The sequence below is a fragment of the Pristiophorus japonicus genome, chromosome 20, assembly GCF_044704955.1.
Source record: "Pristiophorus japonicus isolate sPriJap1 chromosome 20, sPriJap1.hap1, whole genome shotgun sequence".
NCBI lineage: Eukaryota > Metazoa > Chordata > Chondrichthyes > Pristiophoridae > Pristiophorus > Pristiophorus japonicus.
In genome coordinates this window covers 66,482,304-66,626,482 of record NC_091996.1, presented here as the reverse complement: position 1 = coordinate 66,626,482, position 144,179 = coordinate 66,482,304, and the positions used below count along the sequence as shown (strand labels likewise).

Genomic DNA, 144,179 nt, shown 5'->3' with positions numbered 1-144,179 from the left:
ATATGGAAAGATGTACGATACAAGAGGGAAGAGTTCCAGTGAGTGCGTTAAGAGTACCAGAGGGATCGGTTATAATGGGAGAGTTAGGGTATAAGTGAGGTGGGTTGTGATGGGAGAGTTAGGGTACCAGAGAGATGGGTTGGGATGGGAGAGTTAGGGTACCAGAGGGATAGGTTGGGATGAGAGAGTTAGGGTACCAGGGGGATGGGTTATAATGGGAGAGTTAGGGTATCAGTGAGGTGGGTTGTGATGGGAGAGTTAGGGTACCAGAGGGATGGATTGTGATGGGAGAGTTAGGGTACCAGAGGGATGGGTTATAATGGGAGAGGTAGGGTAGCAGAAGGATGCCGAAATGGCCTTTTCTTGGTCTTGACTTTCCTTGTGTTTGTGTCTGTGTTCCTGTAGATCAGTAAGTCTGGATGAGGAGGTCTGCACTGCATCAGCAGCACTAAGTTATACCCTGATAATATGGCTCAGATTTCAGATGTTTCAAAAGATTGCAGTAAAACGTTATGTGTTATGATTTGCTTAAAGCAGTGTTTAATATAGGGTGGTTATTCCAATCAGAGCCCCATTGGGCGCAAGTTCAAGAAGTGAACTGCGCATCGCAACTAATCACAGAAACAGCTGGATTTGCTCCGCTGATCAGTCAAAATCTGAATGGTCCGAGCGTAATCTTATCCAGCCGTTTCTCCCTCAGCTGCTGGCCGGATTGCTTGGGTATTTCCAGCATTTCCTATTTTTATTTCAGATTTCACAGTATTTGTTTTATCGGAGTTCATCAGTCAGTAAATGACATCGTTTTGACTACACAGAGAAGGTGTAGCAATAACCATTAAAGGATTTAACCCTTGCTGGTAATAAAGGACCAGACAACACATCCTGCAGCTGCACGTATGTGTGCACATTCACTATTGTATCTGTGTCTATGTACACGTGTTGGTGCATAAGAATGCATGTACATGTGTCAGTGCTTGTAGAGGGTAGCAAATAATTATATTCAGTCTGTGTGTGTGTGTGTGTGTGTGTGTGTGTAATATGTGATAATATATAATTGGATCAGGCTCATCAGTGTGTCAGACTCCGGAAGGGTATTTACTCAATGAATATTCCCTAGAACATGAGCAGATCTGAGTGTCTGTGGGAAAATCCGGAAATAACATCACATGTAAATACGCAATGGAACTGAGCTAGGCAGGTCTGCTATAAGCTGCGAAGCAGGGGCGTCAGATACAGACCAAGCTGGAAGGGACTGCTGTAAAACGTGGGACATGGGGGTTAATAGAGGATCACTCTGCAGTGTTTCCGGCGCAGTCCCGGCCTGCAGGACCGTCAGCAGGCCAAGGCCAATAGAGGGAGCAGCATGCGGCAGCATGCCACTGCAGGGAGCAGCGCGTGCTGCTGCAGGAGGGCGATGGCTGATTGCAGTGTGGGCAGGTACAGCAGGAGCGGCGAGGTCGGAGCGAAGGAGCGGCAAGTGTTCGTAGAGGGATGAGATCGGGGCCTAGGAGAGGCATGAGTTCGGGGCCCAGAAGAGGCGAGGGCCCAGGGGCAGCACGGGCCAGCCCACACTGCGATATGTGTGCGCACTATGTCTGCGCAGCAGAACTGGTCTCCAGTCGTCTTGGTTAACCCTTGCCACTGGACCAAGAACTAGCTCTGTCAAGCCCGTGTGGTGGCTGGTGTGCAACGGCCACCTCACATTAAAAAAAATCCACACACAGGTATCTTCCACCCTTCAGGATGTAGCTCAGGATCCAGAATATTAAGTCCTGCATTGAAACACCTGTGAACTCATCCCCTTTCGGCGTGGAAGCAAGTCATCCTCGTTTCGAGGGACTGCCTATGATGATGACTCTGCAGTGTTAATTCAATACGCGCTCAGATTAATGACAGCTTGTGTCCCTGTGTCCAATTGGAAGCATAGTTTGTCTCCAGGAAGGGCACACACTGCCCTTGGCCATCTATGTGAAGCAGGTGTAGAAGCTGTCCTGACATACTGAGACTAACTGCCTCCTGCCATCTCTCAGAGTGATATTGCAGCACCACGGTTATTTATAGCCAGGCCTGACCATGTCCCGGAGGTAAACAAGACTCCTTTCCCCTCTCTGCTGCCACAGAACGCAGTACCACAAGCACAAATTAAACTACATGTATTAACAAAGAAACCAAGTAAACACCTTGCATTTATAAATGCGCCTAAAAATGTTTCAAAGGTGAAACGCAGTGACTGTTATGTAGGCAAACGCACCAGAAACATTCAACAAGCAGCAGTGAGATTATTCAATGTTTCTAACATTACGACAGTGACTGCACTTCAAAAGTACTTCATTGGCTGTAAAGTGTTTAGGACATTCTGAGGTTATCAACGGCGCTATAGAAATGTAATTTATCTCTCTCTCTCTCTCTCTGTTACCCGTGACAGTATTGGGTAGCACCCTAACCTCTGAGTCAGAGAATTCCAGAGATCGAGCACAAAATCTAGGCTGACATTCCAATGCAGTGTCAGAGGTGCCGTTTTTTGGATGAGACGATAAACTGAGGCCCCATCTGCTTTCTCAGGTGGATGTAAACGATCCCATGGCACTATTTTTAAAGAAGAGCAAGGGAATTCTCCCCAGTGTCCTGGCCAATATTTATCCCTCAAACACCATCACTAAAACAGATTAACTGGTCATTATCTCATTGCAGTTTGTGGGATCTTGCTGTGTGCAAATTGGCCGCCATGTTTCCTACATTACAACAATGACTACATTTCAATCATCATCATCACCCATCATCATAGGCAGTCCCTCGGAATCGAGGAAAACTTGCTTCCACTCTAAAAATGAGTCCTTAGGTGGCTGAACAGTCCAATACGAGAACCACAGTCCCTGTCACAGGTGAGACAGATAGTCATTGAGGGAAAGGGTGGGTGGGACTGATTTGCCGCATGCTCTCTCCGCTGCCTGCACTTGATTTCTGCATGCTCTCGGCGATGAGACTCGAGGTGCTCAGTGCCCTCCCGGATGCACTTTTTCCACTTGGGGCGGTCTTTGGCCAGGGACTCCCAGGTGTCAGTGGGGATGTTGCACTTTATCAGAGAGGCTTTGAGGGTGTCCTTGGAACATTTCCTCTGCCCACCTTTGCTCCTTTGTCTTGAAGGAATTCTGAGTAGAGCGCTTGCTTTGGGAGTCTGGCATGTGAACAATGTGGCATGTCCAGCAGAGCTGATTAAGTGTGGTCACTGTTTCAATGCTGGGGTTGTTGGCCTGGTCGAGGACGCTAACGTTGGAACAAGTGTCCTTCCAGGGGATTTGCATGATCTTGCGGAGACATCGTTGGTGTTATTTCTCCAGCGACTTGATGTGTTTACTGTACATGGACCATGTCTCTGAGCCATACAGGAGGACGGGTATTACTACAGCCCTGTAGACCTTGAGTTTGGTGGCAGATTTGAGGGCCTGGTCTTCAAACACTCTTTTCCTCAGGCGGCTGAAGGCTGCACTGGCACACTGGAGGCACTGTTGAATCTCGTCGTCAATGTCTGCTCTTGTTGATAAGAGGCTCCCGAGGTATGGGAAATGGTCCACGTTGTCCAAGGTCGCACCATGGATCTTGATGACTGGGGGGCAGTGCTGTGCGGCCGGGACAGGATGGTGGAGGACCTTTGTCTTACGGATGTTTAGCGTAAGGCCCATGCTTTCGTACACCTCAGGGAATACATTGACTATGACTTGGAGTTCGGCCTCTGTAAGTGCACAGACGCAGGCGTCAGCCACGTACTGTAGCTCGACGACAGAAGTTGGGGTGGTCTTGGACCTGGCCTGGAGACGACGAAGGTTGAACAGGTTCTGTAGTTTAGTTCTACTCCAGCGGGGAGCTTGTTGACTGTGAGGTGGAGCATGGCAGCGAGGAAGATTGAGAAGAGAGTTGGGGCGATGACGCAGCATGTTAATATTACTTCATTGGCTGTCAAGCGCTTTAGGATGTCCTGAGATGGTGAAAAGTGCTATATAAATGCAGGCCCTCTCTCTCTTATGGTGGTGTTGTTTGTGGGAGGAATGTTGGCTGAGACACCGGGAGAACTTCCCTATCCTCCTTTGTGCCACAAATTCTTTGACATCCAACAGCACAGAGGGCTGGGGTTTGGTGGTTAGAGAGGGACTTGGCAATGAGTGTCTGACTGCATTCAGTACCAGTGCTCCGTGCAACAGAATGTGGGTGGACCCAGGGCTGCATCTGATTCGCTCAGTACCTGATCTAAGCCGCACTGAGCAGCGAGGTGCCGGCCTGTAGCTGCTGAGTCACCCAGCATGGGAAAGGAAAGTCAGAGGGGAGAGTCCTGCCACGCTGCTCCATAACACCCTTGCAAGGGATACAATTACAAAAAATGCACAACACATCCCCTAAATATCCACGTAACAGAAGTGGGAAAGAAAGAATGACTTCATTTAGCACCCTTCACAACCACCAGGCGCCTCAAAGCAAGTTACAGCCAATAAAATACATTTTGAAGTGTAGTCACTGCTGTAGTGTAGGAAATGAGGCAACCAAATTGCACACAACAAGCTCCCACAAACAGCAGTGTGATAATGACCAGATAATCTGTTTTTGTGATGTTGATTGAGGACACCAGGGATAACTCCCCTGCTCTTGTTTGAAATAGTGCCATGCTATCTTTTACATCCACAGAGAGAGCAGATGGGGCCTCGGTTTAACGTCTCATCTGAAAATGGCATCTTTGACAGTGCAGCACTCCCTCAGTACTGCACTGGAGTGTCAGCTTAAGAACATAAGAACATAAGAATTAGGAACAGGAGTAGGCCATCTAGCCCCTCGAGCCTGCTCCGCCATTCAATAAGATCATGGCTGATCTGGCCGTGGACTCAGCTCCACTTACCCGCCCTCTTCCCGTAACCCTTAATTCCCTTATTGGTTAAAAATCTATCTATCTGTGACTTGAATATATTCAATGAGCTAGCCTCAACTGCTTCCTTGGGCAGAGAATTCCACAGATTCACAACCCTCTGGGAGAAGAAATTTCTTCTCAACTCGGTTTTAAATTGGCTCCCGCGTACTTTGAGGCTGCGCCCCCTAGTTCTAGTCTCCCTGACCAGTGGAAACAACCTCTCTGCCTCTATCTTATCGATCCCTTTCATGATTTTAAATGTTTCTATAAGATCACCCCTCATCCTTCTGAACTCCAACGAGTAAAGACCCAGTCTACTCAATCTGTCATCATAAGGTAACCCCCTCATCTCCAGAATCAGCCTAGTGAATTGTCTCTGTACCCCCTCCAAGGCCAGTATATCCTTCCTTAAGTAAGGTGACCAAAACTGCACACAGTACTCCAGGTGCAGCCTTACCAATACCCTATACAGTTGCAGCAGGACCTCCCTGCTTTTTTACTCCATCCGTCAAGTTGTGCTCAAGTCTCTAGAGTGGGACTTGAACCCACACCGCCTAACTTAGAGGTGAGGGTGCTACCCACTGAGCCACAGCTGACAGCCACAAGGAAGAGAAATAAAACATTATAGGCCTGGAATTTGCGGTCAGCGGCAAAGCCACGGTTTTTGCCGTTGGCCCCGAATAAAACTGGCCACAGAAATCTCTTTTTCGGCGTGAAAGAGATTGCAGCGCTCTGTAGTGGGGAATCCCTACTGCAATCTGCTGTAATGGCAACAAGCTGTCTAAGCAGCCAATCGCAATGCAGAATTCTCACAGACAGGGAAGCAGGAAATGAGAAGCTGTTTTTAGCTGGACTACTTAAAAACGTTAGCGAACAAAACATAGATTGGGATTCTCACGCGGGAATAAGGTAAAACCTAAAATAATCCTGAACAAACTTTTAAAATATAATTGTTTTTAAGTTTCTTAAAAATTGTAATTTTTATCATAATGGAAAAATTTGATACTCCACAAAATTAAAGTGAGTTTTTCAGGGACATAATGTTTGTTTAGCGGTCAGCATGCTGTTAAAACCCAAATTACATCTAATCTAACAAGACCTAACTTTTAATGGGGTATTTAACAGCGATATTACCGCAGAAAAGACCCAGCTATGTGAGAGGAGGGGTCACAGCACAGACAGTGTCGGAGCAGTGAATGACTGACCCCAACTTCAGGATTTCCGCTTTTAGATGCGTGTGCGCTGCATCCTGAAGCTGCGGTCAGTTTCAAATAGGGTAATAAGGTGAACGCTGTTATACCCACTGTAAATTCTGGCCCATAATTTTTAGACATATGCAGATTCCTGGTCCTCTGGCTGAGTGCCTCCTGTAGGTTTACGGTATAAACCCTGAGAAGGTATTATACTCTGTGCATTGCGAATTAGACATGTGGTTTAATGACCCCTGCACTGTGCTGACTGACTGGTGATTCTATTGTATGGTGTTTTACCCAAACAATGTCCTACCAGGGTCTAGCCGCATCACACTCTCACCACTCTGCAACCCTCTAATCTGAACACTGACTTCAGTAATGCCACATATCAGCTGTAACCTCATTTTCAAGCCACCGCGCCCATCACTGACCTATATTGGCTTCCAGTCCAGCAACACCTCGATTTTAAAATTCTTATCCTTATGTTCAAATCCCTCCATGGCCTCGCCTGTCTCTGAACCTCCTCCAGCCCTACCACCCTGCAGGATCTCTGCACTCCTCCAATTCTGGCCTCTAGGATAAGGGTGTCAGTGGTGGAGTAGCTGAGGTAGGGATGGAATTGGGCAATGTTGTGAAAGTGGAAATAAATGTATCCCCACTCCCTTCGCCCACCACTGTGCCTTAAGCTGTCTAAGCCCCAAGCTCTGGAATTCCCTCCCTCGACATCTCCGCTCTCTACCTCTCGCTCCTCCTTTAAGATGCTCCTTAAAGCCTGCGTCTTTGATCAAGCATCTGCCTTAATGTCTCCTTATGTGGCTCGGCGTCAAATGTTGTTCCATTATACTCCTGTGAAGCACCGTAGGAGGCTTTACTACATTACAGGCGCTATATAAATGCAAGTTGTTGTTGTTAGTAGTCAATATTAGCAAATGCCGCTGGTTAACGATCAGTACTAGTTAATGGTACTGGTTCGTGCTCAGTGCCAGTAGTTAACAGCATGACAGAACAGGTTTACCTGGCTGCTGATGAGGTCCTCGCACACTGCCAGGGCCATCTGGATGGCGTTGGGTTTGTGGGTGACGGCTGTGGCATTGAGTTGGATTTTGAAGGTGCCGTGTTTACGGTTAGCCTGGGCCACCGCCTCCCTGAAGATATTCTCCGTCTTCTTGGTGCTCAGCACCGCGCCGATGTTCACCACCTTGGGCGCGGTGTTGGATTGCACCGGGAGGAGGGCGATGGTCAGGAGAAGCGAGAGGAAGCGCTCCATCCTGGGGCAGTGCGGGCTCCCGGGTCCGCTGCTGAGCTCAGCTCGCTGCCCTGGGGCCGTCTCTGTCTCCGCTCCGTGCCCGCGCCGAGCCTCGGCTGCTCCGCCCCGGTCTGTCAGCGATGCTCCGTCTCGCCCTCTCCCCCTGGCTCGGACCCCGAGGGCAGCGGTCCTGGAGCAGCCGCTGCTGGAGCGCCCCGCTCGCTGGCTCCTGTGTGCCCCGCTCGCTGGTTGAAGGATGGATGGATGCTCTCTTTATCCCTGGCTCCCGAGGTTGCTGCAATGCTGCATCCAGCTCCCGTGTGATTGGTGCTGATGTTGCAAATGCCTGTGTTATCATTGGCCCTAAACTTGCAACTCCTGGTCCTGATTGGTCCTGGCTTCCCAATCTCCAATCTCACCCCTTCACGGCTGGTTGCTATGGCAAATCCATCCCACAGTGGTACCCAGAGTGATGCAGTTACCCTGTAATAGTCTGATGCTCCAATGTGACATTACTGTGTTGGAGTCATCATCATCATAGGCAGTCCCTCGAAATCGAAGAAGACTTGCTTCTACTCTAAAAATGAGTCCTTAGGTGACTGAACAGTCCACTACGGGAATTACAGTCTCTGTCACAGATGGGACAGACAGTCGATGAAGGAAAGGGTGGGTGGGACAGGTTTGCTGCACGCTCCTTCCGCTACCTGCGCTTGGTTTCTGCATGCTCTCGGCGACGAGAGTCGAGGTGTTCAGCGCCCTCCCGGATGCACTTCCTCCACTTAGAGCAGTCTTTGGCCAGGGACTCCCAGGTGTCGGTGAGGATGTTGCATTTTATCAAGGAGGCTTTGAGGGTGTCCTTGAAACATTTCCGCTGCCCACCTTGGGCTCACTTGCCATGTCGGAGTTCCGAGTAGAGCACTTGCTTTGGGAGTCTTGTGTTGGAGTGTTGGAGTATGGTGATGATGTAACAGTCCTTGCAAACCACCGCCCCATCTCCAACCCCTCATTTCCTCTCCAAAGTCCTTGAACGTCTCCCAAATCTGTGCCCATCTTTCCCGCAATTCCATATTTGAATCCCTCCAATCAGGTTTCCATCCCTGCCACAGTACTGAAACGGCTCTCATCAAAGTCATAAATGACATCTTCTGTGATTGTGACCATTATGAACTATCCCTCCTCGTCCTGCTTGACCTATCTGCAACCTCCGACAGGGTTGACACTCCATCCTCCTCCAATGCCACTCCTCTGTCATCCAGCTGGGTGGGACTGCCTTCGCCTGGTTCAACTCTTAGCAGTGGTTTCCCGTCCCCCTCCCGCACCGTTACTTCTGGAGTCCCACAACAATCTAGCCTTGGCTTCTTCCTATTTCTCATCTACATCTGGCAACAACATCTGAAACCACAGCATCAGGATCCACATTTCCTCTGACAACACGCAGCTCTACCTCATCACCACCTCTCTTGACCACTCCACTATCTCTAACTTATCTGCCTGCTTGACCAAGCTTCATGCTGGATGAGTTGAAATTTCCTCCAATGAAATATTGGGAAGACCAAAGCCATTGTGTTCAGTCCCTGTCACGAACTCCATTCCCAAGCCACTGACTCCATCCCTCTCCCTGGTCACTGTCTGAGGCTGAACCAGACCGTTCGCATCCTTGGATTCGTGTTTGACCCCAAAATGACCTTCCGACCACATAACTGCTCCATCACCAAGACCACCTACTTCCATCTCCGTAACATCACCCGTCTCTGCCCCTGCTTCAGCTTATCCACTGCTGAAACCTTCATCTAGGCCTTTGTTACCTCTAGACTTGTGTTCAAATATTCTCCTGGCCGGCCTCTCATCTTCCACCCTCCATAAACTTGAACTCATCCAAAACTCGGCTGCCCGTGTCCTAACTCGTATCAAGTCCCGCTCATCCATCATCTTGTGCTCGCTGACCTACATTGGCACCTGTTCCAGCAACACCTCAATTTCAACATTTCAGCCTCACCCCTCCCTATCTCTGTAATCTCCTCCAGCCCTACAATCCTCTGAAATCTCTGCATTCCTTCAATTCTGGCCTTTTACGCATTCGCGATTTTAATTGCTCCACCATTAACACCAGTGCCTTCAGCTGCCTAGGCCCTAAGCTCTGGAATTCCCTCCTTAAACTTTGCCGCCACTCTTTCTCTCTCTCCTCCTTTAAGACTTTCCTTAAAACCTGCTTCTTTGACCAAGCTTTTGGTCACATGTCCTAATATCTCCTTCTGCGGCTCAGTGTCAAATTTTGTTTGATAATGCTCCTGTGAAGTGCCTTGGGATGATTAACTATGTTAAAGCACTATATGAATGCAAGTTGTTGTTATTGGGGTATGGTTCTGATTTAACAGTAACTGTAATGTGACATTGCTGAGTTGGGGTATAGTCATGATTTAACAGTATCCGATGGTGATCTTTTATATCTGAACAGGTAGACAGGACCTTGGTCTAACAGCTCATCCAAAAGACAACATCTCCAACAATACAGTTTAAGAGTTTGGGGCTCAGTTTAAAGTGGGTGATGGTATAAAATGGGTGATATCAAATCGACCACCCATTATACACCCCGACTTTCCCTTCCGCTGATTTCTATAGAAAGGAAAATCAGGCATGTTGTATAATGGACAGCTAGTTCGATATTGCCCATTTTATACCATCGCCTGAAGTTAAAGTTATCCCCTTGAGTGGGGACCACTGAACCAAGACTGACATTCTTTGATCTGTATTAGTAGTTACACATGCCAAACCAATCACAACTGGAGCACAGTACAACACTGTGCGCATTACCTCGACTTGTCAGGCCTCACAGATATAGCAGTAAGCAGAGACGCATCACTGGTATTGCTTGATTTAACAACATCTCTTATAACACAATTAATACAGGGATAAGCATTGAGAGTTACAATAAGTACTTGGTTCTTAAATGTATCCCAACTGTAAGTGTACCTCAGCCTTAGCTGGTTTTGCAGCTAAGAATTACAGAACTATAACCTATAAGGATATGTTAATAGGGTGAGATTAAGTGAGATGGGAGGAGGCTCGTAAACACTGGCATGGACTAGTTGGGCCGAATGCCTTGTTTCAGTGCTGTAAATACGATGTATTTCTATGTAATAATCAATGTGTTAGGTTTAACAGTTAGTGGCGAATGTGTCAATGACAAATTCAATGTCAGCTGTTGCTTTGAGAATAGGAATATAAAACACACAAGCTCTTCCTTTGAGTAGGTGCTGTATTGTACACTGTTACTGCATCTGGATACAGAGACATAGGGGCCATCGATTTCCGGCTGTAACAGGCCTTAAGGGAAGGAGCAATTTCAGCCCATAAACTATAAACGAATAGCTGTGATACACTTGATAAGTTTACCAGACGTCGGTTAATTTGATGAATGTCTGGTGCTACATTACATTTTTGTTGGAACTAGTTCATGACTAGAATACAGAGGATGTGACTCCAATTATCTCCAAGGCTTTTCCTGCTTGTTGATCTTCCTGTTACAAGAAATAATACACCTTTGCTAGTAGCCAGTTCACTATTAGTACATTTACTCCAACAGATAATACTTTTGTTGCAAAACCAAAAGCAATTACTCAGTTCAATATTTAAATGAACTGAGTGAGCATCTAGCCGGGACCTTTCCGATTACTGTGTGGCCACAGACACCATGGCGGTAACATTGATTATTGCATACCCTCCGTATCTCTTCATTGAACAAATGCTCTCCCTTATGTCGACCTGGTGGTCTGTAGCACACCCCTAGTGTTAACTTGGATTTTGTCACTTCAGTGTTTACTCACTGTGACCAATTTTGGGGTAGACATTTTCTTGGGTTATGCAGTGCTGGTCACTTCCATAAGTGATCTTTGTGTCTTCTGTTCAGGTGTGTGCCATTACTTCACAATATGTAATTATACAATAACTGGGGTGTAACAAAAGTCATCATCATCATCATCGGCAGTCCCTCGGAATCGAGGAAGACTTGCTTCCACTCTTAAAATGAGTCCGTAGGTGGCTGAACAGTCCAATACGAGAACCACAGTCCCTGTCCCAGGTGGGGCAGATAGTTGTTAAGGGAAGGGGAGGGTGAGGCAGGTTTGCCGCACGCTCTTTCCGCTGCCTGCGCTTGATTTCTGCATGCTCTTGACGATGAGACTTGAGGAGCACAGCGCCCTCCCCGATGCACTTCCTCCACTTAGGGCGGTCTTGGGCCAGGGAATCCCAGGTGTCAGTGGGAATTTTGCACTTTATCAGGGAGGCTTTGAGGGTGTCCTTGTAACGTTTCCACTGCCCACCTTTGGCTCGCTTGCCGTGAAGGAGTTCCAAGCAGAGCGCTTGCTTTGGGAGTCTCGTGTCTGGTATGCAAACAATGTGGCCTGTCCAGCGGAGCAAATCGAGTGTAGTCAGTGCTTCAATGCTGGGGATGTTGGCCTGGTCGAGGACGCTAATGTTGGTGCGCCTGTCCTCCCAGGGGATTTGTAGGATCTTGCGGAGACATCGTTGGTGGTATTTCTCCAGCGACTTGAGGTGTCCACTATACATGGTCCATGTCCGTGAGCCATTCAGGAGGGCGGGTATTGCTACAGCCCTGTAGACAATGAGCTTGGTGGCAGTTTTGAGAGCCTGGTCTTCAAACACTCTTTTCCTCAGGCGGCTGAAGGCTGCACTGGCGCACTGGAGGTGGTGTTGAATCTCGTCGTCAGTGTCTGCTCTTGTTGATAAGAGGCTCCCGAGGTGTGTCAACGTTTCCAGGGCTGCGCCATGGATCTTGAACACTGGGGGACAGTGTTGTGCAGCAAGGACAGGCTGATGGAGGATCGACTGACAACATGTTTGTGAAATAAGGCCAGATATGGATTTTCAAGCTGTTTTATTGATGGACATCGCATGAATGTGATAATCAAATTCATTCTGAGTTTATGATGAGAGTAACTTCTCACGCTAGACCAGGCTCCCTTCCCTCACCGAGCTGTACTGACTGATCTATGAATTTCTTGCTTTCATTTGCTCCTGTGTCCACAAGAAATTGGGGTGCCATGTCTGACTGACCCCTCCCTTCTTCAATGATTGGTGGTCTGTGGGGATGCCAATTAAAATGGCATTGCCCTTTCCAGATAGTCCAGTAACTCATTGACAGTCCCAGTACCTAGTCCGGTAACTCATTGACAGTCCCTGTAACTAGTCTGGTAATTCATTGGCAGGCTCTGTAACTAGTCCTGTAACTAGTCCAGGAACTCACTGACAGGCTCTGTAATTAGTCCTGTAACTCACTGACAGGCTCTCTATCTAGTCCAGTAACACACTGACATTCCCTGTGTTGTATTCCGAACACAGATGAGCCTGCATACAGGGAAGTTAAAGTAACAGTGACCTCAGTCTTTATTAAAACACTCCAGAGAAAGGAACAGGCCTTAGGGGCCGGCTTATATTCAGTGCTCCCAAGGGATGCTGGGATCCCTTGGGACTTTAGGGGATGTGCTCCCTGGTGGCGGTACATGGGAGTGCATGCTTTACAGATACACAACATCACTTTCCCCGCAAGGTCAAAGTGAAAACTATTTACAAGGCAGTCGGGAGTCTTTCTTTCCCTGGTGGACCACCTCGGTACAAATGTCTGTTGTGGTGTGTTGGCTGTGTCCTCGCTGGGCTGGCGTGTTGTTGGCCCTGTAGAACTGCTGGGTGAGCCTGGCCTTGCTGGGCTGTTGGGCGTGATGGGTTCAATTTTCTGGTCCGGGGTGGTGTCGTTAATCCTTTGGGTGTGTGTTGTGTGCTCGAAAAAGGTGGTGTCTGCTGTGGGTTGTTCAGGGCAGTCTGTGAACCGCAGCCTCGTTTGGTCCAGGTGCTTTTTGCAAATTTGTCCATTGTCTAGTTTGACTACAAACACCCTACTCCCTTCTTTAGCTATCACCGTGCCCGCGATCCACTTGGGACCATGTCCATAGTTTAGCACATACACAGGGTCATTCAGATCAATTACCCATCACACAGTGGCGCGACCATCGTTTACATTTTGTTGCTGCCGCCTGCTCTCTACCTGATCATGCAGGTTGGGGTGCACCAGCGAGAGTCTGGTTTTAAGTGTCCTTTTCATGAGTAGCTCAGCCGGGGGCACCCCTGTGAGCGAGTGAGGTCTTGTGCGGTAGCTGAGCAGTACTCGGGACAAGCGGGTTTGGAGTGAGCCTTCTGTGACTCGTTTAAGACTTTGTTTGATTGTTTGTACTGCCCGCTCTGCCTGCCCATTGGAGGCTGGTTTAAACGGGGGCGAGGTGACATGTTTGATCCCATTGCGGCTCATGAATTCTTTAAATTTGGCACTGGTGAAACATGGCCCGTGGTCACTGACCAGTATGTCAGGCAGGCCGTGGGTGGCAAACATGACCCTCAGGCTTTCAATGGTGGCGGTGGTGGTGCTTCCCGACATTATTTCACATTCAATCCATTTTGAAAAAGCATCCACCACCACCAGGAACATTTTAGCGAGAAACGGGCCCGCATAGCCGACATGGATCATTAATCATGGTCTGGAGGGCCAGGACCACAAACTGAGTGGTGCCTCTCTGGGCGCGTTGCTCAACTGAGCACACACGCTGCATTGCCGTACACAGGCCTCTAAGTCAGAATAGATACCGAGCCACCACATGTGGGATCTGGCTATCACTTTCATCATTACTATACCCGGGTGTGTGCTGTGGAGATCCGAGGTGAACGCCTCCCTGCCCTTTTTTGGTCGCACTACGCGGTTACACCACAACAGACAGTCTGCCTGAATGGACAGCTCATCCTTTCGTCACTGGAACGGCTTGATTAGCTCTTGCATTTCAACGGGGATGCAGGCCCAGCTCCCATGCAGTACACAGTATTTACTAGGGACAGCAGAGGATCTAGGCTGGTCCAAGTCCTAATCTGGTGGGCCATGACAGGTAATTTATCAATTTCAAACGCTTCCATGACCATCAACAAGTCTGCGGGCTGCGCCACCATCAACAAGTTTGCAGGCTGCGCCATTTCCACCCCCGTGGTGGGCAATGGTAGCCGACTGAGAGCATCCGCACAGTTTGCGGTGCCTGGCCTGTGGCGGATGGTATAGTTATGTGCTGATAGCGCGAGTGCCCACCTTTGTATGCGGGCTGAGGCATTAATATTTATCCCCTTGTTTTCAGCGAACAGGGATATGAGGGGCTTGTGATTGGTTTCCAGCTCAAATTTGAGGCCAAACAGGTACTGATGCATTTTCTTTATCCCGAACACACACGCTAATGCCTCTTTCTCAATCATGCTGTCGGCCCTCTCGGCCTTAGACAAGCTCCTGGAGACATAGGCGACAGGTTGCAACTTCCCCGCAACATTAGCTTGTTGTAATACACACCCGACTCCGTACGACGACGCAGCACATGCTAGCACAAGTCTTTTACACGGGTTATAAAATACAAGCAGCTTGTTGGAGCATAAAATGTTTCTGGCTTTCTCAAAAGCAATTACTTGGTTTTTTTCCACATACCCAGTTCTTACCTTTACACAATAACACATGTAAGGACTCTAAGAGGGTGCTTAACCCCGGTAGGAAGTTACCAAAATAGTTGAGGAATCCCAGGAATGACCGCATCTCCGTGACGTTGTGTGGCCTGGACGCGTTCTTGATAGCCTCTGTCTTGGCATCTGTGGGCCGAATGCCGACCGCCGCGATCTTTCTCCCCAAAAACTCCACTTCTGTTGCCATGAAGACACATTTCGACCTCTTCAGCCGCAGCCCTACGCGATCCAGTTGCTGGAGGACCTCCTCCAGGTTTTGTAGGTGCTGGACGGTGTCCCGACCCGTGACCAATATGTCGTCCTGAAAAACCACCGTGCGTGGTACCGACTTGAGTAGGCTCTCCATGTTCCTCTGGAAGATCGCTGCAGCCAACCGAATTCCAAACAGGCATCTGTTGTAGATGAACAGTCCCATGTGCGTGTTGATGCAGGTGAGGCCCTTCGAAGAATCCTCCAGCTCCTGCTTCATGTAGGCCGAAGACAGGTCGAGCTTGGTGAACGTCTTGCCTCCTGCCAGCGTCGCAAATAGGTCGTCTGCCTTGGGTAGCGGGTATTGGTCCTGTAGCGAGAAATGATGAATAGTTACTTTATAATCGCCGCAAATCCTGACCGTGCCATCACTTTTGAGTATTGGAACAATCGGGCTGGCCCACTCGCTGAATTCCACTGGGGAGATGATGCCCTCGTGTTGCAGCCTGTCCAGCTCGATTTCCACTCTCTCACACATCATGTGAGGTACCGCTCGCATCCTGTGGTGAATGGGTCGTGCCTCTGGGACCAAGTGGATCCGCACCTTCGGCCCGGAAAAGTTTCCAATACCTGGCTCAAGAAGGGAAGGAAATTTGTTAAGAACCTGGGTACATGAGGCCTCATTGACATGTGATAGCGCTCGGATGTCATCCCAGTTCCAGCGGATTTTGCCCAGCCAGCTCCTTCCAAGCAGTGTGGGGCCATTGCCCGGGACAATCCAGAATAGTAGTTCGTGCACTGTGCCCTCATAGGTGACCTTGACCATGGCGCTGCCCAGGACAGTGATAAGCTCTTTGGTGTACCTTCTCAGTTTCATATGGATGGGGCTCAGGGCTGGTCTGAGTGCCTTGTTGCACCACAGTCTCTCAAACATCTTTTTACTCATGATGGATTGGCTAGCGCCAGTGTCCAGTTCCATGGCTACGGGTAAGCCATTCAATTTTACATTTGGCATTAAAGGTGGATGTTTCGTCGAAAATGTGTGCACCCCGTGTACTTCAGCATCTGCCTCCTCTCTCTGAGGCTCGCAATTGCTTTGATCCACCATGGACCGATCTTCCTCTGCCACATGGTAGTTAGCAGGTTTTGCAGGGCTTGCAGCTCGTCTGCAAGCTCGTTGGAGGTGCCCCATTGTTCCACAGCTCTTGCAAACATACCCTTTGAAGTGGCATGAATAGGCTGAATGGAAGCCTCCACAGCGCCAACAAGGTGTGAATTGTCTTGCAATCATCCTTTGTTGCAGATTCTGAGTCATCTGGGTCGCCTGAGGCCTGCTGGCAGTTGCAGATTCGTGGTTTCTGCCCTGTACATTTCTGCTCGCAAACACAGTTCCAGTTAATTTATGAATTAGCACTTGCTAGCACTTGTGGGCTGAGAGATTTGTTTGGTGCTATCACTGGTGGACATAAACACCTGTGCTATCGCAATGGGCTTACTGAGGGTCAGTGTCTCTACAGTCAAAGGTTTTCGTAGAATGGTCTCGTGGCCAATGCATTTGCTCCAGGTAGCCATCAAACTCACATTGTCCTGCAAGTCCCCTTAGCTCGGCGACGTAGCTCGCCACTTCCTGACCTTCAGATCGCTGGCACGTGTAGAACCGATACCTCACCATCAGCATGCTCTCCCTCGGGTTAAGATGCTCCCGAGCCAGTGTACACAGCTCCTCATACGACTTATCTGTGGGTTTCACCGGAGCCAGAAGATTCTTCATGAGGCTGTAGGTCGGTGCCCCGCAGACCGTGAGGAGGACCGCTCTCCTTTTTGCAGCGCTTCCTTTTCCGTCCAGTTCGTTGGCTACAAAGTACTGGTCTAGCCGTTCGACATAGGCTTCCCAAAGATCGACTGAAAACACGTTTGTGAAATAAGGCCAGATATGAATTTACAAGCTACTTTTTTGACGGACATCACGTGAATGTACAGAGTGACAGGAATAATCAAATTCATTCTGAGTTTACAATGAGGGTAGCTTCTCACGCTAGACCAGGCTCCCTTCCCTCACCGAGCTCATACTGACTGATCTATAAATTTCTTGCTTTCATTTGTTCCTGTGTCAAGAAGACATTGGGGAGCCATGTCTGACTGACCCCTCCCTTCTTCAGTGATTGGTGGTCCGTGGGGCTGCCAATTAAAATGGCATTGCCCTTTCCAGATTAACTAGTCCAGTAACTCACTGACAGTCCCAGTAACTGATCCGGTAACTCATCGACTGTCTCTGTAACTAGTTCGGTAACTCAGTGACAGGCTCTGTAACTCGTCCTGTAACTAGTCCAGAAACTCACTGACAACTTCTGTAATTAGTCCTGTAACTCACTGACAGGCTCTCTATCTAGTCCAGTAACACACTGACATTTTCTGTGTTGTGTTCCTAACACAGATGAGACTGCACTCAGGGAGGTTAAAGTAACAGTGACCTCAGTCATTATTAAGACACTCCAGAGTGAGGAACAGGCCTTAGGGGCCAGCTTATATACAGTGCTCCCAAGAGATGCTGGGATCCCTTGGGACTTCAGGGGATGCGCTCCCTGGTGGCGGTACATAGGAGTGCATGCTTTACAGATACACAACACTCTGTAATTGGTCCTGTAACTATTCCTGTAACTCATTGACAGGCTCTGTAAATTGTCCTGTAGGGAGGAGCGATGTGTGGGGGGGAGGTGTTTGCGGGGAGGTGTGGGGGGGCAGATATGGGGAGGGAGGTGTGTTGGGGGAGTATGGGGTGGGAGGTGTGTTGGGGGGGAGGTGTGGTGGGGGGAGATTGGGGAGGGGAGGTGTGTGGAGGGAGGTGTGGAGGGGTGAGGGGTGGGGGTGAGGTGTGTGGGGGTGGAGGGTGGGGCAGGGAGGTCCGGGGGGAGTTTTGCGGGGGGGGAGGCGTGTGGGGGAGATATGGTGGGGGAGGTGTGGGGGGGGAGATGGGCTAGGGGAGGTGTGGGGGTAAGTGTGGGGTGGGGAGATGTCAGGGAGAGGTGTAGGAGGGGAGGTGGGGGGGGAGGTGTAGGGGGGGAGGTGTAGGAGGGTAGGTGGGGGTGGAGGTGTAGGGGGTGTGAGGGGGGGAGGTGGTGGGAGAGAGGCATAGGAGGGGAGGTGTAGGGGGGAGGTGTAGGGGAGGAGGTGTAGGGGGAGGTATGGGGGCGAGGTGTGGGAGGGGGGAAGTGTGGAGGGGTAGGTGTGGAGGGGGAGGTGTGGAGGGGGGAGGTGTGGGGAGGAAGTGTGGGGGGAAGGTGTGGGGGGAGGTGTGGGAGGGGGGAAGTGTGAGGGGGGAAGTGTGGGGGGGTGGTGTGGAGGGGGGAGGTGTGAGGGGGAAGTGTGGGGGGGGTGTGAGGGGGGAAGTGTGGGGGGGAGGTGTGGGGGGGAGATGTTGGGAGAGAGGTGTGTGGGAGAGGTGTGGAAGGGGGGAAGTGTGGGGGAGAGGTGTGTGGGAGGGGGGAAGTGTGGGGGAGAGGTGTGGGGGGGAAGTGTGAGGGGGAGGTGTGGGAGGGGGTAAGTGTGGGGGGAGGTGTGGGAGGGGGGAAGTGTGGGGGAGAGGTGTGGGAGGGGGGAAGTGTGGGGGGAGGTGTGGGAGGGGGGAAGTGTGGTGGGAGGTGTGGGAGGGGGGAAGTGTGTGGGAGAGGTGTGGGAGGGGGGAAGTGTGTGGGAGAGGTGTGGGAGGGGGGAAGTGTGGGGGGAGGTGTGGGAGGGGGGAAGTGTGTGGGAGAGGTGTGGGAGGGGGGAAGTGTGTGGGAGAGGTGTGGGATGGGGGAAGTGTGTGGGAGAGGTGTGGGAGGGGGGAAGTGTGGGGGGAGGTGTGGGGGAGAGGTGTGGGGGGGGAAGTGTGAGGGGGAGGTGTGGGAGGGGGGAAGTGTGTGGGAGAGGTGTGGGAGGGGGGAAGTGTGGGGGGAGGTGTGGGAGGGGGGAAGTGTGTGGGAGAGGTGTGGGAGGGGGGAAGTGTGTGGGAGAGGTGTGGGAGGGGGGAAGTGTGTGGGAGAGGTGTGGGAGGGGGGAAGTGTGTGGGGGAGGTGTGGGAGGGGGGAAGTGTGTGGGGGAGGTGTGGGAGGGGGGAAGTGTGTGGGAGAGGTGTGGGAGGGGGGAAGTGTGTGGGGGAGGTGTGGGAGGGGGGAAGTGTGTGGGGGAGGTGTGGGAGGGGGGAAGTGTGTGGGAGAGGTGTGGGAGGGGGGAAGTGTGTGGGAGAGGTGTGGGAGGGGGGAAGTGTGTGGGAGAGGTGTGGGAGGGGGGAAGTGTGAGGGGGAGGTGTGGGGGGATTACAAGCCGGAATGAGTGGGCCCTCGGATTCACCTGTCTGGCTGGATTCCCACAGGTACAGGATGCCACCGACTGCACACACACAGCTATCCATGCACCACCCCAGCAACCAGGAGTTTTTATAAACCGCAAGGGATATTTGTCTATCAATGTACAGCTGGTGTGCAACCACAAGAAGAGGTTCATGTTGGCCCGCGTCGAATTCCCCGGGAGCTGTCATTCATGCTGCGGAACTCCAACATTTCGGACCTTATTGTTCCAGGAAACAGACTGAAGAGCTGGCTCATAGAAGACAAGGGATACCCGCTTCAAACTAATAGTGTCTGCGACCCACACAACATTGCGCAGTGCAGAAGATCACAGATGGAGGAGGACAAAGAGATTCATCTTCAGATCTGGCTGTAACTGTATTTCTGTTCACCACTATAATTCCGATGTCTAGAACTGTTGTAAGGGGGGGTGATTCGAAATCACCAAGGGCAAAACCACTTACGGGGGGGGAGGGGGAGGGGGGCGCAATGGGTGAAAATTGGGAGCACATTCAGTAGAGTTCCCACTTCCATGTCCCCTTTCACCATTATCCCTCTCCTGGGCCAGCTCCATATCACTCCTACCAATTTGCTGCAGACCAGCTTGTTAGAGATCAGTGACGTATTTCAAGGCCACGGATAAGATATCTGGCATCCTATTTAAAGCGGCAGACAAGTTGGCATCCAAAGTCTGCACGGTCATGGTCATTCCCTGCACGGACTGATTTCAGAGCCGTGCTTGAAGCTCCATGGAGGTGGCCACTCTCTGCGTGTCAGATATTCTCGCAATTCCCTGTGTCACCAATACATTAGCGATCGAGTTGGACTTCTCCATCCCCTCCACTATTATGGAGACTGTATTCATATTAATAGTTGGACCACAGACACTAATCCAGTAACTCACTGACAGTTTCTGTAACTAGTCCGGTAATACACTGACAGTCTCTATAACTAGTGCTGTAACTAGTCCTGTAACTAGTCCAGCAACTCACTGACAGTCTCTGAAACTTGTCCTGTAACTCAGTGACAGGCTCTGCAACTAGTTCTGTAACTAATCCTGTAACTCACTGACAGGGTCTGTAACTAGTCATGCAACTCACTGACAGGCTCTGTATCTAGTCCGGTAACTAGTCCTGTAACTAATCCAGTAACTCACTGACAGGCTCTGCAACTAGTTCTTTAACTAGTCCTGTAACTCACTGACAGGCCCTGTAACTAGTCCAGTGACTAGTCCTGTAACTAGTCCAGTAACTCACTGACAGTCTCTGTAACTAGTCCAGTAACTCACCAACAGGCTCTGTAACTAGTTCTGTAACTAGTCCTGTAATTCACTGATAGGCTCTGTAACTAGCCTGGTAACTAGTCCTGTAACTAGTCCAGTAACTCACTGACAGTCTCTGTAACTAGTCTAGTAACTCACCACAGGCCCTGTAACTAGTTCTGTAACTAGTCCTGTAATTCACTGACAGGCTCTATAACTAGTCCGGTAACTAATCCTGTAACTAGTCCAGTTACTCACTGACAGTCTCTGTAACTAGTCCAGTAACTCACCAACAGGCTCTGGAACTTGTTCTGTAACTAGTCCTATAAGTCACTGACAGGCTCTGTAACTAGTCCTGTAACTAGTCCAGTAACTCACTGACAGGCTCTGGAACTAGTTCTGTACCTAGTCCTATAAGTCACTGACAGGCTCTGTAACTAGTTCTGTAACTAGTCCTGTAACTAGTCCAGTAACTCACTGACAGGCTCTGTAACTAGTTCTGTAACTAGTTCTGTAACTAGGCCAGTAACTCACTGACAGGCTCTGTAACTAGTTCTGTAACTAGTCCTGTAACTAGTCCAGTAACTCACTGACACCCTTAGATTTGAACAAAGACTCTGGAGCCTGCCAGAGACTCTTAAATCAATCAAATTTCAAATGATAAAGAATGACGAAGCACTTTTCACACCCTTTTTTTTAAATTCGTAGCCAATCTTTCCAATTCTTTGTCAAATCACAAACGCCAGAGGTCACCTTGCACACATCAAGGATCACTCTGCGCCAATGCTCTTAGCCAAAAGGCCGAGAGCCACTGCACCGTTCCTGGAAGTACTGCAATACCAGGTTCGTGCCATGGAGGTGGATGGGTCAAGCCACCCCACCCACCTCCTATTTCCAAAAAGCATAGGAGAACCACCTTCCTGATCCAGGGAGAACCACTTTGGGGTCATGGTTACTCCCCTGTCAGGTCAGTTACGCATGATCTTAGCCAAAAGGCCGAGAAGCGATTTAAAATTAACAATTTTTTTTAAATTTTTTTATTTCAAAATATACTTTATTCATAAAAAGAATCTGTACAGTACATTCAATGGCATTTCATTACATTTCGCTGCGGTCAGCAATCCCATACAATACATCTGGGTGCTGACGGCAGTTCCGTTCGTTACATTTCTCGTTTTTCTGTTCAACTGCGATTCAGTACAATTAACAGGGTACATTGTGGTACATTTACACAAATTACATTTTATGTGTTACAATACAATGCCCGGAATGGGTGACAGTACATTTACATTTTTTCTTTCCAAACATGCATTTCATAACACACCTTGCATTGTACATGGCACGACATTGGTGTTTACAGATTTGGTGCTCTATGTACACAAAGAGTAAATTACAAATACAGCCCGAGGGAGGTTTGTACTGATTCCTGCCCCTGGGTTTTCCGTGGCGGAAGGGCTTTAGACTGTGGCCCTTCCCCACCGTGCCTTTGCGGCGACTGCACCAATTTTAAGTGCGTCCCTCAGCACGTAGGTTCTACCTGTCCCCATTGTTGAGAAGGATGGGTCTGGCCACGCTGCCGCGAAATGCCCCCACCAGTTGGACCATGCCTGTCCACCTGTCCTTCGTGGAAAAGTTCTTCAAAAGAAACCCCTTTTAAAATTAACAATTTTTTTTTTTTAAATTCGTAGCCAATCGTTCCAATTCTTTGTCAAATCACAAACGCCAGAGGTCACCTTGCACACATCAAGGATCACTCTGCGCCAATGCTCTTAGCCAAAAGGCCTAGAGCCACTGCACCGTTCCTGGAAGTACTGCAATACCAGGTTCGTGCCATGGAGGTGGATGGGTCAGTTGACCCAGCAACAAATGCTATTTGCGAAAGAGAGTTCCAAACTTCTGCCACCCTTTGCGTGTAGAAGCATTTCCTAACTTCACTCCTGAAAGAACTGGCTCTAAATTTTAGGCTATGCCCCTTAGCCGTCGATTCTCCAACCAGAGGAAATAGTTTCTCTCTATCTCCCCTATCAGTTTCCTCTTAATAGCTTGAAAACTTCACTCAAATCACCCCTTAATCTGGTAAATTCCAGTTTGTATAATTTCTTAGGACATCTCAAACAACTCACAGGGGTGAAGTATTTCTTTAGAGCTGTTACTGTTGGAATTTGCACACAGCAAGATCCCATAAACAGCAATGTGATAATGACCCAGATCATCTATTTTAGTGGTTGAGGGATAAATAATGGCTAGGACACTAGGGAGGCCTCCTCCGCTCTTCTGCGAATAATCTGATAATTCACACTCTTTTGTGTGATTTATATTTCTTAATTCAAATTTGGGGCAATTTCAACTTTTTGTAATGCAGAAAAGCGACTTTGAATGATGTGGAGTGGACTTGTTTCAAGATAATACAATGCTCTTCAGAGAAAGGTGGGTCTCCTTGTTATTCCAAGTATGTTGAGTGAACTTTCTATCCTATCGGAAGCTGTTTGCCTACAATCTTTCAATTGTGTAAAATGCCCATGAAGTGATTTGTGCCCTAAGTCACATGATATAGACACATCATTCCATCAGTCTTATTAACAAGAATTAATAACCCCGCCCCCCCCCCCCGCCATCCAAATTATGTCTTTCAAACCCACAGTAATTAACATACCAAAAGATAACATCTGAAAGAAAGTTACAACAATTTAGCATTGTAATGTACTTACTTCATGGGTTCTTTGCTTAAGAATTCACATTGCTATTAAGAACAATCACACTACACATTACCGGTTCATCCACCAGGCGCACAACCACATGCCTCATCATGGATCCCCTGAACCCAACCGGCTGGGGTTTTATTGAGTCTTGTGAACACACTTGACTGGCTAAGCCACTCACAACTCAACAGCTCTACAGCTATTTTTGAGCATAACTTTAAATCAACTGCCTCCTTTTGATAAGGGCACTAGAACCCACAAATTTACAAATAAAACTTTAAAAGAAAGTTAAATCAAATTAAAATTTGGTTGCCGGGGGTGATGATGCACTCCAGTCCCTCCGGCGCCCACCTCTCGTGGAAGGCCGCGAGCGTTCCAGTGGACACCGCGTGCTCCATCTCCAGGGATACCCTGGCGTAAAAGTAGCCACGGAAGAGAGGCAGGCAGTCGGGCTGAACAATCCCCTCGATCCCCACCGTGTGGATGGGTTAATGGCCACCTTGGCTAGGCCTCAACAGCTCTACAACGCTTTTTGAGAGAGAACAATAAATAAACATTAAATCAAGTGCCCCCTTATTAAAGGGGGAGGGGGAACACTCCAAACAGTTTACAAGTGCCTTTTTTGTGGGGTTTTTTTGTGGGGTTTTTTTGGCACTAAAACCACAAATTATACAAGTGCCCCTATAAAAGGAGAGGGGGACACTAAAACCTGGCAATAAAACAAATTAAACTTTAAAACATATAAAATCAAATTAAAATTTGGTTGCCGGGGGTGATGATGCACTCCAGTCCCTCCGGTGCCTACCTCTCGCGGAAGGCCACGAGCGTACCGGTGGACACCGCGTGCTCCATCTCCAGGGACACCCTGGCCCGGATGTAACCACGGAAGAGAGGCAGGCAGTCGTACTGAACGACCCCCTCGAACCCCGCAGTGTGGACGGGTTAAGGGCCACCTTGGCTAGGCCTCAACATCTCTACAACTCTTTTGGGGACAAAAATAAACATTAGTTCAAGTGCCCCCCCCCCGATCTGGGGGACACTCCAGACACTTTTCAACTGCCCTTTTTTAATTTTTAAAAAAAATTTTTGTGGTTTTTTTTTGTGGGTATTTTTGGGCTTTAAAGCATAAATTATTACATGTGCCCCCTATAAAAGGGGAGGGGGACACTAAAAACCCGGCAATTAAAACAAATTAAACTTTAAAACATATAAAATCAAATTAAAATTTGGTTGCCGGGGGTAACGATGCACTCCAGTCCTTCCGGCGCCCACCTCTCGCGGAAGGCCGCGAGCGTACCGGTGGACACCGCGTGCTCCATCTCCAGGGACACCCTGGCCCGGATGTAACCGCGGAAGAGAGGCAGGCAGTCGGGCTGAACGAACCCCTCGACCCACGCAGTGTGGATGGGTTAATGGCCACCTTGGCTAGGCCTCAACAGCTCTACAACTCTTTTGTAGGAAACAATAAATAAACATTAAATCAAGTGCCCCTTATTAAAGGGAGGACACTCCAAACACTTTTCAACTGCCCTTTTTTTGACTATTTTTTGTTTTTTGTGTTTTTTAAAACATTTTTTTGGGGGCTTTAAAATCATAAATTTTACAAGTGCCTCCTATAAAAAGGGAGGGGGACTCTAAAACCCGGCAATTAAAACAAATTAAACTTTAAAACATGTAAAATCAAATTAAAATTTGGTTGCCGAGGGTGATGATGCACTCCAGTCCCTCCGGCGCCCACCTCTCGCGAAAGGCCGCGAGCGTACCGGTGGACACCGCGTGCTCCATCTCCAAGGACACCCTGGTTCGGATGTAAGCATGGAAGAGAGGCAGGCAGTCAGGCTGAACGATGCCCTCGACCCCCGCAGTGTGGACGGGTTAATGGCCTCCTTGGCTAGGCCTCAACAGCTCTACAACTCTTTTGATTGGAGAAAAACTAAACATTAACTCAAGTGCCCCCTGATCTGGGGGACACTCCAAACACTTTCAAACAAGTGTCTTTTTTTGGTTTTTTTTTGTGTTTTTTTTGTGTTTTTTGTGGGGTTTTTTTGGGGTTTTTTTGGGGCATTAAAATCTTATATTTTTCAAGTGCCCCCTATAAAAGGGGAGGGGGACACTAAAACCGGCAATTAAAACAAATTAAACTTTAAAACATATAAAATCAAATTAAAATTTGGTTGCCGGGGGTGATGATGCACTCCAGTCCCTCCGGCGCCTACCTCTCGTGGATGGCCGCGAGCGTACCGGTGGACACCGCGTGCTCCGTCTCCAGGGACACCCTGGCTCGGATGTAACCACGGAAGAGAGGCAGGCAGTCAGGTTGGACGACCCCCACGACCCCCGCAGTGTGGACGGGTTAATGGCCACCTTGGCTAGGCCTCAACAGCTCTACAACTCTTTTGCTGAAACAAAATAAACATTAACTCAAGTGCCCCCTTATTAAAGGGGGAGGGGATACTTCAAATGCTTTTCAAGTGCCCTTTTTTTTTGTTTCTTTTTTTTGTTGATTTTTTGTGGGGTTTTTTAGGGCACCGAGAGGCAAATTATACAAGTCCCCCTGACTGCGGAGACACTAAAACCCGGCATTAAAGCAAATTAAACTTTAAAACATATAAAATCAATTTAAAATTTGGTTGCCGGGGGTGATGATGCACTCCAGTCCCTCCGGCGACCACCTCTCGTGGAAGGCCACGAGCGTACCGGTGGACACCGCGTGCTCCATCTCTAAGGACACCCTGGCCTGGATGCAACAGCTCTACAACTCTTTTAGGGAGTACAAAATTAACATTAGATCGAGTGCCCTCTGATCTGGGAGACACTCCAGACACTTATAACTGCCCGCTTTTTTTTGTTGTTTTTTTGGGGTTTTTTTGTGTTTTTAAAAAAAAATTTGGGGGGGCATTGAAACCATATATTTTACAAGAGCCCCCTATAAAAGGGGAGGGGGACACTAAAAACCCGGCAATTAAAACAAATTAAACTTTAAAACATAAAATCAAATTAAAATTTGGTTGCCGGGGGTGATAATGCACTCCAGTCCCTCCGGCGCCCACCTCTCGCGGAAGGCCGCGAGTGTACCAGTGGACACCGCGTGCTCCGTCTCTAAGGACACCCTGGCCCGGATGCAACAGCTCTACAAACCCGTGTGCATACTCACATGTGCATTCGTTACAAGCATTTGTTTCTAACTTAGCCATGAAGTTTTAAATCCAGTTCTGTTTGTTTAGACTCATGTTAGGACCCTGAATCTGAATAAACCCAGATTGTCCAGGATCACGGTGGCCACAGGGTGGTGCTGTTCTTGAAGAGGCCGTCTTTTATAGAGAGATTCATTCCTCACACTTCCAAGTGTGACACAGTCATAGGAACATAGGAGCAGGAGAAGGCCATTCAGCCCCTCGAGCCTGCTCCGCCATTCAATGAAATCATGGCTGATCTGTACCTTAGCTCCATCTCCATCTCCCTGCCTTAGCTCCATATCCCTTGATATCCTTACCTAACAATCGATTACAGTGATGAAAGCTCCAATTATCCCCCAGCATCCACAGCCTTTTGGGGGAGAGAGCAAATGATTTATTAGATCTGTCAGATTTATTATATCTGTCAGAAGAGACTAATGTCCGTGACCACAACAAACCACGCAGAGTACAGGTATTTTGTAAATAAGCACAACAGATTTTATAAAGTAGTTTGCCTCAAGTACAAAGAAATAATACTTAACAAGGAGATGGTCGACAGTTTGTTCCTTGAAACCTCAACGGTAGCCCACTGAGTGACTATGGCGCTTGTCTCTTGCTGTGTTCTGTTGACCCTGGTCCTTCTTCAGTTTCCTTCTGTGTTAGCGCTGTCCCCAAAGTCCAATAGCTGTTACTTTATACCCTTTTCCTCCCATACAAATGCTGTGAGAGTCTGCAGCTGTCTCAGGCTTACAATAGATCATTCTAAGTCTGTGCCTCTGACATTCTATGTTATCTCTAGTTCTTCTCTGAGAACTTTTACAAAGACTGTGTCACAGAATTCATTACTGAGCTTGGCTTTACAAAATGGTACATGCTGCATACTTTTATTTGGTTGGTTATTTTTTGGCCTTAGCCATTCTAATTCTGAACAAAGTGGTTTCAGCAAATTACAAAAAAATAGTTAACATAATAATGATTCTCCCATCACGCTTTACTTAAAAAGGGTTAACATAATAATGGCTTAATCTACCATGATGCTTTGCTTAAAAATGGTTGACATAAGCTTACATGCATTTTAGTTAATGTTGTCATAAAGCAGTTAAACAAAAGCATCATAAAAACACTATTGCAACATGCAGGTAAGTTTTATCTTACAAGAGTTTAAGATTTCCACGACCCTTTGTGTGAAAAAGTGCCTCTTAACAACACATCTGAACGGCCCAGCTCTAATTTTAAGACTATGCACACTTGCTGTGGATTTCCCCCATCAGAGAAAATAGATTAGCTGCATCTTCAACACTTCAATCAGATCACTCCTCAATGTTCCATACTGAAGGTAACGCAAGCCATGTTTATGCAACCAGACTCCGATCCGGATTATGCACTTCTCTGGGTCCTATCCGGAGTGGCACTGCCCTTGGGTCCTGGGTGTGGGGCACTGCCCCGGGTCCTGGGTGTGGGCCACTGCCCTAGGTCCTGGGTGTGGGCCACTGCCCCTTGGTGCCGGGTGTGGGGCACTGTCCTTGGGTCCTGGGTGTGGGGCACTGTCCTTGGGTCCTGGGTATGGGGCACTGCCCCGGGTCCTGGGTGTGGGCCACTGCCCTGGGTCCTGGGTGTGGGGCACTGCCCCTTGGTGCCGGGTGTGGGGCACTGCCCCTGGGTCCCGGGTGTGGGGCATTGCCCCTGGGACCTGGGTGTGGGGCACTGCCCTTGGGTCCCGGGTGTGGGGCACTGTCCTTGGGTCCTGGGTGCGGGGTACTGCCCCGGGTCCTGGGTGTGGGGCACTGTCCTTGGGTCCTGGGTGTGGGGCACTGCCCCTTGGTGCCGGGTGTGGGGCACTGCCCCTGGGTCCCGGGTGTGGGGCATTGCCCCTGGGACCTGGGTGTGGGGCACTGCCCCTGGGTCCTGGGTGTGGGGCACTGTCCTTGGGTCCTGGGTGTGGGGCACTGCCCCTTGGTGCCGGGTGTGGGGCACTGCCCCTGGGTCCCGGGTGTGGGGCATTGCCCCTGGGACCTGGGTGTGGGGCACTGCCCTTGGGTTCTGGGTGTGGGGCACTGTCCTTGGGTCCTGGGTGTGGGGCACTGCCCCGGGTCCTGGGTGTGGGCCACTGCCATGGGTCCTGGGTGTGGGGCACTGCCCCTGGGTCCTGGGTGTGGGGCATTGCCCCTGGGTCCTGGGTGTGGGGCATGCCCCTGGGTCCCGGGTGTGGGGCATTGCCCCTGAGTCCCGGGTGTGGGGCATTGCCCCTGGGTCCCGGGTGTGGGGCAGGATCTGCACCTGTTCAGGTGAGCTGCTGACGTGAGAGGCAGGTGTGAGGAGGCGGGGCCGGGAGCGGGGCCAGCTGGAGGGGGAGGGGGAGCGGGCAGAGCGGAGCCCGGAGCCGGCACACGCGTGTGAGGAAGCGGACTGGGAGCCGGAGCATGGAGCGGGAGGCTGGCGCCGGGCTTCTGGCGCTGGGTGCCGCGGTTGGTTGGCTGCTCCGCCCGCTGAGCCCGCCGCTGCTGGCCGGCCTGGCGCTGCTGCTGCTGCTCGCCGCCCTGCGCTGGCTCTACCGCCTCTGCTTCGCCCCTCTGCAGCTGCTCCGAGCCGCGCACCAGGTGGGCTACATCCCCGAGCCTGGGCTTAGCAAGTGCCAGGCAGCCGGCCAGGTCCGGAGGAGGCGCAAGAGAGGGGAGCTGCCCCCCGTCTACCCGAACGGATGGTACCGGCTCCTGGACTCTCTGCAGCTCCGAGTGGCCGAGGTGAAGAATATCACCATCCTCGGTAAGCACTGGCAGGGTGAGGGGAGAGGGTGAGGGGGCATGGGGAATGGATGAGGGGGCGTGGGGAATGGGTGAGAGGGGAGTGGGGAATGGGTGAGAGGGGAGTGGGTGAGGGGGCGTGGGGAGTGGGTGAGAGGGGAATGGGTGAGGGGGTGTGGGGAGGAGGGTGTGGGGAGGAGGAGAGGGTGAGGGGGCATAGGTAGGGGTGAGGAGGGTGAATGGGTGTCGGGAGGGGGAAAAGTGAGAGGGCGTAGGGAGGGGGGAAGGAGGGGTTGAGGGGAAAGAGAGTGAGGGGTCGTGGGGAGGGGTGAGGGGTCGTGGGGAGGGGTGAGGGGTCGTGGGGAGGGGTGAGGGGGCGTGGGGATGGGTGAGGGAGCATGGGTATGGGTGAGGGGGCATGGGGAGGCAGAGGGTGAGGGGAGGCAAATGGGGAGGGGGAAGGAGAGGTTGAGGGGGCATGGGGAGGGGGAAGGAGGGGTTGAGGGGGCGTGGGGAGGGGTTGAGGGGGGCATAGGTGAGGGGGCATGGGAGCGGGTGATGGAGTGAGTGGAAGAAGGTGAGGGGGGTGTGGGAGGGGGTGAGTGGAAGAAGGTGAGGGGGTGACGAGGGGAAGAAGGTGAGGGGGTGAGGGGGGCAAGGGGAGGAGGGTGAGGGTGTGTGACGGTGTGTGGGCGCTGGGGAAGGGTGTGTGGGGGTGAGGGGGTATGCGCGCTGAGCAAGGGTTTGTGAGGGGTGTGGGGGCTGGAGGTGAGGGGGCTGGGGAAGGGTTACTGGGGGTGAGGGGGCTGGTGGTGAGGTTACTGAGGGTGAGGTAGCTGGGGGCTGGGAAGGATTACTGAGGGTAAGGGGGCTGGGCGTGAGGTTACTGGGGTGAGGGGTGTGGGGGCTGGGGAAGGGTGTACCAGTTTTCGCTGATGGATTTAATCTGCTGTGAGTTTTGTTACATTAAGGGGTAGGTACTCGTAACCACAGCGATCAGGATGTGGGGCACCGCCGCAGTAGTCGGGTGTTGCTGGGCGGTGTAGCAGTAATTACAGTGTCATTATTTCAGGGTTTACTGGTGTTAAGTGCTAGTCTGAGTGAGTTATGTAGATTTGAGATATATCCAAACTGTGGCATGTCTGTTAAGAGGTATGATGCTGACACCGAAATGGGGCAGGAAACCGCCTTAAAGGGGCACTGTCCTCATGCGGCACTTTGTACTTAATGCCAAGAGCTTCCTGCAAGGCTGATATTGGTGACGGACGCCATAGACCCCAAACCGCCACGGCCAAATGTACATAACATCCAATTCACTGGGGACCTGATTACAATAGGCAGCGCTGAGCGTCGCAGCCAATCGCCAATTTTGGGACAGCGGCTGTGGAACAGAAACGGGCTGCTCACCTCTTTAGTGTCACTTTGGCGATGACTTGTCTCTTGCCCAATCTTCGGTAAGTGAAAATCCTACACTGTTCAAGGAGCATGGTCTCGGTTGTTTTAAGTTTGAACTACATTGGACATTGATGTAAGCCATCAGATAGAATCTTGTATGGTGCCCAATAATGCTTTGCTTTCTGCACACCACTGGCAGGATCTCCAGAGGGTTTCGGATTGCCCGGAGGGGTTAGGGGTGCCAAGACCATTCCGGTTGTAAAGGATCTGCAGTAATTTCCAAAAAACAGAAAATGGCTTCCAATACTGCTACATGCATTAACCAGAAATAACCCACCTCCCTACGCACAGATTAAGTGGCATTACATGGAAACAGCACAGAAACAGGCCACCTCACTTCCTCCCATCTGATCAGAAAATCTTTCTGTTCCTTTCTCGCTCATGTGCTTATAAATTAATCCCAAAGGTGTACTAGATTTACTCAGTTGCAATTAATGTATGAGATTTCAAGATCTAGTAGTTAAAGCCATCAGTATACTTGACCTGTGACGCCCTCCTTATCTACATGCTTCCTAAAACAATTGGGTCGCCAAGTTAAAAGACGATGTTCTGTTTTATTGCAATCACGTGTCCCTGATCTTCTCTCACGACAACCTGACAGACTCTGAATTTATGGATGTGCGGGGATGAAGTTAGAGAGCCCACCAGCGCCGTTATTTAATGGTCTAAGCGGCAGCAACGTTCACCGTAGCGTTCATTGCAGAGAATTCTCGAGTGCCGTTGATTTTAAGCAGGGGGGCAGAGCGAACACAGTTTGCTGTTTCGGGGCGGGGACCTGGACAGGGGCTCGAGCGTGGAGTGGGGGCAGCGCAAAAGATCCGGGAAATTATGGGGTGCCGTAAATAACAACTTGTATTTATATAGCGTCTTTAACATTAATGGCGTACGTCGCTTAAGTCATAATTTCCTGGGACTTCTCTGCCGTAAAACGGGCTCTACATTGTAGATGCGCCATGGCATAAGATCCCATTCTGGATCACTGAGCAGGCTCCCATTGGATCTGTGTCTGATCACTAAGTTATACAGGCCTGACTCAGTGTAGTCTCAGTTGGGGAGGTGGTGGTGTGGCTACTAGTTTCGGTTTCTCTGGGTGAGGTAAGGGGGAAATCAGTAAAAGTTCCTCCTCCTGATCTGCTATTTTGTAAAGGTGGCAAAGTGCGAGTGCGTGGTGAAACTGTGCTGGCCTACCACAATCAAATAGCTGGCCAACAATCACCGTCTCGACCCACAAAAAGGGGGCCCAGCAAGAATCGGTCGCTCTAGGAAGAAAGGGAGAAAGCGAGAGCCCAAGCAACCTATTGCAGTCGGTTCAGTCTGCAAATCTGGCATTGCATTTATCGCAGGGTCAACACATGGTGTTCTCTGAAAATGACCTTCAGTTGATGGCTGCATGAAATGTGGCCCTCCAAGTCAGTGAAGAAATTGCCCCTGCAGTGAATGGAGATCAGTGTCGACCAATAGAAATCACTGAATGGCCAAAGGTGCAACTATGGTGACATTGTCTTAGCCACATGCACTAACGTTAGTAGTAAATGATAAAACACACAATACAGGTAAATGTTTTTAATGCATGGGTATTTACTAAACAAACATCTACCAGCATTCAATAACCAAGGAATTAAAACACTCTACGCTCAATAAATACTTGCACTCTCTGCTTTATCTATTTTACCAACAAACACAGAAAGGTTAATGTCCACATGCACACACCATATGAATACAAGGATTGAGATCACAGGCTCAATGACAGTGGCTGTTACTCATTTTTTAATTTACGAATCAGACGTAATTAGCCACATTCCATTCCATTCTCCCAGTTTCTCCATCTGTTCTGACGACGCCACCTTCCATAATAGTGCTTCCGATATGTCTTCCTTTTTTTTCAACCTAGGATTCCCCTCTACCATGGTTGACATGGCCCTCGACCGTGTCCGTTCTATTTCCCGCACTTCTCCTCTCACCCCTTCCCCTCCCTCCCAGAACTATGGTAGGGTTCCCCAGAACTATGGTAGGGTTCCCCTTGTCCTCACCTTTCACCCCACCAGCCTCCACGTTCAACGGATCATCCTCCGCTATTTCTGCCACCTCCAGTGTGATCCCACCACGAATCACATCTTCCCCACCCCTCCCCTCCCCTTTCAGCCTTCTGAAGGGACCAACCACTCCGCGGTACCCTGGTCCACTCCTCCATCACCCCCAGCAACCCCGCCCCTTCCCTGTTTTTGTGATGTATATAAAAAGCAAATTGTAGTTAATGAGGGGGTACTGCACTCAAGGCAAAGCGCATTTGATAATGTCATTTTCAACATACTAAAGGGCTGTTCAGAGCAAGAGTGTTCTTTACCGTCCACCCAATCTTCACGCCAAATTTCCCAACAAGATATCTTCACTGCCTCCGCACAAAGTGACTTATCATCCTCAGTGATTTCAGCATCCAGCTCAAATTCCCTTGCCCTCTCTCCTCTGAGTTCACTGCCCTCCTATCCCTTAACCTCTCCCTCCATATAAACTCGCCTACCCCTGTCCATGACCACCCCTTCAACTTCGCCATCTCACGTAGCCTCTCTTCTTCCATTGTCTCACTCACAGATAAGGCTATCTCTGATCATGTCTTCATATCGCTCTCCACCCACATCCCCCTTCCACCTCTCAACCCCACTTGCTTCTGTGTTTGCCCCTGAAAAATAATCTTCTCCCAAGTTACTTACAAGTGCACTTTCAAACTCCTAACTGTCTAGCATTTGGCCCTCCATTCACCACAACATTACTGTAGCTATTGATCTCCTCAAGCACACCCTCGCCTCCACCTTAGATACCCTTGCCCCCAGTACTTTGCTTTCTCCCACCCTGGTTGTTCCTGCTGGCACGGCCTCCATTAAGTCTAAGGGACGCAGACTTGAACATATGTTGTGCACAGCTGGTTTATCCATTCATCTCGGGGTCTGGCTGGGCCACATAAAGCACTATTGGGCCAATGCTCCTCTGCCAAAACTGCTGCCTCTATCCTAATCTGCACCGTGTTCACCCTTGTGCTTGCTGACCTACATTGGCTCCTAGTTCATCAACTCCTCGAATTCTGATTCTTGTGTTCCAATTCCTCCATAGCCTTGGTCATCCCTATCTCTCTAACCCCCACCAACCCTACAACCCTCATAGAAAGAAGGAACTTGCATTTATATAGCACCTTTCATGACCTCCAGATGTCCCACAGCACTATACAACCAATTAAGTACTTTTGAAGTGTAGTCACTATTGTAATGTAGGAAATGAGGCAGTCAATTTGCACACAGCAATGTCCCACAAACAGCAACGTGATAATGAGCAGATAATCTGTTTCAGTGATGTTGGTTGAGGGTTAGATATTGGCCAGGAAACTGGAGAGATCTCCCCTTTCTTCTTCGAATAGTGCCAAAGGATTTTTTACGTCCACCAGAGAGGGCAGACAAGACCTCAATTGAACAACTCATCTGAAAGACAGCACCTCCTACAGGGCAACACTCCCACAGAACTGCACTGGAGTGTCAGCCTGGATTATGTGCTCAAGTCTCTGGAGTGGGACTTGAACCACAACCTTCTGAATCGGATGTGAGCATGCCACCCAGTGATGAATGACAGGCACCTAGAACTCTGCGCTCCTCCAACCATGGCCTCTTGTCCATTCTGCACACCCTTCACCCCACCATCGACAGCCTTGCATACAGCTGTTGAGGCTTTAAGCTCTCAAATTCCCTCCCTAAACCTCACCACCCCACCACCTCTCTTCTCCTTTCGGAGCCTTCTTAAAACCTACTTCTTTGACCAGGCTTTTGGTCACCTGTCCTGATATCTCTTCCATGGGCTCGGTGTCAATATTTGTCCCGATTCCTCTCCTGTGAAGCGCCTTGGGATGTTTCCTAGGTTAAAAGCGCTGCGTAAATTCAAATTGTTGTTGAAAGGATCCTCATCCAATTCAATTGCTCCACTTTTGTTTGGTGAAGCGACGGTTAATAGAAACATAGAAACATAGAAAATAGGTGCAGGAGCAGGCCATTCAGCCCTTCTAGCCTGCACCGCCATTCAATGAGTTCATGGCTGAACATGAAACTTCAGTACCCCCTTCCTGCTTTCTCGCCATAACCCTTGATCCCCCGAGTAGTAAGGACTTCATCTAACTCCCTTTTGAATATATTTAGTGAATTGGCCTCAACTACTTTCTGTGGTAGAGAATTCCACAGGTTCACCACTCTCTGGGTGAAGAAGTTTCTCCTCATCTCGGTCCTAAATGGCTTACCCCTTATCCTCAGACTGTGACCCCTGGTTCTGGACTTCCCCAACATTGGGAACATTCTTTCTGCATCTAACCTGTCTAAACCCGTCAGAATTTTAAACGTTTCTATGAGGTCCCCTCTCATTCTTCTGAACTCCAGTGAATACAAGCCCAATTGATCCAATCTTTCTTGATAGGTCAGTCCCGCCATCCCGGGAATCAGTCTGGTGAACCTTCGCTGCACTCCCTCAATAGCAAGAATGTCCTTCCTCAAGTTAGGAGACCAAAACTGTACACAATACTCCAGGTGTGGCCTCACCAAGGCCCTGTACAACTGTAGCAACACCTCCCTGCCCCTGTATTCAAATCCCCTCGCTATGAAGGCCAACATGCCATTTGCTTTCTTAACCGCCTGCTGTACCTGCATGCCAACCTTCAATGACTGATGTACCATGACACCCAGGTCTCGTTGCACCTTCCCTTTTCCTAATCTGTCACCATTCAGATAATAGTCTGTCTCTCTGTTTTTACCACCAAAGTGGATAACCTCACATTTATCCACATTATACTTCATCTGCCATGCATTTGCCCACTCACCTAACCTATCCAAGTCACTCTGCAGCCTAATAGCATCCTCCTCGCAGCTCACACTGCCACCCAACTTAGTATCATCCGCAAATTTGGAGATACTGCATTTAATCCCCTCGTCTAAATCATTAATGTACAATGTAAACAGCTGGGGCCCCAGCACAGAACCTTGCGGCACTCCACTAGTCACTGCCTGCCATTCTGAAAAGTACCCGTTTACTCCTACTCTTTGCTTCCTGTCTGACAACCAGTTCTCAATCCACGTCAGCACACTACCCCCAATCCCATGTGCTTTAACTTTGCACATTAATCTCTTGTGTGGGACCTTGTCGAAAGCCTTCTGAAAGTCCAAATATACCACATCAACTGGTTCTCCTTTGTCCACTTTACTGGAAACATCCTCAAAAAATTCCAGAAGATTTGTCAAGCATGATTTCCCTTTCACAAATCCATGCTGACTTGGACCTATCATGTCACCATTTTCCAGATGCACTGCTATGACATCCTTAATAATTGATTCCATCATTTTACCCACTACTGAGGTCAGGCTGACCGGTCTATAATTCCCTGTTTTCTCTCTCCCTCCTTTTTTAAAAAGTGGGGTTACATTGGCTACCCTCCACTCCATAGGAACTGATCCAGAGTCAATGGAATGTTGGAAAATGACTGTCAATGCATCCGCTATTTCCAAGGCCACCTCCTTAAGTACTCTAGGATGCAGGCCATCAGGCCCTGGGGATTTATCTGCCTTCAATCCCATCAATTTCCCCAACACAATTTCCCGACTAATAAAGATTTCCCTCAGTTCCTCTTCCTTACTAGACCCTCTGACCCCTTTTATATCCGGAAGGTTGTTTGTATCCTCCTTAGTGAATACCGAACCAAAGTACTTGTTCAATTGATCCGCCATTTCTTTGTTCCCCGTTATGACTTCCCCTGATTCTGACTGCAGGGGACCTACGTTTGTCTTCACCAACTTTTTTCTCTTTACATACCTATAGAAACTTTTGCAATCCGCCTTAATGTTCCCTGCAAGCTTCTTCTCGTACTCCATTTTCCCTGTCCTAATCAAACCCTTTGTCCTCCTCTGCTGAGTTCTAAATTTCTCCCAGTCCCCAGGTTCGCTGCTATTTCTGGCCAATTTGTATGCCACTTCCTTGGCTTTAATACTATCCCTGATTTCCCTAGATAGCCACGGTTGAGCCACCTTCCCCTTTTTATTTTTACGCCAGACAGGAATGTACAATTGTTGTACTTCATCCATGCGGTCTCTAAATGTTTGCCATTGCCCATCCACAGTCAACCCCCTAAGTATCATTCGCCAATCTATCCTAGCCAATTCACGCCTCATACCTTCAAAGTTACCCTTCTTTAAGTTCTGGACCATGGTCTCTGAAATTACTGTTTCATTCTCCATCCTAATGCAGAATTCCACCATATTATGGTCACTCTTCCCCAAGGGGCCTCGCACAATGAGATTGCTAATTAATCCTCTCTCATTACACAACACCCAGTCTAAGATGGCCTCCCCCCTAGTTGGTTCCTCAACATATTGGTCTAGAAAACCATCCCTTATGCACTCCAGGAAATCCTCCTCCACCGTATTGCTTCCAGTTTGGCTAGCCCAATCTATGTGCATATTAAAGTCACCCATTATAACTGCTACACCTTTATTGCATGCACCCCTAATTTCCTGTTTGATGCTCTCCCCAACATCCCTATTACTGTTTGGAGGTCTGTACACAACTCCTACTAACGTTTTTTGCCCTTTGGTGTTCTGCAGCTCTACCCATATAGATTCCACATCATCCAAGCTAATGTCTTTCCTAACTATTGCATTAATCTCCTCTTTAACCAGCAATGCTACCCCACCTCCTTTTCCTTTTATTCTATCCTTCCTGAATGTTGAATACCCCTGAATGTTGAGTTCCCAGCCCTGATCATCCTGGAGCCACGTCTCCGTAATCCCAATCACATCATATTTGTTAACATCTATTTGCACAATTAATTCATCCACCTTATTGCGGATACTCCTTGCATTAAGACACAAAGCCTTCAGGCTTGTTTTATTAACACCCTTTGTCCTTTTAGAATTTTGCTGTACAGTGGCCCTTTTTGTTCTTTGCCTTGGGTTTCTCTGCCCTACACTTTTCCTCATCTCCTTTCTGTCTTTTGCTTTTGGCTCCTTTTTGTTTCCCTCTGTCTCCCTGCATTGGTTCCCATCCCCCTGCCATATTAGTTTAAATCCTCCCCAACAGCACTAGCAAACACTCCCCCTCGGACATTGGTTCCAGTCCTGCCCAGGTGCAGACCGTCCGGTTTGTACTGGTCCCACCTCCCCCAGAACCGGTCCCAATGCCCCAGGAATTTGAATCCCTCCCTGCTGCACCACTGCTCAAGCCACGTATTCATCTGCGCTATCCTGCAATTCCTACTCTGACTATCACGTGGCACTGGTAGCAATCCCGAGATTACTACTTTTGAGGTCCTACTTTTTAATTTAGCTCCTAGCTCCTTAAATTCGTTTCGTAGGACCTCATCCCTTTTTTTGCCTATGTCGTTGGTACCAATGTGCACCACGACAACTGGCTGTTCTCCCTCCCATTTCAGAATGTCCTGCACCCGCTCCGAGACATCCTTGACCCTTGCACCAGGGAGGCAACATACCATCCTGGAGTCTCGGTTGCGGCCGCAGAAACGCCTATCTATTCCCCTCACAATTGAATCCCCTATCACTATCACTCTCCCACTGTTTTTCTTGCCCTCCTGTGCAGCAGAGCCAGCCACGGTGCCATGAACTTGGCTGCTGCTGCCCTCCCCTGATGAGTCATTCCCCTCAACAGTACCCAAAGCGGTGTATCTGTTTTGCAGGGGGATGACCGCAGGGGACCCCTGCACTACCTTCCTTGCTCTACTCTTCCTGCTGGTCTTCCATTCCCTATCTGGCTGTGGACCCTTTCCCTGCGGTAAGACCAACTCACTACACGTGATACTCACGTCATTCTCAGCATCGTGGATGCTCCAGAGTAAATCCACCCTCAGCTCCAATTCCGTAACGCGGACCGTCAGGAGCTGGAGGCGGATACACTTCCCGCACACGTAGTCGTCAGGGACACCGGAAGTGTCCCTGAGTTCCCACATGGTACAGGAGGAGCATAACACCCGACCGAGCTCTCCTGCCATGTCTTAACCCTTAGATACACTTAAACTGGTAATAACAATGTTAAAAGTTACTGACCAATATAAGAAGAAAAAGAAAAACTACTCACCAATCACCAGCCAATCACTTACCCCCTAGGCTGTGACGTCACCTTTGTTTTTTTGCCTTCTCCCTGTAGCTGCACCGGCACGCCTCTCGCCGACCCCGGACTCGCGCTGCTCCGAGCTCCCGCCTCCTCGACTGACTGCTCGAACTGCTCGACTCCCGCTGGCCTTTATAGGCCTCTCGCCGACCCCGGACTCGCGCTGCTCCGAGCTCCCGCCTCCTCGACTGTTGTCCCTTTCTAATAAGGGATTGCAGCTATTGCTGCTTTCTTCCCATTATCAGTTATCTGTCTCCCTGCTGATTCATAGCACCACAGATCAGTGGGAACAGGAATGATGACCAATGGGCAATGGAATGATCAGTCGAGAAGAATGTTGGATGTTCGAGACAGCCATGACCTGAGGCTGTCCATCTCGGTATTCTGGGGAGTGCCAACTAGCCTGGCACTATGCCTTGTTACTACAGAATGAGGGAAAGTGAGGACACACTGCCCCGTGATTATAGATTGAGGACACACTGTCCTGTGACTATAGACTGAGGGACAGCGGACAATGACAATTCTGTAATATATTGCTGATATGCCAAGGATGAATTCACAAATTTTAACTGCAGATCTGGTGAATTGAAAACAATATACACAATGCTTCTGCAATTTCTTAATCGTTTCTCAATCTTTAAAAAAAATTTGTTCATGTGATGTGGGCGTCACTGGCAAGGCCAGCCTTTATTGTCCATCCCTAATTGCCCTTGAGAAGGTAGTGGTGAGCCGCCTTCTTGAACCACTGCAGTCCATACTCCCACAGTGCTGTTCGGGAGGGAGTTCCAGGTTTTTGACCCAGCGACGATGAAGGAACGACAATATGCTTCCAAGCCAAGATGGTGTATGACTTGGAGCGGAACTTGGAGGTGGTGCTGTTCCCAGGCGCCTGCTATCTTTGTCCTTCAAGATGATAGAAGGCGCGGGTTTGGGAGGTGCTGCCAAAGAAGGATTGGCAAGATGCTGCAATGCATCTTGTAGATGGTACACACTACAGCCATGGTATGCCAGTGGTGGAGGGAGTGAATGTTTAAGGTGGTGGATGGGGTGCCATTCAAGCGGGCTGCTTTGTCCTGCCTGGATGGTGTCGAGCTTCTTGAGTATTGTTGGAGTGAGCTGCACTCATCCAAGCAAGTGGAAAGTATTCCATCACACTCCTGACTTGTGCCTTGTAGATGGTGGAAAGGCTTTGGGGAGTCAGGAGGTGAGACACTCGCCACAGAATACCCACCCTCTGACCTGCTCTTGTAGCCACAGTATTTCTGTGGCGGGTCCAGTTAAGTTTCTGGTCAATGGTGACCCCCAGAATGTTGACGTTGGGGGATTCGGCAATGGTCCTGCAGTTGAATGCCATGGAGCGGTGGTTTGACTCGTGCTTGTTGGAGATGGTTATTGCCTGGCACTTGTGTGGTGCGAATGTTATTTGCCACTTATCAGCCCATGCCTGAATATCGTCCAGGTCTTGCTGCATGCGGGCATAGACTGCTTCATTATCTGAGGAGTTGCGAATGGCACTGAACATTGTGCATTCTTCATCTCTAACAGTCTCCGCTTTGTGAGATCTTGGGAATGAATTTCATAAACCTCTCTCTCTCTCGCTCTCTCTCTCTCTCTCGAGCCCTTTGGACATCCAGGCTAAGTTGGTTAATATTTAGTTAATATTACATATCATGATACAAGGAAGGAAAATCATAATACATTGTACAGAAAGCAACAGTTAAAGCTAAGCTCTTGCCAAGTATATCAATATATATATCAATAAATCATCCCCGGATTGAACAGGTCCTCCAGCTCTCCTTTTCTCATTATCCATCATGGATAATTTTGAATATTATTTCTCCCGAGCCCTCAAGTGGCCCAATTTCAGTGTTGGTTCAAGGGAATCCATCCCTAAATTTTCAAATTTCAACTTCAATGTCTGTCTCTACTTTAATTCTCATCCCTTTGACAGGCACCAGTGTGTTTAACTTTATCCTGATTGTTTCATTAATTTATATGTTAAAAGTTGTTCGCTCAATGGAACTTGTGTCGGTGCCTTAAATAAAAAGTTCAAATCAGTAATGACACCGTATACATTTTACGCTCCTAAGCTACATTAATCATTTTGTGTAGTTGTGGTATCAGCATGACTGAACATGTCTAAGACCCATTCTTCAGTGCATCTTCTTCATGCATTCTGCTACCAGTTTCTCGCCAGTATGCTCATGTCCAATTGCTGGCCCCATGGTTCTGATTATCATGAAATTCACAATTATCACCCACGATCACCAAGTGTGTGGATTTTAGACCCCAAATTTTGGTGCAGCTTTCCTGTTTATACCTTGTGCACTTAATAGCTTCCTCGTGTCTAAGCTTCTATAGATATGTGAAGAGAAAAAGATTAGTGAAGACAAACATGGGTCCCTTGCCGTTAGAATCAGACGAATTTATAATGGGGAACAAAGAAATGGCAGACCAATTGAATAAATACTTTGGTTCTGTCTTCACGAAGGAAGACACAAATGACCTTCCGGATGTACTAGGGGACCGAGGGTCTAGTGAGAAGGAGGAACTGAACGAAATCCTTATTAGATGGGAAATTGTGTTAGGGAAATTGATGGGATTGAAGGCCGATAAATCGCCAGGGCCTGATAGTCTACATCCCAAAGTACTTCAGGAAATGGCCCTAGAAATAGTGGATGCATTGGTGATAATTTTCCAGCAGTCTACCGACTCTGGATCAGTTCCTATGGACTGGAGGGTAGCTAATGTAACACCACTTTTTAAGAAAGGAGGGAGAGAGAAAACGGAATTATAGATCGGTTAGCTTTACATCAGTAGTGGGGAAGATATTGGAATCAATTATTAAAGATGAAATAGCAGCGCATTTGGAAAGCAGTGACAGGATCGGTCCAAGTTAGCATGGATTTACAAAAGGGAAATCATGCTTGACAAATCATCTAGAATTTTTTGAGGATGTTACTAGTAGAGTGGACAGGGGAGTACCAGTGGATGTGGTGTATTTGGACCTGCAAAAGGCTTTTGTCAAGGTCCCACACAAGAGATTGGTGTGCAAAATTAAAGCACATGGTATTGGAGGTAATGTATTGACGTGGATAGAGAATTGTTTGGCAGACAGGAAGCAGAGAGTCGGGATAAATGGGTCCTTTTCAGAATGGCAGGCAGTGACTAGTGGTGTCGAAATCTCGACCTCCGAAAAGAATGACTCCGACACTTACAGCTCCGGTAGAAGTTTCTTTAATTTACTTGCTAGCAAGGGGCAGGTTACACTCAGTCAAGGGCTAAATGAACACCTCCGAAATGGTTCAGTTTAACAAGATATTTATACAGTAAAACCAAAGTTATGGCCTCTCCCTGTGTATTGCTCTGTCTCACAGTCAGTGAATACAGATAAAGAGTTAATTACTATATCCTGGTCCTGACATGGTATCCAGATATTTACTTTTGTCAGGGTTATCAGTTGGCCAGCCGGCCATTACTCCATGAGTCATAGGTAATGGGCTATCACCTGTCTTGTATTGTGTCAGGAAAGTTCAATTTCCTGGTCAGTTTATCTGTTTGCATCAAATGGATGAGGTCTCTGCAAGAGATAATGGCTAGAAGATAAGGGTGGGGTGACATGGAACTTCTGTAATGTAGACAATAGGAAAGCACCATGGGGGGGTACTTGTCTCAGCATGACTTGTCTCCTAGCTGTCTGATGGCCATCAGCCATCTCAAACCAGGTTTAGCTGTTTATGCAAGCTGATTGCTAAAATGCAGAAAGTTCTGGAAGGGCCAGGACTCCATTTTGATCAAAAGGCACACAAATACCGTATGGTATCAGCTTAGATAAAAATACATTTCCACATTCCCCCATTTTGTCCTTCACAAGGACAACTTAATCCATTCTGATCTTGTACAGTCTCTCCATTTCCATTTCCACACAAGAGCCTTCAGCAGTTGTTGCTACCATAACTCTAGCCGTGGTCTCGGTAGGTAACATAGTTTCTCCCACCCTGGCACAGCAACACTTAACGACGACAAATAATAGATACAGGGCGAAGACTATCAGCAGGAATATGATCAAACCCTGTACCACAGATTTCCCCAGGGCTCCCAACCATCCTGATGCCCAAGCCCACAAGGTGATACCGTCCTGGCCAACTGTCTGTTTATACTCTATTACCTTTTTCCTGATGTTTTCAGCTAGACTGCCGATATCTTCTGATTTATCTGGGATATACGTACAGCATTCTTCACCTATTAATGCGCATGTTCCTCCCTCCTTGGCTAGGAGATAATCTAAGGCCATACGATTTTGGAGAGCCACTGTTCGAATAGCTACCATTTCGTCATTTATCCCTTCAAAGGCTTGGGAAGTTGTGTTGGCTACTGATTCCACTAAGTTAGCCAGTTCCCGTAACTGCCATTCGGTCGATGCTATTCCATAGGGTGGCACCATTACCTTGAATATTCCGTTTAGCCACCTCAAATCCCGTTTAAATCTATGACTTCCATAGGCCTCCCTTCGAGTCCTTACTGATCTGATAAGGGGTACCACATATCCTAAGTAACAGGACCCTGCCCAGTTGGCTGGTAACCATGGGTAGGCTTTATGGCCACAAATAAAGTAGGTGCAATTATAGGGCGTCAGCTCCTGGTCCTTTTGCACTATCCCGACTCGAGTGGTCTCACCTTCCCACCCTTCACCTGGGGCTTTGTTATGGACCGTTGTCCAACCAACGGTTGCTATCTTTCTCTCAGTGGGATTAGTTGTGGCTTGCCATTTAATCATTTGGGAACACTTGCTGCGTCCCATTTCTGGTCCTTTAGTCTCATTACTCACTAGGCATATTATACCTTCAGGATTTCCTATTCTGGGAGTAATGCTTAGGAAGGGAGGCTGATGGTTATTATCATAATTGGGCTGGTACCATCCCTGGAAGGCTGTAAGTTTATACCCTGCCGACCTCCATTCTGTTTGCTCCTTCGTTTCTGGCCCCTTGGTTAGGTTTGTCCTATTTTGCACTGTCAACCATTCTACCATTTCTGATTCGTTAAAGGGGACAGACCTCAGGGGAATACCCCCCCTGGAGTGGACAGGTACATGGGAACATATCCAACAACTCGACAAGTTTCTTTCTTGAGCATACCTATGACTCAGTGCCATAAATACGTTTACATGCAATTCCCTTCGGTGGCGGGTCTGTACCCCTGGTGTAATCAATAATGTGAAGTAAAACCCTGTCAAGCCCAGCACCATCAGTCCCCATAGTCCATGCAGTTTCTTATTCAGTCTTCCTTTTTCTGTTCCTCTGATTCCTTCGTCCCTTCCTCCTGGTCGGGTGCCCGTTTGCAATGGGATGCGTGGATCCATGTTGGTCTTTCCTTTACCTTGATTGCAGTATTGGTCGCCAGCAAGACCTGGTATGGTCCTTCGAATCTTGGCTGTAGACTGCTTTTTCTTTTAAAAATCTTGATGTAAACGAATTCCCCTGGCTCAAGGTTATGACACTTCCCTTCCGCTGGCTTGACTTGGGCTTCCTTTATCTGTGAATGAAAGTTGGAAATACATTTGGTTAGTGCAATACAATAATTCAACATATTTTCCTCCATTTTGTGGATGTCCATCTGTTTTGCAGTAAATGGTGCTGTAAAAGATAGTCGTTGGGGACATCCCATAACTATCTCATGCGGTGACAGGCCTGTTCTGTTGGTTGTAGATCACATTACCATCAAAGCTAAGGGCAGCAGTTCTGTCCATTTCAGTCCAGTGTCATTGCATAGTTTTGCCAGCTTATTTTTAAGCATTCCATTATATCTTTCAACAAGTCCAGCTGATTGTGGATGATAACTGCAATGAAAACGTTGATTAATCTGCAAAGTTTTACACATTCCTCTTGTAACAGTTCCCGTGAAATGTGACCCGTTATCACTAAAAAGCTTAGCAGGGATTCCGAAGCGTGGTACAATTTCTTTTAACAAACATTTAGCAACAGTAGTGGCATCGGCCTTTTTACATGGAAAGGCTTCAATCCATCTAGAGAACACATCTACAATAACTAATACATACTTGAATCCCATACACATAGGTAATTCAATAAAATCCATTTGTAAATGTACAAAAGGCCCGACTGGATTTGGGTGGGAGGCAGATTCTACTTTTTCCGTCTTACCCGGATTCATTGTCTGACAGGTAACACAATTTTCACAGATTTGTTTTGCAATTGCCGAAATACCTGGTGCATACCAAGTTGCCAAAATATAATCTGCCAATCCCCCTTTGCCTGCATGTGTGAATGTATGAACACATCGGGCTATCCATGGAAGTAAGGATCTGGGGGCCACCACGCGGCCGTCATGGTGAACCCATATTCCTTCTGGATTTTTATAACATTGATCCTTCGTCCAGGTCACCACCTCCTCCGTACTGGCCTGTGTCTGAAAGGTCAGCACATCATTAATAGTGGGTGGCGGGTCTGAGCAATTATTGTTCCTTAGTGGGAACAATGACACCTGCATCCCCCCTTTTGACAGAGCTGCTGACTTAGCTGCATTATCAGCTCTGGCGTTCCCAAGTGCCACCTCATTCGACTGGCCTGTATGTGCTTGGCATTTGATAATGGCAAGTTTCAAGGGGCATTGAATGGCTCGCAGGAGATTTTCCACTTGTTCTGCATTTTTGATAGGGGTTCCTGAAGAAGTCAGGTACCCGCGAATCTTCCAAATTTGTCCATAGTCATGTGATACCCCAAAAGCATACCTGGAGTCAGTGTAGATATTAACTGATTGTCCTTCAGCCAGAATACAGGCTCGAGTTAACGCAAACAATTCGGCTTGTTGGGCTGAAAAGGAGTCTGGAAGAGAGGCTGTTTCGACAACATTAAACTGGGTTACAATTGCATAAGCCGCTCTAGGTTGGCCCCTATCATTTCGTAAGGCTGATCCGTCAACATAGTACACTAGATCAGGGTTACACATTGGTACATCTGTTAGATTGATACGTGGTTTAGTCACTAATTTGGTTACCATTTCACATGAATGGGATTCGCTGTCTTCTTCCGTGGGGAGTAGAGTGGCTGGAGTTAAGGTAGTGCATCTTTTGATGATAAGGTTCGGATTTGATAACAGTTCGACCTCGTATTTAGTGGTTCTTGCGGAGGTTAGGTGTTGGGTGGCACATTTAGTAAGTAAAATCTTGGCAGAGTGTGGGATGTACAAAACGGTCTGATGATTTAGAGTTATTGTCTGAGCCTGTTGTATAGCATAATAAGCTGCTGCCAACGAAGGAGGACATCCTGGTAGTCTGCGTGCCACTGGGTCTAGTTGGGCACTGAAATATGCTACCGGTCGCTGCCTGTCCCCATGTAACTGAGTCAAAACAGATTGTGCAAAACCCGACTTGTGATGCACAAATAAGTTGAATAGCTTAGTGTAATCTGGTAATTCCCAAGGCTGGTGCTGAAGTGAGGGACTGCTTAAGACTCTGGAAAGCATTCCGGGATACTTCATTCCACATCCTTTAAGCATTGTGAGAATATAGTAGATTCATTCACAGCTCGTAGGTCATGGACAAACCTCCATTTGTGTGGGCTTCTGAACCGGAAGAATCGGTGTGTTACACGGACTTCTCATTTATGCTTATAGTGATTCCCAGATCACAGAATGTAAAGTACTTGTTTTCTAATCTTATTAAAAGGCTTCCAAACCCAAGATTTTTCCAATACACCCAAAATGTTGATCAAGGAGATCACCTGAAATATCTCAAAATCCCAATTCAAATATTGTACTGCCACTCTTTATCAAAAAAAATCCTCTTACTGAGTTAGAAGCTTTTGTACCAAGATTTTACACCAAGGACAATGAGAGTGTACTCCCCCAGCCTGCAGCCTCGAGAGACCCACAAAGGCTTTTTAAAAAAAAAGGCATTACAACTTTCAACCACCGGGACCATGTCTCAACAAACCTATCCTTTGTGCATTTCCTAGCTCTGTAACCTCTCATCCGAATAAATCCACACCTGCGCTTCTAACTTAAAATGTCTTAAACTTCCCACATACAGGACAACACTATGAAGGGTTAAAAAACTTCACTTTGTTTGAAAAAGTGGGTGGAGCTAAAACAAACAGGCAGCTCCACAAACTTTCCAAACAGGTTTCCAGACACAAGGAAAAAAGACAGAAGCACTCTCATTCAAAGACAAGACATTCACAACTCTCTCTCCATTCAATAAAGCTTTTTCTTTTGCTAGCTTCATTTTTTTTTTGAATCCATAAGTCACTATCAGGTTCTCTTTTTTTTTTTACATTTGATTTACTTCCTCTGTTAATTTTACATGGGCTTGAAGAATCGGAACCCAGGCCTTTTCTATTACTTTCCTTTTTTTTTACTACCTGGATCTGTTTATGAGACACTCCTCTAGACATGTTGTTCTCTCTAAATTAAATGAACCATCGGGTGGAAATGGCCTGTTTTCACCCTTAGTCCACTTTACCGGTTTTTGTTTCTTTGGTCAATTGAAGACTGACCACAATTCTGGAGCATGACATTGGCTGGTGTGCCTTTTGTGGTGTTTTAACTTACTCCGGCACCCATTCTGGATGATTAAGATTTTTCCACAGTTTCTGATCTCACAATCCTTTCGGCCAACCGAGTTCTCTACGCCCACTTCTCCTGGCCGTTACGTGGCCTGAAAAGGCTCTTAATTCGGGCTCAGTCTGGGTGTGTGAGAGATGTTGGCGCGAACCAACCGTAGTTGATCAATCAGTTACTGTTTCTTTTCTTAATCAATCCTTGTGTTTTTTTTTCCGAATCACAACTTTCCCTAGTGACTCTTCCCGTTTCTCTAATGGCAATGACTCACAAAGATATTGCACACAACAGTATAACAAGGACAACAAACAATATTCTCAGTCTGCGTTGTACACCACTACAGACTGAGTCCTTAACTTATCCTAATAAAAAAAACTGATAAAACTTATGGTTCCGTACCCAAACTCTTTGATCGATTGCGCTTTCTTTTTTTTTTCTAGTCTTATCACATAAGAACCCCTTCCGAATTAAAAACAATAAAAATCTTATCACATAAGAACCTTCGATCGATTAGCGCTTTCTTTATTTTTATAGTCTTATCACATAAGAACCCCTTCCGAATTAAAAACAATAAAAATCTTATCACATAAGAACCTGGAACCCTTTTCGATCGACTAGCGCTCCCTTACCTACTGAAACCTTCCCCGGGCTGTTTCGAGATTTTTTCCAGAACCTGTTCTCTTCTGCTGGCGAGCTGAGAAAGAAATGGTTATAAAAAATACCTTTAGCTTTTAAATGCCGAGTCTTGTAGATTGCAGTACCTCCCCTGTGGACAACAGATTACATATGCGATTCAACAGTGAAGAAACCTCTTGTGAGCAAAAGGCTCACCTTGTTTGGCCACTGAAGCCTTTCACTGGAGAGGCACTATGCCTGTATCCATTTTACTCACAGGACAGAGAGTATGCATCTCGGTGGAACCTCCAAGAAGTAACTGTCGAAATCTCGACCTCCGAAAAGAATGACTCCGACACTTACAGCTCCGGTAGAAGTTTCTTTAATTTACTTGCTAGCAAGGGGCAGGTTACACTCAGTCAAGGGCTAAGTGAACACCTCCGAAATTGTTCAGTTTAACAAGATATTTATACAGTAAAACCAAAGTTATGGCCTCTCCCTGTGTATTGCTCTGTCTCACAGTCAGAGAATACAGATAAAGAGTTAATTACTATATCCTGGTCCTGACATGGTATCCAGATATTTACTTTTGTCAGGGTTATCAGTTGGCCAGCCGGCCATTACTCCATGAGTCATAGGTAATGGGCTATCACCTGTCTTGTATTGTGTCAGGAAAGTTCAATTTCCTGGTCAGTTTATCTGTTTGCATCAAATGGATGAGGTCTCTGCAAGAGATAATGGCTAGAAGATAAGGGTGGGGTGACATGGAACTTCTGTAGTGTAGACAATAGGAAAGCACCATGGGGGGGTACTTGTCTCAGCATGACTTGTCTCCTAGCTGTCTGATGGCCATCAGCCATCTCAAACCAGGTTTAGCTGTTTATGCAAGCTGACTTCTAAAATGCAGAAGGTTTTGGAAGGGCCAGAACTCCATTTTGATCAAAAGGCACACAAATACCGTATGGTATCAGCTTAGATAAAAATACATTTCCACAGTGGGGTGCCGCAGGGCTCAGTGCTGGGACCCCAGCTATTTACAATATACATCAATGATTTAGAAGAAGGAATTGAGTGTAATATCTCCAAGTTTGCAGATGACACTAAACTGGGTGGCGGTGTGAGCTGTGAGGAGGATGCTAAGAGGCTGCAGGGTGATTTGGACAGGTTAGGTGAGTGGGCAAATGCATGGCAGTTGCAGTATATTGTAGATAAATGTGAGGTTATCCACTTTGGTTGCAAAAACACGAAGGCAGAATATTATCTGAATGGGCAGATTAGGAAAAGGGGAGGTGCAATGAGACCTGAGTGTCATGGTACATCAGTCATTGAAGGTTGGCATGCAGGTACAGCAGGCGATGAAGAAGACAAATGGTATGTTGGCCTTCATAGCTAGGGGATTTGAGTATAGGAGCAGGGAGATCTTACTGCAGTTGTACAGAGCCTTGGTGAGGCCTCACCTGGCATATTTGTTCAGTTTGGTCTCCTAATCTGAGGAAGGATGTTCTTCCTATTGAGGGAGTGCAGCGAAGGTTCACCAGACTGGGATGGCAGGACTGACATATGAGGAGAGACTGATCGACTGAGCCTGTATTCACTGGAGATTAGCAGGATGAGAGGGGATCTCATAGAAACATATAAAATTCTGACAGGACTGGACAAGTTAGATGCAGGAAGAATGTTCCCGATGTTGGGGAAGTCCAGAACCAGGGGACACAGTCTACAGATAAGAGGTAAGCCATTTCGGACTGAGATGAGGAGAAACTTCTTCACTCAGAGAGTTGTTAACCTGTGGAATTCTCTATCGCAGAGAGTTGTTGATGCCAGTTCATTGGATATATTCAAGAGGGAGTTAGATATGGCCCTTACGGCTAAAGGGATCAAGGGATATGGAGAGAAAGCAGGAAAGGGGTACTGAGGGAATGATCAGCCATGATCTTATTGAATGGTGGTGCAGGCTGAAAGGGCCGAATGGCCTACTCCTGCACCTATTTTCTGTGTTTCTATGTTTCTAAAACTTACATTCCCCATAATATTACCATTTCCTCTTGGTCGCGAGCCCTAGAGGAACCTTACTGTCTAATAAACTAAAACTATTTCTCCTTGAAGCATAGATTTAAAAATTACCTGACAGTTTGGTCCAATACATCAATACATTTTACTTAGTTTAAGAAACCCTTCATAGCCTCTTTACAATATCATGCATGTTGTAGTCAGTTCTGTTATGTATTTAACCCCTTGTAACCTATATTACACTACCACCACAGGTTGGAGTCCCAAAGGATCCCAGCATCCCTTGGGAGCACGGTATATAAGCAGGCCACCCACAAGGTACCTGCACTCTGGAGTCTCATTAAAGGAGCTAAGGTCACACTTGCTCATTGTACACAATACTCAGTATCATCCTTTATTATGAACGCATCAATTGGCGACGAGGTAGCGAACAACCTCACGAAAATGCAAAGAACTGTTGGTATCCTGGAGAAGTTCTCAGAAGGGGACGATTGGGAGGCCTTCGTGGAGAGACTTGACCAATACTTTGGCCAACGAGCTGGAAGGGGACGAGAACGCTGCCAAACGAAGAACGATCCTCCTAACTGTCTGTGGGGCAACAACCTATGGCCTCATGAAAAATCTCCTAGCTCCGGCAAAACCAACAGCTAAATCTTTTAAGAATTATGTACGCTGGTCCGGGAGCACCTAAATCCTAAGGAAAGCGTTTTGATGGTGAGATATCAGTTCTACACGTGTCAATGGGCGGAGGGCCAGGAAGTGGCGTGCTATGTCACCAAACTAAGGCACCTCGCAGGATATTGCAAATTTGAGGGATTCCTAGAACAAATGCTGAGAGACTTTTTTGTACTGGGCATTGGCCAGGTAATCCTTCGCAAACTGTTGACAGTTGAAACTCCGAATCTAAGTCAAGCCATAACGATAGCCCAGGCATTTATGTCCACCAGATTTCGCAGAGTAAAGAAGTTTCGGCCAGTACTGTGCACAAAGTAACGTCATTTTCGAGCAGGAATATACATGGCAGAACGTATACGCCGGCTGCTGCATGACCTCAGATGACCCAGAGTCCGTCATCAATCGTTAATGCGAGGCAGTTAACACCTTGTTGGCGTTGTGGAGGTGATCATCAGCCCCATCAATGCCACTTCAAGCACTATGCGTGCAACAGTTGCAGAACAATGGGACACCTCCAGCAAATGTGCAGGCGAGATGCAAACCCTGCAAACCACCACGTTGCAGAGGAAGATTGATCCACTGTGGATCAGGCTGAATTGGAGACTCGTATCGAGGAGGCAGAAGTGCACGGGGTACACACATTCACCACGAAATGTCCACCAATAATGTTGAAAGTTGAACTGAATGGAATTCCAGTATCTATGGAACTGGACACGGGTGCGAGTCAGTCCATAATGACTAAAAAGGCCTTCGACAGGTTGTGAGGCAAAAAGGCACAAAGGCCCAAGCTCAGCCCCATTCACACCAAACTAAGGACTTGCACCAAGGAACTAATCCCCGTAATTGGCAGTGCAGAAGTCAAAGTCGCCTATGATGGAGCAATACACGAACTCCTGCTGTGGATTGTGCCAGGGGATGGCCACACATTGTTTGGCAGAAGCTGGCTGGGAAAAGTCCGCTGGAACTGGGATGACATCTGAGTGCTTTTGTCCGTTGACGATGCCTCATGTGCCCAGGTTCTGAGCAGGTTTCCATCGTTGTTCGAGCCAGGCATCGGAAGTTTCTCAGGGGTGAAATTGCAGATCCATTTGGTTCCCGGTACGCGACCCATCCACCACAAGCCATGGGCGGTACCATATATGATGCGTGAGAAAGTGGAAATTGAGCTGGACAGGCTGCAGCGAGAAGGCATCATCGCATCGATGGAATTCGACGAGTGGGTCAGTCCGATTGTCCCGGTACTCAAAGAGGACAGCACGGTCAGAATATGTGGGGACTATAAAGTAACGATTAACCGTTTTTCACTGTAAGACCAGTACCCGTTACCCGAGGCAGACGACATATTTGCGACCCTGGCTGGAGGGAAGACGCTCACCAAGCTGGACCTGACTTCGGCCTACATGATGCAGGAGCTGGAGGAGTCTTCAAAAGGCCTCACCTGCATCAACACGCACAAAGATCTGTTCATCTATAACAGATGCCCACTCGGGATTTGGTCGGCCGCGGCAAACTTCCAACGGAACATGGAGAGCCTGCTAAAGTCGGTTCCCCACACCGTGGTTTTCCAGGACGACATACTGGTTACAGGTCAGAACACCATTGAGCACTTGAAGAATCTGGAAAAGGTTTTTAGTCCTTTGGGGCGCGTGGGGCTCAGGTTGAAACACTCGAAGTGTGTTTTCCTGGCGCAGGAGTTCGAGTTCTTGGGAAGAAGAATCGCAGCAGAGGGCATCAGACCCACCGACGACAAGATGGAGGCCATCAAGAACGCACCGAGACCATAGAACGTGACGGAGCTGCAGTTATTCCTAGGACTCCTTTAACTATTTCGGTAATTTCCTGCCTGGGTTAAGCACCCTGCTAGAACCCCTACATGCGCCTGCACTAGGGAGACGACTGGATATGGGGGAATTCACAAGAGGCTGCCTTTAAGAAAGCCAGAAATCTGTTGTGTTCAAACAAACTGCTTGTCCTGTATAACCCTTGTAAAAGATTAGTGCTAGCTTGCGATGTGTCGTCATATGTGGTTGGGTGTGTGTTACAACAGGCTAACGAATCGGGGATTTTGCAACCGGTCGCTTATGCGTCCAGGAGTTTGTCCAAGGCCGAAAGGACCTACAACATGATTGAAAAAGAGGCTCTAGCATGCATTTACGGGGTAAAGAAAATGCACCAGTACTTATTTGGCCTCAAGTTTGAGCTTGAAACTGACCACAAGCCGTTCATATCGCTGTTCTTTGAGAGCAAAGGGATTAACATCAATGCCTCTGCCTGCATCCAAAGATGGGTGATCACGCTGTTGACATACAACTATGTAATCCGCCACAGACTGGGCACAGAGAACTGCGCTAATGCTCTCAGTCAGCTGCCATTGCCCACCACCGGGGTGGAAATGGCACAGCCAGTCGACTTGCTCATGGATGCATTCAAAAATGAAAAGTCCCCCGTTACGGCCCGCCAGATCAGGACCTGTACCATCCAGGATCCTTCACTGTCCTTGGTAAAAAAACTGTGTCCTCCATGGGAGCTGGTCCAGTGTCCCAGCGGAGATGCAGGAGGCAATTAAGCTATTCCACAGGCGCAAAGATGAAAGGTCCCTGCAGGCGGTCTGTCTGTTAGGCAATCGCGTGGTCTTTTCCAAGAAAGGCAGTGATACGTTAATTTGTGAATTGCACAGCACCCACTCAGGCATTGTAATTCTTATATATGTAAACTTGTATATACCTTGTACAGCCACCAGAGGGCTCATCCCCTGGAGTCCCAAGGGATCCCACAATCCCTTGGGAGCACAGGTACTTAAAGAGGCCTCACAGGCTGGAGAGGCACTCTGGAGACCTGCAATAAAAGACTAAGGTCACACTTTACTTTGAGCTCACAGTATCCAGTCAGACTCTTTATTCATACACAACAACTGGCGACGAGATACAGATGACAAACCCAACGATGCAGAGAACAGTGGGCATCGTGGAGAAATTCTCGGAGGGAGATGATTGGGAAACCTTCGTGGAGCGACTCGACCAATACTTCGTGGCCAACGAGCTGGAAGGAGAAGCGAATGCTGCCAAACGAAGGGTGATTCTCCTCATAGTGTGCGGGGCACCAACATATGGCCTCATGAAAAATCTGCTTGCTCCAGCGAACCGACAGAGAAATTGTACAATGATTTGTGCACATTGGTCCGGGAGTATCTGAACCCGAAGGAAAGCGTTATGATGGCGAGGTACCGGTTCTACACCTACAAAAGATCAGAAAGTGGCGAGTTATGTCACCGAGCTAAGTTGCCTTGCAGGACATTGTGAATTTGAAGGATATTTGGAGTACATGCTCAGAGACTTTTCTGTACTTGGCATTGGCCATGAAACCATACTTCGCAAACTTTTGACTGTAGAGACCCTAACCTTGAGTAAGGCCATAGCGATAGCACAGGCGTTCATTGCCACCAGGGACAATACTAAGCAAATCTCTCAGCACACAAGTGCTGCTACAAGTACTGTGAACAAAGTGATGTTGTTTTCGAATTGTAACGTACAGGGCAGGCCCCACATGCCTGCAGCTGCACATCCGCAGGTGTCTCAGAGTTAACCATCAAGGGTGATGAATGCAAGGCTATTAACACCTTGTTGGCACAAGTTCTCTTCGCTGTTCGAACCAGGCATCGGGAAGTTCCAAGGAGCAAAAATGCAGATCCATCTAATTCCAGGGGCGCGACCCATCCATCCAGGCGAGAGCAGTACCATACATGATGACCGAGAGGGTGAAGATTGAACTGAACCGGTTGCAATGAGAGGGCACCATTTCGCTGATTGAATTCAATGAGTGGGCCAGTCCGATTGTTCCAGTCCTCAAGGGAGACGGCACCGTCAGAATCTGTGGTGATTACAAAGTAACTATCAATCGTTTCTCCCTGCAGGACCAATACCCACTACCAAAGAATCGCGGCGGACGGCATCAGGCCCACTGATTCGAAGATGGAGGCAATCGAGAACGCGCCGAGGCCACAGAACGTGATGAAGCTGCAGACGACCTTTTGCAATACTGGCGTGAGGAAAGGAATCATCGAAGGCCCTCACCTGCATCAACACGCACAAAGGTCTCTTCATTTATAACAGATGCTCATTTGGAATCCGATCAGCCGCAGCGATATTCCAGAGAAACATGGAAAGCTTACTGAAATCGGTCTTGTGCATGGTGGTCTTCCAGGACGACATCTTGGTTACAGGTCGGGACACAGTCGAGCATCTGCAGAACCTGAGGAGGTTCTTAGTCGACTCAGCCGCGTGTGGCTCACGTTAAAATGCTCGAAGTGCGTTTTCCTGACACCTGAAGTGGAGTTCCTGGGGGACAAGAATCGCGGCGGACGGCACCAGGCCCACCGATTTGAAGATGGAGGCAATCGAGAACGCACCGAGGCCACAGAATGTGACGGAGCTGCAGTCGTTTCTAGGACTCCTGAACTACTTTGGTAACTTCTTACCGGGTCTCAGCACACTGTTAGAACCACTGCACGCCTTACTGTGTAAAGGAGACGAATGGGTTTGGGGCAAAAGCCAAGAAAATGCCTTTGTAAAAGCTAGAAAATTGTTATGCTCAAACAAATTGCTTGTGTTGTATGATCCATGTAAGCGTTTGGTACTAGCATGTGATGCGTCGTCTTACGGCGCCGGGTGTGTATTGCAAGAAGCTAATGATTTCGGGAAACTGCAACCGGTTGCTTATGCATCCAGAAGTCTGTCTGAGGCTGAGAGAGCCTACAGCATGATTGAAAAAGAAGCGTTAGTGTGTGTCTATGGGGTAAAGAAAATGCATCAATATCTGCTAAAATTTGAATTGGAAACTGACCATAAACCACTTATATCCCTGTTTTCCGAGAGTAAGGGGATAAATACTAATGCATCGGCTCGCATCCAGAGATGGGTGCTCACATTGTCCGCATACAACTACGCCATGCACCACAGGCCAGGCACAGAAAACTGTGTCGATGCTCTCAGTAGGCTGCCGTTGCGCACCACGGAGGTGGAAATGGCGCAGCCTGCAGATTTAGTCATGGTTGTGGAAGCATTCGAGAGTGAGCAATCACCCGTCACAGCCCGACAGAGTAGAACCTGGACCAGCCAGGCCCCTTACTGTCCCTAGTAAAAAATTGTATGCTTCACTGGAGCTGGTCCAGTGTCCCAGTGGAAATGCAGGAAGAGATAAAGCCGTTCCAGCGGCGCAAAGATGAAATGTCTATACAGACAGACTGCCTTCTGTGGGGCAATCAGGTAGTGGTCCCCAAGAAGGGCAGAGACACTTTCATCAGTGACCGCTACAGAACCCACCCAGTCATCGTAATGATGAAAGCGTTAGCCAGATCCCACGTGTGGTGGCCCGGTATTGATGCGGAATTAGAGTCCTGCATTCACAGATGTAATACATGCTCGCAGTTAAGCAATGCACCCAAGGAGGCGCCACTTAGTTTATGGTCTTGGCCTTCCAAACCGTGGTCCAGGATCCATGTCAACTATGCAGGCCCGTTTTTGGGTAAAATGTTCCTTGTGGTTGTAGATGCGTGCTCCAAATGGATTGAATGTGAGATAATGTCGGCAAGTACGTCCACTGCCACCACTGAAAGCCTGCGGGCCATGCTTGCCACGCACGAACTGCCTGATGTCCTTGTGAGCAACAACGGGCCATGTTTCACCAGTGCAGAGTTCAGAGTTCATGACCCGTAACAGGATTAAACATGTTACATCTGCCCCATTCAAACCAGCATCCAATGGTTAGACAGAGAGAGCAGTGCAAACCATCAAGCAAGGTTTGAAGAGGATAACTGAAGGCTCACTGCAGACTCACCTATCCCAAGTCCTGCTTAGCTACCGCACGAGACCCCACTCACTCACTGGGATTCCACCCACTGAACTGCTCATGAAAAGGGCACTTAAGACAAGGCTCTCGTTAGTTCACCCTGATCTACATGGTAGAGAGCAAGCAGCTTCATCAAAGTGCATATCATGATAGTGCAAATGTGTCACGCGAAATTGAAATCAATGATCCTGTATTTATATTGAATTATGGACAAGGTCCTAAGTGGCTTCCCGGCACCATTGTGGCCAAAGAGGGGAGCAGGGTGTTTCGGGTCAAACTTTCAAATGGGCTCATTCACCGGAAACACTTGGACCAAATCAAACTCAGATTCATGGACTATCCAGAGCAACCCACGTTGGACCCTACCTTCTTTGACCCCCCCAACATACACACCAGTGGCAACCGACACCGCGGTTGGCCACGAAGCAGAACCCATCATCCACAGCAGCCCAGCAGGACTCACCACACCAGGCAGCCCAGCAAGGCCAGCTGCACAGCAGCCCAGCGAGGGCCCAACAAACGATTCACCAAAACCAGCATTTGCACCGAGACGATCAACCAGGGAAAGGAAGGCCCCAGATCGACTCACCCTGTAAATAGTTACACTGTTGACTTTTGGGGGGGGCGGAGTGTTGTTATATATGTAAACTTGTATATACCTTGTACAGCCAACAAAGGGCTCATCCCCTGGAGTCCCAAGGGATCCCACAATCCCTTGGGAGCACAGGCACTTAAGGAGGCCTCACAGGCTGAAGAGACACTCTGGAGACCTGCAATAAAAGACTAATGTCACACTTTACTTTGCGCTCACAGTATCCAGTCAGACTCTTTATTCATACACAACAGTAATGATGAAAGCCATAGCTAGATCCCACGTGTGGTGGCCCGGCATCGACTCAGATTTAGAGTCATGCGTGCGCCAGTGCAACACTTGCTCTCAGCTGAGGCACCACTAAGTTTGTGATCGTGGCCTTCCAAACCGTGGCCGAGGATCCACGTGTACTATGTGGGCCCATTTCTAGGCAAAATGTTCTTGGTTGTCGTGGATGCTTACTCAAAACTGGATTGAATGTGCAATAATGTCTGTAAGCACATCCACGGCCACCATTGAAAGCCTATGAGCTATGTTTGCCACGCACGGCCTGCCTCATGTCCTAGTCAGTGACAATGGGCTGTGTTTCACCAGTACTGAATTCAAGGAATTCATGACCCGCAATAGGATCAAGTACATCACATCTGCCCCGTTCAAGCTCGCATCCAATGGCCAGGCATAACGGGCAGTTCAGACCATCAAGCAAAGCTTGAAACAGGTGTCGGAAGGCTCCCTGCAGACCCAGTTATCCCGAGTGCTGCTCAGCTACCCCACTCACTCGCCGGAGTTCCCCCAGCCGAGCTGCTCATGAAAAGGGCGCTCAAAACAAGGCTCTCTCTCGTCCACCCTGATCTCCATGATCACATGGAGGGCAGGCGGCATCAACAAAGTGTGTACCATGACCGCGCAAATTTGTCACGTGATATTAAGGTCAATGATCCTGTGTTTGTACTCAATTATGGACAAGGTCCCAAATGGCTCACTAGCACGGTCATAGCCAAAGAGGGGAGTAGGGTGTTTCAGGTCAAATTGGCCAATGGACTAACTTGCAGAAAACATTTGGACCAAATCAAATTGCGGTTCACAAACAGCTATGAACAACCCAAAGACGACACCACCAACTTTGACTCTCCAACACACACACAAGTGGCAACTGACATCATGGCTGACCACGAAGCTGAACTCACCATCCCCAGCAGCCCGGCAAGGCCAGCTGCCCAACAGCCCAGTGAAGAACTAACCAACTCACCCATATCTGCATTTGTACCGAGATGATTGACAAGGGAGCGAAAAGCCCCAGATCGTCTCACCCTGTAAATAAGTGTACTATTGACTTCACGGGGGAGTGATGTTAGATATTTAACTCCTTGTAACCTGTATTACACTACCACCAGAGGGCCCACCTGTTGGAGTCCAAAGGGATCCCAGCATCCCTTGGGAGCACGATCTATAAGCAGGCCACCCATAAGGTACCTGCACTCTGGAGTCACATTAAAGGAGCTAAGGTCACATTTGCTCATTGTACACAGTACTCAGGGGAAGAGTGACCATAATATGGTAAAATTCTTTATTAAGATGGAGAGTGACACAGTTAATTCAGAGACTAGGGTCCTGAACTTAAGGAAAGGTAACGTCGATGGTATGAGACGTGAATTGGCTAGAATAGATTGGCGAGCGATACTGAAAGGGTTGACGGTGGATAGGCAATGGCAAACATTTAAAGATCACATGGATGAACTTCAACAATTGTACATCCCTGTCTGGAGTAAAAATAAAGCAGGGAAGGTGGCTCAACCGTAGCTAACAAGGGAAATTAAGGATAGTGTTAAATCCAAGGAAGAGGAATAAAAATTGGCCAGAAAAAGCAGCAAACCTGAGGACTGGGAGAATTTTGTAATACAGCAGGGGAGGGCAAAGGGTTTAATTAGGAGGGGGAAAATAGAGTATGAGAGGAACATAAAAACTGGCTGCAAAAGCTTCTATAGATATGTGAAGAGAAGAAGATTAGTGAAAACAAACGTAGGTCCCTTGCAGTCAGATTCAGGTGAATTTATAATGGGGAACAAATAAATGGCGGACCAGTTAAACAAATATTTTGGTTCTGTCTTCACGAAGGAAGACACAAATAACCTTCTGGAAATACTAGGGGACCGAGGGTCTAGTGAAAAGGAGGAACTGAAGGAAATCCTTATTAGGTGGGAAATTGTGTTAGGGAAATTGATGGGATTGAAGGCCGATAAATCCCCGGGGCCTGATAGGCTGCATCCCAGAGTACTTAAGGAAGTAGCCCTAGATATAGTGGATGCATTGGTGATCATTTTCCAACAGTCTGTTGACTCTGGATCGGTTCCTATGGACTGGACGGTAGCTAATGTAATACCACTTTTTAAGAAAGGAGGGAGAGAGAAAATGGGTAATTATAGACCGGTTAGCCTGACATCAGTAGTGGGGAAAATGTTGGAATCAATTATTAAAGATGAAATAGCAGCATATTTGGAAAGCAGTGACGGGATCGGTCCAAGTCAGCATGGATTTATGAAAGGGAAATCCTGCTTGACAAATCTTTTAGAATTTTTTGAGGATGTAACTGGTAGTGTTGTCAAGGGAGAACCAGTGGATGTGGTGTATTTGGACTTTCAAAAGGCTTTTGACAAGGTCCCACACCAAGAGATTGGTGTGCAAAATTAAAGCACATGGTATTGCGGGTAATGTATATACATGGATAGAGAACTGGTTGGCAGACAGGAAGCAGAGAGTCGGGATAAACGGGTCCTTTTCAGAATGGCAGGCAGTGACTAGTGGGGTGCCGCAGGGCTCAGTGCTGGGACTCTAGCTATTTACAGTATACATTAATGATTGGGATGAGGGAATTGAGTGTAATATCTCCAAGTTTGCAACTGACACCAAGTTGGGAGGCAATGTGAGCTGTGAGGAGGATGCTAAAAGGCTGCAGGGTGACTTGGACAGGTTAGGTGAGTGGGCAAACGCATGGCAGATGCAGTATAATGTGGATAAATGTGAGGTTATCCACTATGGTGGCAAAAACACGAAAGCAGGATATTATCTGAATGGCGGCAGATTAGGAAAAAGGGAGGTGCAACAAGACCTGGGTGTCATGGTACATCAGTCATTGAAAGTTGGCATGCAGGTACAGCAGGCGGTGAAGAAGGCATGTTGGCCTTCATAGCTAGGGGATTTGAGTATAGGAGCAGGGAGGTCTTACTGCAGTTGTGCAGAGCCTTAATGAGGCCTCACCTGGAATATTGTGTTCAGTTTTGGTCTCCTAATCTGAGGAAGGACGTTCTTGCTATTGAGGGAGTGCAGCGAAGATTCACCAGACTGATACCCGGGATGGCAGGACTGACATATGAGGAGAGACTGGATCGACTGGGCCTGTATTCACTGGAGTTTAGAAGGATGAGAGGGGATCTAATAGAGACGTATAAAATTCTGATGGGACTGGACAGGTTAGATGCAGGAAGAATGTTCCCGATGTTGGAGAAGTCTAGAACCAGGTGATATAGTCTAAGGATAAGGGGTAAGCCATTTAGTACTGAGATGAGGAGATACTTCTTTACTCAGAGAGTTGTTAACCTGTGGAATTCTCTACCGCAGAGAGTTGTTGATGTCAGTTCATTGGATGTATTCAAGAGGGAGTTAGATATGGCACTTACGGCTAAAGGGATCAAGGGGTATGGAGAGAAAGCAGGAAAGGGGTACTGAGGTGAATGATCAGCTATGATCTTATTGAATGGTGGTGCAGGCTCGAAGGGCCGAATGGCCTACCTCGGCACCTATTTTCTATGTTTTTCTGTTTCATCCTTTATTATGAACGTATCAAGTTCTTTCTATGTGTGGGAGGTCCCCTCACAATGTTTTGTGTAAGTCTTATGGTAAGTTCTGAGAGACCACTGTATTCTTGCAGTACCTGGACGACTGTGTATCCCTGGTTTCATATTTTATTTCAAACCGGCAATGTCCAGGCTGAGCTGATTGACAGCAGAGGCAGGAGTGCTCGCTGATGTCTTCGGGGCTACCCATCCTGGCATGGCTCCCACCCCTCCCCACACCACCTTCGAGCAATTTGTGTCAGACACTGGTTTAAAACTGAGCCTTTGAGAGGCAAAGCTTTACTCCACCTTATCATCAGGCTCTGACATCTGACTATAATCTTCTGCTGTCTGTCGAAACAAGCCAATTGCTGGCCTGAAACAAAATAAAACCCAACTTGAACCCTGAAGTTTTTTTTAAAAACCTCTAATACAGCAACGTGTCTTCACATTCAGGTCTGTAGCTTAGCAACAGTTAGATTTGTAAATTCAAGCAGATCTGAAGATCTGATCTTAAATTCTTAATGACTGGGGAGAATTTAATTACATTTAAATAAGCAGTAATTTGAAAAGTCCGAATTGGTTAAAATGAGATATCGTCCTGTAACTGTAACATTTTAATTCTCCAAACTCCCATTGCTCTTTGTCTATAACTTTTTGTGCATTTAATGGAGATATAATGCATTCTGTGAATTTATAAACCACTCCAATTAATTTAAGGTAAATAAAGGTTGCATAAAGATCCTGATAGAATTAAAGCCATGGGTATGATTTGCCCCAATCAAGTGTACATGGATTCTGTCAAATAAATTTCAGCCTAAATGTGTCTAGCTTACTGACCTTAGATTTTTTAAATGTATAAAGCCAATTTTCAAACATTGTTAGTGAAAACACAACAAATTTTTTCTAACATTGTCACCTTAAGTGACAGACCCACAGGTACACTGTATAACGCCAATTCAAATATTTGCATCCTTAGGAATTGAAAATCTGATAAAACAACCAAATTCCATTCGTCGATTGTTTACATTACTCGTCACTGTGTAATGCAATCCTACTGGGGAAAGCAGAGTTTAGTTTCTTCACCTCATTTAAAACATTAAGTAATGTTTCCTATCCCAGTCTCAGCCACACAAAGGTTTATATCTACAAATGTTTGAAATTTAACCCCAATGTTTGTTAAATTATTTATCCCCGTTTTGTAGTTGCAAGCTCTTCAATTGCCCTTTAGTTCTTTTGTATAAGCGTTAAAGTAGTTTTGAGCTGGAGTTCAGTCAGTAGAGTCCAATCACAAGTTAGCTTCAGTTGTTGCCATAGAGCTGGCAGAAGACACTCCAGTGTTTTGTAAGAGTGCTGAGACCATAGTCCATCACTAGATCAAAGAGTGCTATTCATTACCAAACTTACTCCAGTACAGCTCGGCTGAATCATTGTTCTAATTCTTTTTAAAAGTTGATCATAATGAACGAGACAAAGCAGTACTACCTTAAATCTCCTAGGAAGTTGCAGCACAATCTTAAGCTGAACTTCATTAATTAGATTTTGTTGATATCAAATGTTCTCCAATATTGAACATAATAACTCAACATTCACCATTTATTTACTCTGATACAAGTTATTGATTCCCTGTACTCACCTTTAGTTCTTTTGTATAAGTGTTTAAGTACTTTTGTAAAGTACCTGCAATGGCTTCTCTTCCCACTCCCACAGCGTTACCTTGGCCCCCTCCTATGCTGCCCCTCGGCGACATCATCCGAAAACACGCCATCAGTTTTCACTTGTACGCTGGCGACACCCAGCTCTACCTCACCACCACTTCTCTCGACCCCTCCATGGTCTCTAAATGATCAGTACTGAATGAGCAGAAATCTTATCCAATTAAATATTGGGAAGACCGAAGCCATTGTCTTTGGTCCCCACCACAAACTACGTTCCCTAGCCTCCGACTCCAACCCTCCCAATCCAAATTAAAGGATAGGACCTCAAACGTAGTAATCTCTGGGTCACTACCGGTGCCACGTGCTAATGAGTATAAGGATAGAAGGAGAGAGAGGATGAACGCGTGGCAGGAGAGTTGGTGTAGGAGGGAGGGTTTTAAATCCCTGAGGCATTGGGACTACTTCTGGGGGAGATGGGACCTGTACAAACCGGACCATAAGAACATAAGAATTAGGAACAGTAGTAGGCCATCTAGCCCCTCGAGCCTGCTCTGCCATTCAACAAGATCATGGCTGATCTGGCCGTGGACTCAGCTCCACTTACCCGCCCGCTCCCCATAACCCTTAATTCCCTTATTGGTTAAAAATCTATCCATCTGTGACTTGAATACATTCAATGAGCTAGCCTCAACTGCTTCCTTTGGCAGAGAATTGCACAGAGTCACAACCCTCTGGGAGAAGAAATTTCTTCTCAACTCGGTTTTAAATTGGCTCCCCCGTATTTTGAGGCTGTGCCCTCTAGTTCTAGTCTCCCCGACCAGTGGAAACAGCCTCTCTGCCTCTATCTTGTCTATCCCTTTCATTACTTTAAATGTTTCTTTAAGATCACCCCTCATCCTTCTGAACTCCAACGAGTAAAGACCCAGTCTATTCAATCTATCATCATAACGTAACCCTCTCATCTCCGGAATCAGCCTAGTGAATCGTCTCTGTACCCCCTCCAAAGCTAGTATATCCTTCCTTAAGTAACGTGACCAAAACTGCACGCAGTACTCCAGGTGCGGCCTCACTAATACCCTATACAGTTGCAGCAGGACCTCCCTGCTTTTGTACTCCATCCCATTCACAATGAAGACCAACATTCCATTCGTCTTCCTGATTACCTGCTGCACCTGCAAACTAACTTTTTGGGATTCATGCACAAGGAAAAAAAAAAAGGGCCTTGTAAATGTCTGGAGTGTCACCCAGGTCGGGTGGCACCGTTTTATGTTTTTATGTTTTGCAGGTAAACTCAAAAGAGTTTCATGCACAAGGACCCCCAGGTCCCTCTGCACCGCAGCATGTTGTAATTTCTCCCCATTCAAATAATATTCCCTTTTACTGTTTTTTTTTCCAAGGTGGATGACCTCACATTTTCCGACATTGTATTCCATCTGACAAACCTTAGCCCATTCGCTTAACCTATCTAAATCTCTTTTCAGCCTCTCTGTGTCCTCTATACAACCCACTTTCCCACTAATCTTTGTGTCATCTGCAAATTTTGTTGCACTACACTCTGTCCCCCCTTCCAGGTCATCTATGTATATTGTAAACAGTTGTGGTCCCAGCACCGATCTCTGTGGCACACCACTAATCACCGATTTCCAACCCAAAAAGGACCCATTTATCCCGACTCTCTGCTTTCTGTTAGCCAGCCAATTCTCTATCCATGCTAATACATTTCCTCTGACTCCGCGTACCTTTATCTTCTGCAGTTACCTTTTGTGTGGCACCTTATCGAATGCCTTTTGGAAATCTAAATACACCACATCCATCGTTACACCTCTATCCACCATGCTCGTTATATCCTCAAAGAATTCCAGTAAATTAGTTAAACATGATTTCCCCTTTATGAATCCGTTGCGTCTGCTTGATTGCACTATTCCTATCTAGATGTCCCGCTATTTCTTCCTTAATGATAGCTTCAAGCATTTTCCCCACTACAGATGTTAAACTAACCGGCCTATAGTTACCTGCCTTTTGTCTGCCCCTTTTTTAAACAGAGGCATTACATTAGCTGCTTTCCAATCCGCTGGTACCTCCCCAGAGTCCTGAGAATTTTGGTAGATTATAACGAATGCATCTGCTATAATTTCCGCCATCTCTTTTAATACCCTGGGATGCATTTCTTCCGGACCAGGGGACGTGTCTACCTTGAGTCCCATTAGACTGTCCAGCACTACCCCCTAGTGATAATGATTATCTCAAGGTCCTCCCTTCCCACATTCCCGTGACCAGCAATTTTTGGCATGGTTTTTGTGTCTTCCACTGTGAAGACCGAAGCAAAATAATTGTTTAAGGTCTCAGCCATTTCCACATTTCCCATTATTAAATCCCCCTTCTCATCTTCGAAGGGACCAACATTGCACCGGTTGCACCTCAACAGCACCGGGACCACTATCCTCGTGGGGAGTTTTGATAGTGCTGTTAGGGAGAGGGAGAGTTTAAACTAGCTTGGTGGGGATGGGAACCTGAGAACAAATTCAATAGGGAAGGAAATAAAGCTGAAATTGGATATCAAGAATTTAGAAAGTGAGACAGAGGAAACAAGGGTTAGTAAGTAGTAATCAAAGAAGTCTTCTCGTGCTAAATAGTATATACTTTGATGCAAGGAGTATAGCAAATAAGGCGGATAAGCTAAGAGCACAGGTAGACATTTGGGAGTATGACATAGCCATTACAGAGGCATGGCTGAAAGAGGGGCAGGTTTGGCAGTTCAATATTCCTGGTTACAGGATTTTTAGACAAGACAGAGAGGGGGTTAAAAATGGGGGTGGGGGTCATGGTATTGATTAAAGCAACTCTTACAGCTGTGAGGAGGGATGATATGTTAGAGAGATCATCGAATGAGGCCATATGGGGCAAATTGAAAAATAAAAAAGGGGCGATCACACTGCTGGGCGTGTATTATAGACCCCCAAACAATGGGAGGGAGATAGAGGAGCAAATATATAGGCACATTTCTGTGAAGTCCAAAAACTATATGGTAGCAATAGTAGGGGATTTTAACTATCCTAATATTGATTGGGACAAATATAGTGTGAAGGGTATAGTGGGTGCAGAATTCTTAAAATGCATTCAAGAGAACTTTTTTAGTCAGTATGTAACAAGCCCAACACGAGGGGGCAGTTTTGGATTTAGTTTTGAGGAATAAAGCTGGACAGGTTGAAGGGATATTAGTGGGAGAGCACTTGGATGCCAGTGACCATAATTCAGTCAGATTCAAGTTAGTTATGGACAAGGACAAGGATAGACCAGGAATAAAAGTCCCAAATTAGGGAAAAGCTAACTTTGCTAAGTTGAGAAATGGTTTGGCCACAGTGGACTGGAATCAGCTACTTGTAGGTAAATCAGTGTCGGAACAGTGGGAGGTATTCAAGGAGGAGATCCGGAGAGCTCAGGCCAAACATGTGCCCTTAAAGAAAAAGGGTGGGAATAACAATTCTAGAGCCCCCTGGATGTCTAGGGACTTACAGGGGAGGATACAGGGAAAAAAAGAAGCTTATGTCATATACCGACGGCTAAATACTGTAAAATCTTTGGAGGAATATAGAAAATTCTCCTAAGTAGAAAGGATATAAGAATGCTAAAAGAGAGCATGAAACATTCTTGACAAGTAAAATTAAGGAAAACCAAAAGATATTCTATAAATATATTAAGAACAAGAGGATAACTAAAGAAAGGGTAGGCCCTATTCGAAACTATGAGGGTAATCTTTGTGTGTTGGTATGGTTCATCATGAATACTTTGTGTCTGTTTTCACAAAGGAAAGGGGCAATGCAGATACTACTATCGAAGAGGAGTGTGAAATTCTGGATTAAATAAACATATTGAGAGAGGAGGTATTAAGGGGTTTATCAGCTTTGAAAATAGATAAGTCCCCAGGCCAGGATGAAATGCATTCCAGGTTGTTGAGCGAAGTAAAAGAGGAAATAGCAGAAGCTTTGACCATCATTTTCCAGTCTTCTTTGGATTTGGGCATGGTGCCGGAGGACTGGAGAACTGCTAATGTGGTACCCTTGTTTAAGAAGGGAGAAAGGGATAGACTGAGTAATTACAGGCCTGTCAGCCTAACCTCAGGGGGGAAAATTCCTGAAAGACAGGATAAATCTACATTTGGAAAGGCAAGGATTAATTTGGGACAGTCAGCACGGATTTGTTAAAGGAAAATCATGTTTGACTAATCTGATTGAATTTTTTGAGGAGGTACATAATATTCAAGGTGTGGCCTCACCAAGGCCCTGTATAACTGTAGTAAGACCTCCCTGCTCCTATACTCAAATCCTCTCGCTATGAAGGTCAACATGCCATTTGCCTTCTTCACCGCCTGCTGTACCTGCATGCCAACTTTCAATGACTGATGTACCATGACACCCAGGTCTCGTTGCACCTCCCCTTTTCCTAATCTGTCACCATTCAGATAATATTCTGCCTTCCTGTTTTTGCCACCAAAGTGGATAACCTCACATTTATCTACATTATACTGCATCTGCCATGCATTTTCCCATTCACCTAATCTGTCAAAGTCACACTGCAGCCTCTTGGCATCCTCCTCACAGCTCAAAATGCCACTCAGCTTAGTGTCATCTGCAAACTTGGAGATATTACATTCAATTTCTTCGTCTAAATCATTAATGTATATTGTAAATAGCTGGAGTCCCAGCACTGAACCTTGTGGTACCCCACTAGTCACTGCCTGCCATTCTGAAAAGGACCCATTTATTCCTACTCTTTGCTTCCTGTCTGCCAACCAGTTCTCTATCCATGTATATACATTACCTGCAATACCATGTGCTTTAATTTTTCACACAAATCTCTTGTGTGGGACCTTGTCAAAAACCTTTTGAAAGTCCAAATACACCACATCCACTGGTTCTCCCTTGTCCACTCTACCAGTTACATCGTCAAAAAATTCTGGAAGATTTGTCAAGCATGATTTCCCTTTCATAAATCCATGCTGACTTGGACTGATCCTGTCACTTCTTTCCAAATGCGCTGCTATAACATCTTTAATAATTGATTCCAACACTTTCCCCACTACTGATGTCAGGCTAACCAGTCTATAATTCCTTGTTTTCTCTCTCCCTCCTTTTTTAAAAAGTGTGGTTACATTCGCTACCCTCCAATCCATAGGAACTGATCCCGAGTCTGTAGAATGTTGGAAAATAACCACCAATGCATCCACTATTTCTGGGGCCACTTTCTTAAGTACTCTGGGATGCAGACTATCAGGCCCTGGGGATTTATCGGCCTTCAATCCCATCAATTTCCTTAACACAATTTCCGGACTATTAAAGATTTCATTCAGTTCCTCCTTCTCGCTAGACCCTCGGTCCCCTAGTATTTCCAGAAGGTTATTTGTGTCTTCCTTAGTGAAGACAGAACCAAAATATTTATTCAATTGATGTGCCATTTCTTTGTTCCCCATTATAAATTCACCTGATTCTGACTGCAACGAACCTACATTTGTCTTCATTAATCTTTTTCTCTTCACATATCTACTGAAGCTTTTGCAGTCAGTTTTTATATTCCCTGCAAGCTTACTCTCATACTCTATTTTCGTCCTCCTAATTAAACCATTTGTTCTCCTCTGCTGAATTCTAAATTTCTCCCAATCCTCAGGTTTACTGCTTTTTCTGGCCAATTTATATGCCTCTTCCTTGGATTAAACACTATCCCTAATTTCTCGCTAGCCACGGTTGAGCCACCTTTCTCGTTTTATTTTTATGCCAGACAGAGATGTACAATTGTTGAAGTTCATCCATGTGATCTTTAAATGTTTGCCATTGCCTATCCACCGTCAACCCTTTGAGTATCATTCGCTAGTCTATCCTAGCCAATTCACGTCTCAAACCATCAAAGTTACCTTTCTTTAAGTTCAGGATCCTAGTCTCTGAATTAACTGTGTCACTCTCCATCTTAATGAAGAATTCTACCATATTATGGTCACTCTTTCCCAAGGGGCCTCTCACAACAAGATTGTTAATTAATCCTCTCTCATTACACAACACCCAGTCGAGGATGGCCAGCTCTCTAGTTGGTTCCTTGACATATTGGTCTCGGAAACCATCCCTTATACACTCCAGGAATTCCTCCTCCACCGTATTGCTACCAATTTGTTTAGGCCAATCTAAATGTAGTTTAAAGTCACCCATTATAACTGCTGTACCTTTATTGCACACATCCATAATTTCCTGTTTGCTGCCATCCCCTACTGTTTGGTGGTCTGTACACAACTCCCACCAGCGCTTTCTGCCCTTTGGTGTTCCGCAGCTCTACCCATGCAGATTCCACATCATCCAAGCTAATGTCCTTCCTTACTATTGCGTTAATCTCCTCTTTAACCAGTATTGCTACCCCACCTTCTTTTCCTTTCTGTCTATCCTTCCTGAATATTGAATACCCTTGGATGTTGAGTTCCCAGCCTTGGTCACCCTGGAGCCATGTCTCCATAATCCCAATTACATCATATCCATTAACAGCTATCTGTGCAGTTAATTCATCCACCTCATTATGAATGCTTCTCACATTGAGACACAGAGCCTTCAGGCTTGTTTTTTTAACACTCTGTCCTTTTAGAATTATGTTGTAATGTGGCCCTTTTTGATTTTTGCCCTTGATTTCTCTGCCCTCCACTTTTAATTATCTCCTTTATACCTTTTGCTTCTGCCCCCATTTTACTTCCCTCTGTCTCCCTGCATAGATTCCCATCCCCCTGCCATATTAGTTTAAACCCTCCCCAAAAGCACCTGCAAACACTCCCCCTATGACATCGGTTCCGGTCCTGCCCAGGTGCAGACCGTCTGGTTTTTACTGGTCCCACCTCCCCCAGAACCGATTCCAAGGTCCCAGGAATTTGAATCCCTCCCTCTTGCACCATTCCTCAAGCCACGTATTAATCTTAACTATCCTGCTATTTCTACTCTGACTAGCACGTGGCACTGATAGCAATCCTGAGATTACTACCTTTGAGGTCCTACTTTTTAATTTAATTCCTAGCTCCCTAAATTCAGCTTGTAGGATCTCATCCTGTTTTTTTACCTATATCGCTGGTATCTATATGCATCACAACAATTGGCTGTTCACCCTCTCCCTCCAGAATGCCCTGCAGCCATTCCGAGACATCCTTGACCCTTGCACCAGGGAGGCAACATACCATCCTGGAGTCTTGTTTGCGGCCGCAGAAATGCCTATCTATTCCCCTTACAATAGAATCCCCAACCACAATAGCTCTCCCACTCTTTTTCTTGACCTCCTGTGCAGCAGAGCCACCCATCGTGCCATGAACTCGGCTGCTGTTGCCTTCCTCTGATGAGCCATCGCCCCCAACAGTATTCAAAGTGGTATGGACTTTAGCAAAGCTTTTGATAAGGTCCCACATGGCAGACTGATCATGAAGATGAAATCCCATGGGATCCAGGGCAAAGTGGCAAGTTGGATCCAAAATTGGCTCAGAGGTAGGAAGAAAAGGGTAATGGTTGATGGATGTTTTTGTGACTGGAAGGATGTTTCCAGTGGGGTTCCGCAGGGCTCAGTACTGGGTCCCTTGCTTTTGTGGTGTACATCAATGATCTAGATTTGAATATAGAGAGTATGATTAAGAAGTTCGCAGATGGCACTAAAATTGGCTGTGCGATTGACTGGACTGCAGGAGGATATCAATTTACTGGTTAGGTGGGCAGAACAGTGGCAAATGGAAGTTAACTCGAGAAGTGTGAGGTAATACACTTGGGGAGGCCTAATAAGGAAAGGGTTAACACATTAAATGGTCGGCCACTTAGAAATGTAGATGAACAAAGGGGCCTTTGAGTGCTTGTCCACAGATCCCTGAAAGTAGCAGGCCAGGTGGATAAGGTGGAAAAGAAGGCATACGGAATGCTTGCCTTTATTGGCTGAGGCATAGAATACTAGAGCAGAGAGGTGATGCTTAAATTGTATAATACTCTGGTGGGCCACAGCTGGAGTACTGCATGCAGTTCTGGTCGCCGGATTATAGGAAGGACGTGATTACACTAGAGAGGGTGCAGAGGAGATTTACTAGGATGCTGCCTGGAATGGAGAATCTTAGCTATGAGGACAGATTGGATAGGCTGGGTGTGTTCTCATTGGAACAGAGGAGGCTGATAGGAGATCTCATTGAGGTGTATATAAGTTTGAGGGGCCTGGATATAGTGGATAGTAAGGGCCTATTTCCCTTGGTGGAGTGGTCAATTACGAGGGGGCATAGTTTTAAAATGGTTGGTGGAAGGTTTAGAAGGGATTTGAGGAGAGGTGTCTTCACACAGAGGGTTGTGGCTCTGAAACTCACTGCCTGGAAGGATGGTGGATGTAGAAACCCTCACCACATTTAAAAGGTGCTTGGATGGGCACTTGAAGTGCCATAACCTGCCTAGAGCTGGTAAATGGGATTAGACTGGATAACCTCTTGTTGGTTGGCGCAGATACGATGGTAAGTACTGGAGGGGATCGAATACGTCCAGAGTGATCTCCTGGACTAGTTTGAATCGTCTGGATGGGTCGGAGAGGAATTTTCCCAGATTTTTTTCTCCCCAATTTTTTAATCTTTTTTTTCCTTTCTCAGGAGCTCACATGGCTCCGGTTGGTGTGGAGTGTAGAATGTTGCGGTGCAAGGGGTGTCACAGTTGTGTGGGGTGGACTGGTTGGTCGGGGTGCTCTTTACCTTTCCACCATTGTCCATAGGTTTATATGTAAGCTTCAGGACTGCTGACTGAGGGCCGTGCGGCTCTTTGTTGGCCGGCGAGGACACGATGGGCCGAAATGACCTCCTTCTGCGCTGTAGATTTTGACGTTTCTTTCCCTAGCATCTGTTTGAGGCTGAAACAGACTGTTCACAATCTAGATGTCATATTTGACCCTGAAATGAGCTTCTGGCCACATATCCGCGGAATAACTAAAACCGCCTATTTCCACCTCCGTAACATTGCCCGTCTCCGCCCTTGCCTCAGCTCATCTGCTGCTGAAGCCTTCATCCATACCTTTGTTACCTCTAGACTTGACTACTCCAATGCACTCCTGGCTGGCCTCCCACTTTCTACCCTATGTAAACTTGAGGTCATCCAAAACTCGGCAGCCCATGTCCTAACTCGCACCAAGTCCCGTTCACCCATTACCTCTGTGCTCGCTGACCTACATTGGCTCCCGCTTAAGCAGCACCTCAATTTCAAAATTCTCATCCTTATTTACAAACAGCAGGTTAGGCCTATACTCACTGGGGTTTAGAAGAATGAGAGGTGATCTTAGTGAAACATATAAGATACTGAGGGGGCTCGACTAGATGCAGAGAGGATGTTTCCATTCATGGGGGAATCTAGAACTGGGGGCATAGTTTAAGAATAAGGAGTTGCCCATTTAGAACTGAGATGAGGAGAATCTTCTTCTCTGAGGGTCGTAAATCTGTGGAATTCTCTTCCCCAGAGAGCTGTGGAGGCTGGGTCATTGAATATATTTATATCTAAGGTAGAGATAGACAAATTTCTGAACGATAAGGGAGTGAAGGGTTAAGGGGAGCAGGCAGGGAAGTGGAGCTGAGCCCAGGATCAGATCAGCCATGATCTTATTAAATGGCGGAGCAGGCTCGAGGGGCCATGGACTACTCCTGCTCCTATTTCTTATGTTCTTATGTTCTAAATCCCTCCATGGCCTCTCTCCTCCCCATCACTGTAATCTCCTTCAGCCTCACAACCTCCAAGAAGTCTGCACTCCTCAGATTCTGTCCTCTTGAGCATCCCTGATTATAACTGCTCAGCCATTGGTGGCCGTGCCTTCAGCTGCATGGGCCCCGAGCTCTGGGACTCCCTCCCTAAACCTCTCCACCTCTCTACCCCACTTTCCTTCTTTAAAACGCTCCTTAAAACCTACGTCTTTGATTAAGCTTTTGGTCACCTGTCATAATTTGTTCTTCTGTGACTCGATGTCAAATTTATTTGTTTTGTCTTGTAACACTGCTGTGAAGCGGCTTGGGGCATTTTACCACGTTAAAGTCACGATATAAATGCAAGTTGTTGTTGTGATGAGTGATGTATTCAGAAGTGACAGTCCCACATCACATCTCCAGGAACTCGTTACATAATTTACCTCATTAATATTCTAAAGTGGCCACTAAAAACACCAGTATTCACCATTTAATAATTTGATCAGGTCTGTTAACTCCAGTCAGTTAGCCTCAATTACTCTACTTCAGTCCCGACCCAAGAACTGAGGGACTCCCTATCACAGCTTAACACATGTATGGATACATATATAGGGCAGTATGTTATTACTATACCCAGCAGATTACAAGTCACTTTCCTTGCTCTTTCCTTCAGCATGTCTTGCAGATAATGTCATCATCATCATAGGCAGTCCCTCGGAATCGAGGAAGACTTGCTTCCATTCTTAAAATGAGTCCAATACGAGAGCCACAGTCCCTGTGGGACAGATAGTCATTGAGGGAAAGGGAGGGTGGGACAGGTTTGCCGCACGCTCTTTCCGCTGCCTGCGCTTGTTTTCTGCTTGTTCTTGGCGATGAGACTCGAGGTGCTCAGCGCCGTCCCGGATGCACTTCCTCCACTAAGGGCAGTCTTTCGCCAGGAACTCCCAGGTGTCAGTGGGGATGTTGCACTTTTTCAGGGAGGCTTTGAGGGTGTCCCTTGTAACGTTTCCTCTGTCCACCTTTGGCTCGTTTGCCGTGAAGGAGTTCCGAGTAGAGCGCTTGCTTTGGGAGTCTCGTGTCTGGCATGCGAACAATGTGGCCTGCCCAGTGGAGCTGATCAAGTGTGGTCAGTGCTTCAATGCTGGGGATGTTGGCCTGGTTGAGGACGCTAATGTTGGTGCGTCTGCCCTCCCAGATAACGATAAATCTGTTGAATATAATAACTCCGGGAGTTGAGAACTTTTTATTTCTTCTTTAGTCCTTTTGTATAAGCGTTAAAGTAGTTTTGACCTTGGTAGAGGCTGGCTGACTGAGTGGATAGGCTGGGATTGCTTTCTTTAGAACAGAGGAGGCTGAGTGGAGATTTAATTGAGGTTTATAAAATTGAGGGGTCTAGATAAATTGGATAGGATGGACCTATTTCCTCTTAGCAGAGAGGTCAATAACCAGGGGGCATAGATTTTAAAGTATTGGGTAGAAGGATTAGAGGGGAATTGAGAGTTTTTCACCCAGAAGGTGGTGGGGGTCTGGAACTCACTGCCTGAAAGGGTGGTAGAGGCAGAAACCCTCATTGCATTCAAAAAGTACTTGGATGTGCACTTGAAGTGCCGTAGCCTACAGGGCTACGGACCAAGAGCTGTAAAGTGGGATTAGGCAGGATAGCTCTTTGTTGGCCGGCACAGACACAATGGGCCGAAATGGCCTCCTTCTTTGTCATAAATGTATATAATTCCATGATAACTCAGGAAAAATTTGCATGTGCAGTTAAAACAAAGTTTGAAATACTTGTACAAACTTGATGTTAACTAAGCTATGGACGGACACTGCAGACTGGAAAGAGGGCAGAGTCAGCAGGTCTGCAAAGTAAACATACACACGTTTAAAGTGACAGTACTCTGAAAACACAATAAATCCTGTAGCCTTTTCATTTCTCCTTTTTCTCATATTTCAGTTTCTGATATTTGTTAGTTAACCCCATTCTGTACTGTATAACCTCAGTCTTACACTGGGCCCACCTTGTTTACTAGCTCAGAAGATGGGTTTGTGCACCCCTATGATGTGTCGTTGTCATCGAACCATTTGCTCAGAGTCCATGTCTTCCCCTGAGCCTGGTGTGGCGAAGGTTCGGGTAATGCCCTTGTGGCATTTCATTTCTCGCACGTCTCCCTAATTCCTTTGCTGCACTGAGCCTGACTAACCAAGGAGTTTCTGCGTAAAGCCATTACAGCCTGTGCTTGCTGTGATAAAGCTGCAAACATATCCTCTGGCACAATTCCTTTCATTTTATTAGTGTATTGAGCAATGTTTTGGGTATTTGTTGATGTCTGACTGGTTATTGATTCTCTAATTCTTCCCCATGCAAGTTAATGCTTTCACGTCTGCAGGGGGTGGCAAAGGATCTGGTCGCTGCTTCCAGACCACATCATCCCCGGCTTCAGGCTCCCCCATATTACAATGTGGCCAGGCAATCAGCAGGGGGCGATGCTGGGGGAGTAAGACCGGGTCCCGGGTCGCGGGTGGGGGGGAGGAGGAGTGAGACCAGGTCTCGGGAGCAGGATCCATGTCAGTGGGAGTGGGAGTGGGACTGGATCTAACTGCCGCTCGGGAATCTGAGGAAAGACTTCTCCTGTTTAGTATAAAAGTATAAATCATGAGCTGTTCCAGCAGGGATCAGAGCAGTGGGGGAACTGCCTCCGACAGTGAGACACAGGAGGGATTGCCATTTCCCTGAAATTCACCTTCTGAAATGCTCCTTTGCACGGATCAAATCAGGATTACTGTTTGTAAATTGCTCCTAGAGCAGACAGGGATAATCTTCAGGATCTTCTCTCTGGTGTCCTGACCAATATTTATTCAGCAGCACTCCCTCAGTACTACATTGGAATGTTAGCCTAGATTTTGTGCTCAAGTCTCTGGAGTGGGACTTGAACCCACAATCTTCTGACTCGGAGACAAGATTTCTATCCACTGAGCCACAGCTGACAGTATATGGTAATGTGATCGGATGCCACAGGTATGTGCCATTGAGGCTATAAATAGTGTGGTACAGACAGGAGTTTGAGTCTTGGGGACACTAACTGTATATTGTATCTCATTTTCCCTTTCTTCATCGAACTTCTCACGAGTTAGATTCTGAATAAAATTGTGACATTCTTTTAACCTTTTAGTTAAGGCCTTGGCAGCCCTTGGTAATCCCTGTCGGATTAATTAGGCCTTTATATTTTTCCATTGGAGCTAGTCATCTTACACCATCTTAAAACAAAATAAAATAATGAAACATAAATAAACCAACACAGAGAGTGTTAATAAATTAATAAATCTACAGTGTGTAAGAATTTGTGTCCTCTCTTGGGTGGCAATTGTCAGGAATGCAAATGGTGTAATCCTATATGCCAAGGATGAATTATTGGATATGGAGGTACAGTCTCTTGGATGAGGCATTAAACCGAGGCCCCCTCTGCTCTCTCAGGTGGGTGTAAAAGATCCCATGCTATTTCGGGGAAGAGCAGGGTAGTTCTCTCTGGTGTCCTGACCAATATTTATTCAGCAGCACTCCCTCAGTACTACATTGGAATGTTAGCCTAGATTTTGTGCTCAAGTCTCTGGAGTGGGACTTGAACCCACAATCTTCTGACTTGGAGACAAGATTTCTATCCACTGAGCCACAGCTGACAGTATATGGTAATGTGATCGGATGCCACAGGTATGTGCCATTGAGGCTGTAAATAGTGTGGTACAGACAGGAGTTTGAGTCTTGGGGACACTAACTGTATATTGTATCTCAGTGGTGATGGTTGAGGGGAGTTTGAATTCTGGATAAGCTAGGGTGATCACTGCTACAGCCACTGTGCCCATTGTTTTGGTCTCTGATAGTTACTCTTTGCTCAGCAGAAGGAGTGGAAGATTTTTGTGGGTGAAAGGAATGTATAGCCAAGAATGTTGAATGCAGTTTTGAAGAAGTGGGAGTACCAGACTGGTGAGATATTAGTTGTAGGGGTTGGGACATCAGCATAGCAGCACAAAATTGGGTTTTAAAAGTCGGCTGTTGTCTACTGAACTGTCACACAATCTGAAAGCTTTTGTAAGGGATAATCAAGGGGCTATAGAGAGGGAGGAACTTAATACAATCACTATCACTAAAGAAGTAGTAATCGGTAAAATAATGGGATTAAAAGCAGACAAGTCCCTTGAACCTAATGGCTTGCATCCTAGGGTACTTAAATAAGTGGCTGTAGAAATAATGGATGCATTGGTTGTAATCTACCAAAATTCCCTGGATTCTGGGGAGGTCCCAGTGGATTGGGAAACCGTAAATGTAACGCCCCTATTTAAAAAAAGGAGGCAGACAAAAAACAGGAAATTATAGACCAGTTAGCTTAACATCTGTCATTGGGAAAATGTTGGAGTCCATTATTAAAGAAGCAGTAGCAGGACATTTGGAAAAGCATAATTCGGTCAGGCAGAGTCACCATGGTTTTATGAAAGGGAAATCACGCTTGACAAATTTGCTGGAGTTCTTTGAGGATGTAACGAGCAGGGTGGCTAAGGGGGAACCAGTGGATATGGTGTCTTTGGATTTCCAGAAGGCATTTGATAAGGTGCCACATAAAAGGTTACTGCACAAGATAAAAGTTCACAGGGTTGGGGGGTAATATATTAGCATGGATAGAGGATTGGCTAACTAACAGAAAACAGAGAGTCGAGATAAATGGGTCATTTTCCGATTGGCAAACAGTAACTAGTGGCGTGTCGCAGGGATCAGTGCTGGGGTCTCAACTATTTAGAATCTATATTAATGACTTGGATGAAGGGACCGAGTGTAATGTAGCCAAGTTTGCTGATGACACAAAGATGGGTGGGAAAGCAAATTGTGAGGAGTACACAAAAAATCTGCACAGGGATAAAGACAGGCTAAGTGAGTGGGCAAAAATTTGGCATATGGAGTATAATGTACGAAAATGTGAGGTTATCCACTTTGGCAGAAAATATAGAAAAGCAAATTATAATTTAAATGGAGAAAAATTGCAAAGTGCTTCAGTACTGAGGAACCTGGGGGTCCTTGAGAAGAAACACAAAAAGTTAGTATGTGAGTACAGCAAGTAATCAGGAAGGCAAATGGAATGTTGACCTTTATTGCAAGGGGGATAGAGTGTAAAAGCAGAGAAGTCCTGCTACAACTGTACAGGGTATTGGTGAGGCCACACCTGGAGTACTGCGTGCAGTCTTGGTCTCCATATTTAAGAAAGGATATACTTGCATTAGAGGCTGTTCAGAGAAGGTTCACTTGGTTGATTCTGGAGATGAGGGGGCTGACTTATGAAGATAGGTTGAGTAGGTTGGGCCTATACATATTGGAGTTCAGAAGAATGAGAGGTGATCTTATCGAAACATATAAGATAATGAGAGCGCTGGACAAGATGGATGCAGAGAGTATATTTTCACTCATAGAAACATAGAAACATTGAAAGTAGGTGCAGGAGTAGGCCATTCAGCCCTTCAAGCCTGCATCACCATTCAATATGATCATGGCTGATCATGCAACTTCAGTACCCCATTCCTGCTTTCTCTCCATACCCCTTGATCTATTTAGCCGTAAGGACCACATCTAACTCCCTTTTGAATATATCTAATGAACTGGCCTCAACAACTTTCTGTGGTAGAGAATTCCACAGGTTCACAACTCTCTGAGTGAGGAAACTAAAACTAGGGGGCATTGTCTCAGAATAAGGGGCCGCCCATTTAAAACTGAGACGAGGAGGAATTTCTTCTCTCAGAGGGTTGTAAATCTGTGGAATTTTCTGCCCCAGAGAGCTGTGGAGGCTGGGTCTTTGAATATATTTCAGGCAGAGGTAGACAGATTTTTGAGCGATTACGGAGTAAAGGGTTATGGGGAGCTGGCAGGGAAGTGGAGCTGAGTCCATGATCAGATCAGCCATGATATTAAATGGCGGAGCAGGCTCGAGAGGCCAAATGGCCTATTCCTGCTCCTATTTCTTGTGTTCTTATGATATCAGAATATTGATTGGCATCTTGGGCATTGCTGTGCCTGAGGTTTTTTATTTTTCTCTGCGCAGAACTTGGACACTTCTATATTGTGCTCCAGTGCCTGGTCAAAACACCGGATAATACCAAAAATAAACCAGTCATATTCATGAAAACATAGCAAATTCAAACCATTGATCCCTGGTCTAACTGTGTGTGTGAGGGAAGGAGTGTTCGCTAAACGTTAGTGACCCGTGTACAGCTCTCCTGATGTCACTGAAACAGGAATTGGTGATGCGTTTTGAACAGGACTAAAGAGAGTGAGCCCTGGCCTGCATTAATCCCTGATCTGGTGACTATTGTCTTCAACAGGCATTCTCTCTCTCTCTCTCTCTCTCTCTCTCTCTCCACTCCCCCTCTCTCTCCTGGCCCCCTTTCTCTTGGTTCCTGTTCTGAGTTGAGTCTGGAGATGACACAGACACAGATGCAAGTCTCAATGGCAGATGGGCTGAGACAGGCAGAGACAGGCGATGTTATGGATGTTATGTTAATCTTCATATAGATTGGGAAAATCAAATTGTCAAGTGTCGTCTGGAGGACAAGTTCATGGAATGGATTCAAGACAGTTTCCTATAACAAAATGTCATGGAACCAACCAGGAAACAGGCTATTCCAGATCTTGGATCATGTAATGAGACAGGGTTAATTTGTAATCTCATAGTAAAGGATCCTCCAGGGAAGAGTGACCATAATATGATAGAACTGAGAATGACATTCTGAAACTATAGTTTTAAACTTAAACAAAACCAATTGCATAGGTATGAGGGGTGAGTTGGCCAAGGTAGATTGGAAAATTAGATTAAAAGGTATGAGGTTCAATAAGCAGTGGCAAACATTTTAAGAAATATTCCAAAATTCTCAATGAATATACATTCCAGTGAAACATAAAAACTTCACATGGAAAAGTAATCCATCCATGGTTAACTAAAAAAGTTAAGGATCGTATTAGATTAAAAGAGGCTTGCAGCATGGCAAAGACTTGTAGTAAGCCTGAGGATTGGGATTGGATTTAGAAACCAGCAAAGGATGACCAAAACATTGATAAAAAGAGAGAAAATAGAATGAGTAAATTAGCAACAAATATGAATACAGATTGAAAGAGCTTCTACAAGTGTGTAAGAAGGAAAAGCGTAGCGAAAGCAAACATTGATCCCTTAGAGGCTGAGACAGGAGAAATTGGGCTAGACTTTCCACTTTCAGGCTAAGGCTGAAAAAAATGGGCCTTGTTCCAGCGATGCGGGACCTATCGCCCGTGCTGATCGCCGGCTCAAGGCCCATTTTTTTTTTGCGATTTTCCACTCGGCCTTAGCCCAGCGATGTTAAATGGGCGATGTCATTTCTCGGCAATCTCCTGATCGCCCAAAGAAAACGGAAGTGAATGAAAAAAAAGCTTCCCTAGCAACGCATTACTGCGCATGTGCAGGTTGATTTTTTTTTTTTCAGGTTGATGCTTCTTCCTGCGTTTTGAGAGGTCAAGGGTCTTCACACATGCTCAGAAGCTCTGGGTGGGTCTGGGAGAGAGAGAGCGAGAGAGAGAGAGAAGAGAAAGGAAGCAGGTCAGAAAGTCTTATCCAAATTACAGATAAATTTAAAGAATGGAGGGAGGTGTAGGAAAGAGAAGGGCCAAACCCTTCAGCGAAGAGGCAAATGAGGCCCTCGTAAATGCTGTCAGCTCCAGGTGGGAGGATCTGACACGGAGTGGGCAGGGGAAATCTCCACCCCGTGCATATCGCAGGAATTGGTCCGAAATAGCCGACGTAGTCACATCGGCCTCCAATGAAACGTGCACACCGGACCAGTGCCGCAAACGGTGGAACAGCCTACTGGCAGCTGCGAGAGTAGTTGAAATTTATATTTATGTACTATTTAATGATCTAAATAGTAACTAGAATCTGCAATGTTATTGGGTTACATTTAAACATAACTAAATTTTACGCAACCCAGCATAAAGTTAAATGTTCACTTGTTCATTTGTTATAATTACTTAACTGTTCTCTTTCCATTCTTTCTGAAATGGTCATTTGTTGGCATGACTGAAATGGTCACTTGTTGTCATCACTGAAATGGTCACTTGTTATCATGACTGAAATGGTCACTTGTTGTCATCACTGAAATGGTCACTTGTTATCATGACTGAAATGGTCACTTGTCATCACTGAGATGGTCACTTGTTGTCATAACTGAAATGGTCACTTGTTGTCATCACTGAAATGGTCACTTGTTATCATGACTGAGATGGTCACTTGTTGTCATAACTGAAATGGTTACTTGTTGTCATAACTGAAATGGTCACTTGTTGTCATAACTGAAATGGTCACTTGTTGTCATAACTGAAATGGTTACTTGTTAGCGTGACTGAAATGGTCACTTGTTATCATTACTTAAATGGCCACTTGTTCTGTAAAATGTTCATTTCTTCTTCTTGTAATGTTTTGAGGATTTTGAGGGAAGGGTGGGTTGGTGCGGGGAGTGGGGGGTTGGAGGGAGGGTGTTGTTCATTCGTTCTTTGTTTGATAATTTAAAAAAAATTTCTACAACTTTTGAATCTTGTCTCTTACATAAGTTTTACAATGTACGGTTCTTCATGCAGATTTGTTTGTTTATTCTGTTTCCCCACGGAATATCATTAAATAACTTCACTATGTAAAATCTATTTAATAAATAATTCCAATATATGCATAAATAAGGTGATAATACCTATTTATATTCCCTGTCCCAAATTTCTGAGTACAATTTGCATCAATTTTACTCTCTAAATAACTCAGTACAATTCTCCACCCTTCCTCAGAGGGTAAAAATGGTGTCCATAGTGCCCATTTCCCTGTCTAAGGCCCTGAAAAAGCAACTATTTTTGAGCACTCTTTTGGGCCTTGCATTGGCCCAGCGAAGTCCATGCTAAGTGCTGAAACTTGGGATGGGCCTTGTGTGGGCAATCATTTGGGCGATCATTTCAGCGATCAAAGTGGAAACTTGGGGGCCTATTTTTCCGGCGATATTTTGGGCCTAGTTTCCACCTTTTGCTCAAAATGGGTGATAGAGGTCCATTTTGGGCCATAGATGGGCCTGAGATGGGCGATGTGAAGTGGAAAGTCTCGTCCATTATAATTGGGGAATAAGGAAATGGTAGAGACTTTAAACAAATATTTTGCTTCTGACTGCACAGTGGAAGACACAAAATGTATATCAACAATAGTGGGGAACCAAGGAGCTAATGAGCAAGAGGATCTTGACATAATTATCAATCGAGGAAAAGTACTTGAGAAACTAATGGGGCGAAAAGCTGGCATCCCCTGGACCTCATGGCCTACATCCAAGGTTCTAAAAGAGGTGCCGATATAATGGATGCATTGGTTGTGATCTTCCAAAATTCCCCAGATTCGGGAACGGTTTCCAGCAGATTGGAAGGTGGGAAATGTAACCCCGCTGTTCAAGAAAGGAGGGACAGAGAAAACAGGGATCTACAGGTCAGTTAGCTTGATGTCAGTCATCGGGAAAATGCTGGAATCCATTATGAAAGAAGTGGTACAAAAGCAAAACCCTGCAGATGCTGGAATCTGAAATAAAAACAGAAAATGTTGGAAATCTCAGCGGGTCAGGCAGCATCTGTGGAGAGAAGCAGAGTTAACGTTTTGGGTCATCAGGATCATCGACCCGAAACGTTAACTCTGCTTCTCTCCACAGATGCTGCCTGACCCGCTGAGGTGTCCAGCAATTTCTGTTTTTATTTATGAAAGAAGTGGTAGCAGGGCACTTAGAAAATCGTAATATGATTAGAAACATAGAAACATAGAAATTTACAGCGCAGAAGAAGGCCATTTCGGCCCATTGTGTCTGCGTCGGCCGACAAAGCCTCGCGGCCCTTGGTCAGCAGCCCTAAAGGTTACATATAATCTATGAACAATGGCGGAAAGGCAAAGAGCACCCAGCCCAACCAATCCGCCTCACCACAACTGCGACATCCCTTTTACTAAAACATTCTACACTCCACCCCAATCGGAGCCATGTGATCTCCTGGGAGAGGCAAAAACCAGATAAAAACCCAGGCTAATTTAGGGAGAAAGAACCTGTGAAAATTCCTCTCCGACCCATCCAGGTGATCGAAACTAGTCCAGAAGATCACCCTGGCCGTATTCTATTCCCTGCAGTACTTACCATTATATCTGCTCCGTCCAATAAAAGGTCATCCAGTCTAATCCCAATTACCAGCTCTAGGTCCGTAACCCTGCAGGTTACTGCACTTTAAGTGCCCATCCAACCATCTCTTAAAAGTGGTGAGGGTTTCTGCATCCACCACTCTTCCAGGCAACAAGTTCCAGATCCCCACAACCCTCTGCGTAAAGAAACCCCCTCCTCAAATTCCCTCTAAATCTTCCACCAACCACCATAAAACTATGCCCCCTTGTTGTAGACCCCTCCACCAATGGAAATAGGCCCTTACTATCCACTATGTCCAGGCCCCTCAATATTTTGTACGCCTCAATGAGGTCTCCTCTCAACCTCCTCTGCTCCAATGAGAACAAACCCAGCCTATCCAATCTGTCCTCATAACTAAGAGTCTCCAGTCCAGGCAGCATCCTAGTAAATCTTCTCTGCACCCTCTCTAGTGCAATCACACCCTTCCTATAATACGGCGACCAGAACTGCATGAAGTACTCCAACTGTGGCCTAACCAAAGTATTATACAATTTAAGCATAACCTCCCTGCTCTTATATTCTATGCCTCAGCCAATAAAGACAAGCATTCCGTATGCCTTCTTAACCACCTTTTCCACCTGGCCTGCTACTTTCAGGGATCTGTGGACAAGCACTCCAAGGTCCCCTTGTTCATCTACATTATTAAGTGGCCGACCGCCTAATGTGTATACCTTTTCCTTATTAGCCCTCCTTATTAGGCAGAGTCAACATGGTTTTATGGGAAATCGTGTTTGACAAATCTAATAGAGTTTTTTGAGGATGTAACAAGCAGGCTAGATAAATGGAACCAGTGGATGTAGTATATTTGGATTTTCAGAAGGCATTTGATAAGATGCCACACAAAAGTTTGCTATGCAAGATAAGGGCTCATGGGGTTGGGGGTAATATAATAGCATGGATAGAGGATTGGTTAACGAACAGAAAACAGAGAGTAGTGATAAACAGATTGGCAAGCTATAACTAGTGGGGTGCTGCAAGGATCAGTGCTTGGGTCTCAGCTATTTACAATCTATATTGACTTAGATGAAGGGACCGAGTGCAATATATCCAAGTTTGCTGACGATACAAAGCTAAATGAGAAATTAAGCCGTGAGAAAGACACAGAAACTGCTAAAGGATATAGACAGGTTAAGTGAGTGGGCAATAAGGTGGCAGATGGAGTATAATGTGGGGAAATGTGAGGTTATTCACTTTGGTAGGAAGAATACAAAAGCAGATTATTTTTCCAATGGTGAGAAACTATTAAATGTTGGTGTTCAGAGAGATTCAGCTGTCCTTGTACAAGAAACACTGAAAGTTAGCATGCAGGTATGGCAAGAAATTAGGAAGGCAAATAGCATGTTGGCCTTTATTGCAAGAGGGTTGGAGTACAAGAGTAAAGAAGTCTTGCTTCAATTGTACGGGCCTTGATGAGACCACACCTGGAGTACTGTACACAGTTTTGGTCTCCTTAACAAAGGAAGGATATACTAGACCCTCTGACCCCTTTTATATCCGGAAGGTTGTTTGTGTCCTCCTTAGTGAATACCGAACCAAAGTACTTGTTCAATTGGTCTGCCATTTCTTTGTTCCCCGTTATGACTTCCCCTGATTCTGACTGCAGGGGACCTACGTTTGTCTTTACTAACCTTTTTCTCTTTACATATCTATAGAAGCTTTTGCAGTCCGTCTTAATGTTCCCTGCAAGCTTCCTCTCGTACTCTATTTTCCCTGCCCTAATCAAACCCTTTGTCCTCCTCTGCTGAGTTCTAAATTTCTCCCAGTCCCCTCGATTACCTTAGTATCCAAAAATCTATCGATCTCTGGCTTGAATATATTCAATGACTGAGACTCCACAGCCCTCTGGGGTAGAGAATTCCAAAGATTCACAACCCTCTGAGTGAAGACATTTCTCCACATCTCAGTCCTAACAGCCCCTGATTCTGAGACTGTGACCCCTGGTTCTAGAATCTCCAGCCAGAGGAAACATCCTGCCTGCATCTACCCTGTCAAACCTTGTAAGAATTTTGTATGTTTCATTGAGATCACCTCTCATTTTTCTAAACGCTAGAAAATATAGACCTAGTCTACTCAATCTCTCTTCATAGGACAATCCCCCCATCCCAGGAATCAACCTGATGAACCAACATTGTACTCTCTCTGTGGCAAGTACAGGTACAACGTCTGAAATCCAGCAAAATCGGGACCGAAATCGTGCCAGTTTTTGGATTTTTCCGGATTTCGGACCTCGCTGTTAGCGCTCCTCACCGCCCGCCGATCCTCCGATTCTCACCGACCACCCGTTCTCCGACTTTCGCCACCCACCAATCCTCCGCTCCTCGCCACCCACCAATCCTCCGCTCCTCGCCGCCCACCGATCCTCCGATCCTCACCACCCACCAATCCTCCGATCCTCGCCGCCCTCCGATTCTCCGATCCTCACCGACCACCGATCCTCCGATCCTCGCCACCCACCGATTCTCCGATTCTCACCACCCACCAATCCTCCGATCCTCGCCGCCCTCCGATCCTCCGATCCTCACCGACCACCGATCCTCCGATCCTCACCGACCACCGATCCTCCGATCCTCACCGCCCACCGATCCTCCGATCCTCGCCACCCACCGATCCTCCGATCCTCACCGACCACCGATCCTCCGATCCTCGCCACCCACCGATTCTCCGATTCTCACCACCCACCAATCCTCCGATCCTCGCCGCCCTCCGATTCTCCGATCCTCACCGACCACCGATCCTCCGATCCTCGCCACCCACCGATTCTCCGATTCTCACCACCCACCAATCCTCCGATCCTCGCCGCCCACCGATCCTCCGATCCTCGCCACCCACCGATTCTCCGATTCTCACCACCCACCGATCCTCCGATCCTCGCCACCCACCGATCCTCCGATCCTCGCCACCCACCGATTCTCCGATTCTCACCACCCACCAATCCTCCGATCCTCGCCGCCCTCCGATCCTCCGATCCTCGCCGCCCTCCGATCCTCCGATCCTCGCCGCCCACCGATTCTCCGATCCTCGCCGCCCTCCGATCCTCCGATTCTCACCGCCCTCCCGTTCTCCGATTCTCACCGCCCACCCGTTCTCCGATTCTCACCGCCCACCAATTCTCCGATCCTCGCCGCCCTCCGATCCTCCGATCCTCGCCGCCCTCCGATTCTCCGATCCTCGCCACCCACCCGTTCTCCGACTTTCGCCACCCACCGATTCTCCGATCCTCGCCGCCCTCCGATTCTCCGATTCTCACCGCCCGCCGATCCTCCGATCCTCGCCACCCACCCGTTCTCCGACTTTCGCCACCCACCAATCCTCCGATCCTCGCCGCCCTCCGATTCTCCGATCCTCACCGACCACCGATCCTCCGATCCTCGCCGCCCACCGATTCTCCGATCCTCGCAACCCACCGATTCTCCGATCCTCGCCACCCACCGATCCTCCGATCCTCGCCACCCACCGATCCTCCGATCCTCGCCACCCACCGATTCTCCGATCCTCGCCACCCACCGATCCTCCGATCCTCGCCACCCACCGATTCTCCGATCCTCGCCACCCACCGATTCTCCGATTCTCACCGCCCACCGATTCTCCGATCCTCGCCACCCACCGATCCTCCGATCCTCGCCACCCACCGATTCTCCGATCCTCGCCACCCACCGATTCTCCGATCCTCACCGACCACCGATTCTCCGATCCTCTCCGACCACCGATTCTCCGATCCTCTCCGACCACCGATTCTCCGATCCTCTCCGACCACCGATCCTCCGATCCTCTCCGACCACCGATTCTCCGATCCTCGCCGCCCACCGATTCTCCGATCCTCTCCGACCACCGATTCTCCGATCCTCTCCGACCACCGATTCTCCGATCCTCTCCGACCACCGATTCTCCGATCCTCTCCGACCACCGATTCTCCGATCCTCTCCGACCACAGATTCTCCGATCCTCTCCGACCACCGATCCTCCGATCCTCTCCGACCACCGATTCTCCGATCCTCTCCGACCACAGATTCTCCGATCCTCTCCGACCACCGATTCTCCGATCCTCTCCGACCACCGATCCTCCGATCCTCTCCGACCACCGATTCTCCGATCCTCGCCGCCCACCGATTCTCCGATCCTCTCCGACCACCGATTCTCCGATCCTCTCCGACCACCGATTCTCCGATCCTCTCCGACCACCGATCCTCCGATCCTCTCCGACCACCGATTCTCCGATCCTCTCCGACCACCGATTCTCCGATCCTCACCGACCACCGATTCTCCGATCCTCTCCGACCACCGATTCTCCGATCCTCTCCGACCACCGATTCTCCGATCCTCTCCGACCACCGATTCTCCGATCCTCTCCGACCACCGATTCTCCGATCCTCTCCGACCACCGATCCTCCGATCCTCACCGACCACCGATCCTCCGATCCTCACCGACCACCGATTCTCCGATCCTCGCCACCCACCGATCCTCCGATCCTCTCCGACCACCGATTCTCCGATCCTCTCCGACCACCGATCCTCCGATCCTCACCGACCACCGATTCTCCGATCCTCGCCACCCACCGATCCTCCGATCCTCTCCGACCACCGATTCTCCGATCCTCGCCACCCACCGATCCTCCGATCCTCTCCGACCACCGATTCTCCGATCCTCACCGACCACCGATCCTCCGATCCTCACCGACCACCGATTCTCCGATCCTCGCCACCCACCGATCCTCCGATCCTCTCCGACCTCCGATTCTCCGATCCTCGCCGCCTTCCGATTCTCCGATCCTCTCCGACCACCGATTCTCCGATCCTCGCCACCCACCGATTCTCCGATCCTCTCCGACCACCGATCCTCACCGCCCACCGATTCTCCGATCCTCTCCGACCACCGATTCTCCGATCCTCGCCGCCCTCCGATTCTCCGATCCTCTCCGACCTCCGATCCTCACCGACCACCGATTCTCCGATCCTCGCCGCCCAACGATTTTCCGATCCTCGCCGCCTTCCGATTCTCCGATCCTCTCCGACCACCGATCCTCACCGACCACCGATTCTCCGATCCTCTCCGATCCACCGATCCTCACCGCCCACCGATTCTCCGATCCTCACCGCCCACCGATTCTCCGATCCTCACCGCCCGCCGATCCTCCACTCCTCGCCGCCCACCCGTTCTCCGATTCTCGCTGCCCACCGATCCTCCGATCCTCACCACCCGCCGATTCTCCGATCCTCACCGCCCACCGATTCTCCGATCCTCACCGCCCACCGATTCTCCGATCCTCACCGCCCACCGATTCTCCGATCCTCACCGCCCGCCGATCCTCCACTCCTCGCCGCCCACCCGTTCTCCGATTCTCGCTGCCCACCGATCCTCCGATCCTCACCACCCGCCGATTCTCCGATCCTCACCACCCGTCGATCCTCCGATCCTCACCACCCGCCGATCCTCCGATCCTCACCACCCACCGATCCACCGATCCTCACCGCCCGCCGATCCTCCACTCCTCGCCGCCCTCCGATTCTCCGATCCTCGCCACCCACCGATCCACCGATCCTCACCGCCCGCCGATCCTCCACTCCTCGCCGCCCACCCATTCTCCGATTCTCGCTGCCCGCCGATCCACCGATCCTCACCGCCCGCCGATCCTCCGATCCTCACCGCCCGCCGATCCTCCACTCCTCGCCGCCCTCCCGTTCTCCGATTCTCGCTGCCCACCGATCCTCCGATCCTCACCACCTGCCGATTCTCCGATCCTCACCGCCCGCCGATCCTCCACTCCTCGCCGCCCACCCGTTCTCCGATTCTCGCTGCCCGCCGATCCTCCGATCCTCACCACCCACCGATCCTCACCGCCCGCCGATTCTCCGATCCTCACCGCCCGCCGATCCTCCGATCCTCACCACCCGCCGATCCTCCGATCCTCACCACCCGCCGATTCTCCGATCCTCACCGCCCGCCGATCCTCCACTCCTCGCCGCCCACCGATCCTCCGATCCTCGCCACCCACCGATCCTCCGATCCTCACCACCCGCCGATTCTCCGATCCTCACCGCCCGCCGATCCTCCACTCCTCGCCGCCCACCGACCACCGATCCTCACCGCCCACCGATTCTCCGATCCTCACCACCCGCCGATTCTCCGATCCTCACCGCCCGCCGATCCTCCACTCCTCGCCGCCCACCCGTTCTCCGATTCTCGCTGCCCACCGATTCTCTGATCCTCGCCGCCCGCCGGTTCCTGCCACTCCTCCGATCCTCGCCGCCCACCGATCCTCCGCTTGCCGCCCACCGATTCTCCGATTCTCGCCGCCCGCCGATCCTCCGACCCTGGCTGCCCGCCGATTCTCCGACCCTCGCTGCCCACTGATTCTCCGATTCTCACCGCCCACCGATCCTCCGCTCCTCGCCGTCTGCCGATTCTCGTCGCCGGCAGCCCCCTGGCACTGCGCTTTTTACAGGTTTATAACCGGTTTCCTCATCCCTGGCCACTCAATGTCGCCATTTTGGCCACCTCAATAATGTCTGGTTTTCAGACAATTCTAGTTTTCGGACAGCCAGATCGAGACGTTGTACCTGTATATTCTTCCTTAGGTAAGGAGACCAAAGCTGTACACAATATCCCAGGTGTGGTCTCACCAGGGCCCTAAATAATTGCACTGCCCCTCAGGCAGCACCAAGAGCCGCAGCACCGACATTCAGATCCCGATCAACACCAGCGCCGGGATGGAGCCCTCCGTCAAGTCACACTGCCTGAGCCCCGGCTGCTCCTTCCAAGTCAGCAGGATCATGCGCCCTGATGATGCCAACATCGCAGGCAATGTCCATGGGGGTACAATATTGAAAATGATAGGAGGCTGGAGTCATCATCAGTACCAGGCACTGCAACATGCAGAATGAGGAGGGCTGCGTGGCTGTACTGGCTCGTGTGGGGCACACAGACTTCCTCTTACCTATGTCCATTGAGAAAGTGGCTCATGTCAGTGCTGAGATAACCTACATATCAAAGCACTCTGTTGAGGTCCAAGCAAACGTGATTGCCAAAAATATTATTAAAGGTGCTAAGCGACTGACCAGCAGGGCAACACTGTGGTATGTGGTGCTGTCCCTGGAGAGTGGAGATAAATTGGTCGAGATTCTTTCTATAGAGAGGAAGAGCGGCGAGAGATTGTGGCGGAGGTGCGGCGAATGTTTTTGTGGCAGAGGAGCAGCGAGAGATCGTGGCGGAGGTGTGGCGAATGAGGGTACAGGGCCCAGAAGAGCCGAGGGCCCAGGGGCAACACGGGCCAGCCCACACCGCGATATGTGTGCGCACTACGTCCGTGCAGCAGAGCAGGTCTCCAGTCGTCTTGGTTGATCCTTGCCACTGGATAAAGGCCTCGCTCTGTCAAGCCCGTGTAGTGGCTGATGTGCAATGGTCACCACACGTTAAAAAAATCCAATCACAGGCATCTTCCACTCCTTCAACTGGAGTTCAGGACTGGAACATCAGATTCTTCATTGAAACATCTGTGAACTCACGTGGAAGCAAGTCATCCTCAATCAAGGGACTACCTACGATGATGATATAATTGCAGTAAGACACCTTAGTCTTATTCTCAAATCCTCTTGTAAGAAAGGCCATCATACCATTTGCTTTCTTAATTGCTTGCTGTACCTGCATGTTAACTTCCATTGATTTGTGTACAAGAACACCCAAGTCCCTCTGAACACCAACATTTCCCAATCTCTCACCATTTAAGAAATACTCTGCTTTTCTATTTTTCCTACCAAAGTGGATAACTTCACATTTCTCTGCATTATATGCCTTCTGAAACTTCAAATACACCACATCCACTGGTTCCCCCTTATCGATTGTGCTAGTTACAACTTCAAAAAAACTCTAACAGATTTATCAAACATGATTTCCATTTCATAAATCCATGTCTTGACTCTGCCCAATCCTATTATCATTTTCTAAGTTCCCTGTTACCACGTCCTTAATAATAGATTCTAACATTTTCCCTCTTACTGATGTCAAACTAACTGGTCTGTAGTTCCCCATTTTCTCTCCCCCTCCTTTCTTAAATAGCGGGGTTACATTAGCTACCTTCCAATCCATGGGACCCATTCTAGAATCTATGGAATTTTGGAAGATGACAACCAATGCATCCACTATCTCTATATCCACCTCTTTCAAAACCCGAGGATATAGGCCATCAAGTCCATGGGATTTAGTGGCTTTCAGTCCTATTAATTTTTCCAGTACTATTTTCTTACTAATACTAATTTCTTTCAGTTCCTCATTCTTGCTAGACCCTTGGTTTTCCACTATTTCCGAGAAGTTTTTTGCATCTTCTTCCGTGAAGACAGACACAAAGTATTTGTTTAATTTCTCTGCCATTTCCTTATTCCCCATTATAATTTCTCCTGTCTCATCCTGTAAAGGATCCACATTTGCTTTTACTAATCTTTTCCTTTTTACAAACCTATAGAAGTTTTTACAGTTTGTTTTTATGTCACTCACTAGTTTATTCTCGTATTCTATTTTCCCTTTCTTTATCAATTTATTGGTCCTCCTTTGCTGAATTCTAAAAATGTCTTAATCCTCAGGCTTACCACTCTTTTTGGCAACATTATAAGCCTCTTCCTTTGATCTAGTACTATCTTTAACTTCTCTTGTTAGCCACGGTTGGATCACTTTTCCTGTGGGGTTTTTGTGCTTTAAAGGAATGTATATTTGTTGTATATTATGTATGAATGCTAGCCATTACTTGTCTACCATCATACCTTTTAATGTAATTTCCCAATATACCTTAGCCAACATGTCCTTCATACATACATAGTTTGATTTGTCTAGACTTAAGACCCTAGTTTTGGATTTAACTAAATCACTTTCAAATTGAATATAAAATTTTTCATATTGTGGTCACTCTTCCCTAAAGGCCCCTTTACTACAAGGTTATGAATTAACCTTTTCTCATTGCACAAAAGAATGGATCTGATTCAAAACCATATCCTTCCCCGCACCCCACATGCTTTAAGGCTGCATTTGCATTTACATTACTGTATTGAATGGTGAGCTGCGTGTGGTTACAGTATTTGCCAGGAGGATGGGGGTGTGTATGGGACCCGAGGGGGTGGACTAAGTATGGTTACAGTATTGGGGGGTGGGGGGGACTGGATATGGTCACAGTATTGGTCGGACTTTAAAAAAATGTATTTGTCCATGGGATGTGAGTGTTACTGGCAAGGCCAGCATTTATTGCCCATCCTTAATTGCCCTTGGAAAGTGGTGGTGAGTTACCTTCTTGAACCGCTGCAGTCCGTGTGGTGAAGGTCCTCCCACAGTGCTGTTAGGGAGGGAGTTCCAGGATTTTGACCTAGATGAAAGTACGGCGATAAACTTCCATGTCAGGAAGGTGTGTGACTTGGAGGGGATCTTTCAGGTGGTGGTGTTCCCATGTGCCTGCTGCCCTTGTCCTTCCAGGTGGTAGAGGTCGAGGGTTTGGGAGGTGCTGCCGAAGAACCCTTGGCGAGTTGCTGAAGTGCATCATGTAGATGGTACACACTGCAACCACAGTGCACCAGTGGTAAAGGGAGTGAATGTTTAAGGTGAAGGATGGGGTGCCAATCAAGCGGGCTACTTTGTCCTGGATGGTGTCGACTTCTTGAGTGTTGTCAGAGCTGCACTCATCCAGGCAAGTGGAGAATATTCCATCACACTCCTGACTCCTGTGCTTTGCAGATGGTGGAAAGGCTCTGGGGAACCAGGAGGTGAGACACTGATCTGCTCTTGTTGCCACAGTGTTTATGTGGCTGGTCTATTTAAGTTTCTGGACAATGGTGATCCCCAGCATGTTGATGGTGGTGGATTAGGCGATGGTAATGCTGGTGAATGTCAATGGGTAGTGGTTAGACTCTCGCTTGTTGGAAATGGTCATTGCCTGGAGTTGTGTGGCACGACTGTTACTTGCCACTTATCAGCCCAAGCCTGTATGTTGTCCAGGTCTTGCTGTATGCAGGGGGCATGGACTGCTTCATTAACTGAGGAGTTGCCAATGGCACTGAACATTGTGCAGTCATCAGCAAACATCCCCACTTCTGACCTTATAATGGAAGTATGGTCATTAATGAAGCAGCTGAAGATGGTTGGCCTAGGACACAGCTCTGAGAGACTTCTGCAGCAATGTCCTGGGACATCTTCCTTTGTATAGCTCCAGCCAGTGGAAAGTGTTCCCCCTGATTCCCATTGAATTCAGTTTTACTCGGGCTCCTTGATGCCACATCCAGTCAAATGCTGCCTTGATGTCAAGGGCAGTCATTCTCATCTCACCTCAGGAACTAAGCTCGTTTGTCCATGTTTGGACCAATGTTATAATGAGGTCTGGAGCCAAGTGGTCCTGGCAGAACTGAAACTAGGCATCGGTGAGCAGGTCATTGGTGAGTAAGTGCCACTTGATAGCACTGTTGATATCTTCCATCACTATGCTGATGATATGGTCACAGTATTGGGGAGACTGGATATGTTCACAGTAGTGGGGGATTTGCTGAGGTGCTTTTGAAGGTATATTGTTGGATTTCGAAGGAGTTGGCCCATATTTGCCTTATTTGGCAATGTGATGATGGGTGAGATTCATTTGGTGTTGGAGCTGGGTGAGGATCCAGGTTCAGATCAAACAATCTAGCTCCATCCTGGATGTTTGTGGCTGTGTTTCCCCAGACCCACCTCAATCCTGCTGAGACAGGACAAGTGCGGAGTCCTGGCTTGGGCATGAGGGCAGCGTCCATGTTGGAATAGCCACTATCCCTACTGTCGAGACTTTCAGTAACTTGCTCAAGGACTCTCTTTCTATTTTACATTGGATGTTTTCTTCCCTTTCCATTGAATGCTGGCTGGCAGTTCAAAAGTCATGGGTTTGATCCCCTCCCCTTAACTCCTGGTCTGATCGGTGGCTGGCAAGGGAGGGGATGTATTTGGCTAAAGGTAGCCTTGTACCTTTTGCTGGGTGGCTGAAGGGTTTTTAAGCTGTAGTCTTGTTGTAGGCTGCCTACAGAGAAAGGTAAGCCCAGAAAGACCCCATGGAGCTAAATAAATGTCTGAGGATGTACCTTGTATTGGAAAGTCTTCCCTTGAGTTACGTTTGTTGTTGGAAGTGGAAGGGAGAGGAGTTTAACCTGCAGTGGTCACTCCATCTCCTCTCCTCGGTTGCTGGCTAGGAGTCTGAATTCTCCAGTTATTTAAAAAAGGAGGCAGACAAAAAGCATGAAACTATAGACCAGTTAGCCTAACATCTGTGGTTGGGAAAATGTTGGAGTCCATTATTAAAGAAGCAGCAGCAGGACATCTGGAAAAACATAATTCAGTCAGGTAGGGTCAGCATGGATTTATGAAGGGGAAGTCATGTTTGACAAATTTGCTGGAATTTATTGAGGATGTAACAAATAGGGTGAATAAGGGGGAACCAGTGGATGTGGTGTATTTGTACTTCACAAGGCATTTGACAAGGTGCCACATAAAAGGTTACTGCATAAGATAAAAGTTCACGGGGTTGGGGGTAATATATCAGCATGGATAGAGGATTGGCTAACTAACAGAAAATGGTTCATTCTCGGATTGGCAATCAGTAACTAGTGGGATGCCGCAGGGATCAGTGCTGGGACCCCAACTATTTACAATCTATATTAACAACTTGGAAGAAAGGACCGAGTGTAACGTAGCCAAGTTTGCTAACGATACAAAGAGGGAAGGAAAAACATTGTGTGAGGAGGAAACATAAAACCTTCAAAAGGACATAGACAAGCAAAGTGAGTGTGCAAATATTTGGCAGATGGAGTATAATGTTGGAAAGTGTGAGGTTATGCACTTTGGCAGAAAAAAGCGAAGAACAAGTTATTATTTAAATGGAGAAAAATTGCAAAGTGCTGCAATACAGCGGGACCTGGGGGTCCTGGTGCATGAAACACAAAAGGTTAGTATGCCCGTACAGCAAGTGGTCAGGGAGGCCAATGGAATCTTGACCTTTATTGCAAAGGGGATGGAGTATAACAACAGGGAAGTCTTGCTACAGTTATACAGGGTATTGGCGAGGCCACAACTAGAATACTGCGTACAGTTTTGGTTTCCATATTTAAGAAAAGATACAGTTGCTTTGGAGGCAGTTCGGAGAAGGTTCACTAGGTTGATTCTGGAGATGAGAGGGTTGACTTATGGGGAAAGATTGAGTAGATTGGGCCTCCAGTCATTGGAATTCAGAAGAATGAGAGGTGATTTTATCGAAACGTATAAGATTATGAGGAGGCTTGACAAGGTGGATACAGAGAAGATGTTTCCACTGATAGGGGAGACTAGAACTAGGGGTCATAATCTTAGAATAAGGGGCCGCCCATTTAAAACTGAGATGAGAAGGAATTTCTTCTCTGAGGGCCGTGGAATCTGTGGAATTCACTGCAGCTGAGAGCTGTGGAAGCTGGGACATTGAATAAATTTAAGAGAGAGATAGACAGTTTCTTAACCGATAAGGGAATAAGGGGTCATGGGGAGCGGGCACGGAAGTGGACCTGAGTCCATGATCGGATCAGCCATGATTGTATTAAATGGCGGAGCAGGCTCGAGGGGCCGTATGGCCAACTCCTGCTCCTATTTCTTATGTTCTTATTTATAGAATGAAAATGGAGTGATGTAATCTACCATCACCTCATCACTGAGGATTAGAATACTGAAAGTTGGCCTCAGCTGCTGAAAGTATTCGAGGTTTCTAAAATAAAATATTTTCAGTATTTAACCACCTCTCTTTCATTCCCCCTCCCCCTTCTGGTTGTGTGTGAAGAATGTATTTGCCGATGGGGTCCTGATGTGATGCTGGTCCTGTTCTCGTTCAGTTCCACAATACACTCAATTTTAGTCAGAGGTCGCTGCACGGCGACTGAACCAATTCTCTCCCCTTTGCTTGAGGGGGAGCGGGGGGCCGTGGCTGATTGGAGCAGCTTGCTGAGGTGACATGTGGCACCTCCCTGTTCTATATGACGCAGTGCCTCGCAAAATCTTCAAACATCGAACCACGTGGCACTCCTTTTGTAACTTACAACCACGGAATCATACAATACAGAAGGAGGCCATTCGGCCCATCGTGCCTGCGTCGGCTCTTTAGTAGAGTGATCCAATTAGTCCCACTCCTCTGCTTTTCCCCCATAGCCCTGTAAATTTTTCCTTTTCAAGTATTTATCTAATTCCCTTTGAAAGTGCATTCCAGATCATCATGACTCGCTGCGTAAAAAATAATTCTCTTCATCTCCCCTCTGGCTCTTTTACCAATTATCTTAAATCTGTGTCCTTTGGTTACCAACCCTTATGCCACTGGAAACAATTTCTCCCTATTTACTCTATCACAACCCGTCGTGATTTTGAACATAAGAACATAAGAAATAGGAGCAGGAGTAGGCCATACGGCCCCTGGAGCCTGCTCTGCCATTTAATACGATCATGGCTGATCCTAACGTGGACTCGGGTCCACTTCCCCGCCCGCTCTCCATAACCCCTTATTCCCTTATCATTTAAGAAATTGTCTTAAATTTATTCAATGTCCTTGCTTCCACAGTTCTCTGAGGCAGCGAATTCCACAGATCCACAACCCTCTGAGAGAAGAAATTTTTCCTCATCTCTGTTTTAAATGGGTGGTCCCTTATTCTAAGATTATGCCCTCTAGTTCTAGTCTCCCCCATCAGTGGAAACATCCTCTCTGCATCCACCTTGTCAAGCCCCTTCATAATCTTATACATTTCGATAAGATCACCTCTCATTCTTCTGAATTCCAATGAGTAGAGGCCCAACCTACTCAACCTTTTCTCATAAGTCAACCCCTTCATCTCCGGAATCAACCGAGTGAACCTTCTCTGAACTGCCTCCAAAGCAAGTATATCCTTTCGTAAATATAGAAACCAAAACTGCACGCAGTATTCCAGGTGTGACCTCACCAATACCTTGTATAGCTGTAGCAAGACTTCCCTGCTTTTATACTCCATCCCCTTTGCAATAAAGGCCAAGATTCCATTGGCCTTCCTGATCACTTGCTATACCTGCATACTAACCTTTGGTGTTTCATGCACAAGTATCCCCAGGTCCCCCTGTACTGCGGCACTTCGCAAACTTTCTCCATTTAACTAATAACTTGCTCTTTGATTTTTTTTCTCCCAAGGTGCATGACCTCACACTTTCCAACATTATATCTATCTGCCAAATTTTTGCTCACTCACTTAACCTGTCTATGTCCTTTTGCAGATTTTTTGTGTCCTCCTCACACATTGCTTTTCCTCCCATCTTTGTATCGTCAGCAAACTTGGCTACGTTACACTCGGTCCCTTCTTCCAAGTCGTTAATATAGATTGTAAATAGTTGGGGTCCCAACATTGATCCCTGCGGCACACCACTAGTTACTGATTGCCAACCGGAGACTGAACCATTTATCCCAACTCTCTGTTTTCTGTTAGTTAGCCAATCCTCTATCCATGCAAATATGTTACCCCTAACCCCATGAACTTTTATCTAATGCCTCTATTAAATCTCCCCTTAACCTTGTCTGCTCTAAGGAGAACAACCCCAGCTTCTCTAGTCCCTCCACGTAACTGAGGTATATTAGTCGGGGATCTAATATTTTGGGTACACAGAAAGAAAGACTTGCAATTCTATAGCGCCTTTCACGACCACCAGATGTCCCAAAGCATTTTACAGCCAATGAAGTACTTCTTGAAGTGTAATCACTGTTATAGGAAACGCAGTAGCCAATTTGCACACAGCAAGCTCGCAAAGTGATATTGATCAGATAATCTATTTTGTTGTGATATTACACACTGTACATTTATGGGAGAAAAGCAGTTAAAAGATCAATGTAGAAGACTATTGGATCCACTGGAGGGAGTTGAAGGCTAGAATTGAGGGATTTGGAGGGTTGATTAACCTGAGATTGAAGTTTGCCTGGAGAAATCACTGATTAGAAATCACTCCCACGGGCCCAATAACTTTTACTGTGTAGGTGTGGGGCGGAGCATCTTTGGCAGTTCTTGTCACTGCCGGTTGTTGTGGCAACCAGCCACAGCCAGGCCCCTGGATTTAAATGCTCCAAAGTCCTTGCTGAAGGATTAATCGTGACTTAAATTGGTGAGGGAGGCAGTGAAATACTGTAAGCCCCTTCCTCCTCTTCCTGGGCTGTAAACAGGGTTTTCCAGGCCTCAGGCAGGAGCCAAAGCAGGGAGCTCCTTCCCTCACTGCACCAGGCTCCAAATGATTAGGCCACGCCTCCAACAGCTCTACAACTCTTTTGGGGAAAACATAATAAATTAAATCAAGTGCTCCAAACACTTTTCACGTGCCCTTTTTAAAAAATTTTTTTTTTTGGGTGATTTTTGTGGGGGTTTTTTTTGTTTCAAGTGCCCCCTATAAAAGGGGAGGGGACACTAAAACCGGCATTTAAAATAAATTAGACTTTAGAACATATAAAATGAAATTAAAATTTGGTTGCCGGGGGTGACGATGCACTCCAGTCCCTCCGACGCCCACCTCTCGCGGAAGGCCGTGAGCATACCGGTGGACACCACGTGCTCCATCTCTAGGGACACCCTGGCCCGGATGTAAGCACGGAGAGGGAGGCAGTGACTGAGTTAAATCTACGGGCAGCTGTTGCTAGTTAAGAGCTTGGACGAGCAATTTAATCCAAGTGGCTTTGCTGAAGGCAATGAATGAAAAGATTGGAGGATTGTTTGTATCAAATGAAAATATAGTCCTGTGAAAATATGTGTGTGTGAGAGAGTGAGAACTATGTGGAGGAACAGGTTCATGAATCACAGGTAATGTTGAGAGATATAAAGTTACAGATATTCAGAGGGTTGTTTTCACAAACCTGTTGACTTGAACCGGAAGAGGGAACATTGAATCTGTGATCGGGACCTACCTTTATTCAGAGCTCCCAGTCCAGCCTCTCGCCCATAGTCAGCCAGTGAAAACTAAAGTGGATAGTCTACATTATCCTTCTTAAATGAACATTCCTGATATTGGGAGCATGAACTGCAATAGTATGTGTACTAGAAATAAAACTCTGGAGTACAAGATCAGGATGGCCATTCAGCCCATCTTATTCCACCCATACTTTACACTCTCCCCCCCCCCCCCCCCCATTGCAGCGTCCAATTGTTAAATAATTTAAGGGATTTTGCCTTCACTGCTCTCTGGGAGTCCATTCCATATATTGATCACTCCGTCAAGAACAATATTCTGATATCAGCTGTAAGATTATTTGCTATTTGGAACCCAAATTTGTTTACCTTACTCCCATGGTTTAATCTAAATTATCATACAATTAACCTTTTCTACAACATTTTATATAGCATACCTTCCTGGTGTCTCCTCTGACTAGCCTCGTGACTCCTCTCTGCACTGGCTCCAGTCCCTGACTCTGGGGACCAGGCTCATGACTCCTCTCTGTCTTAATGTTTCCATATGTCTCAGTGGCCAGATCTGGATGCAGTGCTCATGGTGTGGTCTGACCAGAGCTCTCTACAGTTTGGTCACCACCCCCCTCTGTCTGTATTCTACCGATTTTGGCAAAGTGGTTCAGCACTCTGTTGCCTTTGATTGCGGCTCTGCATTAGTTGGAGAAGTTGGGAGTCAAGTCTAAGACTCCAAGATCTCTTTCAACTTCAACCTCAGCTATTTCAGTACCATTCGTGGAATTTGCCCCTCCTTGTTATCTACTATGTTGATATTCTGAATCCGAGTCATCAATGTAAATGAGAAACTGTAGTAGTGTCGACAGAGCCCTGGAACAACCAGCTCAGCACATCCCAGCCCACCCTAACAGGACTCCAGTGATCATCAGCCATTGTTCTCTACCCTACAGCCAAATATTTTTCATTAATTCCCAAATTTTAACCTGAATTCCACTGCAATGAGTTTAACTAGTTCAGCTTTGTCTGGATTTCTATAGCGCCTTTCACAACCTCAGGACATCCCAAAGCATTTCACAGCCAGTGAAGTTCGTTCATTCATTCATTCATTCATTCATTCATAGGCGGTCCCTCGAAACGAGGATGACTTGCTTCCACGCCAAAAAAGGATGAGTTCAAAGGTATTTCAATGAAGGACCCAAACTACATCCTCAAGGGTGGAAGATGCCTGTGCGTGGATTTATTTAATGTGTGGTGGCCGTTGCACACCAGCCACCACACGGGCTTGACAGAGCTAGGTCTTGGTCCAGTGGCAAGGATTACCCAAGACGACTGGAGACCAGCTCTGCTGCACGGACCTAGTATGGGCTGGCCCGGCTGCCCCTGGGTCCCTGACCCCAAACTCACGACTCTCCTGGGCCCCAATCACGTCCCTCTAAAATCTCTCGCCGTTCCTTCGCCCCATTCTCGCCATTCCTGATGTATCTGCCCACGCTCCAATCACTGACCTGGACTCTTCGCTGCTGTCGCCCTCCTGCACCAGCTCGCGCTGCCCCGTGAAGTAGTATGCCTCCACGCTGCTCCCGAGGCCTCCACGCCTCTCCTTTTATGGCCCCGACCTGCCACTGGTGTTCTCACGCAGGTCGGGGCCTCCACGCTGAAGCACTTTTGAATTGTAGTCACCGTTGTAATGTAGGAAACGCGGCAGCCAAATTTGCGCACAACAAACTCTAACAAACAGTAATAAGATAATGAACAATTAATCTGTTTAAATGATGCTAGTCGAGGGATAAATATTGGCCAGGACACCAGGGAGAACTCTGTTGCTCTTCTTCCAAATGTGCCATGGGATCTTTTATGTACACCTGAGAGGGCAAATGGGTCCTCGGTTTAATGTCTCATCCAAAAGACGACACCTCCGACGCTGCAGCACTCCCTCAGCATTGCACTGGAATGTCAGCTTTGGTTTATGTGCTCAAATCTCTGGAGTGGGACTTGAACCCACAACCTTCTGACTCAGAAGTGAGAGTGCTGCCCACTGAGCACGGCTGGCTGCAGCATTCATCAGTCCCAACTCCTCACTCTCTCAGCTTCTGTATGTTTTTGCCTTCTGCGTCTGGTGACTTTATGATAGCCGGAACTCTGCAGGATTAGGAGATTGAAATGATTTAACTCAGAAGTAATATAGTGGGAGCTGCTTTTTAAGACAAAAGCAAAATATTGCAATCTGAAATAAAACAGAAAATGCTGGAAATACTCAGCAGATCAGGTAGCATCGATGGAGAGAGAAACAGAGTTAACGTTTCAGGTCGATGACTAAGATAGTTAAAGAAGGATAATTGGAATAGCATTTCCAACCCTCCCGGATTGTCCTGGAGTCTCCAGGAATTACAAATTAATCTCCTGGATACTGCTGCGGGTAACCCAGGAGAAAAATTATTGAGGCGTTAAAATGTGTGTCTTTAAAAATGTTCTTTGAAGACTTTTGTTTATTAGTTATAAAAAGATTGATAATGGGCAAAAGGCTGTTTGATTGGGCAGGGCAGTTGGAGGCGGGAGGTCCTATAATGAAATGTCCAGGAATCCATCCAATCCAAGTTGGCAACACAAAATTGGAAAAATCAAAAATGAAGGAGGAGAAAAAACAGAAACGCAAACCCCATTGGCTGTTGAATCAAGTCCAATACTGGAGCAAGTGTGTCAAAGTGAAGCCATTGGGGTTGCTAAAGGCGACGGAGCTAAAGGTTTGGTGCACGATGAGGTTGCCGATGGCGGTGCCTGTGGAGAGGACGTCTGATCTGGGAAAATGCTGCTCAGCAATGATGTGGTCATCCAGAAAGGGAGCAGCAAAGTGCAAAGGTACAAGATGGGAGGTGAGGGAGAGCACGGAAAGAGGAGGCTAGACATAATGGGTGTAGGTGCACAAACAGAGCCATGGATTGCTTGAGGGTGGGTGAGAGGATTTAAGTCGAATGGTGTAAAAATTACAGCATGGAAACGGACCGTTCAGCCCAGCCAGTCCGTGTTGGTATTTATTGTCCACGTAATCAATATTCCCTCTAATTCTTATTGTTGGTGTGCAGAGCAGTATCGTTTCCAGTGGGACAACTGGTGTGCGGCCTGCACAGCTATGGGGGGATGTTGGTCCAAATTTAATGTGCCCGCCCAGTGCCCGTACCCCTCCTCCTCCCCCTGCACCCCTCCTCCACCCGTGCCCCCTTCATGCCCCCCTGTGCCTCCTTCACGCCTCCCACACCTCCGTACCCCTTCGCCACCGGACGGTGTATGGGATCGTTTCCGGGATGTGTATCGGGCCGTTGTTACCGTGTTTCCATATAGAGGCAGAGGTCTAACCTCATCGTTTGATGCCGGAGGGTGGGGTCGAGTGGTGGTAAGGTTTTTGTACAAGGAGCCTGTGATTTGTCCCTGAGGTTAGCTTTTTGTCTCTGGCCTGACTTCATTCCAACAGTTGGGGGTTTTGGGGGCTCAGAGTTGGGGATTGGCCTTCCAGGGGTGGATGGACAATGTGTCTGGGTTCCTGCTCGGTAACTCTGCACAATGAACCCTGACCTCTCACTGCATAGAGACAAAGCTCTGATGTGATGTGACCAGCATCACCTGTCCACTTCCCCTGTATACCTTCTCCCTCCTGCCCATTCCCCCTTTATACCATCTCTCAAAATACGGGGGAGCCAATTTAAAACCGAGTTGAGAAGGAATTTCTTCTCCCAGAGGGTTGTGAATCTGTGGAATTCTCTGCCCAAGGAAGCAGTTGAGGCTAGCTCATTGAATGTATTCAAATCACAGATAGTTAGATTTTTAACCAATAAGGGAATTAAGGGTTATGGGGAGCGGGCGGGTAAGTGGAGCTGAGTCCACGGCCAGATCAGCCATGATCTTGTTGAATGGCGGAGCAGGCTCGAGGGGCTAGATGGCCTGCTCCTGTTCCTAATTCTTATGTTCTTATGTTCAATCACATCATATCTGTTAGCATCTATTTGCACAGTTAATTCATTCCCCCTGTATACCCTCTCTCCACTGCCCATTCCCCCTGTGTACCCTCTCTCCCCTGCCCATTCCCATGTATGCCATCCCTCTCCTGCCCATTTCTTGGAGTGATTACTGAGAGTTTTGTGTGAGGATTGTGTCTCTGAGTTGCTCACTCGTTGACCCATAAGACGTTCATTCGGTTTGAGTAGAGTTGCGTGTACAGCTGTGCTCCTGTCTAAGGGGTGCACTGTGGTGCTGTTGTGTGTGATTCTCTTTACAGTACATGTCAAGGACACCCTCACCATCCTTCATTCTATCTCCAGCATGTTTATTTGCAGTTACAACGCTGTGACTGGCGTGCATAGCGAGCCTGTGTGGAGCAGGATTTGATTTCATTGTGCAGCGTCACCAGGTTTCAATGACTATCGAAGTAAACAGTTTGTGTTTGAACATGGCTGTAACCATAGGAGGATAACAGCGACCAATCCTTCAAGCTGGACATTCGTGCACTCGGTGATCCTACTTACAACCCAGGAAGCTCCTCTGCAATTCAGACCATCAGTAACTTGGGAATCCCTTCCCCAGTGCTCAACACCCCTCCCCTGCCACAATCTCTCCTCCCCCGTCCCCTTCCCTCCCCACACCACCCCCTCCCCTCCCCCTCCCACACCAACCCCTCCCCCTCCCACACCAACCCCTCCCCCTCCCACACCAACCCCTCCCCCTCCCACACCAACCCCTCCCCCTCCCACACCAACCCCTCCCCCTCCCACACCAACCCCTCCCCCTCCCACACCAACCCCTCCCCCTCCCACACAACCCCTCCCCCTCCCACACCAACCCCTCCCCCTCCCACACAACCCCTCCCCCTCCCACATCAACCCCTCCCCCTCCCACACAACCCCTCCCCCTCCCACACCAACCCCTCCCCCTCCCACACAACCCCTCCCCCTCCCACACCAACCCCTCCCCCTCCCACACAACCCCTCCCACACAACCCCTCCCCCTCCCACACCAACCTCTCCCCCTTCCTCTTCCTGCACCCCCCCCCTTCCCTCCCCTCCCCTTCCCACCCCTTCCCTCCCCATCACTAAAGCAGATTACCTGGCCATTATCACATTGCTGTTTGTTGGACCTCACTGTGCACAAATTGCCTGCCGCTTTTATTCGATTACAGCAAGTAACTGCACTTCACAGGTACTTCATTGGCTGTAAAGCGTTTTGGGACATTCTGAGGTTGTGAAAGATGCCCGAAAGTCTTTCACAGCCTCAGTCGATGCCAGGAATTAACTTCAGTCGGGCAGTAAGGAACGTGAGAAACCAGTTTGGTGTGTCACGGGCCTTCCCTGACCTTGAGTAACCTTGGGGAAAAGCAGAACTTAACTGTAAAGTCCTTACACTACAGTATGAAACCACACGAGGCACATTCTGGGGACGAGGTCACTCTGTGACCTGCTCTCTTTATTTACAGGACTCCAGAAGTGATGACCCTGCATGGGACCTCCCTTTTTATACCTGTGTGATCAGGTAAGGAGTGTCTCCCACAAGTTCACACCTTGTGGTCAATGTGTGCATCTAGGTTGAGTGTATACAGTAATACAGTGGTGTTACATTGTGGTTACATACATGATATCACCTTCCCCCCCCGCCCCAAAATCTTATTGGGATCATAGGTTTAGTCTTTCAGGTGGTCTACGCTCCCTCGTGGAGTGCCGCAGTTGGGGCTCTGGTTGTTGGACACTGATGTGAGTGTCTGTCACCTGTGGTGATTCTGGCCTGTCCGGGCTGACCGCAGGGACTGTGCATTCTTCTGATTGCTCTTGTTGCTCGTTCACTGGCGGTGTGGTGAGCTCCATCTCATGGTCTTCTTCAGGTTCCTCCGTGTCGGTGCTGAACCTTTTTTTTTACTTGGTCCAGATGCTTACGGCATATCTGACCATTGTTGAGTTTTACCACGATGACCCTATTCCCCTCTTTGTCAATTACCGTGCCCTCAAGTCATTTGGGCCCCATGGCGTGATTGAGGACGAATACAGGGTCATTTATTTCTATACATCTCCCCCTCGCATTACGGTCATGGTACTCGTTTTGTGACTTGCACTTGCCCTCAACTATGTCGGTCAGGACTGGGTGAATGAGGGACAACCTAGTTTTGAGTGTCTATTTCATTAGTAGCTCTGCGGGCGGGACCCCCGTGAGCGAGTGTGGTTGGGATCTATAGGCCAGCAGGAGACGCGACAGGTGGCATTGTAGGGAGGGTCCTTGAATTCTGCGGATCCCTTGCTTAATGATTTGGACCGCACGTTCCGCCTGGCCATTAGAGGCCGGCTTGAATGACGTGGTTGATGCCATTGCCTGACATAAACTCTCAGAATTCGTAGCTAGTGAAACATGGGCTGTTATCACTAACCAGTATGTCCGGCAAACCATGGGTTGCAAAGATCACACGTAGGCTTTCCACGGTGGTATATGACGTGCATTAATTCAGAATGATGCACTCGATTCATTTCGAGTACGCATCTACCACAATCAGGAACATCTTACCCATGAACAGGCCCGCGTAGTCAACATGAATGCGTGACCATGGCCCGGTGGGCCGGGGCCTCCCTGGGGGCATTGCCCACCTGCGAACACAATGTTCCAGGTCTGAATCAATTCCAGGCCACCAAACGTGTGACCGGGCAATGACCTTCATCAGCACCACGCCTGGGTGCTCGCTGTGGAGTTCACTGATGAATGCCTCCCTGCCCTTCTGGGGCATAACTACCCGCTGCCCCATAGTAGGCAGTCAGCTTGGATGGAGAGCTCATCCATCCGTCTGTGGAATGGTCTGACCTCCTCAGGGAATGCTCCGTGTGCGGGCGCCCAATCCCCAGTCAGGACACATTTCTTAATCAGGGATAGGAGGGGATCTCTGTTTGTCCAGATTTTGATCTGGTAGGCTGTGATGGGGGAGCCTCCGCTGTCAAAGACATTGACAGCCATGACCATCTCGGCGCTTTGCTCTGCTGCCCCCTCAGTGGTGGCCAGTGGAAGCCTGCTGAGCGCGTCAGCGCAATTTTCAGTGCTGGGCCGGTGTCGGATGGAGTAGTCATAAGCAGCCAGCGTGAGAGCCCATCGCTGTATGCAAGCTGATGCGTTGGCATTGATAGCCTTGCTGTCTGACAACAGGGATGTTAATGGCTTGTGGTCCGTCTCTAATTCAAACTTCCTACCAAAGAAGTACTGATGCATTTTCTTTACACCATAGACACATGCAAGCACTTCCTTCTCGACCATCCCATATCCCCGCTCTGTTTGAGAGAGCAACCTGGAGGCATAAGCCACAGGTTGTAGTTGACCCTCAGCATTGCCCTGCTGCAACACGCACCCAACCCCATAGGACGATGCATCACATGTCAGAACCAATTTTTTACAAGGGTCGTACAGGGTCAACAACTTGTTTGAACAAAGTAGGTTTCGCACGCGATCAAAAGCCCGTTCCTGACAGTCCCCCCAAAACCAATCGCAACCCTTACACAGGAGCACGTGTAGCGGCTCCAACAACATGCTCAAGTTCGGCAGAAAGTTCCTAAAATAGTTCAACAGTCCTAGGAATGAACGCAACTCTAATGTGTTGCAGGGCCTGGGTGCTCGTCGAATCGCCTCTGTTTTGGATTCAGTGGGCCGAATCCCATCTGCAGCAACCCTCCTGCCCAGAAACTCAACCTCAGGAACTAAGAACACACATTTAGACTTCTTCAGTCGCAGGTCTATCCGGTCCAGTCGGTGTAGCACCTCCTCCAGGTTGTGGAGGTGTTCCTCGGTGTCTCGACCCGTAATGAGGATGTCGTCCTGGAATACGATCGTTCCAGGAATGGATTTAAGCAGGCTTTCCATGTTTCGTTGAAAAATCGCGGCCGCTGATCGAATGCCAAACGGGCACCTGTTATAAACGAACAGTCCCTTGTGTGTGGTGATGGTGGTCAGTAGTTTAGATTCGTCGGCCAGTTCCTGGGTCATATAGGCTGAAGTGAGGTCCAACTTGGTGAACAGCTTGTCGCCTGCCAGCGTGGCGAAGAGATCCTCCACTCTCGGGAGCGGGTATTGATCTTGTAGGCAAACCCAATCGATGGTGGCCTTGTCGTCGCCACAGATCCTGACAAAGCCATCCTCTTTTAGGACGGGAACAATGGGGCTTGCCCAGTCGCTGAATTCAACAGGCAAGATAATGCCCTCTCTCAACAGCTGATCCAATTCGCTCTCGATCTATTCCCGCATCACATATGGCACCGCCCTGTCTTTGTGGTGCACTGGCCTGGCGTCCGGGATGATGTGCATCACTATCTTAGTGCCTTTGAAAGTTCCGACGCCAGGTTGGAATAGTGAATCGAATTGTTGTAGGACTTGTGAGCACGAACTTCGCTCCACAGATGACATTGCGTGAACATCCCCCCATTTCCAGTTCATCTCGGCTAACCAGCTCCTCCCCAACAGTGCGGGACCACTGCCCGGGACAATCCAGAGCGGCAGCCGATTCACTAACCCATTGTGTGTGACAGCCAACATTGCACTGCCTAGCACCGGAATGATTTCTTTAGTGTAAGTCCATAATTGTGTCTCGATATGTGCTAATTTGGGTCTACTGGCTTTAAATGGCCATAGCTTCTCAAATTGCTGAACTCCCATGAGTGACTGGTTGGCCCCAGTGTCCAGCTCCATGCATACAGGGATACTGTTTAATAAAACCCTCATCATCATTGGTGGCGTTCTGGTGTATGAACTGTGAGTATTCGCCACATGGACCCGCTGAACCTCGGCGTCCATCGATTTGCCCCAAAAATCATCCTGCCTCCAAGAACCCCCTTCTGGTCCATCCGCCTCATATATTAGTCTGGTTGCAGACTTCCTGCACATTCGAGCTAAATAGCCACTGAGATTGCACTTCCTGCAGACAAACTGTTGAAATCTGCAAGATCTGGCTGAGTGTTTTCCCCCACACCTCCAGCATGAGTTAAAGTTTCCATTATTGGGAACAAAGGGACTATGGCCAGACATTCCGCGCTGACTGTCCCTTTGACTACACTTAAGTACCGTATAAGTGGGTGTCAATGGCTCCATCCCGGGCCGCATTGTCCATTGTGATGGTGTGAATGTCCGTTCAGCCTGCCATTGCCTCTGTTGAAGTCTTGCTCTGGGGTCTATTGCTGCCTGGTAAATGTCGGACTGCCCCTTCCTGCCTGCGGGGCTCTGAGTCGCATTGATGATGTTGACTCCCTGATTCATCGCCGCGTTAGAGGCAGAATTGCGTGGGTATATTATTTCCGTCTCTTCCTCCCCCGCCATGAAAGTTTGAGCTATCAACGCCGCCGCTTCCAAGGTCAAATCCTTGGTCTCAATTAATTTGCGGAAGATTCCCGCATGACCGATGCCCTCGATAAAGAAGCCCCTTAGCGTCTCCCCCCTGCAGGTGTCTGTGAACTTACAGAGGCTGGCCAAACACCGGAGGTCCGCTATGAGGTGCTCCCCGATCAATTTGGTAAGTTCTTCAAAGGTTTTGTCCGCCGGCTTTTCAGGTGCTAGTAGATCCTTCATGAGCGCGTAAGTCTTTGGTCCACAACTGGTCAAAAGCTGAGCCCTTCGCTTGTCAGCTGCTGCATCCCCCAGCCATTCTTTCATAACAAAGCTTTGCTGAAGCCTCTCGACAAAATCGTCCCAGTCTTCCCCAACACAGTACCGTTCCTCTGTGCTACCAGTGGTCATTCTCGTGGGCCATGAATTCCCGTATCTTGTCGCCAATGTAAAGTCCTTACTCTACAGCATGAAACCGCATGAGGCACATGCTGGGGACAAGGTCATTCTGTGGCCTGCTCTCTTTATTTACAGGACTCCAAAGACGATGACCCTGCATTGGACCTCCCTTTTTATACCTGTGTGATCAGGTAAGGAGTGTCCCCACAAGTTCACCCCTTATGGTCAAGGTGTGCATCTAGGTTGAGTGTATACAGTAATACAGTGATGTTACATTGTGGTTACATACATGACATTAACCCCCTAACTGCAGAAGGTCAGCCAATGGCAATCTAAACATTCACTCTGCCTCCTTCAACTCTGAGCATTCCACACTCCGAAAATAGGGCTAAATATCGTGGCTACTGGAAACCTTAAAAAACCCCAAAAATACCGAAATACTCAGCAGGTCAGGCAACTTCTGTGGAGAGAGAAACTGAGTTAATGATCTTCGATCAGATCTGAAAGAAGTTAAAGATTGAACAATGTTAGGGAAAGTACAGAGGCAGGGAAAGGGGGGGGAGGGGAGGAAAGAACAAAAGGGAAGGTCTGTGATAGGGTGGAAGGCAGGAGAGGTTAAATGACAAATGGAATGTTGGTCCAGTAAAATGGGACCAATGATTATGACGTGAAATTGTTGAAATCAGTGTTGAACCCGGAAGACGGTAAAGTGCCAAGCTGAGGAGCTGTTTCTCGAGCTCCCGTTGAGCTTCATTAGAACAGTGTGGGAGGCCGAGGTCAGAGTGGGAGTGGAGTAGAGAATTACAGTGACAGGCGACCGGAAACTCAGGGTCACACTTACGGACTGAACGTGGGTGTTCAGCAAAGCGGTCACCCAATCTGCTTTTGGTCTCCCCAATGTAGAGGAGACCACAGCGTAAGCAGCGAATACAGTTTACTGAATGAAGTAAAGTAAATCGCTGTTTCACCTGGAAGGAGTGTTTGGGGCCCTGGACAATGGGAAGGGAGGAGGTAAAAAGGCTGGTGTTGCATCTCCTGCCCTTGCACGGGAAGGTGCCATGGGAAGGGGAGGGGTGTTGGGGGTGATTGAGGAATGGACCAGGGTGTGGCAGAGAGAGCGATCCCTTCGGAATGCCGAGAGGGGCGGGGAGGGGAAGATGTGTTTAGCGGTGGGATCGCAGTGGAGGTGGTGGAAATAGTGGAGGATGATCCGTAGAATGTGACGGCTGGTAGGGTGGATGGTGTGTACATTCTCCTGTGAGGACTCTATTCTGTTTCACAGTTTCTCCGTCTGTTCTGACAATGCCACATTCCATACTAGTGCTTTCAATATGTCTCAACCCAGGATCTTCCTCCAACGTGGTTGACAGGGCCCTCGACCGTGCCTATCTCATTTCCTGCACTTCTGCTCTCACTCCTTCCCGTCCCTCCCAGAATCCTGGTCCTGGGCCAGTTTGCAGCTTGACTTGAGCTGTTCAAAGTTTTCAAGGTGCTGGACTGGCATCATGCCCATCGCAAGCAGTAACTCCTAACGAGGGCAATTAGTCGGCACGCTGCTGTTCATATTGGGCTCAGTGCCACCTCGCTCACTCGTGATGAAGGTGATTGAGGAGAACCATTTTTACACAGCGAGTTATGATGATCTGGAATGCGCTGCCTGAAAGGGCGGTGGAAGCAGGTTCGATAGTACCTTTCGAAAGGGAATTGGATAAATACGTGACAAGGAAACATTTGCAGGACTATGGGGAAATAGCAGGGGAGTAGAACTTATTGGTAGCTCTTTCAAAGAGCCGGCACAGGCAAGATGGGCTGAATGGCCTCCTTTTGTGCTGTATCATTTTATGATTCTATGACTAAGAAAATGTGCACAACAAGGTCTCACATAGGCCTATGAGGTGAGTGACCAGTGAATCTGTTTTGAGGGCTAAGTATTGCCCAGGACACTGGGGGAACGCCATAACCTATTTGCAGAGTGCTGTGGGATTTTACATCCAACTGGACGAGCAGGCTTGCCTTTGCATTTATGAATGAAGGCAGCTCGGCCAATCAGGTGTGTGTATTTATAACCCAAGCGTTTTGGCTGTCGGGTTTTGGGACAGGTAGAGATTAACTAACGTTATCTGCACGAACGCCTAACTGTTTAACAACAACAACAACAACTTGTAGCTATACAGCACCTTTAACATAGTGAAATGTCCCAAGGCGCTTTACAGGAGGATTATAAGATTAAAAATTTGACACCTGAGCCACATAAGGAGAAATTAGGGCAGGTAGCTTAATCAAAGAGGTAGGTTTTAAGAAGCGCCTTGAAGGAGGAAAGAGAGACAGAGAGGTGGAGAGGTTTAGGGAGGGAATTCCAGAGCTTGGGGCCTCGGCAACAGAAGTCACAGCCACCTATGGTTGAGCGATTAGAATCAGGGATACTCAAGAGGGCAGAATTAGAGGAGCACAGACATCTTGGGGGGTTGTGGGGCTGGAGGAGATAAGAGATAGGGAGGGATGAGGCCATGGAGGGATTTAAAAACAAGGATGAGAATTTTGAAATCGAGGCGTTGCTTAATTGGGGGCCAATGTAGGTCAGCGAGCACAGGGGTGATGGGTGAGCGGGACTTGGTGTGAGTTAGGACATGGGCAGCCGAGATTTGGATCACCTCCAGTTTACATAGGGTAGAATATGGGAGGCCAGCCAGGAATGCATTGGAGTAGTCAAATCTAGTGGCATGGATGAAGGCTTCAGCAGCAGATGAGCTGAGGCAGGGGCGGAGACGGGTGATGTTACGGAGGCGGAAATTGGCGGTCTTAGTTATGCTGCTGATAAGTGGTCGAAAGGTCATTTCAGGGTCAAATATAACACCGAGGGTGCGAACAATGTAGTTCAGCCTCAGACAGAAGTTGAGGAGAGAGATGGCATCAGTAGCCAGGGAACAGAGTTTGTGGCGTTCGTGTATTTGTGTCAAGCGCACCACTCGTCATGCAGCCTAGGGTCCCCTTGTAACCCAACGCTGCCTCTACCCCACCCCACACCTTTCCTCCCTCCTTGTAGCCCAACACTGCCTCTCCCCCCACTCCACATCTTTCCCCCCTCCTTGTAGCCCAACACTGCCTCTAAGCCCGCCCCCACCCCCACTTGTAGCTCAACACTGTCTCTCTCCCCCGCCCCCACCACTTGTAGCCCTTAGCTGATCTGCTCCTCCGCACATCTCTGGGCCTCAGTATCAGTTTGCCTGCTCTGGGATGTTGTTGAAGGCTGGGCGGTGGATGCTGAGGGGGTAATCAGACTGTGGCGCTGACCAAAACTTACTGAGAAGTCCCAATTAAAAATATATACCTTTACTTTGGGGAAAAGTGTCAGTGGAGGGAACGGTGGGTATAGTCATTCCTGTACCAGAGCTCTCCCTGGTGGTGGATGCCATCTGGTGACCCTGCTCTCCAAAACCCCAGGCATCTAGTGGTGTGGAGGTGATGGGGCTATGCCTCCAGCCCCTCGACTGATAATCAGCGGAGACGGCACTGAGATGGGGTACAATTCTGAATCTAGCTCTTGGGGTGCGTGGGTGGGAATGAGGCGCAGTTACGGGTGAAGTTGGATTGTTGGCCCCACTTTGTGTTTCAGTTGCTGTAGGTGTTGCCCCGATGCTGGGACCGTTGATAAGAACATAAGAATTAGGAGCAGGAGTAGGCCATTTGGCCCCTTGAGCCTGCTCCGCCATTTAATAAGATCATGGCTGATCTGATCATGGACTTAGCTCCACTTCCCTGTCCACTCCCCATAACCCTTTATTCCCTTAACACTCAAAAATGTATCTCTCTCTGCCTTAAATATATTCAATGACCCAGCATCCACAGCTCTCTGGGGCAGAGAATTCCACAGATTTACAACTCTCAGAGAAGAAATTCCTCCTCTTCTCAGTTTTAAATGGGCGACCCCCTTATTCTGAGACTATGTCCCCTAGTTTTAGTTTCCCCTATAAATGGAAATATCCTCTCTGCATCCACCTTGTCGAACACCCTCATTATCTTATATGTTTCGATAAGATCACCTGTCAGTCTTCTGAACTCCAATGAATATAGGCCCAACCTACTCAATATAGGCCCAACCTATTTTCATAAGTCAATCCCCTCATCTCCGGAATCAACCTAGTGAACCTTCTCTGAACAGCCTCCAATGCAAGTATATCCTTCCTTAAATACGGAGACCAAAACTATACGCAGTACTGCAGGTATGGCCTCAACAATACCCTGTACAGTTGTAGCAGGACTTCTCTGCTTTTATTCTCCATCCCCCTTGCAATAAAGGCCAACATTCCATTTGCCTTTCTGATTACTTGCTGTACCTGCATACTAATCTTTAGTGTTTCATGCAAACGACCCCCAGGTCCCTCCGTACTGCAGCACTTTGCAATTTTTCTCCATTTAAATTATAATTTGCTTTTCTATTTTTTCTGCCAAAGTGGATAACCTCACATTTTCCCATATTATACTCCTTCTGCCCGCTCACTTAGCCTGTCTATATCCCTTTGCAGATTTCTCGTGTTCTCCTCACAATTTGCTTTCCCACCCATCTTTGCATCATCAGCAAACTTGACTACATTACACTCGGTCCCTTCATCCAAGTCATTAATATAGATTGTAAATAGTTGAGGACCCAGCACCGATCCCTGCGTCACCCCACTAGTCACTGTTTGCCAACGGGAAAATGACCTATTTATCCTGACTCTCTGTTTTCTGTTAGTTAGCCAATCCTCTATCCATGCTAATATATTACCCCCAACTCTGTGAACTTTTATCTTGTGCGGTGGCTTTTTATGTGGCACCTTATCGAATGCCTTCTGGAAATCCAAATACACCACATCCACTGGTTCCCCCTTATCCACCCTGCTCGTTAAATCCTCAAAGAACTCCAGCAAATTTTTGAAACATGATTTCCTTTTCATAAAACCATGCTGACTCTGCTTGATTGAATTATGCTTTTCCAAATGTCCTGCTACTGCTTCCTTAATAATGGACTCCAACATTTACCCAACGACAGACGTTAGCCTAACTGATCTATAGTTTCCTGCTTTCTGTCTCCCTCTTTTTTTAAATAGGGGCGTTACATTTGCGGTTTTCCATTCTGTTGAGGCCTCCCCAGAATCCAAGGAATTTTGGTAGATTACAACCAATGCATCCATTATCTCTGCAGCCACTTCTTTTTAAGACCCTAGGATGCAGGCCATCAGGTCCAGGGGACTTGTCCGCCTTTAGTCTCATTATTTTACCGAGTACTACTTCATTAGTGATAGTGATTGTATTAAGTTCCTCCCTCCCTAGAGCCCCTTGATTATCCACTATTGGGATGTTTTTAGTGTTTTCTATCATGAAGACCGACACAAAATATTTGTTCTAAGTCTCTGCCATTTCCCTGTTCTCCATTATTAATTCCCCAGTCTCATCCGCTAGGGGACCAACATTTACTTTAGCCATTCATTTCCTTTTTATGTACCTGTAGAAACTCTTACTATCTGTTTTTATATTTTGTGCTAGTTTGGTTTCATAATCTATTTTTCCTCTCTTTATTATTCTTTTAGTCGTTCTTTGCTGGCTTTTAAAAGTTTCCCAATCCATTGGCCTCCCACTAGTCTTGGCCACTTTGTATGCCCTTGTTTTCAATTTGATACCATCCTTTATTTCCTCAGTTAGATACAGAGTAAAGCTCTCTCTACACTGTCCCATCAAACACTCCCAGGGTAGGTATAGCACAGGGTTAGATACAGAGTAAAGCTCCCTCTACACTGTCCCATCAAACACTCCCAGGGTAGGTATAGCACAGGGTTAGATACAGAGTAAAGCTCTCTCTACACTGTCCCATCAAACACTCCCAGGGCAGGTACAGCACGGGTTAGATACAGAGTAAAGCTCCCTCTACACTGTCCCATCAAACACTCCCAGGGTAGGTATAGCACAGGGTTAGATACAGAGTAAAGCTCCCTCTACACTGTCCCTTCAAACACTCCCAGGGCAGGTATAGCACAGGTTAGATACAGAATAAAGCTCCCTCTACACTGCCCCATCAAATGATTGGGTGTCCCAATTTCACTCCATGTTAGTAGTTAGATTAATCCGTGGATTAGTTAGTTGCGACTCTCTGGATCACACTGTGAAGTGCAAGTGTGCCACACGTACTATTTACATGTTCATTCAAAGCAGAACCGTTCTCGTATCCGGTGTTCTTTGGTGGCACTGGGTATGACCCTGCTCATGAAGCGGGTGAAGTCAGGGTCCGGTGGTAGCCATATACTGGGAGTGGGGACAGCTGTGGGAATACTTCCATGTGTCTGTACCTTCTGTGATGGTGCTTAGAGATGATTAGTTGTGTTTGACTTCACTTCACCCTCTCTGTGAAGTTTCTCTCCGGTTTCGGCCAGTGCTGACTAGCTGTGTTTGGCGTTTGTGCTGATGACTTGCTGTCCTTTTGCAGGTGAGCAGGTGGCTGTGTATCGTGGCCAGGATGGACAGACCTATGCTGTTGATGCTTATTGTCCTCACCTGGGCGCTAACCTGGCTGTGGGAGGCCGAGTGATGGGGAACTGTATCGAATGCCCGTTCCACGGCTGGCAGTTCCGTGGTGAGGACGGCAAATGCACAAAGATTCCGTATGCTGAAAAAGGTACGGGCAGCGGGGGGGCGGGGGAGTGGAGTATGAGCTGGTGTATGGTCTGTCTGGGAGGCTCTGTGTAACACTGTGGGAAATCTATTGGAGAAAGCCGGAGAAATTGGACTGTGGTACAAAAGTGGGTGGAAGTGATATCTGCATTGAACAGAATTGGGGGAAGACCAACTGTGGGGAATGGAGATGTGATGTGTGGATGGCTATCTATGACTTGAGAGAACTCGGGATGGGATGGTATTTGGGGGAAGGGTCTGTGTAATGCAGCTGGGAATGGGATACTGTTTGGGGAGGGTCCGCATGTAATGGGGATCATGGGATAGTGTTTGGGGAGGGACTGTATGTGATGGGGTTGCTGGAGGTCCAGTGTTTGGGCGCTATGTAGATCTCACCGTGGTGATGGTGGTGGAATTGGGCTGACCGAGTTGTCCCGAATTCTCTCCAGTGCCAGATTTTGTGAAGATTAAAACCTGGCCATCGTGCGAGCTGAACGGTGCAGTGTTTGTGTGGTACCACTGTGACGGCATCGATCCCAGCTGGAGCATTCCGGAACAGGACGAGATCCAGTCCGGAGAGTGGGTGTACCGCGGGAGGACGGAGCATTATATCAACTCTCACATCCAGGTAGGACCAGGGGCTGCACGCGGGACTGACAACACCAGCATGCAGGGCTGAAGTGTTTGGGCACCCGACCATTGTGCGAGGGGGAAGGCGAGAGGAGATTGGAGTTGCATTAACTGTGTGCTATTTTCAGTCTGGCACTAATACCGGAGCTGAGTATCAGCAGCACTGATATACTCGATGGCCGCTGTTTCTCGAAGGATTGTTTCCTTGTGTTTACTTAACAATACTGGACTTGATTCAAATCCAGTTGGGAAGATGGAAGTTTGTAGGAACAGCAAAAAGTAGTTTGGCATAACAAGCCCGTCCCTTTTGGTAACCTTGTCTTCTCACTGTATCACTCCATCCCTTCTTGCTCCAAGAACACGTCCAACTGTCTCTTGCCCACCTTTACAGTTCAGTCCGCTTCAGCATCTTAGAGCTATCGAAGTTTACAGTACAGAAGGAGGTCATTGGACCATTATATCTGTGCCAGCTCTTTGCTGGAGCAATCCAGAACCCATCAAAGGCAGTCCCTCGAGTCGAGGATGACTTGCTTCCACGCCAAAAAGTTCACAGGTGTTTCAATGAAGGACCTGACATTCCAGGTCCCGAACTACATGTCGAAGGGTGGAAGATGCCTGTGCATGGATTTTTTAACATGTGGTGGCCGTTACACACCAGCCACCACACGGGCTTGACAGAGCTAGGTCTTGGTCCAGTGGCAAGAGTTAACCAAGCTGATTGGAGACCAGCTCTGCTGCATGGACCTAGTGCGCACACATATCGCAGTGTGGGCTGGCCCGTGCTGCCCCTGGGCCCTCGCCTCTTCTGGGCCCCAAAGTCACGCCTCTCCTTGGCCCCGATCACATCCCTCTACAGTCTCTCGCCGCTCCTTCGCCCTGAAGCATCATCATCATCATAGGCAGTCCCTCGGAATCGAGGAAGACTTGCCTCCACTCTTAAAATGAGTCCTTAGGTGGCTGAACAGTCCAATACAAGAGCCACAGTCCCTGTCACAGGTGGGACAGATAGTCGTTGAGAGTAAGGGAGGGTGGGACAGGTTTGCCGCACACACTTTCTGCTGCCTGCGCTTGATTTCTGCATGCTCTCGGTGATGAGACTCGAGGTGCTTAGTGCCCTCCCGGATGCACTTCCTCCACTTAGGGCGATCTTTGGCCAGGGACTCCCAGGTGTCAGTGGGGATGTTGCACTTTTTCAGGGAAGCTGTGAGGATGTCCCTATAATGTTTCCTCTGCCTACCTTTGACTCGTTTGCCGTGAAGGAGTTCCGAGTAGAACGCTTGCTTTGGGAGTCTCGTGTCAGGCATGCGAACGATGTGGTCTGCCCAGCGGAGTTGATGAAGTGTGGTCAGTACTTCAATGCTGGGGATGTTGGCCTGGTCGAGGACGCTAATGTTGGTGCATCTGTCCTCCCAGGGGATTTGTAGGATCTTGCGGAGGGATCACTGGTGGTATTTCTCCGGCGACTTGAGGTGTCTACTGTACATGGTCCATGTCTCTGAGCCATACAGGAGGGCGGGTATTACTACAGCCCTGTAGACCATGAGCTTGGTGGCAGATTTGAGGGCCTGGTCTTCAAACACTCTTTTCCTCAGGTGGCCGAAGGCTGCACTGACGCACTGGAGACGGTGTTGAATCTCGTCATCAATGTCTGCTGTTGTTGATAAGAGGCTCCCGAGGTATGGGAAATGGTCCACATTGTCCATGGCCGCGCCATGGATCTTGATGACTGGGGGGGCAGTGCTGTGCGGCCAGGACAGGATGGTGGAGGACCTTTGTCTTACGGATGTTTAGCGTAAGGCCCATGCTTTTGTACGCCTCAGTAAATACGTCGATTATGTCCAGGAGTTCAGTCTCTGTGTGCACAGACGCAGCGTTGTCCGCGTACTGTAGCTCGATGACAGAGGTTGGGGTGGTCTTGGACCTGGCCTGGAGACGGCGAAGGTTGAACAGATTCCCAATGGATCTGTAGCTTAGTTCCACTCCAACTTTTTGAACCACTGCCGTGAACCACTGCCCTGCTCGCTGCCCACATTCCTGTATCTTCCTCTGCTTCAAATTTAATCCACTTTTCCCTTTTAAAGATGCAGTGGTTTCTGCATCTCCCTCTGGCAAAGCATTTGCTGCTCCAACAGCACTCTGCAAAAAGATCCTTCTCCTAATCTCCATGTCATTCTCGGTGCCTGAGAAGGTGGGTAAGCAGATCAGCTCGACCTAAATGCTTGTGTGAGATGTGGTACGTTTGGAAGGGTTGAGGGTGAGCGGCCTGCGGTCCCCAGGAGTAGCTGCTGCTGTCTGCAGTATAACTCTGCTCTGCCGGGAGATTGTGACTGTCTCCATCGATTGACAGCCGTTGTCGCTGTGTTTGTATAACAGGAGATCCCGGAGAATGCGGCCGACATCGCTCACCTGTCCCACCTTCACACTCCGAGCATCCTGAGCGGGGCAGATCTCCGATACACCAGCGCCAGACTCTGGGGCTTCGCACAGCACGATTGGAAGGTAAGGGGGATGGGCAAGTGGTTTCTGGTCCTTGAGCTTCTTACTGGAATTAGCTGAATTATCTGATGGGAATCCTGGTTACCCTTCCTCGGGATGGAGAGGGATTGCGAGCCCCAGTCTGGGATTTGTCTGGGAGGGAGAGAAGCGGGAGAAGGCTATTCAACCGTGGTGGTTTGGCGAGGGAATGGGAAGTGACCCTCTCGCTAAATGTCTCTGCTTTCACTTTGTTGGCACCGAGCTCCGTCACCTTCTGTGAAAGCAGATGCTGGAGCTGCACAACTGACCGACCATCAAATGTCGAACCTTAGACACACAGCTCTGTTGGACTTGTGTTCATAGCTGCAAAAGCCACAGTTCAGGGGCAGACCGTCACAAAGGAAGTCATGGTTGTAAGAATATCGATGTATTTTTAAATTATTTTTATTTCTTAAAAGGTTTTTGAGGATGTAACTAGCAGGGTAGATGAAGGAGAATCAGTGGATGTAGTGCATTGGATTTCCAAAAGGCATTCGATAAGGTGCCACACAAAAGTTTGTTACACAAGACAAGGGTTCAAGGGGTTGGGGGATAATATATTAGCATGGATAGAGGATTGGTTAAAGGACAGAAAACAGAGAGTAGGGTTGGCAGGCTGTAACTAGTGGGGTGCCGCAAGGATCAGTGCTGGGGCCTCAGCTACTTACAATCTATACCAATAACTTAGATGAAGGGACTGAGTGCAATGTATCCAAGTTTTCTGACAATATAAAGCTAGGTGGGAAAGTAAGCTGTGTGGCGGACACATAGAGCCTGCAAAGGGATACAGACAGGTTAAGTGAGTGGGCGGTAAGGTGGCAGATGGAGTATAATGTGGGGAAATGTGAGGTTATTCACACGGTAGGAAGAATAGAAAAGCAGATTATTTTTTAAATAGTGAGAAATTATTAAATGTTGGTATTCAAAGAGATTTAACTGTCCTTGTACAGGAAACACAGAAAGTTAGCGTGCAGGTACAGCAAGCAATTAGGAAGGCAAATGGCATGTTGGCCTTTGTTGCAACAGGGTTGGAGTAAAAGAGTAAGGAAATCTTGCTACAATTGTACAGGGCCTTGGTGAGACCACACCTGCAGTGCTGTGCACAGTTTTTGTCTCCTTATCTCAGGAAGGATATACTTACCTTGAAGGCTGTACAATGGAGGTTCACTAGATTGATTCCTGGGATGAGAGGATTGTCATATGAGGAGAGATTGAGTAGATTGGACCTATACTCTCTGGGGTTTAGAAGAATGAGAGGTGATCTCATAGAAATATATAAGATTCTGAGGGGGATTGACAGGGTAGATGCTGAGAGGTTGTTTCCCCTGGCTGGGGAGTCTAGAACCAGGGGGCATAGTCTCAGGATAAGGAGTTAGTCATTTAAGACTGAGGGTTGTGAATCTTTGGAATGCTCTGTCTCAGAGGTTGTGGATGCTCAGTTGTTGAGTATATTCAAGGCTGAGATAGATAGATTTTTGGACTCTAGGGGAATCGAGGGATATGGGGATTGATTGGGAAAGTGGAGTTGAGATTGAAGATCAGCCATGATCTTATTGAATGGTGAAGCAGGCTCAAGTGGCCGTATGACCTACTCCTGCTCCTGTTCCTTATGTTCTTATGTTCTAACAAAGACAACGGTAATGTTGACAGAATTGGTTTAAATCATGCTCTCTCAAAGCCTATCTTTTCATCACAGGAGGGGCTAGTGGAAGGGCAGGAGCCTGTTGCAATATAAAAGGCAATATGCTGCTGTAAGAGCATGCATCAAAGATTGTTTACAACTGAGCTATGGCTTGGGAAAGATAGGAAGTAACAATCTGGTGTGTTTGGCAGTCAGTTTGAATCATAGAAATTTATGGCACAGAAGGAGGCCATTCGGCCCATCTTGCCTGTCGGTTGAAAAAGAGCTATCCAGCCTAATGCCACTTTCCAGCTCTTGTAGGTTAGGGCACGTCAAGTGCACATCCAAGTACTTTTTAAATGTGCTGAGCAATTCTGCCTCTCCCACCCTTTCAGGCAGTGAGTTCCAGAGCCCCACCACCCTCTGGGTGAAAAAAAGTCTCCTCAACTCCCCTCTAAACCTTCTACTCATTACTTTAAATCGATGTCCTCCAGATTTTGACCTCTCTGCTCACGGAATTAGGTCCTTCCTATCCACTCTATCTAGATCCCTCATAATTTTATACACCTCAATTAAGTCTCCCCTCAGATTATTATGTCAGATTTGCTCCTTGGCCAGCCCTTGGCAATGGACAGACAGATTTAATTGAATGTATGTTCCTTTTGGCTGTATCCCGGCATTGCAGCAGTCGGCTGGTATTCAGGACGGAATCTTTATTTACAGCCGGTCGGTTATTCTCCAAACAGCTGGCCCTGCCCCCGATCCTTAACTTTTTATATTAAAATAAAAGTTGCATCTTATAAATTGGATCTTGGCCAGCAGCACTGCCTACCTGTGGTAAAATTATCTGAAAGCAATGATCATTCAAAACTCCAAGGGCTTCTTTACATTTTAAATCCTCGTGTTACTTTCTCCAAGTCAGTCAGGACGTTCACAAATGGTTGAATTTATGGGCAGACGTACACTGTTTTTGGCTTTTAAGTGAGGATTACAACGCGAGAGAGCATTTGCAACACGATCAAGAAAGGTTGCAAAAGTGAGAGAAATCAATGACATCAGTCATCATTATAAGCGGTCCCTCGATCAAGTATATTCAGTCTTGCGGTGATGTAAGACCCTCCTTGTTCCGCCTCCTGTTACTGGCACTGGCACTGTGGCTGATGCTGGCCAGCAGTCTTTTCCCCCTCCCTCCGTCTCCGCTTCTCACTACAGCGCACAGCTGCTAATGCCCCCTTCACCAGCCCCCGGCTGCTCCGCATTGTCTCGCTCTCCATCACTGATCAGGAGTTTTCCACAGACCCCCTAGCAAGTCTCGACGGACCCTCAGGATCTGCGGACCCCGGTTTGAGAACCACTGCATTAGAAAAAGACCTTGTGCTGCTTTCGAGACTTGGGGGTGTGAGCAGGCTTGGCGAACCCATCTTTGCGATTTCTCATTAAATCCAGTCATACACGTGTCGAACGTGAGGCTAATATGCATTACTCTGTACGGGTGTTCAAGGGTTAATGTTCTGTCAATAATAAATGAAGGGAATTATCGGACATATTACTGTCTCTAGCTTTATGAATCTGTTTAAAGGGTAAAAAACTTATCCAGCAATGCTATATCTTTATAAACACTGGTTAGGCCCCAGCTGGAGTATTGTGTTCAATTCTGGGCACCACACTTTAGGAAGGATGTCAAGGCCTTGGGCAGGGTGCGGAGGAGATTTACTGGAATGGTACCAGGGGTGAAGGACTTCAGTTATGTGAAGAGACTGGAGACGCTGGGGTTGTTCTCCTGAGAGCAGAGAAGGTTACGGGAGATTTAATATAGGTGTTCAAAATGATGAATGGTTTTGATAGAATAGATAGGGAGAAACTGTTTCCACTGGCAGGAGGGTTGGTAATCAGGGGACACAGATTTAAGATAATTGGCTAACAATCGAGGGGGATATGAAAAATGTTTTTTCACACAGCAGGTTGTGATCTGGAACATACTGATGAAAGGGTGTTGAATGCAGATTCAATAGTACCTTTCAAAAGGGAATTGGATAAATACTTGAAAAGTAGAAATTTACAGTGTTATGGGAAAGAGCAGGGGAATGGGTCTAATTGGATCGCTCTTTCAAAGAGCCAGTACAGGCACGATGGGCCGAATGGCTATCTTCTGTGCTGTATGATTCTATGAATGGGGAGGGAGGGGATTACCCAATTACTGGAGGTGTAGCGTCTGTCTGACTGCAGCGATGTGGAGTTCAGATTGATGCAGCCTGATTGAGGACAGTATGAGTGAGAGTGGGAGGGTCAATCTCAAGAAGGCTTAACTGAAGCTGCTGCTCTTTGTCTTCAGGTGGAGTGGAACCCGGAACCAGAGCCCAACAATCACTGCTCGCGGATGCTGGTCAACCACGCACTCCGCATCCTCGGCCACCATTGCTCGCTCCTGGATGTCCGTGTTGTTGCCAGGCAGGTGGGTACTGACGTGAGAAGTTGCAAATCCACAAAGACCGAGCTCTCTGAATACACCCGGGCAGGGCTGCCGCAGATCAACACACAATCCCTCGCTCGCTCCTCGCACACCATGATGCATGGAGCAGCAAATGATCACCCAGTATCATCTCTTGGGAGCATAACTGATAATTGTCAGCCATGGCTCAGTTGATAGCACTCGTGCCTCTGGGTCAGAAGGTTATGGGTTGAAGTCCCACTCTGGACTTGAGCACAAACTCCAGGCTGACACTCTGGTGCAGTACTGAGGTAGTGCTGCACTGTCAGAGGTGCCATCATTCGAATAGGGTACATTTATAAGAACATAAGAAATAGGAGCAGGAGTAGGCCATACTGCCCCTCGATCTGCTCCACCATTCAATACGATCATGGCTGATCCGATCATGGACTCGGGTCCACTTTCCTGCCCGCTCCCCCCACCCCTTATTCCCTTTTCGGTTAAGAAACTGTCTCTCTCTGTCTTAAATTTTCTTCCACAGTTCTCTGAGGCAGCGAATTCCACAGATTTACAACTCTCTGCGAAAATAAATTTCTCCTCATCTCAGTTTTAAATGGGTGGCCCCTTATTCTAAGACTATGCCCCTTAGTTCTAGTCTCCCCCATCAATGGAAACATTCTCTCTGCATCCACCTTGTCAAGCCCCCTCATAATCTTATATATGTCGATAAGATCACCTCTCAATCTTCTGAATTCCAATGAGTAGAGGCCCAATCTACTCAACCTTTCCTCATAAGCCAATCCCCTCATCTCTGGAATCCACCGAGTGAACCTTCTCTGAACTGCTTCCAAAGCAAGTATATTCTTTTGTAAATACGGAAACCAAAACTGCACGCAGCATTCCTGGTGTGGCCTCACCAATACCTTGTATCGCTGTCGCAAGACTTCCCTGCTTTTATACTCCATCCCCTTTGCAATAAAGGCCAAGATTCCATCGGCCTTCCTGATCACTTGCTGTACCTGCATACTAACCTTTTGTATTTCATGCACAAGTACCCCCAGGTCCCGCTGTACTGCAGCACTTTGCAATCTTTCTCCATTTAAATAATAACTTGCTCTTTGATTTTTTTCTGCCAAAGTGCATGAACCTCACACTTTCCAACATTGTACTCCATCTGCCAAATTTTTTGCCCACTCACGTAGTCTGTCTATGTCCTTTTGCAGATTTTTTTGTGTCCTCCTCACAAATTGCTTTTCCTCCCATCTTTGTATTGTCAGCAAACTTGGCTACATTACACTTGGTCCCTTCTTCCAAGTCGTTAATATAGATTGTAAATAATTGGGGTCCCAGCACTGATCCCTGCGGCACCCTACTAGTTACTGATTGCCAACCTGAGAATTAACCATTTATCCCAACTCACTGTTTTCTGTTCGTTAGCCAATCCTCTATCCATGCTAATATATTACCCCTAACCCCGTGAACTTTTATCTTGTGCAGTAACCTTTTATGTGGCACCTTGTCAAATGTCTTCTGGAAGTCCAAATACACCACATCCACTGGTTCCCCTTTATCCACCCTGTCCGTTACATCCTCAAAGAACTCCAGCAAATTTGTCAAACATGACTTCCCCTTCATAAATCCATGCTGACTCTGCTTGACCGAATTATGCTTTTCCAAATGTCCTGCTATTGCTTCTTTAATAATGGACTCCAACATTTTCCCAACCACAGATGTTAGGCTAACTGGCCTATAGTTTCTTGTTTTTTGTCTGATCCTTTTTTAAATAGGGGCGTTACATTTGCAGTTTTCCAATCGGCTGGGACCTCTCCAGAAACCAGGAAATTTTGGTAAATTACAACCAGTGCATCCACAGTCCCTGCCGCTACTTCTCTTAAAACCCTCGGATGCAAACCATCAGGTCCAGGGGATTTATCTGCCTTTAGTCCCATTATCTTTCTGAATACCACCTCCTTAGTGATTGTGATTGTGTTAAGTTCCTCCCCCCACCCCCTGTAGCCCTTTGACTATCCACTGTTGGAATATTGTTAATGCCCTCTACCGTAAATTCTGATACAAAATATTTGTTCAGAGTTTCTGCCATCTCCATGTTCCCCATTATTAATTCTCTGGTCTCGTCCTCTAAGGGACCAACATTTACTTTAGCCACTCTTTTCCTTTTTATATACCTATAGAAACTTTTGCTATCTGTTTTTATATTTTGTGCTAGTTTACTTTCATAGTCTATCTTCCCTTTCTTAATCATTTTTTTAGTCGTTCTTTGCTGGCTTTTAAAAGATTCCCAAAAGCTTCTGTCCTCCCACTAGTTTTGGCCACTTTGTATGCTCTTGTTTTTAATTGGGTACCGTGCTTTATTTCTTTATTTAGCCACGGATGGCTATCTTTTCTCTTGCACCCCTTCCTCCTCACTGGAATATATTTTTCTTGAGAGTTGTGAAAAATCTCCTTAAATGTACAACACTGTTCATCAACCGTCCTACACTTTAATCTATTTTCCCAGTTCACTTTAACCAACTCTGCCCTCATACCTTCATAGTCTCCTTTATTTAAACTTAGTACGCTGGTTAGAGATCCAACTTTCTCACCCTCCATCTGAATTTGAAATTCAATCATGCTATGATCACTCATTCCAAGGGAATCCTTTACTTGGAGATTGTTTATTAATGTCTCATTACACAGGACCTGATCTAAGATAGCCTGCCTAAGTGGGTTCTGTTACATACTGCTCAAGAAACCCGTCCCTTACGCACTCTATGAACTCCTCCTCTTCCTCAAGCCTACCTTGACCAATTTGGTCAAGGAATCCATTCCTTATACACGCTATGAACTCTTCCTCAGGGCTACCCTGACCAATTTGATTTGTTCAATCAATATGGAGGTTAAAATCACCCATGATTATTGCTGTTCCCCTTTTACAAGCCCCCACTATTTCCTGGTTTATGCTCCGACCAAGAGAGTTGCTACTGTTAGGGGGCCTATAGACTACGCCCACCAGCGACCTTTTCCCCCTTATTATTCCTTATCTCCACCCAAACTGTTTCAACATCCTGATCATTTGAGCCAATATCATTTCTCACTATTGCAGTGATGCCCCATCCTTTATCAACAGAGCTACCCCACCTCCTTTTCCTTTCTGTCTGTTCTTCTGGATTGTCAAATACCCCTGAATATTTAATTCCCAGTCCTGGTCACCTTGCAACCATGTCTCTATAATGGCTATCAGGTCATACCCATTTGTCTCTATTTGTGCCGTCAACTCATCTATTTTGTTACAAATGCTACGTGCATTTAGACTAAGTGCCTTTAAATTTGTTTTATTACCCTTTTTTCCTGCTTATTTCCTCTCTCCTTCAAGCTCACTTTCTTTATTTGTGCTTTCTAATTCCAGCTTTACTCCCCTCCCAACTGAATCTATTGTCACGTTCCCATCCCCCTGCCAAGCTAACTTAAACCCTCCCCAACAGCACTAGCAAACACCCCCGTGAAAATATTGGCCCCGGCTCTGTTGTGGTGCAACCCATCCGGCTTGTACAGGTCCCACCTCCCCCAGAAGTGGTCCCAATGCCTCAAGAAATTAAAGCCCTCCCTCCTGCACCAACTCTCCAGCCACGTATTCATCTGCTCTATCCTCCTATTTCTGTACTCACTAGCTTGTGGCACTGTGAATAATCCGGAGATTATTACCTTTTGAGGTCCTGCTTTTTAATCTCTCTCCGAGCTCCCTAAACTCTGCCTGCAGGACCTCATCACTCTTTCAACCTATGTCATTGGTACTGATATGGACCACGACCTCAGTCAGCATCTAAACACTTTTTGCTGTTTGTGGGCTCTTGCTGTGTGAAAATTGGCTGCCACATCTCTGACATTGACTACACTTCAAAAGTATTTAAATGGCTGTAAACCCTTTGGGATGTCCCGCTGAAGTACGAGTTTCCCAGACATCTTGCTGAAATAACCAGCAGGAAGCATTACATTTTTTTAGACGGGAAAGCCTGCAGCACAAGGCCACAGGGGGGGAGGGGTGGTAGGGGAGGTCAGTGATTGGTGGGAGGGAAGCAGGTCAGCTTGTTGGACCTGGGAAAATACTCCTGCTTCTCAATGCCTGTAAAAATGGAGGCACGCAGCCGACTTAGAGGCTTTTAACCACCATCGCACCTCCTGAGAGTGGATTGGTCACCTGCCCCTCCCCTGTCCCGCCTCCTGAGAGTGGATTGGTCACCTGCCCCTCCCCTGTCCTGCCTCCTGAGAGCGGATTGGTCACCTGCCCCTTCCTGTCCCACCACCTGAGAGCGGATTGGTCACCTGCCCCTCCCCTGTCCCACTTCCTGAGAGTGGATTGGTCACCTGCCCCTCCCCTGTCCCACCTCCTGAGAGTGGATTGGTCACCTGCCCCTCCCCTGTCCCGCCTCCTGAGAGCGGATTGGTCACCTGCCCCTTCCTGTCCCACCACCTGAGAGTGGATTGGTCACCTGCCCCTTCCCTGTCCCGCCTCCTGAGAGCGAATTGGCCACCTGCCCCTCCCCTGTCCCGCCTCCTGAGAGCGAATTGGTCACCTGCCCCTCCCCTGTCCCGCCTCCTGAGAGCGAATTGGTCACCTGCCCCTCCCCTGTCCTGCCTCCTGAGAGTGGATTGGTCATCTGCCCCTCCCCTGTCCTGCCTCCTGAGAGTGGATTGGTCACCTGCCCCTCCCCTGTCCCGCCTCCTGAGAGCGGATTGGTCACCTGCCCCTTCCTGTCCCACCACCTGAGAGTGGATTGGTCACCTGCCCCTTCCCTGTCCCGCCTCCTGAGAGCGAATTGGTCACCTGCCCCTCCCCTGTCCCACCACCTGAGAGCGAATTGGTCACCTGCCCCTCCCCTGTCCTGCCTCCTGAGAGTGGATTGGTCACCTGCCCCTTCCTGTCCCACCACCTGAGAGCGAATTGGTCACCTGCCCCTCCCCTGTCCTGCCTCCTGAGAGTGAATTGGTCACCTGCCCCTTCCTGTCCCACATCCTGAGAGCGGATTGGTCAGCTGCCCCTTCCTGTCCCACCTCCTGAGAGTGGATTGGTCACCTGCCCCTCCCCTGTCCCGCCTCCTGAGAGCGGATTGGTCACCTGCCCCTCCCCTGTCCTGCCTCCTGAGAGTGGATTGGTCACCTGCCCCTCCCCTGTCCTGCCTCCTGAGAGTGGATTGGTCACCTGCCCCTTCCTGTCCCATCTCCTGAGAGTGGATTGGTCACATAGAAACATAGAAAATAGGTGCAGGAGCAGGCCATTCAGCCCTTCTAGCCTGCACCGCCATTCAATGAGTTCATGGCTGAACATGAAACTTCAGTACCCCCTTCCTGCTTTCACGCCATACCCCTTGATCCCCCGAGTAGTAAGGACTTCATCTAACTCCCTTTTGAATATATTTAGTGAATTGGCCTCAACTACTTTCTGTGGTAGAGAATTCCACAGGTTCACCACTCTCTGGGTGAAGAAGTTTCTCCTTATCTCGGTCCTAAATGGCTTACCCCTTATCCTTAGACTGTGACCCCTGGTTCTGGACTTCCCCAACATTGGGAACATTCTTCCTGCATCCAACCTGTCCAAACCCGTCAGAATTTTAAACGTTTCTATGAGGTCCCCTCTCACTCTTCTGAACTCCAGTGAATACAAGCCCAGTTCATCCAGTCTTTCTTGATAGGTCAGTCCCACCATCCCGGGAATCAGTCTGGTGAACCTTCGCTGCACTCCCTCAATAGCAAGAATGTCCTTCCTCAAGTTAGGAGACCAAAACTGTACACAATACTCCAGGTGTGGCCTCACCAAGGCCCTGTACAACTGTAGCAACACCTCCCTGCCCCTGCACTCAAATCCCCTCGCTATGAAGGTCAGCATGCCATTTGCTTTCTTAACCGCCTGCTTTACCTGCATGCCAACCTTCAATGACTGATGTACCATGACACCCAGGTCTCGTTGCACCTTCCCTTTTTCTAATCTGTCACCATTCAGATAATAGTCTGTCTCTCTGTTTTTACCACCAAAGTGGATAACCTCACATTTATCCACATTATACTTCATCTGCCACGCATTTGCCCACTCACCTAACCTATCCAAGTCACTCTGCAGCCTCATAGCATCCTCCTCGCTGCTCACACTGCCACCCAACTTAGTGTCATCCGCAAATTTGGAGATACTACATTTAATCCCCTCGTCTAAATCATTAATGTACAATGTAAACAGCTGGGGCCCCAGCACAGAACCCTGCGGTACCCCACTAGTCACTGCCTGCCATTCCGAAAAGTACCCATTTACTCCTACTCTTTGCTTCCTGTCTGACAACCAGTTCTCAATCCACGTCAGCACACTACCCCCAATCCTATGTGCTTTAACTTTGCACATTAATCTCCTGTGTGGGACCTTGCCGAAAGCCTTCTGAAAGTCCAAATATACCACATCAACTGGTACTCCTTTGTCCACTTTATTGGAAACATCCTCAAAAAATTCCAGAAGATTTGTCAAGCATGATCTCCCTTTCACAAATCCATGCTGACTTGGACCTATCATGTCACCATTTTCCAAATGCGCTGCTATGACATCCTTAATAATTGATTCCATCATTTTACCCACTACTGAGGTCAGGCTGACCGGTCTATAATTCCCTGCTTTCTCTCTCCCTCCTTTTTTAAAAAGTGGGGTTACATTGGCTACCCTCCACTCCATAGGAACTGATCCAGAGTCAATGAAATGTTGGAAAATGACTGTCAATGCATCCGCTATTTCCAAGGCCACCTCCTTAAGTACTCTGGGATGCAGTCCATCAGGCTCTGGGGATTTATCGGCCTTCAATCCCATCAATTTCCCCAACACAATTTCCCGACTAATAAAGATTTCCCTCAGTTCCTCCTCCTTACTAGACCCTCTGACCCCTTTTATATCCGGAAGGTTGTTTGTGTCCTCCTTAGTGAATACTGAACCAAAGTACTTGTTCAATTGGTCTGCCATTTCTTTGTTCCACGTTATGACTTCCCCTGATTCTGACTGCAGGGGACCTACGTTTGTCTTTACTAACCTTTTTCTCTTTACATACCTATAGAAACTTTTGCAATCCGCCTTAATGTTCCCTGCAAGCTTCTTCTCGTACTCCATTTTCCCTGCCCTAATCAAACCCTTTGTCCTCCTCTGCTGAGTTCTAAATTTCTCCCAGTCCCCAGGTTCGCTGCTATTTCTGGCCAATTTGTATGCCATTTCCTTGGCTTTAATACTATCCCTGATTTCCCTAGATAGCCACGGTTGAGCCACCTTCCCTTTTTTATTTTTATGCCAGACAGGAATGTACAATTGTTGTAATTCATCCATGCGGTCTCTAAATGTCTGCCATTGCCCATCCACAGTCAACCCCTTAAGTATCATTAGCCAATCTATCTTAGCCAATTCATGCCTCATACCTTCAAAGTTACCCTTCTTTAAGTTCTGGACCATGGTCTCTGAATTAACTGTTTCATTCTCCATCCTAATGCAGAATTCCACCATATTATGGTCACTCTTCCCCAAGGGGCCTCGCACAATGAGATTGCTAATTAATCCTCTCTCATTACACAACACCCAGTCTAAGATGGCCTCCCCCCTAGTTGGTTCCTCGACATATTGGTCTAGAAAACCATCCCTTATGCACTCCAGGAAATCCTCCTCCACCATATTGCTTCCAGTTTGGCTAGCCCAATCTATGTGCATATTAAAGTCACCCATTATAACTGCTGCACCTTTATTGCATGCACTCCTAATTTCCTGTTTGATGCCCTCCCCAACATCACTACTACTGTTTGGAGGTCTGTACACAACTCCCACTAACGATTTTTGCCCTTTAGTGTTCTGCAGCTCTACCCATATAGATTCCACATCATCCAAGCTAATGTCTTTCCTAACTATTGCATTAATCTCCTCTTTAACCAGCAATGCTACCCCACCTCCTTTTCCTTTTATTCTATCCTTCCTGAATGTTGAATACCCCTGGATGTTGAGTTCCCAGCCCTGATCATCCTGGAGCCACGTCTCCGCAATCCCAATCACATCATATTTGTTAACATCTATTTGCACAGTTAATTCATCCACTTTATTGCGGATACTCCTTGCATTAAGACACAAAGCCTTCAGGCTTGCTTTTTTAACACCCTTTGTCCTTTTAGAATTTTGCTGTACAGTGGCCCTTTTTGTTCTTTGCCTTGGGTTTCTCTGCCCTCCACTTTTCCTCATCTCCTTTCTGCCTTTTGCTTTTGCCTCATTTTTGTCTCCCTCTGTCTCCCTGCATAGGTTCCCATCCCCCTGCCATATTAGTTTAACTCCTCCCCAACAGTACTAGCAAACACTCCCCCTAGGACATTGGTTCCGGTCCTGCCCAGGTGCAGACCGTCCGGTTTGTACTGGTCCCACCTTCCCCCAGAACCGGTTCCAATGCCCCAAGAATTTGAATCCCTCCCTGCTGCACCACTGCTCAAGCCATGTATTCATCTGCGCTATCCTGCGATTCCTACTCTGACTAGCACGTGGCACTGGTAGCAATCCCGAGATTACTACTTTTGAGGTCCTACTTTTTAATTTAGCTCCTAGCTCCTTAAATTCTTTTCGTAGGACCTCATCCCTTTTTTTACCTATGTCGTTGGTACCAATGTGCACCACGACAATTGGCTGTTCTCCCTCCCATTTCAGAATGTCCTGCACCCGCTCCGAGACATCCTTGACCCTTGCACCAGGGAGGCAACATACCACCCTGGAGTCTCGGTTGCGTCCGCAGAAACGCCTATCTATTCCCCTCACCATCGAATCCCCTATCACTATCGCGCTCCCAATCTTTTTCTTTTTCCTGCCCTCCTGTGCAGCAGAGCCACCTACGGTGCCATGAACTTGGCTGCTGCTGCCCTCCCCTGATGAGTCATCCTCCCCAACAGTACTCAAAGCAGTGTATCTGTTTTGCAGGGGGATGACCACAGGGGACCCCTGCACTATCTTTCTTGCACTGCTCTTCCTGCTGGTCTTCCATTCCCTATCTGGCTGTGGACCCTTCTCCTGCGGTAAGACCAACTCACTACACGTGATACTCACGTCATTCTCAGCATCGTGGATGCTCCAGAGTGAATCCACCCTCAGCTCCAATTCCGCAACGCGGACCGTCAAGAGCTCGAGGCGGATACACTTCCCACACACGTAGCGCCCAGGGACACCGGAAGTGTCCCCGAGTTCCCACATGGTACAGGAGGAGCATATCACGTGACCGAGCTCTCCTGCCATGTCTTAACCTTAGATACCCTTAAGTTGGTAATAACAATGTTACAGTTCACTTACTGATATAAAAAAGAAAAGAAAAGCTACTCACCAATCACCAGCCAATCACTTACCCCATTGGCTGTGACGTCACTTTTTGATTACTTTCTACTTCTATTTTGCTTTCTCTCCCGCTGTAGCTGCACCGGTACGCTGGCTCTCGATCTCCCGCTGGGCTTTTGATAGGTCGCTCCCCTCTCACCAACTGCCGCTGGCTCTCGATCTCCCGCTGGGCCTTTGATAGGTCGCTCCCCTCTCACCAACTGCCGCTGGCTCTCGATCTCCCGCTGGGCCTTTTATAGGTCGCTCCCCTCTCACCAACTGCCGCTGGCTCTCGATCTCTCGCTGGGCCTTTTATAGGTCGCTCCCCTCTCACCAACTGCCGCTGGCTCTCGATCTCTCGCTGGGCCTTTTATAGGTCGCTCCCCTCTCACCAACTGCCGCTGGCTCTCGATCTCCCGCTGGGCTTTTGATAGGTCGCTCCCCTCTCACCCGCCCCTCCCCTGTCCCACATCCTGAGAGCGGATTGTTCACCTGCCCCTCCCCCCCCCCCCCCCCCCTTGACCCCTTGTGCCTCGATTAATAAGGCTAAGAATCTCATATACTTTTTTATCTCTGTTTCTGCGCCCTCCACCCCTCCCCCTGCCCTGCTCATGCTATTTTGTCTTGTCAAAGGTGGGCCCTGGCATTGTCTACCTGCTGTTCAACCACTCGTTCCTGGGCCATGGGATCATCCTGCATTGCGTGACACCCGTGGAGCCTCTGCTGCAGAGAGTCACCCACTCCATCTATTACCAGGCCAACATGCCTGCCATCATCCCCAAGTTCATCTTGAAGGCAGAGTGTATACAGGTGAGTGCTGTTGCTGTGAGCGTGGGCGGTGTGTGTGTGGAAGGGGTGGGGAAGAGGCAGGGGCTGTTAAAAGAGGGTTTTCTTTTACTAAGGACTTGCGTTAAAGCATTTTAAAGGCGTCAGCCTTGCGTCAGTGGGTAGCACTGCCTGAGTTGGAAGATCTTGGGTTCAAGTCCCACTCCTGAGACTTGAGCACATAATCAAGGCGGACACTCCAGTGCGTTCTCGGAGTGCTGTGCGAGGTGCCGTCCTTCGGATGAGATGTTAAATCGAGGCCCCATCTGCCCTCTCAGCTGGACGCAAAAGATCTCGCAGCACTATTGGAAGAAGAGCAGGGGAGTTCTTTCCACTGTCCTGGGCCAATATTTATCCCTCAATCAACATCACTAAAACAGACAATTTGGTCATTATCACATGGCTGTTTCTGGATCTTGTTATGCACTAATTGGCTGCCCTGTTTCCTACATTACAACAGTGAATACACTTCAAAAATAACTTCATTGGCTGTAAAGCGCTTTGGGACATTCTGAAGTCATGAAAGCACTACAGAAATGCAAGGCTTTCTTTTTATTTAGTTCTGAGTCACAGGTGAGGCTGGGGGTGATGATGAAAGGCTGTGGGCTTGTTTCTCACTTGCCTACAGGTGACGGATTATATCATCATTGCTCGCCTGAGGACTAATCTTTCCCACAGCACAACCAGTGCCAGTGTTCGCTCCCAGTGGTGCCCAACCACTGACTCTGCCCGCTGTCAGTGCTCCCAGTGAGTGACGGAGCCCCCTCCCAGAGCTGCTCAACCAGTAACTGTGCCCACAGCCAATGCTCGCAGTGACAGTGCCCGCTCCCAGTGCTGCCTAATCAGTTACTATGCCCGCTGTCAGTTCCTGATCCCAGTGAGTGACACTGCCCACTTCCCAAAGTCTCTGAGGAGACCATGTGAGGAGACGGAATCTGTGTCCAGATTTGAAGTGAGGCCAGACCAAAGTCTTGTACAAGGATAAAACAGTATGTCTTGTCTTATACTCAATTATCCTTTGAATGCATCCCTACACCCTATTTGCTCTAGCTATCGCTTCACGGCATTGCTCGTAAAGCTCTAGAGACGTAGGCACTAGAATGCCCAGATTTCTTTCGTTTTCCACCTTCTTTAATGCTTTTCCTCGCGGGGGTGTATGAATGTTGAGCATTCACCTGTCCACATTTGTAACACTGCAGTTATTCAAGCTATATATCATTTTCCAGTCATGAGCCCCACATTAGGATCTGCCTGAAGCAGACAAGCATCGTCTACAGTCCTGACACTCGCATAGATCTGAGTATTGTCTGCAAATGTGCAGATCGTGCCCCCAACACCTACATCTAGATAATTAATAATAGTGACGAGCTACAGTCCCAATATCAATCCCTGCGGGACACCATTCGTGACTGGTCACCAAACAGACCCAAATCCATCTATAATTTTTTGCCTACATTCTGGCAACATTCTCAATCCAACACACTATATTTCCACTAATGCTGGTTATTTTGATCTTGTAGAGAAGCCTCTTGTCTGGTACCTTATCAAAAACTTTTTGGAAGCAAAGGGTAATGGTTGATGGGTGTTTTTGTGACTGGGAGGCTGTATCCAGTGGGGTTTCGCAGGGCTCAGTGCTGGGTCCCTTGATTTTTGTGGTATATATCAATGACTTGGACTTGAATGTTGGGGGTATGATTAAGAAGTTTGAAGATGACACTAAAATAGGCTGTGTGGTTGATAATGAAGAAGAAAGCTGCAGACTGCAGGAAGATATCAATGTACTGGTCAGGTGGGCAGAACAGTGGCAAATGAAATTCAATCGGATAAGTGTGAGGTAATGCATTTGGGAATGTCTAACAAGGCAAGGGAGTACACATTAAATGGTACGACACTGAAAAGTGAAGAAGAACAAAGGGACCTTGGAGTGCAGGTTCCCAGATCCCTGAAGGTAGCAGGCCAGATCAATAAGGCATATGGAATACTTGCCTTTATTAGTCGAGGCATGGAATGCAAGAGCAAGGACGTTGTGTTTGAACTGTATAAAATACTGGTTAGGCCGCAGCTGGAATATTGTGTGCGGTTCTGGTCACCACATTACAGGAAAGATGTGATTGCACTGGAAAGGATGCAGAGGGGATTTACAAGAATGTTGCCTGGACTGGAGAATTTTGGCTATGAGGAAAGATTGGAGATGCTGGGTCTGTTTTCTTTGGAAGAGAGGAGGCTGAGGGGAGACCTGATTGAGGTGTATAACATTATGAGGGGCCTGAATAGAGTGGATAGGAAGGACTTGTTTCCCTTGGCAGAGGGCGCATAGATATAAAGTAATTGGGGGGAGGTATAGAGGAGATATGAGGGGAAATTTCTTCACCCAAAGGGTGGTTGGGGTCTGGAACTCACTGCCTGAAAGAGTGGTACAGGCAGACAGCCTCAGCCCATTTACAAAATACTTGGATGTGCACTTAAAGTGCCGTAACCTACAGGGCTATGGACCAAGAGCTGGAAAGTGGGATTAGGCTGGATAGCTCTTGGTCGGCCGGCGCAGACATGATGGGCCGAAATAGTCTCCTCCTGTGCTGTAAATTTCTCTGATTCTATGACTAAATAGGCAATGTCTACAGGATTACCCTCATCCAACCATCCAACCATCACAGAGACATGGCTCCAGGGTGACCAAGACTGGGAACTCAACATCCAGGGGTATTCAACATTTAGGAAGGATAGACAGAGAGGAAAAGGAGGCGGGGTGGCGTTGCTGGTTAAAGAGGAAATTAATGCAATAGTAAGGAAAGACATTGGCTTAGATGATGTGGAATCGGTATGGGTGGAGCTGCGGAATATCAAAGGGCAGAAAACGCTGTTGGGAGTTGTGTACAGGCCACCAAACAGTAGTAGTGAGGTTGGGGACAGCATCAAACAAGAAATAAGGGATGTGTGCAATAAAGGTACAGCAGTTATCATGGGCGACTTTAATTTACATATAGATTGGGCTAACCAAACTGGTAGCAATACGGTGGAGGAGGATTTCCTGGAGTGTATTAGGGATAGTTTTCTTGACCAATATGTCGAGGAACCAAGTAGAGAGCTGGCCATCCTAGACTGGGTGATGTGTAATGAGAAAGGACTAATTAGCAATCTTGTTGTGCGAGGCTTCTTGGGGAAGAGTGACAATAATATGGTAGAATTCTTTATTAAGATGGAGAGTGACACAGTTAATTCAGAAACTAGGGTCCTAAACTTAAGGAAAGCTAACTTCGACGGCATGAGGCGCAAATTGGCTGGAATCGACTGGCAAATGATACTTAAAGGGTTGACGGTGGATAGGCAATGGCAAACATTTATTGATCACATGGATGAACTTCAACAGTTGTACATCCCTGTCTGGAGTAAAAATAAAACAGGGAAGGTGGCTTAACTGTGACTAACAAGGGAAATTAAGGATAGTGTTAGATCCAAGGAAGAGGCATATAAATTGGCCAGAAAAAACAGCAAACCTGAGGACTGGGAGAAATTGGATCAGTTCCTATGGACTGGAGGGTAGCAAATGTAACACCCCTTTTTAAAAAAGGAGGGAGAGAGAAATGGGTAATTATACACCGGTTAGTCTGACATCAGTAGTGGGGAAAATGTTGGGATCAGTTATTAAAGATGAAATAGCGCATTTGGAAATCAGTGACAGTATCAGTCCGAGTCAGCATGGATTTGTGAAAGGGAAATCATGTTTGACAAATCTGGAATTTTTTGAGGATGTAACTAGTAGAATGGACAAGGGAGAACCAGTGGATGTGGTGTATTTGGACTTTCAAAAGGCCTTTGACAAGGTCCCACATCAGAGATTGGTGTGCAAAATCAAAGCACATGGTAATTGGGGGTAATGTACTGGCATGGATAGAGAATTGGTTGGCAGACAGGAAGCAGAGAGTCGGGATAAACGGGTCCTTTTCAGAATGGGAGGCAGTGACTAGTGGAGTGCCGCAGGGCTCAGTGCTGGGACCCCAGCTCTTTACATTATACATTAATGATTTGGATGCAGGAATTGAGTGTAATATCTCCAAGTTTGCAGATGACACTAAACTGGGTGGTGGTGTGAGCTGTGAGGAGGATGCTAAGAGGCTGCAGGGTGATTTGGACAGGTTAGATGAGTGGGTAAATGCATGGCAGATGCAGTATAATGTAGATAAATGTGAGGTTATCCACTGGGTGGCAAAAACAGGAATGCAGAATATTATCTGAATGGTGGCAGATTAGGAAAAGGGGAGGTGCAACGAGACTTGGGTGTCATGGTTCATCAGTCATTGAAAGTTGGCATGCAGGTACAGCAGGCGGTGAAGAAGGCAAATGGCATGTTGGCCTTCATAGCTAGGGGATTTGAGTATAGGAGCAGGGAGGTCCTACCGCAATTGAACAGGGCCTTGGTGAGGCCTCACCTGGAATATTGTGTTAGTTTTGGTCTCCTAATCTGAGGAAGGACGTTCTTGCTATTGAGGGAGTGCAGCGAAGGTTCACCAGACTGATTCCAGGGATGGCTGGACTGACATATGAGGAGAGACTGGATCAACTCGGCCTTTATATACTGGAATTTAGAAGGATGAGAGGGGATCTCATAGAAACGTATAAGAGTCTTGACGGGATGGGACAGGTTAGATGCGGGAAGAATGTTCCCGATGTTGGGGAAGTCCAGAACCACGGGACACAGTCTTGGGATAAGGGGCAGGCCATTTACGACTGAGATGAGGAGGAACTTCTTCACTCAGAGAGTTGTTAACCTGTGGAATTCCCTGCCGCAGAGAGTCGTTGATGCCAGTTCATTGGATATATTCAAGAAGGAATTAGATATGGCCCTTACGGCTAAAGGGATCAAGGAGTATGGAGAGAAAGTGGGAAAGGGTTACTGAGGGAATGATCAGCCATGATCTTATTGAATGGTGGTGCCGGCTCGAAGGGCCGAATGGCCTACTCCTGCACCTGTTTTCTATGTTTCTATGTTTCCAGATTGTAAGATATGACCTTTTTATGAACTCATGTTGGGTGTCCCCAATATATACCTCTCTATCCAAGCAATCATCTGTTGCACACCTAATGATTCCATCAAACATCTTTCCTATTACTGATGTCAAACTAATGGGCCTATAGGCTTGCACAGCCCTGCCCTACCTTCCTGAGGACCCTCGGGTGGATATCATCCAGCCAGGCTGCTGTCTATTTTCAAGTTCCTAATTCCATCTTAATCAATGTGTTCATCTCATTTAATATTACTAGTTTTATTATTAAAGTTATTCAATTCTAACAGTTGAGTATCATCTCCAGGTTTGTAGACCGAAGCGAAGTACTTATGTAATATTACTGCCATACGCAGGGAGTCCTTTGTAACCTATCCTTGAACTCCCTTCAGTGGCCCAATACAGTCTTTAACAGTTTTCTGACTCGTCACATAACTAAAAAAGCTCTTCCCATTACTTCCACAGTTGTCTATGATCCTCTTTTCCATTAGCCTTTTAGTTGATCTAATAGCAGCCTTCGTTTTCTTTAGTTCTTATACTCAACTCTGTTTAGTTGAATATTAGATTCCTTTAATTTACAGTATCATTTCTGTTTATATCTTATTTGTCTTTGTATATAACCAGTCAGCCACCTTGGCCTTTTCTTACCACACTGCCTTCTTTTGGCTTGAAGGGAGGAAGACTCCAGTGGTGAAGAGCTTTGAGAATCATATGTCCAAAGTCACGTGCTCCTCCCAAGCACGCTACACTCATCACAGGTCATGTATCAAATCACTCACATACTGTGTCCCAAAATGTTATTTTATGAAAGAAATCTATCCAGTTTAAATAAATCAACACGAACTGTTTCTACCGTCTCCCCAGGGAGTGTGTTGGAATCATAGAATAGTACAGCACAGAGGAGGCCATTCGACCCATCAAATCTATGCCGGCTCCTCCGAAGAGCAATCCAGTTAGCCCCACTCCCCCGCTCTTTCTCCATATCCCCGCAATTTTTTCTCCTTCAAGTATTTATCCAATTCCCTTCTGAATGCTACTTTGAATATATGGTATCCAGCACCCTATCAGGCAGTGCATTCCAAATCCTAACTACTCATTGCGTTAGAACGTTTTTACATAGATTGATCACTCACTCAATGCGATAGAGTTTCCACAGATTAATTTTGAATTTACTCTCCTTCAAGCGCAGATCGTGTCCTCTGGTTCTACTCTGGACAAGGTCAAAAAGCTTGTCATGATCTACATTATCGTGTCTCTCGAGCATCCTAAAAACAGCAATCCTCTCAACCTTCTCTTTCCCAGTGAGAGCATGCACAATCTACATAATCATTCCTCCTCTTAATCCAATCCCTCCATCCCCTCAATCACTCTGGTTGCTCTCTCCCCTGTATCCTATCAATAGCTGCAATAACCTTTCCATACTGTGGCCACCAGAATTGTACACAGTATTCTAAGTGCAGTTGCACCAATGATTTATAAAGTGATGGGATTACCTCACTATTTTGGCTCAATATTGACCTTTGAATACATCCCAAGATGGAACTCCCTCCCTAACAGAACTGTGGGAGTACCTTCACCACACCGACTGCAGCGGTTCAAGAATGTGGCTCACCACTACCTTCTTGAGGGAAACTAGAGTGGGCAGTAAATGCTGGCCTTGACAGGGATGGGCCACAGCCTGAGAATGAATTTTTAAAAATCTGATTTGCCTTACTCCCTGCCACCAAGCATTGCTGCAATTGCTTCAATTTATTGCTAACCATGACCTCATTTATTACTCAGTAAGTCTCTCACTGATTTATTTTGTCCCCATTTGAAGGACTTTGCATTTTTTACATTGAGTTTCATCTGCCCAATTCACAAGTATTTTCAATTCCTCAAGTAGCTTATCCTTTTCAGCTGTGCAGTCTACCACCTTCATTAGCTTTGTATCATTTGCAAATTTAGTCACCACTTGTGACTCCTAGCCCCAGACATTTATAAAGATATTAACAAAAGAGCCCCCTGTGGGACTCCAGTGGTAACATTCTCCCAGGCCAGTGACAATCCCTGTACCTCCACCCTCTGGGTTCCATCAATCATCCATTGTATTAAAGGCCTTGCAGAAATCCACATACGCCACACCCATTGCTTTACCCCGATTAAGCTCCTTTCTCACACCCTCAAAGAAAACCAATAAATTGTACAAAATGTTGCACTTTTCTGAGTACAGTTTGGAGAGGAACAGAGTGTTGTCCCAGTTTCCAGGCCAAATTCCCCCCTAACCCACGTTGCCAATAGCAACAACTTGTATTTAGATAGTGTCTTTAACATCGGAAAACATCCCAAGGCGCTTCACAGGAGTGATTATAAAACAAAATTTGGCACTGGAGATATTGGGACAGGTGACCAAAGCTTGTTAGAGGTAGGATTCAATGAGTGTTTTAAGGAGGGAAGAGAGGTAGAGAGGCTCAGGAAGGGAATTCCAGAGTTTAGGGCCTTGGCAGCTGAAGACATGGCCCCAATGGTGGAGCGATGAAAATCGAGGATACAGAAGAGGCCAGAATTGGAGGAGTGCAGAGATCTCAGAGGGTTTTAGGACCGGAGGAGGTTGCAGTGATGGGGAGGGGCAAGGCCATGAAAGGTTTGGAAAACGAAGATGAGTATTTTCAAATTGAGCTATTGTTTAAGCGGGAGCCAATGTAGGTCAATGAGCACAGGATGATGGGTGGACGGGACTTGGTGCGAGTTAGAATATGGGCAACAAGGCTGAAGATTCTGCAGGTTGGAAGGCCGGCCAGGAGAGCATTGGAGCAGTTGAGTCTGGAGGTAACAAACTGGCTTGTGGGATCTTGGCAGCATAGGATGACTTGCCAGGTATATAAAAAGGAAAAGAGTGACTAAAGTAAATGTTGATCCTCTGGAGGATGAGACTGGAGAATTAATAGTGGAGAACAGGGAAATGGCAGAGACGTTGAACAAATATTTTGTATCGGTCTTCACAGTAGAAGACACTGTTGCACACCAGCCACCACACGGGCTTGACAGAACTAAGTCTTGGTCCAGTGGCAAGGGTTAACCAGGACGACTGGAGACCAACTATGCTGCACAGACCGAGCGCACGCACATATCGCAGTATGGGCTGGCCTCTGCTTCCCCTGGGCCCTCACCTCTCCTGGACCCTGAACCCTCATTCACCACACCTCCGCCCATGATTTTTATATACTAATCAGCAGCACCACCACCAGCAGCACGACCACGACCACGAATCGAGGAAGACTTGTTTCCACTCCTCAAGTGAGTTCTTTGGTGGCTGTACAGTCCAATACGAGAGCCACAGACTGTCACAGGTGGGACAGATAGTCGTTGAGGGAAGGGGTGGGTGGGACTGGTTTGCATTATGCTCTTTCCGCTGCCTGCGCTTGATTTCTGCATGCTCTCGGCGATGAGACTCAAGGTGCTCAGCGCCCTCCCGGGTGCTCTTCCTCCACTTGGTGCGGTCTTTGACCAGGGACTCCCAGGTGTCAGTGGGGATGTTACACTTTATCAGGGAGGCTTTGAGGGTGTCCTTGTAATGTTTCCTCTGCCCACCTTTGGCTCGTTTGCCATGAAGTTCTGAGTAGATGGCTTGCTTTGGGAGTCTCGTGTCTGGCATGCGAACTATGTGGCCTGTCCAGCGGAGCTGATCAAATGTGGTCAGTGCTTCAATGCTGGGGATGTTGGCCTGGACGAGGACGCTAATGTTGGTGCATCTGTCCTCCCGGGATCTTGCGGAGACATCGTTGGTGATATTGATTGCAGCTTGAGGTGTCGACTGTCCATGGTCCATGTCTCTGAGCCATACAGGAGGGCGGGTATTACTACAGCCCTGTAGACCACGAGCTTGGTGACAGTTTTGAGGGCTAGGTCTTCAAACACTCTTTTCCTCAGGCGGCCGAAGGCTGCACTACGCACTGGAGGCGGTGTTGGATCTCATCGTCGATGCCTGCTCATGTTGATAAGAGGCTCCTGAGATATGGGAAGTGGTCCATGGTGTCCAGGGCCGTGCCATGGATCTTGATGACTGGGGGGCAGTGCTGTGCGGCGAGGACAGGCTGGTGGGGTACCTTTGTCTTATGAATGTTTATCGTAAGGCCCATGCTTTCGTACGGTTTAGTAAATACGTCAACTATGTCCTATATATATATATATATATATATATGTATTAAAATGCATAACACATAGAATAAATATTGATATATATAAATACATTGCACAAAAATATATTTATATATATATATATCACACATTACACATGTAGAAAATCTATATTACACATATAGAATGAAAACAATATATATATATAAATGCATTACATGTAGAATATATGTATATATAAATGCATTACACATATAGAATATATACATTACACACAGAATATATACACATTACACATATAGAATGAAAACATATATATAAATGCATTACACATATAGAATATATGTATATATAAATGCATTACATTGGAGGCTGTTCAGAGAAGGTTCACTAGATTGATTCCATAGATGAGGGGGTTGACTTATGAGGATAGGTTGAGTAGGTTAGGCCTATACACATTGGCGTTCAGAAGAATGAGAGGTGATCTTATTGAAACATGATTATGAGGGGGCTCATCAAGGTGGATGCAGAGAGAATATTTCCACTCAGGGGAAACTAAAACTGGGGACATAGTCTTAGAATAAGGGGCTGCCCATTTAATACTGAGATGAGGAGAAATTTCTTCTCTTAAGGGTTGTAAATCTATAGAATTCTCTGCCTCAGAGAGCTGTGGAGGCTGGGTCATTGAATATATTTAAGGCAGAGATAGACAGATTTTTGAGCGATAAGGGAGTAAAGGGTTATGGGGAGTGGGCAGGGAAGTGGAGCTGAGTCCATGATCAGATCAGCCATGATCTTATTGCATAGCGGAGCAGGCTCGAGGAGCCAAATGGCCGATTTCTTATGTTCTTATGTTGCCGTGTTTGCCTGACTGACATCGCACGTGGCGGCGGGAGGTGAGGATTAAATTGCTGCGTGAACGACACATCCTTTCTCTTCCAGTTTGAGCGGGATGTGATGATCTGGAACAACAAGAAGTACATCTCGAAGCCGCTGCTGGTGAAGGAGGACTCTGCCATCGCTCGGCACCGCCGCTGGTATGCTCAGTTCTACAGCCCAAACAGCCCCCGCTTCACCACCCAGCAGGACAATCTGGATTGGTGACCAGAGCTCAGGCCCCTCCCCCCACACACCCGGAGCTCCACCGTCAATCTGCGACGGGCAAATCACCGAGCGAGCAGACCCATTGGGAGTGGACAGCTGCTGCCTAAGACTATCTCATCGGTTAAAGTGGTTGAGGTGATCTCAGAACTGTACATCACTACCACGGACTTGGCTTCACATTGGCCATCAAGGAGAAATGGTTTTGCGTTCATTTTTACAAGAGATTTTATATAATTATGACTTATTTTTTGTTAATCATAACTTGCGTTAATGGGCTGGAGCCGCTGCGGCTTAGCACAGCCTGCAATAGCTTTTACCCAGTCTGTACCAACAGAGTGTGTTCGTGGCTATCGATCAGCTGCGGGCTTGTGTCAGTGGCCATTTCAGACTATTTAATGGAGAGGGTCCGATACACATAACTATCCTGAACTGGTAACTTGCAGTCAGACAGTGTGCAGGGGTCAGGTGGGGGTGAGGTTACAGTCCGTGGCGGGGGGCGGGGGGTGAATTACAGTCACAAAGTGTGTGGGAAGGTCCAGGGGGTGTGGGTGGCGGTTGAGGTTACAGTCTCACAGTGTGAGGGAGGGTCTGGGGCAGGCGGGGTTTACAGTTACAGTGAGGGAGGGTCCGGGTGGGAGGGGTTTACAGTTGCACAGTGTGCGGCTGGCGGGGGGGGGGGGGAGAGGGGATAAGTTTTCACCTTGCAGGAACGCTGGTCTAGGATTCGGGATACTATTATGGAAGTGTCGAGGTGTGGGACACAGTCATGGGCCGATGGCCTGACTCCCGCTGGATGTTGTACCCACTCTGAGGTTGGGTCTGTCGTGTGTTTATGGTGCTCTGCTTGCTGTACAGACCGTGCTGAGTAACCTGGGGCCCGTGTGCTGTGAGCAGCTCTCCAGCCAACACCCTGAGGGCCAATCTCAAATTATTTTTGTAACCGCGCATCAGAATGTTTTGTTTTTAATATAATATAAAATTAGGAGGAGCCGCCGACCTCTTCTTCCTCCCCTCACCCCCACCCCCGTCCCTCTCCCTCACCCCCCCCCGTCCCTCTCCCTCACCCCCCCCCCGTCCCTCTCCCTCACCCCCCACCGTCCCTCTCCCTCACCCCCCCCCCGTCCCTCTCCCTCACCCCCCCCCGTCCCTCTCCCTCACCCCCCCCCGTCCCTCTCCCTCACCCCCCCCCGTCCCTCTCCCTCACCCCCCCCCGTCCCTCTCCCTCACCCCCCACCGTCCCTCTCCCTCACCCCCCCCCGTCCCTCTCCCTCACCCCCCCCGTCCCTCTCCCTCACCCCCCCCCGTCCCTCTCCCTCACCCCCCCCCGTCCCTCTCCCTCACCCCGCCCCGTCCCTCTCCCTCACCCCTCCCCCGTCCCTCTCCCTCACCCCCCACCGTCCCTCTCCCTCACCCCCCCCCGTCCCTCTCCCTCACCCCCCCCGTCCCTCTCCCTCACCCCCCCCGTCCCTCTCCCTCACCCCCCCCGTCCCTCTCCCTCACCCCCCCCCGTCCCTCTCCCTCACCCCCCCCCGTCCCTCTCCCTCACCCCCCCCCGTCCCTCTCCCTCACCCCCCCCCCCCGTCCCTCTCCCTCACCCCCCCCCGTCCCTCTCCCTCACCCCCCACCGTCCCTCTCCCTCACCCCCCACCGTCCCTCTCCCTCACCCCCCCCCCGTCCCTCTCCCTCACCCCCCCCCGTCCCTCTCCCTCACCCCCCCCCGTCCCTCTCCCTCACCCCCACCCCGTCCCTCT

General features: G+C 47.7%; 2 protein-coding genes and 1 pseudogene across 2 annotated transcripts in view; 1 reads left to right on the top strand and 2 right to left on the bottom strand.

Moving 5' to 3' along the window:
• The window catches only part of LOC139232955 (glutamate receptor ionotropic, NMDA 1), a 395,631-nt gene extending 388,280 nt beyond the window's left edge, over window positions 1-7,351 (bottom strand). Inside the window, exon 1 of the mRNA XM_070863452.1 lies at window positions 7,100-7,351. Coding sequence (XP_070719553.1) covers window positions 7,100-7,351 — 252 coding nt within the window. The remainder of the gene's footprint in view (window positions 1-7,099) is intronic.
• A 14,114-nt stretch (window positions 7,352-21,465) lies between these two features.
• On the bottom strand, window positions 21,466-21,667 carry LOC139233283 (U2 spliceosomal RNA; annotated as a pseudogene).
• A 7,287-nt stretch (window positions 21,668-28,954) lies between these two features.
• Window positions 28,955-142,825, top strand: LOC139232755 (cholesterol 7-desaturase nvd). The gene is made up of 7 exons (XM_070863258.1): window positions 28,955-29,297; window positions 114,663-114,851; window positions 115,297-115,475; window positions 117,851-117,976; window positions 121,945-122,064; window positions 132,017-132,193; window positions 142,267-142,825. Exons 1-7 carry the CDS (start codon window positions 28,955-28,957, stop codon window positions 142,426-142,428), a joined length of 1,296 nt encoding a protein of 431 aa, XP_070719359.1. The 3' UTR covers window positions 142,429-142,825.
• Window positions 142,826-144,179: the final 1,354 nt, after the last annotated feature.

What these genes read in the sequence shown, in the direction of transcription:
- LOC139232755 (XM_070863258.1), top strand. Translation starts at nt 28,955, where the DNA reads ATGGAGCGGGAGGCTGGCGCCGGGCTTCTGGCGCTGGGTGCCGCGGTT. An exon ending in GATTCCGTATGCTGAAAAAG is followed by an intron (nt 114,852 to 115,296) that starts GTACGGGCAGCG and finishes AATTCTCTCCAG; the next exon opens with TGCCAGATTTTGTGAAGATT. An exon ending in TCCGTGTTGTTGCCAGGCAG is followed by an intron (nt 122,065 to 132,016) that starts GTGGGTACTGAC and finishes GTCTTGTCAAAG; the next exon opens with GTGGGCCCTGGCATTGTCTA.